We start from the raw sequence: 123927 nt of genomic DNA, 5'->3' as shown, positions 1-123927 counted from the left end.
TCTAAATTGACTGATACCATCTGTGTGAGCTAGAAAGGAAGGGCCTTTCCATCCATTCCAGACGGGAGAAGGACACCCTAAGGGGTATATTCTAGAAGGGAGGGAGATGGACATGAGGGGAAGGAAGGAAGGAGTCAAAGGGCTTTGTCTAGGAAACTGAGATGGCTTATTCAGTTAGGAAACTCCTGCCCCTCAGGCTTCTGAGACTGACCTTCTCGGGCTTCAGGAAGATCTTGAATCAGAAAAAAAAGTTGCTGGCAAAGGGCAGCTGGGCACGTAGGCAACCCTGCTCCTTTTTCCACAATAACACTCGATATTTGTAACAGCAACACTTGGACTGGGGCCTGTCTGCTTGGCATGCCACATACCAACGTATATTAAGGCCACTGTGCTCTTGCCTGGGGTGCTGGGCTGCGCTGTGGGGGTAGAAGCTTGTGAGGAGGAGGGGAAGTCTGGATGCTGCTGAAGGCGCCACAGCCCGTGGCTCCCACTCCCCCGGTGACATCATGCCTCTGCCCAGATAACAGAGCCCAGAAAAAGCAGGAGTGATTCGAAGAGGGGAGGGGCATCTTGCCAGGCTAACCTCTTGCTAGCATGCGGAGTATGGGCCCCTCGATCCATACGCCAGAGTAGGGGGGCTTAACAGGTCGGTCATCTGTCCCATCTTGAAGCCCTGGAGCAGGGGTCCTCCTTTTGCCCCTGGGCCTGACGGCACCAAACCACTGTGCCCTGTCCTAAGCCATCGCCCAGGAAGCATCATCAGCACCCACTTGGCACAGAGTGTGGGGCTGGGAGGTACTCAGCCTCCACAGCCTCTTCTCTCCCTAGGCCACAACAGCTCTGTTCCCAACTTCCCACCCCTTGGGCCTGGACTTCTCCCCCCAGGCCTCCCACTTTGAGCCGTATTTCCTGCCTCAGGGGCCTCCCTCTCTCTCTCTCTCTGGCAGCCTTTTCCTCAAAGTCCCATACTTCCCCTTCTCTTTGGGCCAGTGTCCTCATTTCCCAAATGGGTGTAGGGTGACAAGGGTCAAATAAATATGGGGATTTCTGTCCCTTTAGCCCCACGGAGCTGCTGTGTGTGCAGCCGTTTGCCCTGTGAAGTCCCTAAGAAGCCCACGATAATGTCTCATTAATTTGCACGTCTGCTACAAGCTACATGATTCTCCCAAACCTGGGGTCCTTTTTTCCCATCAAGTGATCACCACCTCATGTTTCTAATGTTTTGAAATGTACTTTGAGAAAACGCGGATTTGATTAATTCTTTCCCCTGCCATGTGAGATTAATTTATTAATCTCTGCTTTCTAAGCCTGTGAGTTGTGGAAGCCCTGGCCTCCCAGTTCGAAGAGCCACAGCTTGGCTTCCCACGGCAGGCACCAGAGCAGGACCCACCATCCCAGGCCAAGGCAGCCACGCCGCCAGTCTGCTGGCCCTTGGGTCTGACCTTTGCCAATCCTCCCACACTCAGTCTGCCTCCACAGCCCACTTCCTGGCCAGATCCTCTGTGGATGACTAGGGTTCACCCCAAGCCTGTGGCTGTCCAGCAGTCCAAGGGACTCATTTCTAAGGAAGGGTGTGTGTAGGGAGGGAGCAGAATACAGGAGGAAAACAGCTCTTTTCACTTTCTCAAGTGGCCTCCTTACATTCAGCTAAACCCAGGTCAGTTTCTAGACATCCCTCGAAACCCTCAGTTGGAGGAGGGAGAAGGCAGCAGCCATCAGGAGCCATGCTGTCCCCTCCAGGGGCCCAGATCAGTTACGTTGGGGGTGGGGCCTTGGGCAGGGAACTCACTCACATGCCTCTGTCAGTCCAGAGCACGGAGGCTTCTCCAGCCAGCCACTTCTCCTTCTTAGAACTAGGAGATGGTTGCTCAGAACAGCCTGATTTCCATTCCTAGTTAGGGATCCACCCCAGGCTTCCCCAAGTGCTGGTTCTCAGGGTCTCCCAAAGGAGAAGTTTCAGGCCACACCAAGATCAAATCCCCAAGGTTTTCTGAGACTGCAGCCTTGGCTCTGGCATAGGGAGAGCCTGAGTGGGTGAGGCTAGGTTTCGTACAATACCTGACTAGAAGCTTAAGGATTGTTGGGCCCCTGCCCTGGCTCTTCTTCCGGCCTCACCCCCACCTCTGGGGAACAGGAGATGAGGTAACAGCAACTATGGCCTTGTGCCCACTTCCCACTGCCCTTCCCCTGCCCACCCTGGTCGTGGGTACCACTACTTGGCCAGTCCCCTAGAGGCCTTGTCCTAATGAAGTCTTTCACTTTCCCTGCTGGATTTTCACTAGGGAAACTCCTGGTTCCTCAATGCAGCCTTTTAAAAGGCCATTCTCCACTGAGGATGGGAAATGTTGCACAGACTCCGGGAGGCCTCATAAGGGACACCTGCCCTTATCCTCACCCAGACCTTAGCATTCAGCTGGGAGCTTGCACTCAGGGACTCTGCTGAGGAGGACTCAGGTGACCAGTCCTGACCCCTTTCCCCCAGGGAGGAAGAGGACTGGAGTGTACCCTAATCCAGCCCAACGGGGTGTGTTCCACTTCCATAAGCATCCCATTGGGTAGAGAGGCAAGACCAGGAAAGGGGGACCTTTGCGGGCTGACAAGGATTCCAAAATGAATCAACAGAGGCCTGCAGCGGAGTCCAGGTATCTGTCATCAAATGGAAAGAACTACAGTAGGAGGGACACAGAAAGCCCAGATAGGCCTGTTCGGAGGACAAGCGGGGCTCTGCTCTCACAGATAAAGGTACAGAAGAATGATGTGGCAGACCGGCAGCTTGCTTTATGGACATGACCTCATCTGTTCACGCTGCCCCCCACCCCCAGCTGATAAGAATCTGGTGCTGTTTCCTGTAGTCCAAGGGTCTCAGACAATGGTGTGAACAGGCTGGCCCTGCTGGAAAGGACATTGTTTAGGGAAGAAAAAACACACCAGCACAAAGACAGGGCAGGACCTGTCTAAATGCAAGGGCCTGTTTACAAATCCCTGATTTCCAAGAGGGGGGAACACAATGGGGAATTGTTTTTGGTGAGTCTGGAGTCCCCTCCAGAATGCTCCTGGGGTCTGGGGACGCCTTTGATGGCTTGGACAGGTCTCAGATGCTCTAAGGGGGATAGACCCTGATGGCGTGGATGCCTTCCTGTTTATCAGAGGTGCTCGCAGGGCAGGGTCAAGGAACAAGTTTACAGCAAAGACAAGAGGAGGAGCGCTGGGCCTCCTTCCTTCCACCCCGGCCTCCTGCCATTACCCTGCACAGCTGTTGCACATGCTGGCGGTGGTTTGCTACAGAGAAGCTAGATCAAGGTTTTCCGAAAAATAGCAACTTTTTGGTTTATGGCCTCCAATTGTCACATTGCTTTTTGGAAAAAAATGTACAAGGTACGAGAGACCCTTCCAAATAGCAGGCCCCCCGGAATGGGGCTTCCTGGCTTAGTCAGTAGGGAGCGTACAGGAGCTAGCATGGTGTCGCTGGATTCCCGGCCAACGGAGATGCTATTTCTCAAGCAACCTCCCGTCTGGTGCGCCGGTAGAACCTTCGATGTCACTAACCAGAGGTCTTAATGTCAGTGTGTGTGTGTGTGTGTGTGTGTGTAAGGAGAGTGGGGCAGAAGAACAGAACTGTATTACCCATTTCCCTTGGGACCGGCAGTCCTCATTTTGGGGAAGAGGAGGAAGAGTCCTCCTGAATTAGGAGGATCACTTTGGGTCTGGACAGACCGTGAAGGCAGACCTGTCTGAGGATGTGACGAAAGTATCATTAGTAACTTTTATACTGATCTCTAAACCCACCAGGAGCACACCTCATGAATAAACGCAGACGGATGTGCTTAGAACAAGCGAAGATCCATAAGTCCTACACAATCCCAACACAGAAGCCGGCTTTCACAAACACGCCTTTTTCAACCTCCCAGCTCTCGAGGGTTGTATCTCCTTCCTCAATATGCTAACAGTGCCCTCTGCTGTTTGACAGTAAAACAACAGGCTCATGAACACCAAAGTACAAGCACTTCAATTCAGTAGACATTAAACTGCCTCTGAATGTGGGTCTGGAGCCCCACACCACGTGAGAAGAAAGGTTAATAAGACAAACAGGTCCTTGCCATTAAGAGGCTTCCCATCTCATGGGAGAGATGGATACACAACTGTAGGAACAGGTGGAGAACCATGCCTGCTCTAATAGGACTATAAGCCGAGACCAGTGCACGAGAAAACCGGCCCTTAGGCTCGGTTCAGCAGGCTGAGGATAGAGACTACAGCTCTCCAGACTGCAAGCCTTATGCTCAGGGCCCAGTGTTCCAGGGTAGCCATGGCCAAGTGCCCATGCGTGGGGTGTCCAGGGAGATGGTGCTGAGTAGGGCCATATTTGTGGACGGCCTTGGATGCCAGTCTCAGCAGCCATCCTAACTAAAGAGCTGGCAGATGTTTATGGTGATCAGCAGAAGGGGAAAGGGTGCATTCGTCAGCAAAGCAAGGGCACATAGGAAACCATGCAGAGAGAAGGCTTTTGCTGTAGTTCTCTGAGGCACAGGGATCTGAGCTGAGCACTGAAGGGGGATGGCAAAGAAAGCAAACATCTGTAAAACAGTCAAATTGACAAGAAAGAGAGTGGTTGAGGATAAAGGGAAGTAGAAGGTAAGATTTCTGAGATTTCTGGCCCCAGATCATCATTCCTACAAAGGTAAGGAAGGATTAGAGGAAATAGAGAAGGCCCTTTGGGGAATTTTTATTCAACATCTACTTCTACCCTCCCCGGGTGAACTATTTGTTCTAGGTCCTATGTTATAAAACAGTAATTAATTCTAACAGACAGATCATTTGTGAAAACATATATTTAAATCATGCAAGAGGACCCTGGGGCATCTTGTAGTGCCAAAAAGTAAAGAAGTGCTCAAAAAATCCCCAACAACAAAACAGAACAAAACACCAAAACACAGTAATGGGGGCATGTGTAAAGGACTCAGGAGCTCCTCATGGCCAGAGCTGGGATAATCTGAGCAACAAAATAAATCAAGCAGTATTGGATTATAATCCAGAATACACTATGCCTACCCCTAAGTCTGCACTGACATAAATGAATGACCGAATAAAAAGTGGGAGAGAATAGGTAAATCTCCCATGCAGAAGAATTCCAAATAGTGTCGATATTCTGTCCCCAAGGAGGGAGGGGCCTAAATCCCCACTCATTAATGGTGTGCTACACAGAGTAACTTCCTTCCAAAAGGCACAGTCTGGAAAGTGGGGAGAAGAAGTACCTTTATGCTGAAGAAACCTGACCAACATACCTCAGCAGATGACCAAAGTGGCCAGTCAACAGTGGAAGACATGTCGATAGTTTGTAACTTGATGTGATAACACACTGGACCTGGGTGGTCTCCCTCCCCCAGTCCCAGAACCCTAGTCTCATCGTGAGAAAAACATCAGATAAATGCCAAGTGAGGGATCTCAAAATACCTGACCGGTACTCCTCAAAACTCTCAAGGTCATCAGAAACAAGGAAAATCTGACAAACTGTTACAGCCAAGAGAAACCTAAGGAGACAGGACGACTCAATGTAATGTGGTCTCCTGGGTGGGGTCCTAGAACAGAAAAGCGACATTAGGTGAAAACTAAGGAAATTTAAATGAACTCTGAGTGTGGCAATAATGTATTGGTTCACTAATTGTACAAACGTACTATTTTAATGTAAGATGGTACTAATGGGGGAAACTGAGTTTGGGTATATGGGGAATCCCTGTACTATCTTCACATTTTTTTTTGTAAATCTAAAACTATTCTGAGTTAAAAGTTCATTTAAGACAAAAGCCCAGTTAGTTAGTGGAGAATGACTGATTAGGTGAAGAACAGAACATTTGAAAATTGGGGACTTTCCAGGGAGCCTGGGTTGGCTCAGTTGGATAAGCATCTACATTCTGCTCAGGTTGTGATCCCCGACTCCCAGGACTGAGTCCCTCAACAGGCTCCCTGCTCAGTGGGGAGTCTGCTTCTCCCTCTGTCCTTTACCCTGCTGATACTCTCTCTCACTCACTCTCAATCTCTCAAAAGAATAAATAAAATCTTTTTTAAAAAGTTGGGGACTTTCCAGGCAGCAATTAAAATCAATGGAGAGTACAGGTATGGAGATGAAGAAATAGTTAATAGGGGAGAAAGAGAGTGTGTGTATATGTGTGTGTGTTGCATGTGCACTGTTTTGCTAGGTATCCATAAGGCCAACTACACCCAGAGACCAAGCAACTGAAGGTCTGAGTGACCAAAGAACCCCCTACCCCCACCCCAGCCAAAAGCTCTACCTCCCACCCCCTGCAGCTGGATTCCAGAGGCACTGTTAGAGGACCACTACTTTCAGTTAAGATGGTGTCTCTCACACTTTAGTATCCAAGTGGGTCCTTTTTTGTTGTTGTTGTTCATTTGAAAGTGAGTGAGCATGAGCAGGGGGAGGGGCAGAAGGAGAGGGGAGAAGCAGACTCCCCACTGAGTAGCGGGCCAGATGGGGGCTCTATCCCAGGACCCGGAGACCATGACCTGAGCTGAAGGCAGATGCTTAACCGACTGAGCCACCAGGCGCCCCTCCAAGTGGATTCTTTTTAAAGGGAAAGATAGTACCCCAGATGTCTGAGAACCGGCCTGGTGACCCAAGTTATGGGAGTTCTAGAAACGGAAGTCTTAATCCTGGAAGTGTCTTGCAGTTGTGAATTATCACTACAAGAGTTGAGTCTTCAGGATAGGGAAAATATCATTTGTTTTTTAAATGAAAATCCACAATGTAAAAACTTTGTCACTTGCAGAGCTCTGACAAGGTGTCCCTGGAAACCCAAGTTAGGAAGCACGGCACGGAGTCATCAGAATCATGGGAGAGAAAAGGAAGAAACAAGGCACAGTCGCTGGCAGCCCTAGGTGTTAGCTGCGCAGGAGGCCCAGTAAGCAGCCAGCTCGGGAGTAAGCTCTAGGAGGCTGGTCTTTCAGAAAAGAAGTGCAGCTAACAGCGATCTGATGTTTGGCCTCTGAAGATTATATTTTGAAGCAACTGCCATGTGGAACATTTGGGAAGAATTAGCCATAGGTGCCTAACAAATCGAGCAAATATGGAAGAGAGGTATTTCAGGATAAAACCAAATTACAGGAGAAGAAGAAGAATCCTAGTGTACCTCTTGGCTCAGAGGCATACAGCGTTCACATGCTCATAGTGAGTAAACCGAAGGTTACTCATGTAATCCCTGAAGGTTAATTCAACAAAAACTGTGATGCAATTATAAAAGATGGAGAGAACGGAAGTGGGAAAGTGTTAAAGGAGATCTCACATGACTTAATAGGAAGTCAATAACATCTAAGAGTAATGAAAGAAGACATGGCTAAAATAATGGACAGGAGTTGCCTTTAAGGAGTGGGATTGATGGTAGGGAAGGGTAAGTCAAGAGGCTCTTTTTCATTATAATCATTTAAGTACTTCTTGACTTTTAAAATTCTGTATTACTTTGCCTACATACTTTGATAATCACAAAAAGACACAAATACCCTACCCCACACCCCATGTGATCCTAAGTGGATCTGGTCCAATATGAAAAGGATCCCTGTAAACACCAAGGATGGAAGTCTCAGGGGTCATCAACATTTGAACCGAGAACCTGCTCCTGCACCACTGGTGACAATGACTCAGTGAGACCCTGAGCTCTGAGTATCTGGCAAATGGTCCCAAGTTTCCCCCCCACTAATCTAAATCCCACAGAATCATTAAAAACAAATGTGAGATAGGTTGCATTCATTTCTCCCAAGACCTTCTGCCAGATTCCCATCCCAGCTGCCTTGCCTAACGCAACTGGCCTGGCATGGTTCCCTGACCCGAGACGGAATCGCCCAAGCCACCAGGCAGCGAGGTTTTGAATGGAGGTACGCTGCAGACCCCGCCGCCTACAGTGAACCGAGTCCTTCCACCCAATGTGAGCATGACAGTCCCTGCCCTGTTTGAGTCCAGGGCCCTAAGCCCTGCAATGGTGGCCTGTTCTCAGTCCAGTGTGGCCTCCTTTGCTGGCTCACTTCCCTGATGAGAGCCTGTGTTTATTTGTGCAGTGATGAGGTCTCTGTCCCCGCCTGTAAAGTTAATTTCCCAGCAAACTGCTTCCCTCCAAAGCAACATGTCTCTGTTTGAAGTTGAAAATTCTACATTTATTCACTGAATTTTATAGATCAGAAGGGTGCATATTCTATTTCCTCACTCTACCCTCCGGATTCCTCAGGCTGCTTGATAAATTCCAGAGTGAATTTGTAAGGAGACACCAATGGAGAGAAAACCTTTATTTGCATAATAACAAACGTGGGAGAAATAAGAGGCATATGAGGAGCAGAATAGGGTGGGAGAAGAGAAGAAGGCTCTCTGGGAATAGGGCAGAAAGAGCAGAGGCGCTCTCCTAGCAGCTAACATGTTCCGAGGTTGGCATCTGGACCCTGCTCTGCCCTCACGCTCCCCTGGGACTTCTCTTTCCTTGGTTCATGCTCTCACTGCTGGCCCTCTTTCCTTGTCTCACAGTCCCAAAGGGCTCCCTGCCTCAAACCCAGTGGAGGAGCACAGCTTCATACCCAAATGTGCTTGGCAGCGACTACTCAGAAGCTGTTACTTAGATTTTTTGCAGCTCTTAGTGATTTTGACACCCTTAGACCGGCAGGGGGGGCCCCTCCTGCCACTAGAGGACTCTGGCTTTTCTAATAAGGAAGGTCCTGGCCAGTCAGTCCAAGAAGGGCCTGGATGCTCTTCCAGGCTGGTGTCTCTGTAGAAATGCCCCCCGGGGTGGAAGGTGCTGCTGCAACAAGGGATGTCACCTGAGTTTCCAGGTGTATAGTCTGTGGTGAAAGAAAGGCCGAGAGGAAGACTCAGCCTTCTGTCTCTCCAGGCTCAGACCCGAGACGGAAGTGCCTCAGGTACTCGAGCCCCTCCCCAGCTACTTCCCTTCCCAAACCAAAGGCACAACTCCAAGTCCCCATCCGGTGCCATACCCTCCTCCTTTCCCAGGTATCACCCCAAGTTCTTCGACCAGACCATCCGTGCAGTCCCACCTGTGGCTTCAGCAGAAGGCGCACACTCCTCACACTCCCACTTCTTACTGTTGGCTCTCAGAGAGGAGCAGTCCCTGTGGGTTCCGTGGGATCCACACGTAGCACACAGAATGAGACGCCACCTCCTGCAGGAAGAGCCAAGGAAGGGTGTGGGGACCCATATTACACTCACTACCGCTCTCAGAATGTTTGCTAGAGGCCAGGCCTTCGCTGAAGGCTTCCCAGGCCATTTTCACTGTACATTTACCCATGACCCATCGTGGCCGAGCGCCAATCCCTGGACCCTGCACTCAGGCACAGATACTCGAAAGGTGGATTTGGAAAGAAATTGGACCCGAGGGCTGCTCCACTGGGTGCGAGGAGGAGCGGACCCTGCAGGAACCTGTCCACTTGTGCATGAGTGAGTCCTGGGCTGGTCAAGAATGGTACTTGAGTTCACCCTGAGGTCTCCAGACAAGAGCGAGATTCTTGTTCCTGATAACTGTGCCAAGGTCTAACTCTAGCACGGTACCAGTGAGAGATCTTTCTAGCCAGGAGCCTTTCCCTACCCTTCTTCCTCAAAGCTGTCTCTGCCTTTTTCATACAGACAGATGGGGGCATCACAGTGTTGATAGCGCTGATACAACTCCGAGAAAGCCCCGGGCTCGAGTTCCCAGGCAGCATCTCTGCGGTGGGAAAACAAACAATGATTAAAGGGCGCATAATTGGGGGTGAAATCTTTGCCTACCTAGAGTAACTAGGTAGGCAGTACCTAGAAAGTAGGAGTAACTAGGTAGGAGGAACTAGAAAGAACTCAAGTTAGCACAGCAAAAGATCCCAACAGGCTGCCTGAATACTTTTTTTTTTTTTAAGATTTTATTTGACTGAGAGAGAGAGAGAGAGCACAAGCAGGAGGAGCAGCAGGCAGAGGGAGAGGGAGAAGCAGGCTCCCCACTGAGCAGGGAGCCCGATGCAGGGCTCCATCCCAGGGTCCTGAGATCATGACCTGAGCCAAAGGCAGCCACCTAACTGACTGAGCCCCCCAGGCACCCCTGCCTGAATACTTTAAATAAATGGGTTGAGTGGTCTGGCAGTAGGAGAGGGCTGAAGCAGGATGAGTGGAACATGGAGGTTCCTTAGTTCCATGCTGAAATTCAAGAGCCAACCCCCAGGGAATTCTGATCCCCAAGCCCCCTTTTCAGGAACATGTCTATCCCATTCCCACATTTCCCCCCACCTCCTTTTCTTTTGATAACTGATAAGCCCTCCCTCCGCTCTTTCCCTCTTTACCATACACCAGTGCCTGGGCTGCTCCCTCATTCTCCAAACTAACCTCACACTCACCTCATCTCTAGAAATCTAGGCAACCCACTCCCTGGCTCAATTCCTGCCCTAGAGTTTCCACTACCTGTCTGGAATATGAATTCCCATTCTTAGCATTTCTTGAGGAAACTCTTCTCGATTGTTACACTGTGGACATTTGAAGAAGTGTTTTGCTGATGTGTGGGCATACTTCTGTAAGAGAAACATGGAAGAGCACTATGTTTATAAAACACCATCTTTGATCACCTTCTCTCCACTCCAACCCTCATCTCACAAAAAGGATGTTGCTAAGAGAGCTTGATTGGAGGTTTCCATGAAAGGGCTACAGGTGGGCTAGTGGGAGGGGTGCAAATCCAGGCCTTAGAACAGAGACCAAGCTCAATTCCAGAGAGCTCCCAGGAGTGCCTTAGCTGTCATCTCTGGCTGTAGGGCCTGCCGTGCTGACCCACTCAAGGGTCGCTTTCCTTCTGTCCCAGGAAGCAAGGCTGATTTGGAGGCTGCTCGACTCATTCAAGCTCGTTTGCTCTAGCCCTCCTGAGGATTTTGGATGAGGTCTTACAGGTCAGGGGTGACCAGAGACTGGGCTGCCTTTCCTCTGACTGCCTGGAACCAGCCCTGCATATAGGCCTTCAGGGTGGAACACAGAAGCCAAGACTGCCTGAACATTCCTAGGGTGCTCCGAACTAGAGAAAAATGTGGAAGGTCCCAGGGCGGTCCCCACCTGTATGCACTTGCGATGGTAGATAGTTTGACTACAACATGGACTCTGGATGTTTTCAACACTTGCTTGGGATAAGTCTTCACAACACAAGACACAGCTTTCCTCCCCTGCCTTCCCCCGTTGGATGTCCTGTGTTGGGCGGTGTTTTCCACAAAATGATCTGAGGCAGAGTAAACAGACTTGATTTCTGGTTTGTCACTGATGTAGTCATCCAGCTTCCTGGCCTAGGAAGGCCAACCACCCAGGCCGATGCCCAGTGAACCTCCATGCTCATGGGGAGGAGGAGGAGAAGGGGGGAGAACAGCCACATGCCTTCTCACAGCTGTTCCCCCACTGAGCAAATCTCTTGGGACTATCTCCACAGCCTCCTGTTCCTAAAAGCCCCACTTAGCTCTGAGCAGCTGTCTAAGAACAGCAGCTGTTTGTAATTCAAGAAGGGGATGGGAAGCAAGAAGTAACCCCTGTGAAATCGCCAAGTCAAGACGCTGTTTCTCATTATTGAATGGGAGGACAGATTCACAGTGAATCAAAAAATGGGCCTATGAGAACCAGACTTTGATTTCATTAGCGGCTAATTAAGAGCAACTTGCAAAAGGGCAATCCAACTTTTCCCGCTCATCACTCACTTGTACTCTCCAAAAAATTGTGAAAGGCAACCCCTTTCTTGGCCACAAGGAAGGTGGAAGTTTCTGACGCATTGATCCTTCTGGCAGTTGATGGCAGCTCCCTTTTTCTTGCACACAAAGCAGATCTGCAAATTAGATCCCAGGCAGTGCTCAGGGCCCCAAGAAAGACAAACAGACGTTCTGCGGCACATCACTGTATGGAATGGAAATTCTAGGAGGCCATAGCCATTTCCTTTCCTCGGTTGACCTGAAAGCTCTGTGGGCACCCTGACGCTGAGCTTCAAGCATCACTAAATAATTTTTTCCCCAGGATGTTGCTCCCTCCCCACTTAGAATCCTCCACCGCAGAGAAGAATGCAGCTTAAGGGAAGGGCCTGTTGGGAAATCCGGGAGTCCTTTGACTTCTGAACTAGCCGCTAGGGAAAAGAACAGAAACGGGGGTCATCAGAGAGGTATGAGAAGAGACCTACCCCGAGGCCCCCATACTGGGGGATTCTAACCTTCCTAGAAGCCCGGGCTGCCTCCTTTTTGATGTCTTCAGGCAGGAATCCATGGAAACCTCGGTTGGACTGGCCCCTCTGAGGCAGCTTGCTAGATAGGATCTGGGGGAGCAGGAGAACCAGGCTGTCAACATTGATGATCAGTGAAACAGTGCAGTGCGGTGAGGAAGAGGACAGGGTGAGAGAGCTAGGGTCTAGAGCTCGGTGGGATATATACGCATTTACAGGGTAATTTACTTAGCAAAGGCTTATACAGCATTAACTGTGCCCTAAGTGCTTTTCAAACATTGACTCATTTAATCCTTGTAACAACCTCAGGAGGTAGGTACTATCATCACCCCCGTTTTATAGGAGACATTCTGTGACCTGCTCAATGTCACAGGACTCCAGAACCTGGGCTCTTACATACCTCTGCGTTATGCTGTCTCATTAACTGAGGCTTGCTTTTGGGTGCTGAGCCCTTTGGGGAAAAACTCCCTACATATTGACTCATTTTTTATTCACAACAACCCTGTGATACAGATGCTATTGTGATCCTCATTTAAAAGACCCTCATTAAAAAGAGGGGCCCACTGAGGTATAGGATGGTAAGGGACACGGCTGGGGTCACAGAGCAAGGAGGCAACAGAGTTGGCATTCACATCCAGGCCCACAGAACCCACACACTCACCCTGTCCACTGTACTGCCCCTTAGCACAGAAAAAAACTCTTCTTAGAGTTTGTTCATTACAGGAAGGGAAACAGGACTTTAAAATCTAACTATGGGGGCACCTGGGTGGCACAGTTGGTTAAGTGTCTAACTCTTGGTTTTGGCTCAGGCCTTGAGCTGAGTGTTGTGAGATGGGGTCCAACCCACATTGGGCCCCAGGCTCAGCACAGAGTCTACTTATGACTCTCTCCCCCCTCCCTTTGCCCCGCCCCCTGTGCTCACATTCTCTCTTTCTCTCTCTCTCTCTCTCTCCCTCCTTCTACATAAAATAAAATCTCCCAATGATAATCATTCTGCCCTATTGGGGAAGGGGAAGAATTGAACTTTCCTTTAAAAATACAATTTTAGGGGCACCTGGGTGGCTCAGTGGGTTAAAGCCTCTGCTTTCAGCTCAGGTCATGATCCCAGGGTCCTGGGATTGAGCCCCACATCGGATTCTCTGCTCAGCAGGGAGCCTGCTCCCCCCACACCTGCCTCTCTGCCTATTTGTGATCTCTGTCAAATAAATAAAATATTTTTAAAAAATACAATTTTAAGGGCCTTTTGTTTCTGAAAAACCCCCAAAGCAGATTCTAGAATGGGAAATCAAGGAAAAGGACAATAAACTGTTAATGTACCCATAAACTGTTACGTATATGTATGTACATTGGAAGAATGTGAGCATCCCAGCCCCACCCCAAGAATCTTCCAAAAATATGGGTAGGGTGCTGGACTTCCTAAAGTAATTACATCTGATGTGTAATGGGAGCCCAGGTTATTTTATTTTGACATTATAACAATTTTTTAGAAGATTTTATTTATTTGACAGACAGAGATCACAAGTAGACAGAGAGGCAGGCAGAGAGAGAGAGAGGAGGAAGCAGGCTCCCCGCAGAGCAGGAGCCCGATGTGAGGCTCGATCCAGGACCCTGGGATCATGATCTAAGCCGAAGGCAGAGGTCCAACGACTGAGCCACCCAGGTGCCCCTTTTTGACATTATAGAAAAGGTGACTTGAAGACACTTGGATTATAGCTATACATTCTCAATTAGGCTTAAAACATATCTATTTAACATGAATTATCTCAGGGCTTTAGGACTATACGAGTGATTTCCATTTTATTTATATTTCTAAGTATTACTTATGTTTTCTACAATGAGTATGTATTATTTCTATAAACAGAAAAACCAATAGTGAAAGATTAGAAATAATCTAAATGTCCTTTAAAAGCGGTTTGTTTTAATACTTTTTGGTACCCCCATACCATGGAATACCAATTAGATATTAAAAAGGAAAAAAACTTGGGGCGCCTGGGTGGCTCAGTGGGTTAAGGCCTCTGCCTTCGGCTCAGGTCATGATCCCAGGGTCCTGGGATCGAGCCCCGCATCAGGCTCTCTGCTCGGCAGGGAGTCTGCTTCCCTTCCTCTCTCTCTGCCTGCCTCTCTGCCTACTTGTGAACTCTTTCTGTCAAGTAAATAAATAAAATCTTAAAAAAAAAGGAAAAAAACTAGATTAATACATTCTACGAGGAAAGATCTTCCTAAGGATTAAGAGGTAAAAAAACAAGCAAAATACAAAACACTGTGTATAGTATGTTTATTTTTATGTTGAAGATGTGTATGCTTGTAAAGGCACTGAGATTAACCAAGACCTGACGCCCAAACCAGACAGGACTTACAAGAAGGAAAATCACAGACCAATCTTTCTCATGAGTATCGGTGTAAAAATGAAACAAAATATTAGCAAATCAAATCCAGCACCATATAAAAAGGATAATACATCATCATCAAGCAGGGTTTATACCAGAAATGCAAGGTTAGTTTAACATTAAAAATTCAATTGATGTGACAAACCCCACAAACAAAATAAGGGAAAAAAACGATCATCTCAATAAATGCAGAAAAAGCATTTGACAAAACTTAATACACATTTGTGATATCCTCAGCAAACCAGAAATATAAGGAACCTTCTTTAATCTGATGAAAAGCTGACAGCTAACATCATATTTTAATGTTGGAAAACTATTTTGGAATGTTGGAAAATGCTATCCTCCCACGCTGGGAGTAACACAAGGATATTTACTCCTATAACTCCTATTCAACACCTGATTGAAAGCCCTAGCTAGTATAATAAGGCAAGAAGAAGAATTAAAAGAATTGAAAGATTGGAAATGAAGAAGTAGAACTGTCTTTCTTTATTCACACTATATGATTGTGTACACAGGAAATCCTAAGGCATTTACCAAAAATATTTAAAAATAAAAACAACTACTGAACTAATAAGTGAACTTAACAAGATTGCAGGATAAAAAAAATCAACATACAAAATAAAATGCATTTATATATACCAACATCTAAACTTGAAGCTGAAATTTTAAAATACCATTATAATAGCATAAAATTCCAAAAATATTTATGCATTCATTTAATAAAAGATGTGCAAGTCTTCTTCACTAAAAAACACTGCTGAATAAAAATAAGTAAAAAATAAATAAATAAAACATTGCTGAGGGGCGCCTGGGTGGCTCAGTGGGTTAAGCCTCTGCCTTTAGCTCAGGTCATGATCTCAGGGTCCTGGAATCGAGTCCCGCATTGGGCGCTCTGCTTGGCAGGGAGCTTGCTTCCTCCTCCTCTCTCTCTGCCTGCCTCTCTGCCTATTTGTGATCTCTCTCTGTCAAAAAATTTAAAAAAAAATCTAAAAAAAAAAAAAAACATTGCTGAGACAAATTTTAAAAGACCCAAATAAACAGGGAAATATATCATGTCCGTGGATTGAAGATTCAAGATGTCAGTTCTTCCCAAACTGATCTATAAATTCAACGCAATCCCAATATCAATTCCAATAGGGATTTTTTTTAGAGAAAAACTGAGAAGCTGAATGTAAGATTTATATGGAAAAGGACCTGATAAACCATCTTTAAAAAGATTGTAGAACAATATAGTATTTAATTTCAAGACACTATAAAGCCCAATAATCAAGACAGTGCAGGATTGTTGTAAGGATGGCACACTGATCAATGACATAAAATAAATCATCCAGATCCACAGAAATATGGTTAATTGATTTCAACAAAGGCAACAAGGTAATTCAATGGGTAGGCAAGGATATCTTGGGACACACACAAAAAAGCACTAATGATAAAAGAAAAAAATTGATAAACTGAACTTGATCAAAACTAAAAACATTTGTTCTTTGAAAGACACCATTAAGAAAATGAGGCATCTACTGGGTATGTACTCCAAAGATACAGAAGTGAGAAGTGTGTGAGAAGCAGTGAGAAGAAGGTCCATCTGTACCCCAATGTTCATAGCAGCAAAGGCCACAGTTGCCAAACTGTGGAAAGAGTCGAGATGCCCTTCAACGGACGAATGGATAAAAAAGATGTGTCCATATATACAATGGAATATTATGCCTTCATCACAAAGGATGAATATCCAACTTTTGCATCAACATGGATGGGACTGGAGGAGATTATGCTGAGTGAAATAAGTCAAGCAGAGAGAGTCAATTATCATATGGTCTCACTTACTTGTGGGCATAAGGAATAACTCAGAGGACATTGGGTAAAGGAGAGAAGTGAGTTGGGGGAAATCGGAGGGGAAGCCAAACCATGAGCGACTGTGGACTCTGAGAAACAGTCTGAGGGTTTTGGAGGGGAGAGGGGTGGGGGGTTGGGAGGGCTGGTGGTGGGTATTAAGGAGGGCACATATTGCATGGAGCACTGGGTGTGGTGCATAAACAATGAATCCTGGAACACTGAAAAAATTAAATTAAATTAACAAAAAAAGAAAATGAGACATACCATGGACTTGGAGAAAACAGTGACAACATGCATATCTGAAAAAGGATTTGCATCCAGAATATATAAAAAAACTCATAAATTGAGAAGACAAAATAACCCCACTTTTACAATGGAAAAATATTTGTACAGACACTTCACTAAAGAACATATGTGAATGGGCCAGTAAGCACACAAAAAGAAGCTCAACATCTTAAGTCAACAGAGAAATGCAAATTAAAACCACAATGAGATGCCAATACACACCTAATAGAATGGCTAAAATTAAAAAGATTGACCATATCAAATTCTGGCAAGAATATTGTGCAATTGGAACTCTCACAAATTGCTAGTGCAAGTGTAAACCAGTACAACCATTTTGGAAAGTGATTTGGCAACTTCACATACAGTTAAACGTACAGTTAGCACACAACCAATAAATCCACTCCTAGGCGTTTGCCCAAGGGAAGTGAAAATATGTGTTCACAAAAAGACTAGAACATGAATATTCATAGCAACTTTATTCATTATAGTCCCCAAATAGAAACAACTCAGATGTCCATCAACAGATGGGTAAAGAAGCCAGTTATAAAATATTCACACAACAGAATACTACGAGGCAACAAAAAGGCACAAGCTACCAATAAATGCAACAACATGGGTGAATCTCCAAAACATTGCATTGAGTAAAAGAAGCCGGACACAAGAATACAATTGGTGTATGATTCCATTGGTATGAAATATGAAAAGAGGCAAAAGTAACCTATAGATGAGAACAGTGATGATCTCTGAGGGGACTAGGTGGAAGGGTACAGAAGGGAACTTTCTGCGGTGATGGAAATACTTTGGGGTGGTGTTTATACGAGGATATACATTATATCCCCATGTCATAGGAGTTTATCAAAACTCATCAAACTGTACACATAAAATTGGGGCATTCTATAGTAGGCAAATTATAGCTAATAAAAAAATAAGAAAGCATAGTGAGAAAAAACCAGCTCAAAGGACAGTTGATAGCATGTGCTTCTAGGGAGGGGGAGAAAGATTGGGAATGCTGTTTTGGGAAGTGACTTTTTATTGTACATACTTTATACTGTCATGATTTTATAGCATTTTAAAAAGACTAGATTTTAGAAAGAAAAAGGGCTGTTGAGAAAAACAGGGCTATGGGTTTGAGGCTGGATGAAAAACAGAGAACAGACTGTACAGCAAAAATCATGAAACATTCAAAGCAAAGGGGACCTTATACTCACAAGACAAAAATAATGCACGCTGAGATTGTCTTTCTGAAGAAATTCCCCCAGTTTTTCAGGATCCCCAGGTTCTTGAAGGCATAGCCGGCAAACTGGAGGAGAGAATTTAAGAATTCATTTTGGAAGTACAGGGAAGAGTCGTATATTGGGAAGAGGACATTCTGACAAGGGTGGAGGTTGGAAAGAAGTGTTGCATGGTATCAGTTAGGACTTTATATAATTTTGGCCACATTTGAGGGAGTTGGCAGCAACTGCTCATTTTATATACTTTTCTCTCAAGTGGCTTTAAATAACTTGCTTCTTGAACTTTAGCCATTTAAGAATCAAGGACTTGAGTTCTTCAGGGTCTTAGAGAATCTAGGAAATAAGTAGGACAGACATTTAGAGAAGCAAGTTTGCTGCCCTACATAGCTGGCCTTTGCTGAGGTTGGATTGCAGCGGTTGAACAGAACCTCCAGTCTTTCTTACCAGGCCCTGAAGATGGCTTCCTTTGGGTCACCCTCCTTGTCTTGGCAGATTTTCTATACAAGAGAAGGAAGAAGTACAAGGCGGTCTTTGAGGATCCTGTCAACACCCCTTGTAACATTTCCCTCAAAAAATGCCTCCATGGGTCTGATGAAGGACCAAAATAATAAAAGGCTAAAAAATCAGTTTCTTTTTTTTTATTGCGTATTTTTTGAGAGCACAAAATATAGCTGCTAAGTCATTTGAATTATGTGATATTGTGATTATCTTTCTGTTCCCATTGGCTGTGCTGCCTGTGTAGACTGAATGAATGCAAGAGCAAACCTCCTTTTGCTCTTTTATTGTTTCTTCTGTCACCTGCTCTGAATCTCTTGGTGGTGCCATGTTCACAAAGCATAATGAAATACTAAAATTGAGTGTGAATTTCCTATTGTGAAGCACTATCCTTGGCTCTTCACATGGACTAGCTCAATGAATCTACAGAAGCCTCTAAAAAGTGGATGCTATTACTAAACACATTTTCCAGGTGAGGAAACTGAGGCTTAAAAAGAAATGAAGTAACCTGTCCCAGGTCCCCTAGTGTCAGCAAGCTTGGAGCCCAGATATGAATCTAGCCCCTAGGGCTCCAGAGCCAGCACTTTAGGGACAGTTCTGGGGGCACAGGTCACCGGGGCTTCCAGGGGACCACTGGCGTATGCGTCCATGCTACCCAAACCCAGCCCCCCAAGACCACACAAAGGGGACAAAAAATGCACGATATACCATGGGTCTTTGGACAATTTCTCCCAAACTTCCTTACATCACCTACTCTACCTCAATCTCTGACATTCCTTCTTCTTTTCTTTTATAGTCTTCATTCGCTGCTGCCTCTCTCTCCTAACTTGAATTCTTCTATACGATTATGAGGACAATACAGGCTCTTCCAGCTATAAATATAAACAGGGCTTGGTCAGCAATTTAATTCTACATTTGGTTCCACAGGGTCAAAGTAACAGTGTACCTCACCTCCCAACCCATGTGACAGAATAAAAGGGAAGCACCCAGTATCAACGCTAGTAGTAGCCAATAAACATGAGATTGAGTCAAAACTGTTCTAGGCATTTCATCTGTGTTAACTCACAAAAACTCTGTGCAGTAGGTACCACTGCTATCCCCATTTTCAAGATGAGGAGACTGAGGCACAGAGAGGCACTCTCCCAAGATCAGAGTTACCGCTGTTACTCAGCAGAGTAAGAATTGGAACCACTGTCTGACCTGACTAAATGGGTCTGTGTTTTCTTCATGCCTACTAAATGCACAAGGTGACTCAGGATAAAGACGCTCACTTTGCCTCCAAGTATAGGTGCCTTAATTCTATCCAGTAAAGGCTTGCAGAAGGTAGCTCTTTCCTAGGAAAAGGAGCCCCTGGGATTTTGGCTGCCTGAAGCAAGAACTCCCTCTAGTGGGAGACAGGAGGGAACACTGACAAATCAACCCTTAGCTCCTCTCCCTTGTCACCAGGCTCCGCGGGCCATTGAGGTTTGGTCGGCTCCCAACCTTTGTCTAGATCTGAGCCAAGAGCACAATGTCCCAAAGTGGAGAGGACACCCTGACACCCCTCCTCCACCAATGTCAGCCCACCGCAAACTTAGTTTTCATTGGTTACTGGGGGAAATCCCCGAAAGGGAAGAGACGATTGAAAAAGACATACAATCCACTCCCATGAAGGGAGGGCTGTGTCTAGTCAAGGGAGAGGGGAAGGACAGCATTTCTTGGAAGGGGAGCCAAGTAAATCAGGTCACTCCAGGGACAGACACTCCAGCACCCATGTCCTCAGAGCACAGCTGGGAAGCGTGAACTTCTGCAGGGGCTGTCAACAGTTCTCCTTCAACACAACTGCTAAGGTAACTAATTAGCCGTTCAGAAAACTGAAGGTGGTTAGACCACCCTTCCTCTCTTTGTGATTGCTCCATCTCCTCTTCCGACCCATGAGTTGCACTTGCAGAAGTCACGGCACCTGATGGCTTCTTATTCAACACAAGAAGTTGGCCAGGCTGGAAGAGGAGAGAGGAGGGCACGCACTAGGGGACCCGCTTTCGGGACTACTGAGCGGCTCCGGGTCGTTGGTGGGGGGGGGGGGGGGGAGATCCCAGCCATCTAGCAATAGAAATAAAACCTTGAAACGTCAGTTCTTTGCATCGCTGGACCAAGACGTTCCTTGAGTGGGATTCTGTGCGCACTGGTAGTTACGGGAAGACGCAAAAATCTTCAGAGCATTTGAGGAGGGACGTTGCAAATGCCGGCTTCCACGAGCAGCTCAGTCCGAGATTCCCTAACGGAGCGGATGCTCCCTTGGAACGGTTACCAAGCTGTTTCACTGGATAAGTGCTGGGTAAAGGCTTGTTGAAAAAACTAAAAATAAATTAGCGTGTCCGGCCCCGCCGCCGCAAGAATAAACAGTGATTTATTTGGAAAATGTGTCGGTGTGGCCACAACCGTCCCCCGGAGGTAACAGCCGAAGAAGGGGCTCAAGGAGCATCCCGCGGATGCCAGACCAGGCTCATGTCGCGCCTGCAGGGCGGCTGGTGCGGGGCCGGGCCGGAGGTCGTCTCTGCCGCTCGCTCCTCACGGTAGCGCACAGGCCGCCGCTCCCGGCCGGGGCAGCCCGCCCAGCTGTCGCCGAGGGCGCTGCAGTCCGGAGCTTTATTCGTTGTCACAAGCCGTGGTAGCTACCTCACGGGCGGCCGCCCCGCGCGGTGACTGCGCCGGCGAAGGGGGCGAGCGCGCAAACCGGGGCCGGGTCACGCGGACTGCGACCCAGGGAGACTGCGGCCGCGGGGACCACCGCGTCGCGGACCGTTAGTAGGAGAGGACCGCTAACGGCCGCGCGCTAACGGCCGCGCGCCCGCCCCGCTCCTTCCTCTCTCACAGCCGAGCCGGTCCCCGCCCCCGTCCCGCCCCCTCACCTCTTCCCGCCCCCGCCCCGCCCTGCCTTTTCCTCTCCCGCGGCTCGCGCCCGGCACTGCCCTCGCCCCGCCCCTTCCCTTCGCCCCGCCCCCTCGCGCAAGCGCCTGGGCCTCGAGAATCGATCCCGCGGAAGACAAGCCCAGAGGCGGGGCGGAGAACGTCGCGCTGTGGTGACGTAGTGTCGCGGGCGCGGGCGGGTGACGTCAACCGTGCCCGTTGTCTGTGTGTGGGGCTAGGGGCCCCGGGGCGGCGGGGGCTCCCGGCGCGGGCGGCGGTGGGTCGGGAGGGCCTGGACATGGCGCTGAGGGGCCGCCCCGCGGGAAGATGAATAAGGGCTGGCTGGAGCTGGAGAGCGACCCTGGTGAGGAGGGTGCTGGGCGGGCCGGGGGCTGGGGAGGCCGGTTGGGCCCGAAACGCGTCCGTCTGACCACTACCTGCTCCTCTTGTCGCCCGACCCAGGCCTCTTCACCCTCCTGGTGGAAGACTTCGGTAAGAGCCTTTCCTACCCGCTGGATCCGGGCTGTGGGGGTCCACTCCTGTGCCCTCGCTGCACAGCCTGGGGCTGCCCTTCCCGACTTCTTTCTTTCCCTGATCGCAGGTGTCAAAGGGGTGCAGGTGGAGGAGATCTATGACCTTCAGAGCAAATGTCAGGGGTGAGTGGCTTGGTGCCAGGGCCTTCCCTTACACCCCCAGGGCAAGAGAAGGGCCAGGGGAGGAGTGCCCCTCAAGGGAGGTAGTGTAAGAAGCCCAAGTTATAAAATCTCATACATGGAAGCACCCCTCATCTTTGGGTGCCCTCCTGACCAAGCTGATACTTTTTTCTCCCAGTCTTCCTTCACACTTCCCCTTATGTAGCAGTCCCCTTCCCCCTATACAAATCGAAGTATCCTTTGGAGTACAGTTCAGCGGCTTTTTCTGGTCTTGTTGCAGAAAGGCAGCCCCTTCTCTTGACCCAGGTCACACAGTGCCTGCTGTAATTTATTAATTACTGCTTCATGCATCCGTGTGCCGGCGGCTTTAATCCCTTCACAAAGATCTTGTATTGATTGGTTGGTGTGTGGCATCTGACAAGGCCTCTCCAGGGTGACCAACCTCAGAGCCTTGTCTTGGTCGTCCTGCAGACTAGAGGTGTGGAGTGCCCCTCTACAGAGACTACAGTGCATGAGCCAAGGGATCTGTTTTTATCTTTCAGGAAAGCACGGACTGTTAAGGTGTTCATTTGCTTTTTTCACTGCACTGGGGCCCAGACCTTGGGGTTCACAGTGAGAATTAGTGTTTAAATTCCTTGATCAGAGTTTTTTTTTCTTGCCTTACCTTCTGTTCCTACCTTGTCCTGGGCCATGGGTTCTAGCTTTTCATTTCTCATCCCAGAAGCTGATGCTTGACTGTACCTGCAGCAGGCTTCTGGATGTGAAGGCTCAGAGCCTGTTTAGGCATTGTTGGAAAGAAGCCAGGGTAGGGGTGGGATCACGGGGAGGGCACCTGAGTGATAACACAGTGCGTGGGAATAGGCAGGAAAAGAAAGGGATGCTGATTGCCTTTCCCCACTTGGCTGGTCTAGCTTTGCCCCTTACTTTCCCCAGCCCAGTGTATGGATTCATCTTTCTGTTCAAATGGATCGAAGAACGCCGATCCCGTCGCAAGGTGTCTACCTTGGTGGATGATACATCTGTGATTGATGATGATATTGTGAACAACATGTTCTTTGCCCATCAGGTCTGCTGGGCTCTGTGTTCCATCTGGAGGGTGGGATGCTGCCATTGTCTTTGCTGGGAAGTGGAAGTGGGGGAAGGCAGAAGGAAAAGATAGGCAGATACCATGAGTGGAGGTTAGAGGAGTCCCCTGGCAGAAGGAACTGAGCTCTGAGTTCATTACAAAAGGGAGTATCTTTAGAGCAGGCTAGTGCTGAGTCTACTCTGCTTGTCCCCAGACATCTGGTGGGCATTTAGTTGAATGAACAAATATTGGGTGGAGAGGAGGGAAGCTGATGAGTTTTCTTGTTCAGATAGGACTGTCCTTCTCTGGGTCCTCATTCTATAGGAGTCTGGTTTGGGTGAGGCATGCTGTGTATGAGTGACTGTTCTTGGGTTTCACAGTTGATCCCCAACTCTTGTGCCACTCATGCCCTGCTGAGCGTGCTCCTGAACTGCAGCAACGTGGACCTGGGGCCCACCCTGAGTCGCATGAAGGACTTCACCAAAGGCTTCAGCCCTGAGGTAGGCCGCAGCAGCACCTCAATCCTGGCTCACAGCTTGCTGCTCAGATCTGACTCCCAGGCCCACATACCATATGCCATTTGATATTGTGAGGCCATTTTCTTTCAAATGATTTACATTATGTTTGACCCTCAGATTTTAGGTTCAATTGTCAGGAAAGACCTAAGGAGGAAAGGAACATTCCTTAAGTGACACTATGTTATGAATTTCTTTGTCAGTCTGTATCAGGCCACATTGTTTTCCAGTGTCCACTCATTACCGTGCAAGACGAACCCCATCCTTCTGGGGCTCTGGAGTTCTTTTCTGTCCCCACTAACCTTTCAGCAAAATCAATCTATGCTGCTACAGGTTTCTGGAATGCCTCCAGGCCTGTTCTCCAGAGCTTTGCTTCCCACCCAGAGGCCCACCTTAGAAGTTGTTTTGATGTGTTATTTCCTTCTCTCTAGAGCAAAGGATATGCGATTGGCAATGCCCCAGAGTTGGCCAAGGCACATAATAGCCATGCCAGGTGTGTGGGAGCTATGGGAGCTGGTGGGAGTGGCAGGGGGAGGAAGGGTTGTCCCATTCTGGGCCCTGAGCATGTCCTTCCCTAGGCCTGAGCCACGCCACCTCCCCGAGAAGCAGAATGGCCTTAGTGCTGTGCGGACGATGGAGGCGTTCCACTTTGTCAGCTATGTGCCTATCACAGGCCGGCTTTTCGAGCTGGATGGGCTGAAGGTCTACCCCATTGATCATGGTAGGGACCCACTGGGTTTTTCTGCTTACCTTCTAGGGAGCTAGGGTTCGGGGTCCTCAGGTGCTTGGGACCCAGTGGCAGGGGGATGGTGTTGAGGGCATCCGTCTCTGGCTAGATGGCACCCGGCACTGCACAACCTGACCACCCCAGACTCCCTGACTCAACTGCTTTCCATCTTCCTTTCCATTCCTGGCCTGTCCAAACTCAGGGCTTCCCCCCTGCTGACTTCTCATGTTGGTCTTCCCTAGGGCCCTGGGGGGAGGATGAGGAGTGGACCGACAAGGCCCGACGGGTCATCATGGAGCGAATCGGCCTCGCCACTGCAGGGTAAGGGCTCTGCTTGCCCTTCCCTCTGGAGCTGTGCCTCCATTGGGAGAGACACAGAAAAGGGAAAGCAGTGAGGTCAGATGACTCGTGCAAGGTCACATGAGGAATCTGGCCAGGTCCAGTTTAGATCTTGGGCTTCTCCTTGCCATGTTTCTCACCCAGGCTGCTAATGGCCTGCTTTGGGACAGACCGGGGAGGGGCACGCCTTGGTGGAGCCCTAGGTGGCCCATTTGCTTGCTGATAGGCCCTCATACAGGTCGTGGGCAGGCCCCAGCTCAGCTGCCTGCCCAGCTAGCTCATAGCTAGCTGCTGCCTGCCTGCTGGGGTGGGGCCTGCACCTATGGCTATAGCTGTGACTTCAGGGAGCCCTGCCACATTATTTATCTCAGCCCGATGGTGGTGCTGGGGCGAGAGCTGTTCTCACGGCTGTGGCTGTGACTGCAGGGAACCCTACCATGACATCCGCTTCAACCTGATGGCGGTGGTGCCCGACCGCAGGATCAAGTATGAGGCCAGGCTGCATGTGCTGAAGGTGAACCGTCAGACAGTACTGGAGGCCCTGCAGCAGGTGGGGACCCCTTCTGCCATCCCTCTTCCCCTCACTGGGGTGTGGTGTCTGATTCCCAGATCACTCTTTATTATGGATCTGTTGAACTTCACCTGACCATTCCTTTCCTTTGCTTTCCTGTGGGAAAGCTGGGACCTGGGGTGGGGAGGGGGAATAGCTTCTAGAAGGAGGTTTGGGTTCAGCTGTTGTATTTCCTTATGAGCGAGTGGGTAGAATCAAGGTACTTTGCTGTCCAAGCGAGTGGCTGGGGTCTGCTTTCACTCCTCTGAGCCTTGGATTCTGTTCTTAGCTGATTAGGGTAACACAGCCAGAGCTGATTCAGACCCACAAGTCTCAAGAGCCACAACTGCCTGAGGAGTCCAAACCAGCCAGCAACAAGTCCCCCCTGGCGCTGGAGGCAGGCAGGGCCGCGGCAGCCTCCGAGGGCACGCACACAGGTACCTTTGGCCTCAGAGCCACCCCATCATAGCTTGAGCTGAGAGGCCCAAGCACAGCAAGTCTTTTTGTCGGATGCACTTGGGCAGAGGTTCAGAGGCTCCTATGGGAAGCCTAAGGCTGGGTGTCTGCAGCCCTTTGTTCTTGGAACATGGAGAGCAGTCATCACCTAAAGAAAGGTACCTGTGAAGGGCTGACGTTACCACAGTTCCTGAACCTTCTTTATAATAAATATTCCCTTTCTGGTTTTCTTAAGAGGCTTTTTTTTTTTTTTTTTGGTCTCCCTCCCTCTCTTTTTCCATCTCATCCTTCGTCTTGCTGTGGGCCCATGACCTAGAGCTTGCGGACTCTCATCCTGTTAGCTAGCGTACCTGTTCTTCTCTGGCAAGAGAGGAGGGAGCAGCGCTTTATCTGGGGAGATGGTGGGCAGGGGACTTGTTTTCTTGATCTGCCTGAAGGTCCTGCCTGTGCTCCTTGTCCTCTCAGATGGTGTGGAGGAGGTGGCTGGTTCATGCCCCCAAGTTCCAACCCACAGCCCTCCCAGCAAACCCAAGCTGGTGGTGAAGCCTCCTGGGGGCAGCCTCAACGGGGTTCCTCCCAACCCCACTCCCATTGTTCAGCGGCTGCCAGCCTTTCTGGACAATCACAACTATGCCAAGTCCCCCATGCAGGTGAGCTGGGAGCACCCTTGGCTGAGCCCCTCCAGTGTTCTTGAGAGGCTACAACAAGCAGTTTCCTTAGGTGGTTCCTTGGTGTTCACCCCATACCAAGGCCTCTGTAGCCAAGTCTCTGCTACCCAGAAGCCCCCCCCCCCCCCAACCCCACCAGGGGCTTAGAGAGGGAGAGAACTCTATCAGTCCACTCACACAGCAGTGGGGCAAGATGTTTAGGGCATGTGCCTGGTACCACTTGAGGAGTTAGGTTTTGCTGGCAAAAGAAAGGCACGTGTTTCAGGGTGCTCTGTTTGTCTTAGACGTTTCGCATAGGCAGGTCGTGTGGGTGGGCAGCAGCCTCCCTGGGAATCAAGGGTGGGCTCAGAACACCTGGGGCTCAGTGGACTCTGACCTGGAGAACGTGTTGGCTTTCGGCTATGACTGCTGTGTCCAGCCCGGGCTGACTGGTCCCTGCTTATGGCTGCCCTCGGTCTCTGCCCCAGGAGGAGGAAGACCTGGCAGCAGGCGTGGGCCGCAGCCGAGTTCCAGTCCGCCCCCCCCAGCAGTACTCGGATGATGAGGACGACTATGAGGATGATGAGGATGATGACGTGCAGAACACCAACTCTGCCATCAGGTCAGCCTCAGCTCTGGAAGGCTAGAGGCTTGAGTGCTGCAGGTCCTACCTTGACTGTTCCAGTCCATGTCTGAGGTTGCCCTTTAGCATATACTATGGAGTGCCTGCCGAGCTCAGGGTCCATGGGAGGCTGGCATGTAGGGCTGACTCCGGGTCCTGGGTCCCCGAGAATTCACAGGGCTTGAGGGAGTGTTGACATTTAACCAGATAACAAGGCCTGTCCTGTTGGAAGGCCTTTCAGCTAGACCTCGAAGGATTGGATAAAGCAGGGATGGAGGAGATGGGGTGGGGCGCAGCTCTGTCAGAAGACCTGGCATTGGCAGAACGCCAGAGTGAGGCAGCTGGAGTAGAGGTGTCCTTTGAGAACACGTGGCTGTGGCTTTTGGAGCTTAGGGTGCCAGGCTCAGCATGGCCAGGTCAGGCTGCTGGACCCAGTGTGGGGAGTTGCAATGTCCGTCCCTGGTGGCCGGGACATGTCCAGGGCTATTCTGGGCACTGCTGGGCAGAGTCACCAGGCCCCTTCCTGTGGCTCACCTCTCCTTGGGCCTCCTCAGGTATAAGCGAAAGGGGCCAGGCAAGCCAGGGCCACTGAGTGGCTCTGGGGATGGACAGCTGTCGGTGCTGCAGCCCAACACCATCAACGTCTTGGCCGAGAAGCTCAAAGAGTCCCAGAAAGACCTCTCGATTCCTCTGTCCATCAAGACAAACAGTGGGGCGGCCAGCCCAGCCGTGGCAGTCCCCACGCACTCGCAGCCCTCACCCACCCCCAGCAACGAGAGCACGGACACAGCCTCTGAGATTGGCAGTGCTTTCAACTCGCCGCTGCGGTCGCCCATTCGCTCAGCCAACCCGACGCGGCCCTCCAGCCCTGTCACCTCCCACATCTCCAAGGTGCTTTTCGGAGAGGACGACAGTCTGCTGCGTGTTGACTGTATCCGCTACAATCGTGCTGTACGCGACCTGGGTCCTGTCATCAGCACTGGCCTGCTGCACCTCGCTGAGGATGGGGTGCTGAGTCCCCTGGCACTGACAGGTGCGCCTGCGGCTGGCTCACTGGCCTCTTGGTGTACCGAGGAGGGGGGTGGCCAAGTAACCACCAGGTGTCCTGCTCTCTGAGGAGTCCTCTTGTGCCTTCTCTTCCCAGAGGGTGGGAAGGGTTCCTCACCCGGCAGCAGGCCAAGCCCAGGCAGCCAGGGCTCCAGCAGCCCCGAAGAGAAGGAGGTCGCGGAAGCTGCAGACAATAGAGAGAAGCCTGGGTTGGCCAGGCCTGGCGAGCCCTTGAGTGGGGAGAAGTACTCACCCAAGGTGAGCCCCTTTGCAGCTTTCTCTTCTAATCTTGCCAGAGGGAAGGGCTTGAGGCACTGCTGCCCAGGTGCTGGGGCCTCGGGAGTGCTGGTGTAAAGGCTGGTGGCCGAAGCCGGGCACCAGGAAGTCTCTCTGGCTTGAGGAGCCGCCGGGGCCTTGGTAGGCTTTGGACTCTGGCTGCTCCTCCTTGCCTCCAGCGGTCTCCTGGTGGGTGGGTGGGTGGGTGGGTGGGGGACTTGGATGCTGGCCAGCCCCCCTCAGGGGTACGTTGCGGGATTTTGGCAGGAGCTGCTGGCACTGCTGAAGTGTGTGGAGGCAGAGATTGCAAACTATGAAGCCTGCCTCAAGGAAGAGGTGGAGAAGAGGAAGAAGTTCAAGGTGGGTCACCTCCAGCAGCTGGTCCTCTGCCCGTCTTCCCAGACGTGTGACCTCCCGAGGTCAGCTGGAGGCTGCTCCGGGGAGATGGGCTGCGGTGCTCTCATCCTTCTCTCCCACAGATTGACGACCAGAGAAGGACCCACAACTATGATGAGTTCATCTGTACCTTCATCTCCATGCTGGCCCAGGAAGGTGAGGGGACTTACTGCCGCAGCTGACCTGGCCTGCCCTGCTGGGGGCCATGTCCCTCAGGCCTCTTTTGGGGCTTGAGCAGACCTATGCGGGGTGGCAGGGGTGCAGGGAAGGCTGGGAGAGCTTCAGCTCCTGGCCTGAGGCGCATGGAGTGGCTGGCTGCCATGCATCCAGCCACCTGTTCAAGCACCTTGGCCTTTGTAGGCATGCTGGCCAACCTGGTGGAGCAGAACATCTCAGTGCGGCGGCGCCAAGGGGTCAGCATCGGCCGACTCCACAAGCAGCGGAAGCCTGACCGGCGGAAACGCTCGCGCCCTTACAAGGCCAAGCGCCAGTGAGGACTGCTGGCCTGCACCCTGCAGCCGCTCTTGCCGCGTGGCCCTCCCAGGGGCCCCTTCCCTGCCCCATTCCCCCTCTTCCCAGTATTACTGAATAGTTCCAGCCGGAGAGCCTGGACCCTGGGCATGAGTGCCAGGCTGGACTTCCTGCGTTATGTCCCCGGGCCTGGCGGGGCAGGGCTGCCCCGTGGTGCTCTGGAAACAGCAGCTGGAGCTGGAGCTGGGGCATAGGGAGGTGCTGCAGCTTTTTCCACAGCCGGCTGTGGAGTGGCAGGACCTGGCCTTCCTGCCTCGGTAGCAGAGTATATATTTTACCTACAGAGACGTCTATTTTTCTGGGCTCTAACCCATCTTGCCACCACTGTGTTGACATAGCCAGCTTCCTGACTGCGTTCTTTCCAGCAGTTGTCATCCTGGTGGGCCCAGGTCCCCGCATCATGCTGGTGTCATGACTGCAGGGTCCCAGCTGGGGGCCTGGGTGGGCATTGGGCCCTGCGGCTCTAGCCCCAGCCACCAGTTGTCCCTGTCGTGAGGAAGCCAGGTCTGTTCTTCCTCCCGGGAGAGCTCCAAACTCAGGGACCCGACTTCTGGGCTGGTTTGGGAGTGGGGTGTCCTCATAGGGAGGGAATGAGCAGCCCGCTGGGGTCCCGTGGCCTGAGTAGAGAGAAGTGTTCAAGCTGTTTACTGGCCTGTAAACTCCCTTCCTGGCTTTGCTTGTCAAGACTGTTCTCTGCAGCAAGGCTCAGACTCTTTGCCTTCAGTGTTGTAGCCCTGGCAATGGGCCGGTCTTGGGCTCCTGGGCTTTGTCCCTGGAGCCTGGGGTTCAGAGGAGCCCCTGCCCAGCTCCTCAGTATTACCATGTCTCCCTGCTCTTAGGGATAGCAGAGACAGGGCTGCTCGCAGGAAGCTGACACCCCTTGGCTCTCCGTGCCACGCCAGCTTCTTCAGCCTCTGCAAGGCACTGAGTGGGGGACAGCAGCACTAAGGCACCCAGTTGGAGCCCCAGTGTTCCCAGAGGGCCTAATGCCAAGGGGCAATGGGCCCAGCACTGTCTCTGGAGCTCAGGCCCCATACAGCCCCATGGCCGCTGCCAGATGGCTTGGAAGGTGATCGAAGCAGGCCCCTTATCTGTACATAGTGACTGGGGCAGGGGATGGCTGGCCCGTGTTGCAGCCACCTCTCTGTGCTGAGCACAGCCTGACTTCTCTGGTCCTTGTAAATATTGGATCAATGAATGAATAAAACTCTCCTAAGAAATTAACTCTCCTGTGGTTGCTGGCCTAAGATTTATAGGTTAGGTTGTGGTGAGAGGGAGGACCTAACCAAACCTGGGCCGAAGGGCCTCTGACCAGAGGGGTGAGAGGTATACATTCTTGGGCATCCGTCCTTCTGGGGCAGATATTCTTAGGACCATAGACCCAGGATTTGGAACCTGAGCAGAGAAGGGGCTTTGGGTGGGCTGTAGAACCTGAAGAGGACACTTTGAGGACAGAGCCATGGCTTTCATCCAGTTCTGATGGCCATGCCACCTGAGCAGAGGTGGGGGCTCTGGGCTGAGGAGGCAAAGCGGCCCCTGGTCTCACCCGGCACGCTGTCCCTGGAGGGGCCCCCTTGGAGGGCACAGATCTACCCTTGTTCCATTTGGACAGGTCCAGCAGGCCAAAGCTGTCCCTCTGCCCCGTCCCCGCTGCTAAGCACATTCACTCCTGAGGCCGCCGCACTGCTGCCCCGACAGTGAACCCTGTGGACAGGCACTGACACGAGCCGCGGAAGCCCCGCTGGACTGCTTAGAAAACGTATTTAATGGCCCCAACTCTTCTTCCCGAGTCTAGTAGTCCAGGGCACAGATAAGCGCCACACCACGCTTTATCCAGTGTCGCTGGGGCTGATGGGAGGGGAGCTCCACAGCAATGATGTAGTTGGTGGAGTGGCCTGTGGTCGATAGTGTTCCTGGAGCAGGCAAGAAGGGAGCGTTAAGTTGTCTTCACAAGAGCAGGGACAGGGTAGGGAGAGGATAAAGGCAATGGACTCAGCAGACTGAGCTGGGGGCAAGCAGGGGCCCTGAGCCGAGAGGAAACCTGCCTGGTGAATGGGTCTGGCCAAGGCTCAGGCCTGCGCAGGGTTATTACACTGACGACTGAGGACAGGAATGGGAGAGCTGGGGGCCACTGCTCACTCCCTGTTGGACCCAGCCCAGACCCACCTCCCATCCAAGTCTGCTACCCCCTCTGAACCTTCACTAGCAGACGGGGGCTCCCAAGTGGGTCTGCTGAGGGAGGCAAGAGGATGGGAAGCTCAGGGGCCACTTCACATGACTGAGCCCAAGCTCTGGGCATTCCCCTCCCTGCTTGCTGGTGTTCTAGCTCTGTCCTGGCCCGGTCACTCTCAGGAGGGCTGACTGGCCTCTGTCAACCATCCTGTTCAGCTAACCTGGGCCCCCACCTGTGGTGCAGGTTCCCTACCCTGGGCCCGTACCTGCTCGGGTCAGTGTCTTGTAGATGGGGCACAGGTAGAAGTCCTGGTTCTGGATCTTGCGGTTGTGCGTCGGCAGAAGCCAGATAACAGCCATCTCTGTGTATAGCTCCTTGGGCCGAGACTCAGCCAGCTGGAAGGCCACAGGGTCCCAGCGGGCACCTTCCAGGAACAGTCCATGGATGTAGCACCCCTCACTGGGTCTTTTCTTGAGCTCCGACACGGACTGCTGCAGTACCTGTGGTGGGCACACAGACATGCCCCTGCACATGTAAACACCTGGGATCTGGGTTAGGATTTGGTTCAGGAGGCACAAACTCCCTCCTGAATTCTGCCCACCTGCCCATTACTCACCCGCCATTTTATTTTGTTTTATTTGTTTCTTTTTAAGATTTTTTTTTTTTTTTTAATTTGAGAAAGCAATAGAGAGAGCACGAACAGGGTGAGGGGCAGAGGGAGAAGAGAAGCATACTCTCTGCTGAGCAGGGAGTCCAACACAGGGCTTGATCCCAGGATCCTGGGACCATGACCTGAGCCAAAGGCAGACGCTTCACTGACTGAGCCAACCAGATGCCCCACTCACCCACCATTTTAGTTGGCCACCTGCCAACCTGTCTGTGTCCTGCCCCTAGGGATTTCCTGGGGGCTCCTAGCCTCTGGTTTGGCTCTCCATGCCCCCCAAACCCCACTCAGGACCCCCTTCTGGCAGCCAGCTGTGGCCTCAGTGCCCCTCCTGTCTGGACCTGTAAATGCTGGTGGCCTGACCCAGGCCATACCCCAGCCTAACCCTGACCTGACCTTGGCTGTGTGCAAACCTTGAAATCAAACGAGATGGTGTCAATGGAGATGACAGACTTGCGGGCAAAGTTCTGCAGCGTGCCCGTCAGGAAGGCCTGGGGGAAGAAGAAGCCACTGATCCAGAAGACAGCTGGGATGCCGCCTTGGATCCAGGCCTGCAGGAAGTCCAGGCGCTGCATCAGGTCCATGACCCACGAGGACAGCGGCTTGAGCGACGGGTAGGCCTTAGCGTTCCAGAGCTCGGGCACAGCGTTGTTGTACAGGCTGGTAGCCATCAGCTCCAGCTGAGAGGACATCACCACCAGCCCCTTGAGTGCCTTGAGCAGGTCTCGCAGCGTCTCTGTGATCACCTGCAGCAGCCGGTTGTACCTGTGGGGCCAGCGGCAAGGAAGAAGGCAGCAGTCTGGGGGTGAGGGGAGTAGTACCCGTACTCCCCAGTTGTAGACTACAGACAGAAATTCTAACAACGCACGACGTGGGGCTGAGAGCACAGATCTGAGTCAGGCAGCCTGAGTATTGATCTCAGCTCTGCTCCTTAGCACACATGTAACCTTAGGTCACTTGACCATTTGGGCCTTGGCTTCCTCGTCTGATGGGAGTGGGACAATAAAATGTGGCTGCACCCGAGTACAGACTTGATGTTGCACCTGGCCCAGAGGAGCCGCTGCTGCCATTTCTCTATGATAATGACTCTCCGCACTAACTCAGGGCTGGGGGTGGATGGCAGGGGGATTACCGAATGACCTCCTGGACTAGCACCGTGTTCATTGACTCCTCATACAGCACGGGGTACTTGGCCATTACCAGCTGCAAGTTGATGGGCTCAGGAGTCTGGAGCAGAATACTGTGGGCCATATCCTCCACTACCTGTGGGGGCAAAGGGACACACACAGGGGGTCAGGGCCAGCACCCCTTAATTCTTGCCGGATTCCACAGGCACTGGGTTCCTTCCCACAGGGGAGCAGGCAGAATAGTGGGTGGGAGACTGGCCCTGCCCAACCCCATGGGCCTCTGTCCCCTGCTGCCACCTACCTCCTCCCGGCCCTGGCCTCCCATGGAGGATGATCTGGGTTGCAGCTGGATGATGGCACCAAGCAGGGCGTAAGTCTCATTCTGGGCGAAGGTGATGTTGGCATTGTCATGCAGGCCAAAGATCTCAGGCATGTCATTGAGAGGGAGGCCTTTGATGTAGGAGAGGTAGCCCTGGAGGGTAGGAGGGCCACAACTGAAACCTTGCTCTACCCCCAGCCTGTGGTTGGCGGTGGTGGGGGGGGGTCCTCCAACTGAGCACAACTCCCGCTTGCCTCCAACTCTGGACACCCTCGTGCATCTCCCTCTTCTTAGGGCTGCATGGCTTCTGAGGGGCTGTGTGGGTAGCCTTCACCTCCCTCCCAGCCCTCTTCCTGCTGTCATCCTGCTCCCTCATTCAACTATTCCAGTCATGGGGGCTTCTCTCCTTCCAGTGAAGACCCACACTCCGACACCCACCCCAGCTCTGCAGGCCCCGCACGCATCTTAGCTGAAGCACCATGTCCTCTGGGACCCTTGGAGGGGCTGCCCTGACTCAACTGGATAATTACTCTCAGCTCCCTCTAGCCTCTCCCCACAGAGCCCCAGCTCCTGGAGGCAGGGCCTGGGTCCGCCTCCCTCACTGCGGCTATGTTTGTGGGATGGAGTAATCCATGAAAAAGAGCCACTGAGGGGCCAGGACCATGCCTCCCCTCACCCAGCTCCCGGGTGCTCGCAGCACCCCCTCAGCCAGGCCTGGCGGGCTGCCTGGGCCTTCGGGGGCGTGCTCACATTGAGGTCGTAGGTGGGCTGGATCTGGTGGTAGATGCCCGAGGCACTGTAGCTGTGATCGTGGAAGAGCACGGAGGGGCTGTAGTAGTCTTCCAGGATGTTCATGACGCAGCGACGGTCCCAGTCGTCGGTGACGCGGCCCCCGTAGTTGATCTCCCCAGCCGTGTACTTCAGGACCTGTGGGGTGGGTGGGTGAGGGCCCCCGCCAGCGCCTACCAGCCCGCCCCAGCCTGTCCCTGGCCCACCTTGTAGGGGATGTCGTCGTACTCATCCAGGAACATCTTGAGCTGGCTGATACAGATGCGCAGGTCCCCGTCCGTGAACTCGTAGGGGATGTTGAAGCCCAGGGGCCCAAACTTGCGGCGCTCCAGCGCATTTCCATGGAACAGGCACAGAGACAGCAGCAAGGACTTGAACTCCATCACCTGCGAGAGGCAGGAGGGCAGGGGAGTGAGGGGTGGGGCCGGGGCCGAGGCAGTGGGTGAGGGGGCGAGTGTGCACCCCTGCGCTTCACCTTGTGGCAGGAGTTGAGGAAGTCATCACTCAGGCTGCTATAAGACTTGAGCAGGTTGGCCTTGACGCCGCGGGGCGGTTCAATGGTCATCTTGGATCCATTCTGCAGGATGGACACTGGAAACTTGTTGCTGGGCAAGCTGGTGAGCCACAGGCGGAAGTCCCGGTGCACCTGGCGGCCATGCACCCGGTGAGCACAGGGACTCGTGCCCAGTGGCGGCCCCACACCAGGTTCCCTCCCACCAGGAGCCCTGGGCCACCTGCAGCTTGACCCTCCCCTGGGTGGGCTGGGCCAGGCCAGGCTAGCAGACCACTGATTGAGAATACCGGTTTTATCAGGTCATGATCTCAGTGTCGTGAGACCAAGCCCTGCATTGGCTCTGTGCTGGGCCTGGAGTCTGCTTGGGATTCTCTCTCCCTCTGCACCCTGCCTCCCCACCCAAGGAAAAAGAAAGAAGAATATGGGCTTTGACATGTCCCAGCATCACCGGTCTGTGCTGGGTGGACATGGGCAAGTCACGTCACCACTGGTAACGGTAATGTAAGGGGCCACTGAGAAGGCTTGTTTCATATACCCCTTCCTGAGTGCGGTGTGCCCAGGCTGGGCTGAGCGCTCTGGGGGACAATCTTATTCAGCCTCATCAGCCCTGTTGAGGGACTGAGGGACTGTTGGCAGTCCCCTCAGCGAGGGAGGCCATCGGGTCTGTGGCAGCCGGGGCAGCGCACCTTATCGGGGTTGATGTGCTCGATGAGGCGCTCCAGGGCCGGCATCCAGCTCGGTGCCAGGTGGCAGTTCTGGAAGAAGACCCACTTGCCCCTCTCTATGGAACTGCGCATCATGGCTTCTGCCCGAGGGCCCTGGGGACGGGGGGGGGGGGGGGCGGTGAGGGCGGAAAGGCCGAGCGGTGAGGGGCCAACCGGCCTAGCCTCCAGACCTCCACCACTGCCCGCCTGGTCCTTACCTGGCCTTGGCCCAGGGAGATGGCAGAGAGCTTCTTGGAGAACTTCATCTCTTCGGCAAACTTGTAGAGGTCAGCAGCGGGATCGGTGCCAGGCGACAGCACGAAGATGAGGGGCGTGGTGGAGCTGGAGTCTTTGAACACCACTGACAGGTTGGCTGTCTGCAGGTCAGGGAGAGATGCTGGGTGGCCTGGGGCTGAGCAGGGACCAGGGCAAGGCAGGGGGTCCTGGGGCTCTCAGAAAGGCTTCCGGAGGTGGGGGGGGGGTCTGGAACCTCCCTGAGCTTCTGGAAGGTGCGGCTAGAAGTCCCAGCCCGACCAATGCTGCAAAATGGTCTATCCAGGTGCAGCCAGGCCCCTGGGACCCAGAGGTGGGGACTCATCCAGGGTACTAGCTGATGGCACTTGCCTGGGGCTCAATGAAGCGTGGCTCCAGGTTGGTAGCCACAAAATCCTGCATGGCATTGGTGACCTTGTCCCCACGCAAGCAGCGGAGAACCAGCAGCTTCTGGAACTGGTCCAGGTACTCATTCCAGATGCCAGGCAAGGGTTCCCTGTGACAGTGTCCGTGTCCCCCTAAGAGCTGACCTGTGGGAGAGCACGGCCCCAGGGACTCCGCCGGCTAGGTGGCGGGGGAGAGTGCGGTGCCTGGAAGGTGCACGGCTGGAGGCATGGATGGGATGTAGCCACAGCTGCACGGCACCCCTGGGCGGTTTCTCAGAGAAACTTCCTGGGCAGGCCTGTCCCTGGGGTCTCTCCTCTCCGTGTGCCCACCCTGCTTGGCCCTGGGGTGCAGCTCACCTGTGGGGCTCGAGGCTGTCAAAGATGGATTGGAATTCTGAGAGGTGCTTTGGGAAGTCATCGGCAAAAGAGGAGAAGGCTGGCAGATTAGAGAGTGCTAGGATATCTCGCCAGGCCCGGTCTGACAGCCAGTCAGGCGCCGGGTTCTCAGTCGTGACCTGGACGGAGCCTCCAGACAGGAGGTAGCGCCACTCAGCCTGGCAGGGGACGGCGGGGAGGCTAGTGTGCAGGCCCTGTGACCTGCCTCTGGGACCCCACCCAGCAGTGCCTCCTCTAGCCCTCTCAGCCAGAGAAATGGAGTCCTCCCTGCGGCTGGCAGTCAGACAGGTTGGGTTAGGGTCCCCGCTCCATGTTTTCCTGGCTGTGTGTCCTCAGACAAAGGATGTGACCTTTCTGAGCCTCAGCCTCCTCAGTTGGGAAAGTAGGAAGAATGAGAATTTCAGCTGCTCCCCAAGGGTTCTGCCCACAGCGAGGGCTTGAGTCACAGTAGCTGTGGCACTGTGACACGCACTCCCTCGGCAGGGACTCACAACACATGGCAAATACCTGAGGCTCCTGAGAGCATGCGCTGGGAGGCTCGGGACAGTCCCTGCTTCCCACCACACCCGGCTCTGCACAGCCCGGGCCACAAGGAACCCAGGGTCTCCTGGCTGTCGTAAGCAAGGAACTGTTTCCTGAGCCCTTTGCTCTCGCTGGGCCCTCATGCCGGGCCCTCTCTTTCCTTTCACCCCGTTCTCCCAGCCTGGCCACAGAGCGCCTCCTCCGGCCATCTGTCCTGGGTCAGCGGCCCAGCCAGATGCTCGCATACCTGGTCAATCTTGCCCTCATTCATCATGATGCGGACACACAGCAGGAAAGCAAACATCAGCTTGTGCTTCTCAAAGAGGCTGCGGCAGACGTTGCTGTACAGGTTGTAGGTCAGGTGGTGGTTGATATTGGCAATACGCTTTTTCAGGTTGTCTGCAGGGCAGGGGGGGGACGGCAGTGCGTGGGGAGGGTTGAGGGGGGCGAGATCCCCAGGCTTGGGCGCAGCCCAGCCAGTCTGCCCCGCAGCCATGGGGGCCATCTGGGCCTCCCCTTGAGACCTATGGAGTTGTCAGTAAAGGGACCCTGAGGAAGGTGGGAACGGGGGTGTGTTGTTATGGCTGATCTGAGAGAATGTGCAAGTGACCATGGGCAGGAGTTTACGTACACCCCGTGGAGACGTGTCCCCATGTCACGTCTGTGCTGGGGTAGGAGCCCAGCACCTGGGACTACCTGCCCTCTCCGAGTTGGCGATGCCTGAGAGGAAGATGTTGAGAAACCACTCCAGGGAGTACTGGTACATGGGGTCCACGTTGGCCAGGTCAGACACACAAAAGAAAAGGATCTGGGTGCGGACAGCCACGGGGATGTACTCCATGCGCGTAAGGTCAATGTCCGTCTCCGTCTGCTCCGCGATCCTGACTTTGGCCTGGAGGCACCGCAGGTGAGTGGTGGTCAGGCCCAGGTTGGCGGAGGGAGGGCAGCGGGCAGATGTGGGCGGGGGCAGGGGCAGGCCTGCGGCGGTGGGTGCTGGGCAGCTGAGGCCAGAGTCTCGGGCAGGGAGAGGTCGTAGCTGACATACCTGGATCTCAGCAGCTTTCATCTTAGAAGCTTCCAGCACCTTGATGAGCTCCATGTCGTCCACGGGGTTGCCCTCGGAGGAGCTGAGCCTGTACAGGATCTGGTCTTCGATGTCCTTCAGCTCCTGGCGCATCTTGGCGTTACTGACAATCAGCTGGTTCTTAGCTTCCTCCAGGTCTGGCCGCTCCTCGGCCACCACCTGGCCCAGCAGCTGGTCCTCCAGGCCACTGGGGGGAGGGGACGTGGTGTCTGTAACACCTGGTATGCTCCAGAAGGCCAGCCTTGAGCCTGTTCACCTTCCACCTGTGCCCCTGGGGTTCTGAGAGCCCAGCAGCCTTGCCCAAGATGGCCTGGGAGGCCTCCCCTCTGTCTTGGGCTGTGGGGCTAATGCAGAGCCTGCCTGCAGGGTAACAAGTTCTCAGTGAGACAGAGCCCCGATGGACTCCGGAATCCCCGGAGGGGGCCAGTGGTGAGATATGTGAACTGTTGGGGTCGTTGAAAAACTTTCTCTCGGCTGGGTGACCGGTAGGGGATAGGTCTTTCACCACCTTGTCTGTGGGGACATTCACGGTGACCAATGACATGGAGGCCTGAGCACGGAGTGGGCCTGTGGGCTCTGGGCAGGCGGCCAGCATTGTGCACACATTAGCCCGGCCCTCGCTCACAGCAAGGCAGGAAACAGGGTTTGGGTGGGTCTGACTCAGGGCTCCAGGGCCGCTCTGGAGGTGAGTGCACAAGGTGCTGGCAAGGGCTGAGCTGTGGGGGGAGGGTACCCGGACAAGACAGGCTAGCGCTGGGGAGGCGGAGGGGTCCTGACCTGCGATCAAGGGCTCCTGGTCTTGGGGGCAGGGGTTCTTAGCTGGAAATGGTGGCAAGTATGGGGAGCTGGTGCAGGTGCCAGAGAGCCTGGGAAGAAGCTGCTAGAGCTTCTGGGAAAGACCCACAGAGTCTTGGCCTGTGGGTGGGAGGGAGGCAGCCAGGCTGAGCTGATGCCCTGGGTCTGGGGCCTGGGGACTTACCTGGGCGACAGGGTAAAGTTGATGAGGGTGAGTTTGGTGGAGATCTCCGGTGTGTAGTGTGGGTTGGGCAGCTTGGTGGTGATATACATCCGGAAGTCCTCATGGTAGGGGATCACCGTGTCCCCCAGCTTCAGCACTGTGTTCCCCTGCTGCTTGTATGTCTGTGGTGGGCGGGAGGGGCAAGCGCTGCGGCCCAGGCTTCGCTAGGGAAGCAGCAAGTGGGGCTGCCTGGGCCCCACCCCCACCCCACCCCCGGTCCAGACGGACAGGCTGCACCCACCCCCCTGCCACTGCAGGCCCACCTGCTTGAGCAGCACCGGCTCCAGGGCCGGGTCCAGCTCCTCGCCTACGTTCTCCAGAAGGCAGGGCTTGCCGAAGCGGATGGCATTTTCCATGCTGCGAAGGAAGTCTCGGTCGCTCAGCTTGAACACATCCAGCCCGTTGTCCTTCTCCTGTGGGCAGAGGGGGCAAGTGGGGGCTGTGGGAGCCGCCAGCCAGCCCGCCCGAGGCTAAGCCCGGCTGCGTGGGACGGGGCATGAGGCAGGTGGGCTCACCATGTTCTTGATCCATTTGTTGGCCTGGCCCTGAGGGTCGATGAAGTGAGTCCAGCGTTGGGAGAACTGGGTGATGACCCCATTCTCCACTGACAGCGTGTCGTTGGGGAGGCCAGCAATCTGTGTGACATCGGACTGGGTCAGGGCTGTCCCACCCCTACTCCCAGCTTCATGCTTGGCTATCTCTTCCCTCTCCTTAGGGCGCCCCCTTGGAGGAAGGGGCAGGCGACAGTGGGCACAGGTGTCACCCCACAGGATCTCCTACTCTCTCCTCTCCTCGGCTGGATCCCGACACCCTCCTTCTCTGGGCCTCTCTGTCCTCTTGCCTACTGAGTCCTCCCTCAGTCACACCACCTCTCTAGAGCCCACAGGCCATCGGTATCCTGGCCTTCGCCCTCCCCTGACACCTGCCAGTAGTCTCTTGGCTTTCTCCCTGGGCCAGCTTTACCTGTCCTTTAGGGTCTAGCACAAATCTGACTTTTGGGGGAAAAACTTAAGAATCTTAACTTCCCCTGGATGCTGCTCTCCTTCCCCAGTCCACTCTGGCAAGTACCCCTTGAATTCTCTGCCCCCGGTTAGCTAGATCTGAGCCATGCTGTGTTCAGCTTTCTCCTCTCCTACCCACACCCTCTTGCTGGGCCAGGGCGGGTTCAGGGGAGGCACCTCTGAGCAGGCCGAGGAAAGAGAGTAGGAGGGAAGCAGGAGGCTCCTGGCTCAGCCCAGTCCCTCCAGCTCCCCCCACCCCACACCCCGGGTGGACACCTGCCACGAGCGGATCTTCACAGGGTTTCCCAGCGTCCCGATGAGCGTGGGCTCAGACGTGTGTGGGACCTTGTGTCTCGTGAGCTGCTTGACCCAGTGGTCATAGAGCACCATGCGGTACTGGCCCTGGGGAGACGCCAGACTAAGGCCACCCCACCACGACATCCAGGACGCCCTCCTCCCTCCCCGCCACTGCTACCATCCCCCCAGTGCTCCGTAGTTGTATCCAGGAGTAGAGCCCAGACATGGAGTCAGACACGTGCACTCCCGTCCCACTTTGGGTGACTTCCTTGGCCTCCATAAACCTCAGTCCCTCCTCCGTGAAACAGGCAGAGTGACAATGGGCCCGCCTGTCCAGGAGGCTGTGAGGACCGAGTGAGATGCCTCCAGCAAGCGTGCAAGTGCGGGCTCAGGCATCCCCCTAGAAGGCCAGCCTCGCCAGGTGGGTCTTCTGGCTGTTTTCTGCACTGCCTTAGCCCCCAGGCCCGGAACAGCTCCTGATTCAGACGGGGCAGCTGAGACACGCTCGTCGCGGAGTGAGCGCATGAGGGAAGAGCTGCCCAGCAGGCTGCCCCTTGCAGAGGCGAGGCTTTCGCAGGGAGGGCTGGAAGGCTCCTCACCGTGAAGGGGCCCAGGTAGGCCACAAAGCCAGCAGCCACCAGCACGTCCCCGGAGATGTTGCCAAGCATATGCTCCAGGTTCTCCACGGTCTCCTGCCAGCGCACCTTCTCATCCGAGAGCCCGTTGATGAGCTGCAGAGGCAGCCCCGGAGGGTGGGCTGAGGGTGGCCGGGCCAGGGGCTGGGGAAGGGGTGAAGGCCCCCACGCCCCCCCAGACCCTTGCAGCCCACAGGCCTCCCTGCCCCCGCGTGAGGCCCACCTTGTCGGCGCGGCCCAGCCGCTGCTCGCACTGCTCACACTTCAGCTCCAGCTCCTCCTTCTTGGCGATGCATTCCCGGTACTTGGTCTGCATCGTGGCGATGCCGTCCTCCACCTCGTGCAGGCGCTGCTTGGCCTCCTCCAGGACCCTCTGCGTCACCTCCAGGTCATCCTGGGCCTCCCTCAGGGCTTGCTGCAGCCAGAAGGCCCAGGCCAGCTTGTGGAGGGGCCCTGGCAGAGACCTCACCTCCCGCCACCTCCCCTCGGCCGCACCCAGGCCTCACCCGCTTGGGCTCCACTGCCTTGGCCACGAAGTGGTACTTGTGCATGGCGCGCACCCACTGGCAAATGGAGGTGCAGGCCTTGGACACCTTGGCAATTGCGGCCGGCTGGAACTCCTCGTTGTCAATGTACGGTTGGATGGCTTTGATCACCGCCTCCCCGATGTTGTCCTGGGGAGGAGGACCCAGGGCATCAGGTGGCTGCTTTCCAGGGAGCAAGGGGCTGTGTGCCCTGCTAAGGAAAGCCCAGCTCGCTCTCGGAGCCCCATGCCCTGTGTAGGCTTCAGCACAATTGTCTTCCTGGGATAAACACAGTCCATAAAGCAACCAGGATTTCAGAGAACGATCAGAGTCTTCCTCCACAAGAAACCACGCAGTCTCAAGGTCTGCTAATAGGCAGGCTCCGTTAAGAACTCACTTAGTGACAAGGGCTGGTTCCTGACAGGCATGGAGACCAGCGAGTGATTCTGATGCCCAACCAGGCTCATGGTCAAGGGTATTAACCCTCACCCTGAGAGCTCATCACACCCCCAGAGTTCCCATCCTATCCTGTGAGAGTCCAGCCCTGTAGTTCAGGATGAGCCCAGGAATCTGCATTGTTCATGAACTCCCGGAGCTCAGAGCCTGGGACCAGGGATCCTGAGTGCTGGTCATGAGCACTGCTGATCTTGGCTGAATTAGGCGTGTGGGGCCTCTGGTTTCTAGACTGATGGACGTGGAGGAGGAAGAACGGGGTAGTCTACGGGGCCCAGCTGCCTATGGGCCATTATCTCCACCCTCCCAGTGTAGCCTCGGGTGTCTACAGCCCCATACTGACTCATGGCGGTGGCGGCAGGGGGCGCATGCACAGGCAGTTGTCCCCTACCCAATTTCTGGGCTGAAGAAGGTCCCTTAAGAGGGTGGTGGGCACCAGGCTGACTTAACCATGAAGCAGCCCCTGAGAGAGAACATGACCGTGGGTACCGAGAGCCCAGCCAGACAGCCGATGGAGAAACCCAGGGACAGACAGAAGAAGCTGAAGCTCAGCTGAGACCAAGGGAAAGGCCATGGTTGCACAGACAGTGCAAGTCTAGGCCAAGGCCATGGGGGTCTCAGGGAAGAAAGGGCATGAGAGGGGAATCTCTAGGCTACAGAGCTCTGACGTGACTGTCACTCCCACCAGCCAGAAAGCTCCTCTAGGGCCAGGATGTGGTCCCAGTCAGCTCTGTGGCAATCGGCCTGCATGTGTTCGGAAAAGGGAGACAGGACAGAGAGCCCTATGCTGGTGGGGAGAGGGGACTCTGCTTCCACCTCACTCACAGGCCTGCTCGCCTTGTACCTGGCACACCCACCTTGTCAAACTTGAAGAGGCTGTCGAGAAAGCGGCCAGGGTCCTGCAGCAGCCCCTTTCCAGGCTCCCAGTAGTCATCCACCTTGGAGCCGGGCCTCTCTCCAGGCACTTTCTTGGGCTTGATGCCCTTCATGATGCACATAGCCTCTATGACCAGCTTCACACCCGGGGGTGGCCGCTGCATGGCCCGGACCTGTAGGTTGGGCCGAGAGTAGGGAAGGGGAGAGCCATTATGGCCTGGGTACCCCTGGGCAGGGGCAGCTGTCAGACAGGGTGGACCTCACCAAGCCAGCTCCTACTGCCACAGACAAAGGGCATGCCTGGCTGTCCCCCGAGGTCCACCTCGGCTTGTGGTTCCTTCTGCTTCCCCATACACACAGGCCTGACCTTGCGGTCCTAGATGCTCATTGCCCAGGACCCAAAGCCCTCCCCATGTGCCCATCTGGTGCAAGGAGGTAGGGGCAGGCAACTGGGTTTGAGGCCTAGCTCTACCCCCACCTCTCAGCACATGACCCCAGGGGATGTGGAGACAGAGGGTGCGGGGACCAGAGGCAACAGGACAGATGCCCAGGGGGAGCTTCAGGGGCCAGCTGGCTGCCCACCTCGGTCACATCATTCTTGTTGAGGTTGCGCAGGCTGGCCAGGGCTGCATCCAGGGCAGGCAGTGCCTCATCCAGATCCTTCTGGGCATCGTCAGCAATAGCTTGCGCCTTCCTGGCCTTCTCATTGGCCTTGATCTCCTCTGCTTGCACCGAATTCCGAGTCTCCTGAGCAATGGCTGTGTCCACCTAGGGACCAAAGGCAGGGAGGGCCCAGCTGGTGGCGTGTTGGGGACAGGTATGCCCCCCCCTTCTCGTCCCCATGTCTCAGTCTCCCCAGGGTAAAGGGAAATGAAAGCAAGGATGCCCCCCTCCCCAAAGGCCCTCTTGGAGCTCTGGGAATGTGAGAAGCCCACTCCCAAGTGCTCATGGTGGGTCTGGCATGGGGCCCAGGACTTTACATGCTTGAGCACAACTGCCCTCCAGGGAATGACCCCTTAAGCCCGCAGGACATCGCCAGGCAAGACGGAGAAAGGCACCCTGCATGTCATGTTCTTTCCGTCTACTGGAAACATTTCCGATACGCTGGCTTTGCTGGGCAGGAGGGGACTGCTTCTACCAGGAAGCTGTCATAGCAAACTTGTGAATCAGAGTTATCTGCTGTGCCGAGCCGGGCCTCGAACTCAGGGATCTCAGGAAGACTCAGAGGGAGGCTGGGGCCGAGTCTGCACAGCTGCCCACGGCAGCCTGCCAGTCAGTCCCTGTTGTGATTATCAGGGCTCGGGTTGCCCGTCCTGCTCTTCACCATACCCCCTGCCCGGCGTAGGGCCTGGCACAGAATAGATTCCCAGCAAACTCTCGCTGAATGAACAAATGACGACTGACAGAGGAACACAGGCATTGAGGAGCTAAGCAGCTGCAGAGGTCAGGCAGCCAGTGATCTCGTGGTTGCATGGGGACCCCGAGCCTCCTCAGACGTGGTCAAACATCAGGGAAGAGGCCCAGGGAGCACCCCCACCTTGATCTGCTCCATGGTGAGCACGGTGTCCTTGGCAGCCTCTTCCAGCAGGGGGCGCATCATCTCCAGCTCCTCCTGCATCTTGGCCACGTCCTCGGAAGTACGCAGCAGCTGGCGGATGGGGGGCACAGAGAAGAAGTCAGGGGGGACAGGGTACCAGAAAGAGAGCCGGGCGTGGAAGTGGCTGGGGAGAGGGTCCTGCAGGGCTGCCCGGCCCTCATTCATGAGTGAGAAGCTGTGGCTGGTTGCCCAGAGAGCCGTAGAGGAAGCGAGCTGTCCTCTGAAAATCTATGGGGTGACCTGCTTTGACCTCGCCCTTGCTCATTTGGTTAGGGAGGAAGCTACGCATTTAAACACTGCAGGCTGCCGACTGAGAGGGTGGGCTGCGCCTGCCCGGGCAGGGGTAAGCTGGAGCAGGCAGAACCATGGGTTGCTTTAGCCACTGCACACCAAGCCCCACTCTGGCCCACCTTGTCAAGGCCACTCTTCATGCGGTTCTTGGCAGTTTTCAGCTCCTGTTTCTTCTGCTCAATGAGGATGGAGAAAATATGAAGCAGCTCCAGGTAGCTCTTGGGGGTCACGTAGTTGTGACGGGCCAGCTCAGCCAGGTACTCGACACACTTCTTGGCCACCGACTGGTGGATGTAGACACAAACCTGAATCTGTGGGGTGGGAGACCACTGACGCCAGCCTTGAAGAGGCCCCAGCAGAGACACGGCGTCACGGTGCCCTTGAAGCCACTGCAACCTGGTCCCAAGGAGGAGGCCACACGTAGGAACCTCAGTGCTTCTCACGCTGCTGTCTCCTATGAGCCTTATAACCTACAGGTCAAGGTCACCTATTCTGCAGAAGAAAAACTCACGACCCAGAGAAGTCAAGGGGCTCATTTAAGTTCACACAACTGTCAAGGGCAGAGCTGCCTTTGCACGTGGACCCAGGTGTCTCCCAGATCTTGGCCCTTTGCCCTCATCACAGCTCCTAACCTGCCTCACTCTGAGAGTCCTAAGGCGGGACCTTGGGGGAACAGAGGGCCCAAGGCCTCCACATAGCTGAGGAGGGAAACAGATTTACTCTAGTTCTTGGCTCGAAGGTGACCATCACTCTCTCGGGTTGGACCAGACAAATCTAGGCCCCCCATCTCTGGTCTTTGATTGTATCTCACCATGACAACCTTGCAGCACTCCCATGATACAGATGAGGAAACAGGCTTAGGACAGGTCAAGTTCTGCTCCAAAGCCCATCAGTGTTGGGCCTGGGACTCTCACACAGGCTCCAGTGACAGTAAGTCCAAACCTAAATAGCTCCCCCTGACGGCCTGCTCCTCACCAAGACACCTACCAGTCCTCTAATGACTTCAGAGGTGGCTTCCAGGTCTGGGATCTCATTCAGGAACATGGTGGCCACAGACTCCAGCGCCTCTGCCGGCCACTCGTTAAACCAGTCAATGGTACAGCAGTTGACAAGGGAGGGGAACTGCCTCAAGCGAGCTCGGAAGACCTCTCCAATGGGGCTGGGGGACCAGAAGGCCAAATGACGCACTGACTTCCACCCCAGGACCCTCCAGAACCCAGGGCCCTCCTTACGGCAGGCCCAAGTGCCGTCCCTACGTGGCTACCACGGGGACCCATACCTCATACACAGAACTACGTGGATATTGCTGCGCACACGCCCAGTGTAGGCGGCCATAAGATTGGCCTTGGTGGGCTGCAGGCCCTGCTCCTGGATGTAGGGCCGCATGGTGTTGACAATCTGGTCCTGCTCATCTGCGCTGTAGAGATTGGGAATGTCGCCCGAGTTCAAGACATTGTTGATATCCTCGAGGAAAGACTCGTTCTTGATCTGGGGAGAAATGAGAGTACAAAAACTAAGCCTTGATGATGGCCCCTGGGTGTTGGTCTCCAGGACCTTCACAGCAACCCCATTTTACAGACCATACCACTGAGGCTCAGAGAAGCTCAGGGGCATACAAGTGACCTTGCAAGTCAGGGTCTAAGACTCATACTCAGGTCTGCCCTATAGCAGAGACTCTGAACACCATCACTGGGCTGGGGAAAGGCCCTGGGTCCTGGGTGGGAGACAGGACACCTTACTCTCCCTTTCCAGGCCTCCCCACACCTCAGTTTCCTCACAGGAGGAAACCAGGCACAGGCAGAAAAAGGTCCTTGCCAGACTGCATGAGGGGACCCTGGGGGTAGAGGTAGGGCTGGGAACAGAGGGCACACTGCACACAGTGGGACACATCCCAGGGCTTCTGCCTTGGGCCAGTTCCGACCAGCAGGCAGCTTTAGGCACTGCTCTCTTTGCTTTGAGACCCCAGAGCCATCATCTCACTTTCTTTTGGAGACCCAGGGACAGGCCTCCTCCCTAAGGAGCTCTAGAGGAAGCAGACCCCCAAGAGGGGTGCCATAGGCACAGCACTTCAGGCAGGAGTCCTGTTGTCCTTGAGGGGGGACTGGCCAGTGACTATGATGCCACTTGTGGTCAGCCATGGTGCCAGGGGCCTTCTTTCCCCTTGGGGTATAGGGCTGACCTAGGCCCTCCTAGCTCTGACAGGCTGGGTTTGGCCCCATGCTCCTGACCCACCCAACTGTGGGCCCCCCGCCGCCAGTCCCAGCCATCCCACCAAACACCCACCCCAACTAAGAGTGACTTGGGCCGGAAGGACCGACCACTTCCTAGGATGCCACACAGGGATGGGGTTGTATCCAGCCCACCCTGGACCCTGCCTCTGCCTGTGGCAGTGGCACCTGAGTGTCAGAGAACAGGAAAGTGATGGGCAGGCTTTGCAGGCCAGCCTTGAGCAAGATCTTCTTGACATCTTCACGCCACTCGGTCATGCCATAGTTCTTGGACAGCTCAATCTGGAAGCATTCGTACTCGGCCCTGGAGACAGGAGTTTGGCTGGAGGCATGCCCGAGCTTGAGGCCAAGTGCTGAGTGGTGGGTACCCACACTCCACCCCAGCCATCTGGACTGGCTCCCATCCTGGACGGATCTGCAGATGCTCCAGGCCCTGAACCTGCTCTCTTGCCTCCAGACCTCGGCCTAAGCTGTTCCGCAGCCTGGAACACCCTTCGCTTCCATCCTCCCAGCTGTGAAACCGAGAAGAGGCCGTGGCTGCCACATCTAGGAATCCATCCTGGACGTCTGCCGCCACACCTCCCTTCCCTGCAGCACCACGGAGCACTGCTGCTGCCTCTCCCTGGAGCCTAGGTCCCCTGCCCAGTGCGTTCAGAAGCCCTCAACCGGGGAGACCCAGCTCCCCTAGCTGTGGCCACCCGCTGCCCAGCACTCCTGGAGCCCTCACATGTGCGAGGCCAGCCGTGTGAGCGAGCTGCGGCCGCTGCCACCCACACCCAGCAGGAGTGCGTTGCCCAGTGCCTGGCGCAGGGTGCGGCTGATCCGGCAGATGTGGCTCATGGCATCCATGAAGAGGACCAGCCTCAGCTTGGCTGTGTTGACCTGGTTGTAATCTTCCATGTACTCCTCAATCACCTGCATCATCTGGGGCCAGGGCGGATGGGGAGAACTGGGTTGACTCTCTGTCCCCAGGCACTAGGACCCCGACAGAACACACCCCCTCCCACAGCCAGCCCTGCTCCTCTGCAGGGAGGGGTGTTGGGCCTGCTCTCAGGAGGGTTTGGCCCCATGCACCTGACCCACCCAACTGTGGGCCTCCCCGCCCCCAGTCCCAGCCATCCTCCCAAACATCCATCCCAACTGACAGTGACCTGGGCCTGAAGGGCCGACCACTTCCTAGGATGCCACACTGGGATGGGGTTGTATCCAGCCCACCCTGGACCCTGCCCCACTGCCTGAAGCAGCGACACCTGAGTGTCAGGGAACAGGGAGCTAGACCTGTTCAGAAGTCAGACCCAGAGGAGGCCAGACCTTTGGGATACACAGAGGCCTGAGGGGCAGGGCCAGAGCCTTGTCTGTTTCCTCTTGGCCTCACCAGGTGTGCTGAAGCACAGGAGAGCTCATGAGAGCTCCTGGGAATGAGGAGGGGATGCGTGTGCAGGGAAAACATGGGAGGCCCACTCCAGCCACACAGCACTGAGGCCTCTAACAAGGTCTCTTCCACGTCTCCCTGGGGTCCTGACTCAGACCTGTGCCCTCAGACCCTGCTGCCCCTCTGGAGGGCGGGATGAGAGCCCCTCCAACAGGCGAGCACGCCCATGTTTACAGAACCTGTCCCCGACGAAGCCCAGGCTTGTCCTCCGAGGCGGACCAAGCAGGGCCTGCTGCCCCTTCTGACAGGCGAGGAAACGGGACCTAGGGAGGCAAGGGCTGGCCTTCGAAGTCAGAGCCCTGACCCTCTGGTCACAGCGTGCTGGTCTGTTCGTGGTGCTTCAGAGGGCGCGGGCCCTGGGGGACAGAGCGAAGGGGCCCCTCACCTTCTTCTCGCTGGTGATAAGCTCGTAGGACTTGACGTCAGAGCCTGGCGACATGAAGTCCCCATAGAGGATGGGCTGGAAGGGACACACCTCGGTGAAGGTCACCCCCCACTGCTCCATGTGGCTCTCCAGTAGTTTGTCGAACCAGCTGCGGTCCTCATCGCTCACCAGGCGGTCACGGAACACGCGGCAGCTCTCGTGGTACCAGAGCCGCAGCAGCCGCACCTTGTCCTGCAGCCAGCCCGAGTCAGTCAGCACGGCGCGTCCCCCGAGACCCCATCCCACGCTGCGCCACCCACACTTCCCCTCCCCCAGCCCCACTCTCCACTGGCCAAGTGCCTGCCGGGACCCCGCTGCCTTAGCCGGTCATCAGCTTCCCCCTTCTCAGGGCCCCCGCGGCAGCTCAAACCCCAGGCCTGGGAGGAATGCCTGCTTCTCCTTACACCGTCCAGACACCCTGACACCCAGCCTCTAACCACTCAGCAAGGCCCTCTGGCTCTGCTCCGATCTCTGTGTTTACTGCCGCCTCCATCCCGCCTCTCCCCTCCCTCACCCCCACAATGCGTGGATGACCCTCAGGAAGCCCCCAGGCCCTTCTCTCTACCTTTTGGGCTATAGTTTGGCAAGGCCAGGGCTGGCGCCTGTCCCATTCACCAAGTATCCCTGGCCCCAGGCTCTACACATACTGACCCATCCAGCCCCCATTCCAAGAGCAAATCTGTCCCCCATCCTCCCCCCACCACCATGGCTCCCATCATCTTCAGGACACTTTGGCTTCCGCAGCTGACAGCCCCAGCCCCCCGCCAGCACCCTGACAGCCCGCTCCCTGCTGCCGTCCTGCTCCATCCACCTGGGTGTCTGGTTCCCTGAGTGTATCCCCCTCACTCTGCCTCCCAAATCTCCTACAGGGGGCCTCACCGGGAACTCTCTCTCCCTTGCGTTGCCCTGGACCCTTCTGTGGGATCCCCATCACCGCTGCCATTCTAGGCATGGATCTGAGCTGCAAGACGGGGCTCAGCTGTAGGAAAGCCGGGGGCCTGGAGCCCAGCCTGCCCCCAGCACCACTCAGGGCTTGGCCAGATCAAGGCAGCGGTAGTAAGGTCAAAGACCAAGGGACTGGAGAGGATGGTGGGGGCACTGTGGGCTCTGCTCCCTGAACACTGGGAAGGGAAGCCTGTGGGGTCCTCACCTCGACCTTAGCCGGGTCGGCCATGAGCATGCCCTGGAAGACCTTGGAGAGGTCCCTCAGGTTGAAGGTGTAGTGGGACTTGGCCGGGGTGGGCAGCAGCTGGGAGGTGATGGTGGAGTACACCATGATGGTGGCTTCCACGAGGGGACTCGTGAAGTGGGCGATGGCAGGGGCCCCAGCTGTGGGAACAGGAGGGTGGGCCTGAGTCCCACAGGCCGGTGCCCCCCCATCCAGCCTCCATGGATGCTAGCCCCCTTTGCCAGGGCTGAGTTCTCCCCTGGGTGCCCTGTCCCCAGCCTGCGGGCTTGGGTCCCACCCAGCCTTCAGCCCGTCTGGGATGCCAGCTCCACAACAAGCTCTTGCTGATGTGCTGCCCCAGCCCGGGGTGAGGGATCTCTTGCTCTGAGCTCCCCACCCACCTGCCCACGGCCTTGTTTCTGGCACACGCTGTCATGCGCTGGGGCACACCCATGGGACCGGGGATACTCATGCGGTCAGTGCGGGGTGGGGCCCTTGCTGCCTTGCTCTGTGAGGCGTGGGAACTTGGGACAGAGGGAGTGAGAAATGAGTAAAGGGGCAGGAGGGCTTATCCGTTAGTCAACACAGGCACTGTTCTCGGTCCTGGGCACAGAGGGTGGTCCCCACAGACACACTCCTCCCCCTCCAGCTGCCACCCTGTGGGACTCTGTGGCAGGGCGGACAGTGGTGGGCCTTGCAAAGGCCGGCTGCAAGAGAGTAGTATCCCAGGGCGCCTGGATGGCTCAGTGGGTTAAAGCCTCTGCCTTCAGCTCTGGTCATGACCTCAGGGTCCTGGGATCGAGCCCCGCATCGGGCTCTCTGCTCAGCAGGGAGCCTGCTTCTCTCTCTGCCTGCCAATCTGCCTACTTGTGATCTCTGTCTGTCAAATAAATAAATAAAATCTTTAAAAAAAAAAAAAAAGAGTAGTGTCTGGCGAGCTGGGGTTGCGGGCATTTGACATAGTGCTGGGGGAGGCTGTGTGAGGAGGCACGCTCGAGCAGACAGCTAGAGAAGGGAGGGCAGGCCCGGAACCAGAGCAAGAATGCCGAGGCCTGGGGTGTTAAGGACCAGTGAGGGGCAGGTGAGAGTCGAGAGGTGGTGAGGGGCAGGGATGGCTCTGCCTGTCACCGTTGGGACTTGGGCCCTTGCCTACAGTTGAGCAGAGGAAGAGTGTGATTCCAGTGAACACGTGGATGGGTCCCTTGGGCCGAGATGGTTAAAGGGCAGGATGGGAGGCTAGGGGTGTGGTGAGGGCATGGGGATGGGGCAGTGGACCTGACCTGAGAGGAGGAGCTGCCCTCCAGCAACAGTGACACCCCAAGAACGTGAGACTGAGAGAGCTAACGGTTGGTCAGGCTACCCGAGACCACTGGGGACAAGGGCACTCTCCAGGGACTGTTGAGGCACGAGGGAAAGTGGGAATGGTGGCTGAAGAGACAATGCTCTTGAGCTGTGCTGTCTGCACGAGCAGAGAACTGGAGAGACGGCTGGGGTGGGGGTGGGGGGCCCGAAGCGACTGTTTTGTGTTTTGTCGTTAACATGGGGGACATCGGATGTGTCTGCTTGCTGATGGAATGGCCTGGTGAGGATGGGCCACACACACGTGTGTGCTTATGCTGTGTGCTGGGAGGCGGAACCACGCTCTCCAGCAGACAGTCTGGGTGGGATTCGGGCTTACGAGAAGGGCTCTTTGGCTGAGCCCCGGAGAAGAACCGTCCATTCCCAGCAACAAGAGAAAAGACAGGACCAACGGTGGCCTGGGTGCAGGGGTGTGGGGGACATGGAAGACTTGGGAGGGTGCTATCTTCTAATGGTCTCCTTCAGCTGAGGTAACAGGAAGGGTGGGATGTGCGGCAGGGCTGGAGATCTGACGCAGTCCGTCACCCTGTTTCAGTGACCGCCAGATCTGCCCTGTGCAGGGCTGCCACACCAGAGATGCCCACCCCTCCGAGAGGGCCGGCCTCCTGGGAGCCTCTGCTCCTCTGCACAGGGCAAGTTTGTCGGCTTGCTTTATTCATTCATTCAGCTCACGTTTACCTTGCTTTTACTGTGGGCAGGACAATGCCTGGACATTCCAGGCACTAAAGGGCTGACTGCTATGTGAACGGTTGAATGAGCCCATGAAGGAGTTTGCTCCAGAGAATCAGACGATGGTTCTCTGTGGCCCCTGGGACCCAGCCCCAGCCACCCCCACCTGGAGCCCAGGGCTCACCCAGGAACCAGCAGTCCACCCCATCGAGGCCCTGCTCCAGGCCAGCACTTACGCACGGGCTCCCGGTAACTTCTCTCCCCGAGGAGTCCATCTAGAGGGTTGAGGGAGAGACGTGGGGCTCAGAGTTAGGTGGGTCTCTTGCTGCACGTCTTGGCTAGCTGGGCCAGGCTGGGCAGCTCCCAGAGCATCCCCCCAGCACCCCCTTCCTCAGAGCAATGTGGTCGCCACCCCTCGCTGGGCCTATCACCACTGGGAGCAGGGCAGGCCAGGATAGAGGAATGGAGGCCTGACTCTCATCACTCACCACCTGGCACAGTGCCAAGGGGAGTTCAAGGTCAGAGTGTATCTTGGACAGGAGGTGGGCTAGTGGGGGAAGACTGCATCCTGATGGAGTGGAAGGTCAGGGCCACGCTATCTATTCTATCTTGGTGATTTTTCCTGATTTATAAAAGTAACAACCTTCTCTGCCAGCTTTTCTGGGTAAATACTAACATACACGTGGGTACTTATGCAGGTGAAGGCACAAGTGTACACATGTATAAATCATACATTCAGCAATCACCATGCGCCAGGCTTCATGCTAGATGCTACATCCGGTGTCTTATTTAACCTTCACAACTTGGGAGGGCGGGCACTAATATCACCACCCATTATACAGATGGAGAAACTGAGGCTCAGAGAGGTTCATGAATTTGCCAAAGGTAACACAGCTGAGTAAAGGGTGAAGCCAGGACTGAGGTCACTGCCTCAGACACTCCACCCCTTCCAGCAGCTGCCCAGGTGTCCTAGGAGTCGCTTACCCAGCCTGGGCTTCTGCCTTTGCCCAGGACCACCCCGACTTCCACCCGGTGCTCACCCATCCAACTGCCCAGGATGGTGGAGAAGATGCGCTTCTTGCTGACCTCGTCCATCTCGGCAAAGGACAGGTAGTTGAAGTGGCGTGTCAGCCGTGGGGTGATGGCATTCCTGCCTCCGCCTGGGGGGCCCATGGCACAGACAAAATTGATGTCCACCAGCTGCTTGAAGGCTCCTGGAGTAGAGGCAGGAAGTCAGGAGGGAGCCGGGCCCAGGGCTAAATTAATGACTTTTTGTGGGCCCTAGGCACTTGGCCTTCAAGGGCCTTCTCCTCTCTAAAAAACATTAAAAATGATCATTTATAATGGTATTGGAATATAGACAGATATAATAACATTATAAATTAACAGTGTTCTTTGACCCTTAAAAGTTCATTTTCCTGGTGATTTTAAAAGAAATTAAAACATTTCTGGGGACCCTCTAAAAGTACTGTGAGCAGTAGGCCCTGTGCCTACCCTGCCTAACAGAGGAGGCACCCTGCCCTGCCCTGCCCAGCATATCCAGCCCACACCTCCCCCCTGCCCTCCCATTGGCCCAGGCCGGCCAGCACTCACCAATGACCTTGCGGTCATACCAGCCGCCGTGGTCCATCCACTGGCGCAACAGCTCGATGGGTGGCTGGGCGCCATAGGTCTCCAAGGCTGGCATATTCAGGTCATCGATGAAGAAGATGAAGTTGCGCCCCAGGGGCGGCCCAAACACACCCTTTCGCCTGCGGGGAGGGGCTGTGTAAGCCCAGCACACATTGGCACCAGGTCCTCTGGGAATCCAGGGCTGGCAAGATGGCAACTGCCTTCAGCTCTCTCTGAATCATTAGCCCTCTTGAGCAGCCCCTTGTCCCAGTCTGAACATCCTCGGACACCCCACTTGGCTGCCTGGAGTCTGGGCTCAGCAGGCGGATATCAAGCCCCACCAGCGTACCCAGCCCAGGACAAACACCCATGGCCGGGCTCAGGAATTCCTGATGGATGAGGCTCCAGACCAGTCTATAAGAGCACCCAGGGCCCTCTAGGATGTTTTTGGCAGACCCAAGAGCATAAATGGGTGAGGAGCTGGGAAAACGGCTGGTTGAACCAGGCTGGGAGGACACACAGTGGCAGAACAAGGAAGGTGGAGCCTGCCTCTTGTCCAGCTTGCTGTCGATGAGGTCCTGGGTTTGGTTGGCCGACGTGCGGGCTGAAAAGGTGAGGAAGTGGCTGACGTACTCCGGCGGCAGGTTCTTGAGGAGCTTGTCGGAGATGGTGAGGGTCTTGCCTGTGCCTGTCGGCCCGATGCACAGCACCTGGGAGAACGGGGATCACTCGTTCAAGACTCTCACCGGGTCTGGTGCGGGGCAGGAGTGCGCCCCCCCCGCCCGGCTATCCATGTGGGAGGCCAGCCACCTCCCCACTTGGGCCTGGATGTGGGAGGAACAGGGCACAGCGGGGGCGCTCACGGGCTTGTGGTTGGTGAGGAGCATGTCCAGCAGGTAGGACATCTGCACTGTGTCCATGGTAGGCACGATGATGCTGCAGTAGCTGGTATCTGGCATCATGGTGAATGGAGTCGAGGAGTCCATCCACTTCACCCAGGCCACCTGCAAGCACAGGCCACTCCGGGTTGGGCCTGGAACCTGGTCTCACCCCGCTCTGGCCAAGCGCACCAGGAGGACGAGGGAATGCACTGCTAGGCCATGGCAAGAGAGCCCAGGTGAGGGACAGCTCGGGACTGAAACAGGAAGCCCTGTGTCCCCCTCTCTGCTCAGGGTGGGGAATCCCAGAACAAGCCACTGGGAGTAGGGGGGCTTCCTAGGGACCATGAGGTCTCGGCATCAGGGAGATGTTCTGGCAGTTGGACAGCCCAGCAATCAAAGGCCTTTGCTGTTTAGTTTCGGGGTACCCGAGGGTGTGGGGGCCAGAACCACAGGTGTTGGCATCACTGGGATATGGAGAGATACCCCAGCCTGGCCGCTCCCCACCATCCCTGCCTACATGAAATCTTTCCCCCACAGTCTTGACCCAGCATGCAGACCTTCCTTGATGAGGGGGCTCGCTAGGGTCAAACCACAGGTTACACTGGGGACAGTTCTGACCATTAGACTCAAATGTGCTCTGTGCGACCCCCAGCAGGAGCACGCGTAGTGGCTGTCCCTGTAGACACCTCCCTGCCCCCTCCTTGTCCTGGGGTGGGGTCCTGACCCTGGAAGGACAGTAGACTCCCGGAGCCTTTGCTGGCTGATAGGAGGGATGGGACACCACAGCAGGCCAGGAGGGCTTGCTGTTCAGCCTAAGGGCACACAGCCCCTAGGAAAATGGGACTTTTAAGTAGAACTGAGGCAGTCATCCCTGGGCTCAGCATCAACATGGAGGAGGCAATGCTTATGGTCAGGAAGGAAGGCCAACATCTCCCAGTCCCGTGTTCAAGTTCAGCTCTGCTGCCCACTAGCTGGGTGTGGCTGATCTGAGCCTCAGTTTCCTTGTCTGGAAATTGGGCACAATCATAACCACACTGTGGGTCTGTGAGGATCCACGAGATAATGTAAATAACCCCCCCTGAGCCCAACAGCATGGGCTCCTCTCCATAGTCCTTATTCATCGAGGAAGACAGCCACCACCCAGAGGGCCCTCCCGGGCTTGCCCCCTCAGCACAGGCCTGCATTCACCTGCTTGCCCTCCTCATCCTCGTCCTCATCATCATTGGAGGTGCTGATGCCTGCATCCTCCAGCCTGTAATCGAACACCAGCCCCTCCTCCGGGAAGTGCAGGGTCAGCTGCGAGGGACCAGAGGAAAACCAGGCTGTGAGGCCTGGGAGTTTGTGTGGCTGCCTGTCCCTGGGGGCCTGGGCCCTGTGGACGGCCCCAGAATCCCCAGCATTCTGGGACCTGGGAGCCCAGCCTGGGGGCTGCTGCCTCTCACGTTTTCTATCTTCATCTTGATCCTGAGCCAGTGGCTGAAGCTGATGCGGCTGGCGCTGTCCCCTGTGGCGCCCACACTCCAGATCAGGGAGAAGATGAACCAGGGCTCTATCAGCTCTGGGATGCGACTCAGCTTTTCTGGGGGTATCTTCCTGAGGCCCTGGGGACAGAGGGGACCACATCAGGCCCAGGCCAGAACAGTGCTGAGCAGCCCAAGGAAGTGGGGTTGGGGGGCATCTTTGGGCCTCTGCTGCGTGGTCTGGTGTGTCTGCAGCAGACAGGTTGGGGTGACCCCATGACCCATGTGAGCCAATCTGAATTGCTCTTCCAGGAAGCTGGGCTTGGGGCTCAGGGCCCTCGGGTGCCCTGGCACAGAGAGCAGGGATAGGAAGGAGCGGGGCCCCAGCCCCCCTTGCTCAGAGCTGTACCTCTTTTGGCAGGAAAGGCTTGAAGAAGCAGTCTAGCAGCTTGAGGAGACTCAGGGTCAAGTTGCTGTTGGTTGAGGCGATCACCTCCCTTACCGAGTGCCGGATGAATGCGATGGATCCCTATAGGGGACGAGCACCTGGCTCTTGTGGCTGGTGGCCACAGCACCCCACTGCCCCACCTGGGCCGAGCACACGGTGGCCTCGCTCACCTCCAGGAAACGGACGAAGAGAAACTTGAACCGCTCCTCATAGGGCTTGAATAAGGCAGGGAGCCTCCTTAACCAGCACTCGACAAAAGGCATGAGCCCCAGGATGCTGGGTTCCAGGTACACCATGCCACAGCGGGACACTGTGGCTGGGGAGGCCACAGCCAGGTCCTGCACCTCGAACATCATGGTCATTGCCTGGCACGGAGAGGAACTGTGTGAGTGGGCCGGCCCCCAGTTCCTAGGCCCGGGAAAATGGCTGCAGAACCGCTGGATGGTGGGTGACCATCCTGTAACTGTGGGCAGGCTGTGGGGCAGGCCGTGGAGGGGCCTCAGGAACCCTCGGTCCTCAGCCGATACCATAGCTCTCCCTGGGGCTGTGAGGAGAACCAAAGTCAGAAGCTTCCTGACTGCTCTCTGGCCAGCCTACGACCAGGGCATTCTGGGGTCCCTGGAGCCCCGGAACAATGTGAGAAGAGCTGTGTGCCATGCTCCAGAACTTCCAGGAGCTCTCAGGAGGGCTCAAGGGATCAGCTCCACGTAGCTATCACAAACTGCTCTAACACCAGGTGGCAGCCCTCCTTTTCTGAGAACAGCACCTCACACACCAGGCGCGTGGTCCTGGGGCCGGGTGTGTACCACCTGTCTCCAGACTCCTGGCACATTGCTAGGATGACTGACCCAGACTGGGCCCACATGGCTACAAGTGGGCCCGGGAGGCACAAGGCCGAGTCAGAGGATAGCGGTGGGTGGTCATCCTGGACTGAGGCCCAACTCCTCCCAGAATGTGGGCCGCAGAAGTGCTGCCCAGGGCAGCTGCTCCCCCACACAGCTAAAGGTGTGGGAGCTTGGGGATGCCCTGGGAGGCAGCCGTGGCCCTGAGAGGGAGGGGGATGAGCCTGGCTGGCATACTGTGGCCCCCGGGGCCACTCAGCTGCCAAGGAGAGCTGGGAAGGCACACAGGCAAGTGTACCTCGGTGAGCTTGATGATCTCCCCAGAACTGAGACACAGCTTCTTGTTGTCGTCCAGCACCGTGTTCATGTTCTCTATCCAGACGGCGTCCACCGGCCCGTCAAACATGTACCACTTCTTGTTGGTGTTGGAGGCGATGGCCCCCGCCCGGATGAGGGAGGGGAAAATCCCATCTGTCCTGCAGCCACCAGGAGGAGGGAGGCGGAGCAGCAAGCCCAGATGGCACCCAGGGAAACCTGGCCGCCGGTCTGGCCCTACTCTGCGGGGGTCTTTCTCTTTAATATCCTCATTCATTTAAAAACAACAATGGGGAAAATGGGACTTTTTGGTGTAGCATGGGGTTATGAAAATGTGCATTTATATTCCTTCTCTGCTGAATCATCACTAAAGTCAAATTAAAGGAAGATAAAAGGTGGTATCCTGGGGAAAAGAAGGAAATGGGGGAGGAGGCACCGGTAGAAATGGAGGTCCATCCAGTTCTGGGAGATGGGAGGAAAAGGAGATGGGGAAAATGACCTTGCAGGAAGGCGAGAGATGGGTTGTGAGAGGTATCCAGGTCCTGTCACATAACCCAGGAAAGCTCACACTTCAGAGGCACCAAATGCCTGGGAAAGTGGTGGGTATGGGAACATCTTTCTGGTCTGATCCCCAGGCCACCCAACTACCCACACAAGAGCCTAGAGTGGGTGTGGATGAGACCCTTTACCAGAAACGGGGAAGCAGGCCAGAGTCATGTTTGGAAAGATGGGTGACTGTCCCAATCTAGTGCCCACACCCCCCTGGGTTTCCAGAACCCTGGAGCCAAGCAGAACCCTCCGCAGAGACTGGAGACCTCCTGACAGAAACAGAATAGCCCGAGAGAAAAGCCTCCCACATGCTGATGTGTGGAGGGTCTCCCCCTCGTTGCTCTTCTCCAGCTCAGAGCACTTCCCCTGACATGCATGTGTCCGTGTGAGGGTGGCGGACCTGAGAGGGACTTCTAGCCATGACAGCAGGCAATCTTAACTGAGAATTGGGCATGGTTCATACTGTCTAGACAACTTCCCTAGGTCAAGCTCATTTCTATTTCCCAGAAACATGGTGCCATTGTTATGCCCACTTCGCAGATGACAGCACCAAGGCCAGGGAGGGAGGAAGGTCACTCAGCAAGGAAGTGCAGTGGTGAGTGGAGTCCCAGGCGTTTGGACTCCAGAGCCTGAGCTCCTGAGCTCCCAATGGACTAGAGGAGGGAGGCCCATAGCTCAAAGCCCCCAGAGGTCTGGGCTCAGGGTGGTCCCTGGAGAGAGGCTGGGACCACTCACCACTCATGGGTGAGCAGGTCAAATTCTCCATACAGCTGGCCCATTGTGATGGACTTGGGGTTCAGCACATAGTAGCTGACGGCCTCATACGTGCCGCCACTGATGGACGGCTGTCCTTTCAGCAACGTCATGGCGGCTGCCAAGACTCTGTAACACTGGGGAGACAGCCACCCAAGAGTGAGCCTCCTGGCTCCCCAGAGCACAGGGCTGCAGTGGGCTGCAGGTCACAGAGGGCAGGCAGGGTATTCTAGAGGCCACATAGGTACAAATGGGGACTAGGACCCCAGCCGAGAACCCAACCCACACACCACCACCCCCGCCCAGGTCACCATCTGGGTCGTGAATTGCCTGGCTTGGCTCCACTTACATTGCTCTTGCCAGAACCTGCGGGCCCGACGAGCATGAGGCCGTGTCGCACCACCGTGGTCTCATAGAGCTGGATACACTTGGTCAGGAAGCCTGGAGGGACATGGCAGTGGCGCTCAGGGCACAGAGCATGGGCTCGGGTCCTGGCTCTGCCACTAGCTTGCTGTGCGACCTCAGGTGGGTCACCCTGAGCCTCAGCTCCTCATCTAGAAAATGCAGCTGATGATATACCCGGGGAGCAGGTGAAACCCTGAGCACAGGGACAGGCACAGAGGAGGCACTCTGCTAATGGCAGCCATGATTTCCACCATGACTGATTCCCTAAAACTTGTTGGTCAGGTGTCCAGCTGGCATGGGCTGCTCAGTGTCACAAGCCCCAGAAGCTAATCCAGCCCCCAAATCCTCTGCCACGCCTGGGGAAAGCACTGCCTTGAGGAAATGGCAGCCAATACATGGCAAAACCCCAGGGACAGAACTGGAGCATCAGTCAGGAGCTGTGACTAATTAAGACCAGAGCTGTAGGGCTAGCTGCCATTGTAGGCAGACGGCCAGACCCACACAGGTAGGGACTGAGCGTCTCACTTTGGCCCAAGAGTGTATTGGGGAGGTGGCAGGGGGAGCTGTGGCCCTGCATGTCTGGGAGGCCCTGCTAATGGGACAAGGTCCAGTTACCCAGTGATAGCTAAGCAGACCCAAGGCCACGAGGGAGAGATTTTGAGGCTTCATTCAACAACCCCACTGGGACTTCATGGGCAGGAAATGGCCTCAGAGTTCAATAGGGAATGAAGGACAGGGGAGGGCTTCGGGGACAGACCCTGAAGCCTGAACACATCAGGCCACAGAGGAGGGCCCCATATAGCCAGGGTGGCCACATGGCCAGGTGCGACTTCCTGGAGGAACGTCCCCCCACCGCACAAAGGATTGGCAGGGAGAGTCCTAGAGGAGAGGAAAGGTCCTCTAGGCTAGGGATGGTGAGACCAGAGCTCAAGGGGCACGGCCATGCAGTGGCTGCATGGAAACCCCCACCTTCTATCAGGGAAGAGGATTAGGGTCAGAGGGAGACTGGGGGTACCATCCCCCAGGGTTCTCCCATCTGTGTGGTGGTCCTTGTAATGCGCTAGTTCAAGAAAGGCCCAAACGCTCCTTAGCCCAGTGACACCAGGACACCAGGGGTATATTCCAGGAGGAGCGTGGGCAAGTCCAAGATGGGAGCAACAAGCTTTGTTCCAAAAGAGGATAGTGTGTGTTGGGTGTCGTGGAGCAGGGCTCACCATTTCCCCCAGTGACGGCGTCAAACCCCACTGCTGCCCTGGGCATGTAAGGATGGGGTAAAGGACAGCCTCTGTCAGGGAGGAGCGAGGCCCAGGAGGGGCCCGAGTCCTGTGACGGCTCCCCACAAGAGGAAGGGGGCTAAGCAGGGGGTCTCAGGGCGGTGACAGGATCTGCTTCCCCAATGAAAAGTAATCAGCAAAATGAACGTTGGTCTCTGCCCCTGGTTCCTGAAGCAGAGCTCCTCAAACCATTGTAAAGAGAATGCTAGGACAATCTTCTTTTCTAACACTTAGTCTTTGACCCTGGTTCCTGACACAGAGCTCCTTTGTCATTGCCTGAGTGCTAGGAATGTCCTTTGTTCTAATGAGGCACCTCTTGGTGGCAGGCTTCTGGGAGCAGGCTGGTCACCAGGAAGACCAAACCATGGTTAGATGCTTAGAATGGTCAGGCTCACTCCCCCATTCTCCAGAGGAGGGAGAGGGGCTGGAAGTGGGTAATAATTGATAGTAATAATAATTTATCATGCCTACATGATGAAGGCTCCATAAAACCTCCCCAAGAATGGGGTTCAGAGAGCTTCCTGGTGGGTGAACGCATCCATGTGCTGGGAGGAGCAGACCTCAGCCCATGTATCTCTTCATCTGGCTGTTCTTCTGTATCCTTTCTCATATCCTTTATTACTTAATAAGTAGCAAATGTGTTTCCCTGAGTTCTGTGAGCTGTTCTAGTGAATGATCAAACGTAAGGAGGAGGTCGTGGGAACCTCCGATCAGTAGCCAAGTGGCTGAAAAGTTGTGGGTAACGTGGGGACCCACTACTAGTGACTGCTTGTGACTTGTGCTTCTGGTTAGTGCTAGAACTGAGCTGAACCGTGGGACAGTCAGTGGAGAACTGGTGTGGGAGAACTGGTTGGTGTGGGAAAACTCCCACGTCGGGTGACACAGGCATGAGTGGGAGAGAGGACTTTCTCCTAGACATCGGTCACCTGCCCTATTCTGGGGACTGCTCAGTGAGAGCCCCAGCCTGCCATACACTTGGCCAGGTGTGAGTGACCCTGGGGCAGCACTGCCCCGTCTCTGCACCCCTGCCCTGGATCCCGGGAGGGCACTCCGGGACGGTGGGGGGCAGAGGCCAGCAGCTCACCATCCACATCCTTAAGGTTGCTGTTCTCACAGGCCTTGCGAATAGCCTTGTCCAGGATGCCATAATCAGTCTCCTCCTCCTTGACGGTGGGGAACAGGTCCAGTACGATCCCGGAGAAGAGCTTGAGGTCCTCCTGCAGGAACTTGGGCACGTTCACGTCTCGGATGGCCCGGAGGCATATCAGCTCCTGCAGCAGAGCCAGGACACCTGGGTCAGACATGCCTCCGCTCCCTCTGGAGACCTCCCGCAGCCCGGATCCCTGCACTCCTCTGGACGGAGCTCACCTCATCCATGCTGGGGTTTTCTCGCTTGAGGTTCCCCGCGGCTGAGATCACAGTCTTCACAGCTCTCATCCCGAAGTCATAGTGATCCTGTCATCGCCACAAAGGAGGGGCAGGTGGGCCCTATGCCTTGGGAGGCTGCCTGGCACACTCTGCCTCCCTGCCTGGCACACTCTGCCCCCCCGCCTGGTACCTGGCCCTCACCCAGCTGGAAGTTGCAAGGTCACACCCCCTGCAAGCCCCAGCCTGAGCCAGGTGCCCTCGACTGTAGGCCTCCAGCACATTCTCCTTACCATCCCAGGGGTTCTCTCCCTTCTCTGGCCTCCCTAGTCTGCAGCCCCTGCCTGCTTCTGCTTGCCTCTTGGCCCCTGAGGGTGAGGACTCTACGTGGGTCTGACCCTGGCAGAGTCCTGTGGTCCCAGCACCAGGTGCAGGAACGTGCTTGGGTTTTTCCAAAACATGACAGAAGGAGTTCCCATGGGTGCCACAGCTGGGTTGGCCCCAAGGGCCTTCTAACATTCTCTCTTAACATCTTTCGGCCACACCACTGTGGTTTTTCCCTTCTTTGTAGCTGGTTCTGCTTCTCTCCATGACGTAGCAGATGTGTTGAAAATGGTTAAATTTTTTATCATTTTCCCCCTATGGGGCCAGACCGTGAGAGCAACATCCGACCTGACCAGCATATTTCCTGGAAGTCTTGGACTTGGAGCAGGATGAAGTGACTGGGCTAGTCTTGCCACTTAAGGTTCTGCATTTCCAGAACCATGTGGGTACCGTTAACGGGAAGGCAGCATTTTTGAAAGTAGATGGTGAGGAAGACAGCGTGTGGAGGTGTGGGCAACCAGGCTGTGCTGTGGTGGGCGGCTGCTGTTTCTCCCAGTAACAGACCACATCTCCTCCAGCCCGGGGGCTTAGGGGGGCCCCAGTAGGCCAAAGGCAGCCTGGATCCCCCCTGGCCACAGTGATTGGTGTTCATGCAGGAGCAGGTCACCCAGAGAAGGCCCATAGGATGACTTTTTCTAGAAGTATGAAGGAAGGGACTTTGTCTAGTACTAGGAAGAAAGAGGAACTAAGCTGGGAGCACGTGAGCCCAGAGCTGGCTCATCTCTGCCACTGCAGAGGGCCTGCCTGAGAAGGGAGCCAAACAGGGAGGCTTAGCCAGCAGGGCTGGGGTCTGTGCCAATGGCTGGTGACCCCGGAAGCTGGGCTCAGCACAATGAGTGGAAGGCCCATCGTGCCAGGGGGCTGCTTGTAGCCCCATAAGACCCAGCATACTTGCTCCTCAGCCTTGGGTTGTGTGGCTCTTGGTTTCCTAATGCTTGAGCCAACTAGCCCTCAGCTGAGAAGTAGGGATGTAATTCCTATGTTATGGGGCTCACGGAGGGCAGACGGCAGCTCTCACTCTCTGTAACCTGGTGAGGGCAGGGCCTCACCTGCGAGCTGAGCTGCTCGGAAGACAGCTTGAAGGTGGTTGTGATCTTCTTGGCCAGCACACTGGCCTCACTGAAGCCGAAGGAGTAGAGGGAGATCTCCGCGATCATGGCATAATCCGGAACCATCATGGCCACTGGCCGGAAGAGTGCCTGGGGCACGGGGCACCCATGTAACATGTGAACAGAGAGGCAGGGCTCCCCTCCCAGAGACCCGCCCACTCTCTGGACCTTTCGGTGCTCGGTGGTCCTCAGTCCCTGGAAGGCAGGCTCCCTACCCTCCTGCCCCATGGACGCTTGGATCCCCTCTGCACCTCAGCTGCCATAGCTGAGGCTGCTTATCCTCCCCCATGGCTGGACGGCTCTGCCATTAGAAATGGGTCCTTGGTCCTTTGTGTTGACCTGAACCCATCCCCTGACTTCTCCCAAGCCTGAGGACAAGCCTGGGACCTCCTCTCTGTAGCTGGGGGGTGGGTCTCAGGAACCCCGGGCAGGAGCGTTGCCCCAGAGAGCCCTTGCATAGTGCTCCAGCACCTCGAGTCCACAGCCCGTGCTTTCCGATACCCCGGGAAGCCTCTTGGGCTGCCCTGGGCCAGCACTTGCCTTCAGGTTATCGGGCAGCTCAGTGCGGCCGGCGTAGCCTGGGTTCATGGTGATAAACACAGCGCAGGATGGCACAAGAGGGATCTCGACGCCTTCAAACATGAAACGTTCCACCTACAGGGGAAAGCGGTTGACTCACCCCACCTCCTCTCTGGATGGGCCCCCTTGTCCCTGCAGATGCCCTGTCCTGGCTATAGCCGCTCAGCCCAGGAGAGAGGGTGGGCTCCTCTCTCAGGATTTGGCCTAAGACCATGGGTCCTGGTGGGCGCTGGAGGTCTCTGAGGTCCCAGCTCCCTGAGGTCTTGACACAACACCTGCTACCCCCGCTCTGTCCCCAGTTCCTGACACTGATTCTTCCATACTTGGACAAGCTCAACTCTGACTAGGACCCAGAGCCCTACTGGGGTGGGGTCGGCCTCCTGCCAGCCTCACAGCTCCAGTCACCAGGAGGAGACCTCTGGCCACTCTGAACGACGCTAGAGGAAGGAAGATGACTGGGGCTTTCCATAAGTGTCAGGATGTGGGAAGGATCCCTTTATCCACCACAGCCTGGCCTGAAAGTTGCCCCCAGAGTGGGGCATGTATGTGGGGCTCCCTGACTGGCTACAAAAGTCCATCAGGGACAGTTCCACAAAGGGGAGTGGGACTGCTGCATCCCCTGTGGGACGAGAGAGGTTGGGCTCAGGGAAGACCTGAATGCTTGGCTTTTGATGCCGCCAGTATGGGGAGCCTGTGGCAGCATGGGCGGGCTATGGACAGCTGAAGTGATGTGTGGTAGGCTGGAGGGGGCACAGGGTGCTGGCGGAACCCCGGATGCTCACCCGCTGTTGCTGAGCCTTCTGGATGGTGGCGATCTGCTGTGCCACCACCGAGAGCACCTCAATATCGATGCGGTTGAACTCGTCAAAGCAGGCCCAGGCCCCAGCACTAAGTGCAGTAAGGACAACACAGGGATAGGAGTTCTGAGCCCACCTGATACCTCCAAGGGCCCCCAGTGACTCTGCTAGGAGGAAGCCGCCAATGGCCATCTTGGCCAGCTCAGTCATATTCCCACCCGCACCACCCCTAGCCCAGTGCCCACCAGGGGCCGAGCCTTTGATTCCTATTATTTCATCCTGTCCCCTCCACCATCCTGGGAGGCTCCTCTCAGACGGCGTCAGCCTTCCTGCCCTGCCCCGTGCCACCCTCATGGGCATCCTCACCTGGCCAGGCCCTTGAAGAACTTGCCCATGGCCATGAAGTCAAGCTGGTCAGAGCAGTTGAACACCACGGTCTGGATGGCCAAGGCCTTGCCCAGGTCTTTGGTGGTCTCAGTCTTCCCTGTACCAGCCGGGCCAGCTGGGGCACCCCCAAACTTGAGGTGCAGAGCCCCAGTCAGAGTCAGGTAGCACCTGCAGGAGCGAGAGGTAAGCAGGGACCATGCTCCTTCTTCAGGGTTCCCGGAGACTTAGGGAGTGGTTCACTTTATAAAGGGATTGCCTGTTCTTTCCCCCAAGCCAATTCCTCTGGTACCCTGAAAGGCAGCTGTGACTGATGAAATCAGTAAAGCTCATACCCTCTAGATGCTTCCAGAGTGCTACATGTGTGCTTAAAAGCTTTACACCTTGGCTCATGAAATTCTCATAACCACCCTGAGGAGGCTGCAGAGGAGACTGGGGCACAGAGGGGTGAGTCAGCTGTCCCAGGTCGCCCAGCAGAGGGTCAGAACTGGCTTTGAACCTGAAGCCCGTGCTCCTCACCCTGCATTGTTTTAATGGACTGGCCCAGCATGGACTCCCTGGGCCTTGTGGCCCCCAGACTCTCGGGCCAGTCAGAGCTGGAGGGAAGGCACCAGGGTAGGAGCGTACATGGGGAAAAGGAGGCTCACCGGTCGGTCAGGGGCGTGATCACAAGCCTCCCGCTGTTGCCCAGGTACTCATAGCCGTACTTGAACTCAGCATTCACAGCCCGGATATACAGGTTGTTATCTGTCCAGTAGTACCTGGCATTGCAGGGAGATAGGTTCCCAGACAATGGGGACCATGGGCCGCTGGGTAGGGCATGAGGCCGAGAGGAGGTAGGAAAGGAAGGCAGCAAGGCGCCCCGCCCAGCTTGTCCCAGGGCCTACTGGAGACTGACTCTCCACCCTGTGCTGGCCTTGGACGTGACTGGGCCAGGGGTCCCTGCGTCCTCACCTCAGCTGCGAGATCCACTCGAAGTCGTTCACGCTGACTATGTTCTCCTGGATCAGCTTGCTCGCCACATCCTTGGCGTGGACCTCAATGACAATTAGTGCTGACAGCACAGCCCGCTGCATGCGGGACAGCTTCCCCCGCACCAGGGCCACCAGGTCACTGAGCTGTAGGAGCGGGGGGACGCTGTCAGATATTGGCATGGTCGAGCTGGGTAGGCTTCCTCGCCCGTGCACAGGTGGTGTACTTCTCCCAGGAACAATCTCTCTGTCCTGGGAGCAGCTGGTGGTCTAGGATGGGAATGGGGCACAGGACGAGGCAGGGGGAGGGCAGGCAGGGCCCTGGCCACGTGGGGAAGTCTGGCAGGAAACCAAATAAAACCGGAGGCACATGCATGGCATCTATAGCATGAGGAGACCTACGAGCCTTCAGGGGGCCAGGAGCTGGAGCCTGGCAAGGAGCTCGAGGAAGGAGCGTGGTGAGGAGCCGGAGGCACAGAGCAGGGAGAGCCCACCACACAGTGCCGGAGGCCCCAGCGCGTGGCTCCCTCACTGACCACTGGCAGAGGGACACCTCCCTGGTCCCAGAGCTCTCCTCAGACCACCAGACCCTCTCGTGGGTGACAGGTTGTGAAACACTCACTTCAGGGGTGTCTTACCTACTGCTCTTTGGCTCTAAGTCCAAACCCCTTCCAGGATCAACAAAGGGAAGCCCCCCAGAGGAAGCAGGTTCTCCCCGGGTGTGGAGTGGCTGAGGGGCACAGAAGGAGACTCCCTGGGCTCCCACCTGCCGGGCCAGCTTGGGGAACAGCTGGTCACTGAGGTTCCCGGCCTTCAGCGCCTCTGCCACCTCCATGGTCCAGTAGGTCTGGCACCCGGCGATGGTCACCTGGCCAGGCCACTTTAGAACCCACTGCGTCCTGGGCATCTAGAAAGATAACAGGTAGGGCTGAGCCAGGAGCAGCTAGCCCTGCCTGTGCATTCATTTTTACTTTAACTTTGTCTGTGTTTCTGGGCCCAAGTATTGAATTCCACCTCAGAAGCAGAGAAGCCATTAAGCTCTGGGCCTCTTGGAATGGGGCCGAGACCTTACTTCCTCAGCAGAGGAGACCTTGAAGCAGAGGCATGGGAGCCTAGGACAGGGGAACACAGTCCTGGGTTCAAATCCTGCCTGCCACTTTCAAATCACACACCTTTGGGCAGAAAACATCTCTGAACTAATCCGCAGGGAGCTGCGTACATGAACTCAGCATGGACTCAGTCCCTGACCACGGACTGAGGGAAGTGATGTGGGGGAGGCCCTGGGCCAGGCCAGGCTCACAGCGAGTGTGTAAAACACAACCACAGTAGTCGGTCCTTCCAGGGGCACGTCTCAGTTTTTGGACCACTTTCAGATTCCTCCTCCAGCAGCCCCTGGGACCACCTGCCCCCAGAGAACCCCCGGCTGACTAAAAGCACCAGCGGTCAAGGCAGAGCCCGAGGATGAGGCAGGCAGGCAGACAGGTGGGCAGGCGACCCTGTGAGAGAGCGGGGAGTCACCAAGGCTGTGCTGGGACAGGCGGCACGGCTCACCGTGGGGTAGGCCTTGATGGCTCTCTCGATGATGTCCCTCACGCTGGCCCTCATGCTGCGCTCCACCTCCCGCAGCCAGTCCTCCACGTTGCTGGACGGGTAGATGGAGAAGGACAGCTGCACCTCTTCACCCTCGGCCGAGTACATGTGTGTGATCTCCAGGTCCTTCTGGAACTGCAGCTGCGGGCAGGGGAGGAACGAGAACAGCCTTACCCGCTGTGTGCCCACAGGCCCCGTCTGCCCCAGCCCCGGGGCTGGCCCTGCCCCCTCCACAGTGTCCCCCGACTGCATGTGGGGTCTGCCTTGTCCGCAGCTATGGCCCAGCCCACTTGTGGAAGGAGGCTAAGCCTGCCCTGCCTGTCCCCCTCCCCCACAGGTCTGTGTGGCCTTCCTTGTAGACGAAGAGAGGATGAGGCGATTCAGGAACCTCCGCTTTCTGGCTTCCTGGGATTCTCGGCCCAGCCAGCACCTCAGGACTCCACGGAGCTGGGTGGGGGTTCTACAGGTGCCCTTCCTCCCACAGGCCCCGGCAGTCTCCAAGGGCCAGGAACCTCACGGGCCACCTCAGATCCTGCTAAAAGGACTTGGGGCCAGAAAAGAGCTCTCCTCCCTGAGAAGGTGTCCCAGAACTCCCGGGCCTGAACCCCAGGCCCTATTACCCACCCGGGCAATGTTCTCGAAGCACTTGCGCAGGTGGGGCTGCACGGCTGTGGGGTCCTTTGTCTGGGACAGAATCTCGAGTAGTTCATCATCTGACAGGAAGTAGAATCTGCCAGGGGCACAGGGAGGGGTGAAGGAGTGGGTCAGGCACTCTCACGCCCCAGCCCCATGGGCAGGCACCGACAGTGGGCATGAGCCAGGAGGTGCGCACCTGGGGAAGGCGCCCCGCTTGGTCTCCAAGTAGTCGCTGAGGCCCTTCTGCACCATGTCCAGCAGCTTGTTGCAGTCCCGCAGGCTCTCCAGCAGCCTCTGGTCAGAGCACACATTGATTACCTGCACGGCCCAGGCCAGAGAGTGGAAGTGAGCACGGTCAGTCTGGGAGGCAGCAAGGTGAGCTCAGAGGGCACCCATGCTGCCCAAAGACCCCAGTAGGACCTGGGAAGGAGAGAGGGCAGGAAAATGGCCCTGAGCCAGGGCCCACATCCATCACCCCTCTCAATCCACAGAAAATAGTCTATGGTTAAAAAAAAAACAAAAAACAGGGGCGCCTGGGTGGCTCAGTGGGTTAAAGCCTCTGCCTTCGGCTCAGGTCATGATCCCAGGGTCCTGGGATCGAGCCCCGCATCGGGCTCTCTGCTCCGCAGGGAGCCTGCTCCCTCCTCTCTCTGCCTGTCTCTCTGCCTAGTTGTGATTTCTCTCTGTCAAATAAATAAAATATTTAAAAACAACAACAACAACAAACTAGGATTAGGGGCACCAGGGTGGTTTAGTCAGTTAAGCATCTGCCTTTGGCTCAGGTCATGATTCCGGGGTCCTGAGATGGAGCCCCGTGTCAGGCTCCCTGCTCAGCGGGAAGCCTATGTTTCCCTCTCCCTCTGTCCCTTCCCCCTGCTCATGTTCCCTCTTTCTCTTTAATAAATAAATAAGATCTTTAAAAACAAACAAACAACTAGGGTTAAACAAAGCCATGGAATTTTATTTGTTGTGGGAATTGTCAGAGCCTTTCAAATCCTAATGTAGGGGCACCTGGGTGGCTCAGTCAACTGAACGTCCAACTCTTGGTTTTGACTCAGGTTATGATTTCAGGGTCCTGGGATCAAGCCCTGCTTCAGGGTCCACGCCCAGCATGGAGTCTGCTTCAGATTCTCTTTTCCCTCTTCTCTCTGTCCCTTCCCGCGACACACTTGCTCTCTATATATAATAAAATAAATAAGTACAATCCCTAACATCCTAATAATGTAGGGACACCTGGGTGGCTCAGTTGGTTAAGCGTCAGAGTCTTGGTTTCAGCTCAGGTCATGATCCCAGGCTTGTGCGACTGAGTCCCATGTCAGACTCCATGCTCAGTGCAGAGTCTGCTTATCCCTCTCCCTCTCTCCTCCTCCCCTCCTTGCTCTCTCTTTTGAATAAATAAATAAAACCTTTTAAAAAAATCCTAATGGAGACTGTAAATCTTCAAGGGGAAAACCGACTACCGTGTTTCTGAGGAATATCTCTCAAGATTGGGGGTCCCCTCAAAAGGACACAGGCCTTGGACTTGTCCTTCAGTCCTGCTTGTTCAGAGAGAGGAGAGACCAGGAGGCTGCCAACAATGTGACCGCTGTGTCCCTGCTGCCCCCTCCCAACCCCACGCGAGCTCGCCTCACGGTTCTCGTAGGCGTTCTTCATGATCTTCCTCCAGATCCGCTCCATCGTCTGGTAGCGCTTGCTCTCCACAGGCAACTGCCGATTGATGTCCTCCGAGCTGAAGATGGGCTCCAAGTAGAGCCAGGCCCGCTGACAGTTCAGCCATTCCTCCAGTACCTCCTGGGCAGGGCATGGACCGTCAGCACCTGGGGTCCACATTAGGTCCTGTCCCTGCTGACCTGGAGATCTCACCAGACCATGGAGTGCTGGGCAGAGCCCTGGACATCAGAGCCAGCGTCCACAGAGGGGGGATTTCCAGATGACCCTGCCAGCCACTGCTCCAGGGATCCAAGGGTACACAGAGGCCCTGGCTTCCAGAGAAGCCCCGAGTGCCCCCAGGACCCCCAAGCCTCCAACAGACCCAGGAGAGTCACTCTTCCCTACGAGAGAACCACCCTCACACTGGTGAGTGCTGCAGTCACAGAGGAGAGAGCCCAGTGCATGGAGACCAAACCAGTCCTCTTTCTTGGGAGGACTTTTGGGTCTCTAACCCCAGAAGTCTCTGGGGTGTACTGGGATTTGAGCTCGAGATCCCTAAAATACTCTCTGAAACCTCATTCCAAGAGCAAGACACCTCCAAAACCAGCCACTTTCCCCTTCTACCTTCAAACTCCTCTCTATGCATTTCTCTCTTTTCCCATCAGTGCAAACTCACTCATTCATTCATTCATTCCCTTCCTTGAGAGATGTGTTGCTTTAGCCAGTTTTGTGCCAGGCATGGGCTATGCCCATGTGGGTATCCAGAGAAAAAAGGGAAGCAGGGTGTGGTCCCTGCGCTTAAGGGGCCCAGAGCCCATGAAATAGCCAGCTCTGCCTCTAGTCATTAAGGGCCCTGCATGTGTGATGGGCTTTGTAAGAGGCACCAAGGGCCACCTTGCTGGTAGATGCGGGGGAGTCCATGAGGGCTGCTGGACGCTGAGCCTTGGAGATGGCAGGAAGAGATGGAACTCCAGGGGGAGGGGGAAAGTGTGAGCAAAGGCAGAGACCCAGGGACGATGCTAACCAAGTCAGACATCTCTGGGTGATCCAAGGAGCATACACATAAGCCCTCCTCACTTGGCCGTGGGCCTTTACTGGAGGTTCCTCAGCAGCTCCCAGAAAGGCCCCAGGGAAGGGACTGTAAGAAACACACCAGTAGGCCTAACCCCAGGATAGTCCTCCAAGGCTCAACAGACAGCCCTCAAGAGGGGCAGTGCCCAGTGCCCAGGCTCCTTCTACCTGCGCCAGCTTCACATAAGAGAGAAATGGGAGGCTCAGAGCAAAGCAGACGGCACTGAGGAGCCTCAGGGCCTTGTGGTATCCAGCCCAGAAATTTCTGAGACTGGAGGTCCTAGTGGTCCCAAGACCGGGCATCTCATGCCCTTCCCCAGCCACAGCACTGGACCGCACATGGCCCCACCCTCACATCCTGAATCGCTTCCTCTGGTAGCCAAATCTCAGAGATGGAGAGCCTCACACTAGACGCTCTGCCCTGCAGGAGGGGCCTGCCAGAGACGGAGGAGCCTGCAAACCTGGGCAAGGTACCCCCCCCTTCAAGCACCACCCAGACACCTTAAAGGGCTGCCTATGTGAGGGGTAGGGAGGAGTACGTGAGGACAGCGAGGGCCCACCTGGGTCAGCTTCAATTTGTTCTCCCAGGAGTTGATGCGCTGCTCGAAGGGCTTCTTGTAGGGCGAGAAGGACATGCTCTGCGTCATGACAATGTGGTCGTCAAGCAGCTGTGAGGCCTCGTCCGGGCTCTTGAGGATGTAGGTGTCTGTCTCCTTGTACGGCAGCACGTTGAACAGGATGGTTGACCACTCCTTCTCCATCTTGTCCAGTGCCTAGTGTAGGGGGCAAGTCAAGGCGGGGTCCCAGGAAGGAGCTGGCCCATGCACTGTATGACCAGCACTGGACGGGGAAGAGCGGACTCTGCCCAGCCATGACCGTGGCTGTCTGGCAAATACTTTCCGGTGGTCTGGTCACCAAATCCCCCGTGGGACCTTGTCTAAATTCAAGGTTGGCTGGTACTCATAACACGTGCTGCCCATGAACAGTGCCCCTGAGCAGAACTCCCTACACTGGGAGCAACTGAGGTGCTGGTTAGAAGCTCTGGTTCCAGTTCTAGCCCTTACTGTCTATGTCACCCGGGACAGTTGCTGAACCTCTCTGAGCCTTAATTTATTCATCTGTTAAATGAGGGTAATACTATCAGCTCCTCCCTGGGCCAAGAAGTACGTGAAAGGAGTAACTGAGTAATGACAGGGATGGTGAACATTGCACCAAGCACTTTACATCCGTGATTAACCCACTGAACAGAATGCACGTCAACCCCTGGGCCTGGGGAATGACCCGGGGATGGGGCACAGTAGTGTCCTCCTCCCAGGCCCTGGGACTGGGTGGGCCTCCTGGAGGCCACGCACCTGCTCAATGGCGTACTCCTTGCCAGCCACCTCGGCCACCTTGCTGATGCTCTCGATGTGGTCCTGCAGGTTCATCTCGAGGCAGCGAGCGAAGGTCAGGTTGGCCTTGGGCCTGACATTAATGTTGATCTCATTGGACAGCACCTCCCAGTGGCGGTTCCGCATGCCAGGGTTGCGCAGCCCCTGGATCAGCGGGATGTAGGGCTTGAACTCCTCGATGCGGGCCCTGATGTCTAAGGCCACATCCTGGCAGGCTGCCGGGCGGGACAGGCAGGTGTGAGAGGCGGCCAGCTCAGGCAAGGAAAGAGGAGACAGGCTGGTTTGGCTGCCTACCTGGTATGTCCTTGAACTGCTTCACACACTTGTGCATGGTCTTGAAGGACTCGATGACATTCTTCTCCAGCTGCTCGGCATCGATGGCCGACAGGGGGTCATTCATCCAACTCTCAGACCAGCGCAGCCAGTCAGAGGCTGTGGTCCAGAGGTCCAGGTAGGGCTGGAACTCCTTCACCATCCGGGAGAGTTTGTCGTACTGCAGGGACAGATGAATCGGGGCTGTCTGGGGGTGCTTCCCAGGCTCTCTGCTCACTGCTCCTTCTTGGGCCGGGTCCTCTCCCATTCCTTGCTCCTGGCTGCTGCCCCTGCTCCTGTCCCCATGAGCCCTGGCTTGGCCTCCCTTCCCTCACTGCACACAGGCTCTGGGTGGCTCTGCGAGGCCTCCTGCCTGATTCCAGCCAGTCTCCTTGCCCTGAGGGCTGGGGCTAGGGAGTTCATCTCTGCAGGCTGCTCAGTCCCACCCTCCAAATGCCAGGGCCCTGCTGGCTAGGAGCCGGGTTCAGATATGGCCACGAATGCCACGGGCTCTTCCTCAAGCCGTGGGGCTTGGGGGGGCAGCATGCCCTGAGGAGGCCTACATTAGTGACGGGCAAGCCGAAGATGCGCTCCCGGTTATTGTAGAGCATGGCCAGCTGCTGGCAGTCCTTTAGCTGCTTCTTGACCCGCCGCGCCTCGTTGGCGATCTCGTGTGCTCGCGCAATCTCCACGTGCGTGGAGAAGCCAGCCACCACCAGCTGTGGACCAAGCAGCACGGGGTCAGAGACCTCCAGGGCCCCAACCACACGCTCGCATCCGGGGCCCCAGGTACCAACACCTCCCCATTCTGAGGGCCCTTTCTTCTCCTGGAGTAAGCGGGTTCCTGGCCAATCACAGGCATGCTGACTGCCCCAGGGCAACATAGCAAGGTCAAAGGGAGACCCAGCATCCTTAACACTGTGCCCATTTTTTCACCTATTGGGGCTCCAAGGATACCACAGAAGAGCTGGAACCCTTTGTAACCCTGAATTTTCTGGATCTTGCTGCCCAGGCACCCCTCCAGCCATTTGTTCATCCACCCACCAGTTCACCCACCAAACATCCCCACAGCCCCTGCTGTGTGCATGAAGCCAGGCCTGGCCCCAGAGCGCATGGTGGGGAGTGAGGCATAGCAGAGCCCTGAACCAGCCCCACCTGCAGCCCTTCCAGCTTCTCCTGGAAGTTGTTCTGATCCATAATCTGGATTTTGTGGAACTTCTCCTCATCTTCTGTGTGCTGTTGCCGCACCATTTCTATCTGCCCAAGGATCTTAGAAGGCCAGTTGCTGGTAGCCCACCTGGAGAGGATAGGGTAGGCATTGCAGGGGGTGGGGGTCACAGATGAAGTCATGGGGTGGCCCGGCCAGGCAGCGGCACCCAGGGTGAAGGGGAGAATGGAGGAATCCAGGCGGCAGCTGGAACCAGTCACAACCGAGCAACCAGGAAGTGGAAGTGAGCTGGAGACAGCCCCTGCCACCATCAGGGTCAGGGTATGGGCCTGCCTGGCTGGGGAGGCCATCCCTCCCCTGGGGTCTGGGAGCTGTGGTGGGCATCCAGGGAGATGCTGGTCCACGGTGCCCAGTGCAGTGACAGCACAAGGCAGGGAACAGTGTTGGAAATGAGAGAGGTAATGCTAGACTCCCCCCTTACATTCTGGGGTCTGGAGGTGCCTCACCTCCCATCAGGCAAAGTCTGCACTTCCTTGGTGACCAACAAGGCTGCCAGGCCAGCTTTCTTCATATCAGACTGACTCCCTTTGCTGGCTAATGAAGGGACTCTGTAGAATTTGGGGATTCTGCCTGCATCTGGCCTAGGAATGCTGACCCTGGGGGAGGCCCAGCCTGAGTACCAGGATGCCCTGTAAAGCCAATGCCTTGGGGCTCTTGGCAGGGATCCCAGGAGATAGCGCCAACCTCTCCCAGGCCTCGACATTCTGAAGGCACCCTAGGCCTGTGAGGCAGGGTGGGCAAGGGGTTCTAGAGGCCTTGGTAAGGCAGTCCCAACCTAAGGCTGTTTCTCAGAAGGCTCTTGAGCTGGGTGGGGACAAGTGCTACTCTCCACTGATCACCAAGATAGCTTTGTCTGCTCTCCATGCTCCCAAGAATCCCAAAGGGCCCCTCCCACAAAGGGGATTCCAGGCCTGTGCGAATATGTGTGTGTATGTCAGGCTGACAATGCTTTAGAGAATGGAGACAGGGTAAGGGGGCAGCAGGGGCCCTAGGGCAAGAGGCTCCAGTGATTTCCTTCTGTACCACCAGCCACCTGGTCCTGGCCCATGGGGAGCCACGGTCTCAGACATCTTGGGTGGCATTTCTGGTGTGAACACACAGCCATGTGAGCCACGTGTTACAGCACCTCTTTGCCACCCACTCTGGGAGGGGGACCAAGCTCCCACTCACTTATCGTTGAAATCCTCTGTGCTGAGGTTGTAAAAGAATTCGTCCATGACCTGGTAGTCATCCATGACCTTCACGATCCGCTCCTGCATGGACAGGTAGTAATAAGAGCTGCGTGTGTGTGGGACCCCCAAAGTGGCTGAGCACTAAGGAAAGGTGGCTCTCTTCCACAGAGGGAGGACTGGAGTTAGGGGAGAGGCGCAGGATGCACGGCCAGCACTGGGCTCAGGGCTCCAAAGGCCAAGGCCGCCACACCTCCCACTGCCAGGCCCCATCCTCTACCTTCCACCCTCCTGGCCTCCCAGATAGCATGGCTCTGAATCTCCACCATGCACCCAGCCTTGTAACCTCCCAACCCCCTTATCCTCTGTGTCTACCTCTCCTCTAGCCTCCTGCCTCCTGGCTCTTAATCTCCCAGCTGCTGTTTGTCCCCGGGCCCAGCCCCCGGTCCCCCTGACACCCGTCTCACCTCTAGCCCCACCAGTTTCTCAGGGATGCCCTTCATCCACTCTCGAAGCTCAGCCAGCTCCTCGATGCTGTTGGGCTTCTCATAGATCTTGCGGCTGATACTGCGAAACTCTTCACAGATCTGGTGAGGGGCGGAGGGCACTAGGGAGGCCGTGGACCCGCCCTGTCCTTTCCTGGGCCCTGCTCCTCCTTCTTGGATCCCAATGTCTCCTTACAGGTAACCGCCCCCACCCTACCACATCCTGCAGCTGACTTGCTGGGGAGCTGAGGCCTCCCTAGCCTTCTGCGCCCAGCCAACACATGCATGGGACTTCTAAGCCCACTGGCACACCCCCGGCTCCATGAAATGGCCCATCTTTGGGAGAGATTCCCAGGTCTTTCCAAGTCTAGGGAAAGAGGTAGCAGCCCCTATTTCCTGGGACCTTCCATATGGGACAGCTCCCCTTAAACAGGCTGGGGGGTCAAGGCAGGATGACTTCCAGATTCTTCCATTGGCCTGGGCATCTGCGGACAGCTCTCGCCCTGCCTAGGGACACCTTATTCATGGGAGCTCACCGAGGATTCGAGATTGAATGCATGTCAGTGGCTGGGCACTCACACTGTCCACCTCCTTGTGCAGGTTCTTGGCCAGGATGTCCAGCATGGAAGTGGCCAGGGCCTTGCGCTTCTTGGACAGGCTCTGCTTGACGTTGTCGACATTGATGTAGAAGGGCCCAATGATGATACTGCTGGGCAGCGAGCTGTCCAGGATCTCTTTTTCCTGAAGGTGGGTGAGCACCACCTCCCGTACTTCCGAGGCTGTCGGGCAACGCGTCTGGTAGTCTCTGTGGACAGTGGACACACACGAGGGGCAGAGGGTGTAAGTGGGGGGTCCGGGGTCACACCGACACCCAGACGCCCTCAGATGTACGCACGCACTTGAGGAAGGTGGCAATGTCGTTGTTATTCAGCTCCAAATACTTTTCGTATTCCCTGGCGTACGCCTGCAGTGGGATCATGGCCTTGCGCACAGCGTTGGCTATGATGGCCCGCCGCTCCTCCACCAGTGGCTCGTGGAGCCCCACGGACTCCAGTAGGGGGTCGCCGCTGATAAAGATGTCCTCCATCACCAGCTGCAGGGCCAAAGGCAGGGGGAGAGCTGGATGGGCCACAAAGCAGTCACTCTGGCAGAGGGGTTAGAGATGGGATCCGAAGCCCGAGAGGGCAGAAGCGTGGCCAATCACAGACAGCGTGGGGAGGGTCAGAGCAGCAGCATGACCAATCACAGACAGCGCAGTGGGGGTGGGGGCAGCTGTGTGGCCAATCACAGACAGTGTGGGGAGGGTATGGGAGAGAGTTTGCTGTGGTGTCTGCCAGCACCCTTTGGACTAAGATAGGGCTGGAAGCCCCGGGAGCCCCACCCAAGGGCCGTGTCTTCCTCTATCCGGGCCGGACTCAGTCCAGAGGCCAGGAAAAGAGGAGACAAGACCGCCAGTTCACTGATGGCTCTGGCTAACCAGTAAGGAAGACAAGAGGGGACTAGTTCCAAGAGCTCTTGGGCCCCGAGGAATGAGATGTAATCGGGTGTGTGATGAGTGGGGACTTCTGGCAAGAGGTCCTGAGTGTGACGGTCAGTCTTTGTCCACATCTTAGCTGAAGAGAGAGGCAGGGAGCTGGGTGGGATCAAGAGAGTGGAATCGGGGCCAAAACAGCTGTGGCAGGGGTGGAGAATGAGCCCGGTTCGAGTCGCAGGTCTGACACTTAGTCGCTTTGTGCCCTCTTGGGGCATGACAAAATGGGGATGCTAATGGTTCCCAGCACAGCTTGTGGTAAGGATTAAGGGAGTCGTTCAAGAAGGTCTGAGCACTCTGCTGGCCAGGTGGGAGGCCTGAAATCAAATAGAACTGCCCTAATCCCATTGGCCTGTGCCTGGGTAGCCACGAGCAGCCAGGCCAGCAAATGCCCTGGGCCTTGAGCTGTGGCCTACCTTCTCCAGCTGGGGCACCGCATGCGTGGACAGGATGCCCTTGTCGAAGAGGTTGAGCAGAGATGTCTCGAAATGCTCCAGTGGTGTGCTGTAGTGCACCCCTGAGCTATCCAGCACCAGGTCCACAATGAAGAGGGGATTTTTCCGGGGTCTGTCGGGTGACAGTCAGGCTGACTGTGGGCAGGCGCCCAAGGAGGCCCGTGTGCAGCATATCTAGCCCTCTGCCCTTCCTGCCAGCCTGATGGCTCTCAAGCTTCTCCATGCATGAGAATTGTCTCCTCCCTCCTTCTAGAAACCCCTAAGTTGCTGGAAAAACACAGAGCAACCAGAGATTACTCCAACCCTGCCACTTGCCCAGAGGTCCACAGGTACCGAGGAGAGGGAGGACCACCATCAGGCGGTCCTAAGGTCATCAGGGCAGGTCAGCCAGACCCTGAGTCCTTGTGGCACCCACGCTCTCCCTGGGAGGCCACCATCCTTGACTCCAGATGCCCACTACATGCCAACAACCCTCAAGTGTCCCAGCCAGTCCTCCCTGCTGCACTCTGGATTGCCATCCATCACCCACCAGCCTTTATGGGCATCTCAAACACTGAGCTCCCCTCAGGGCTCGGTGCTAGCGGTGGACCACGGGAGTCAGCCTGTCTTCTCCCCTCTCCTCCTCCCATTTCCCCTCCTCCTGCTGCCAGGCCCATAGCACTGCCACCCAGGCACCACCCCAAATCTGCACCCCTCCCGAGTCCCAGTCACATCATCCTTTGTCTAGACAATGGCAGGAGACTTGGTCTGACTTGCCTTCTGCCTCACTTGTTCCCACAAACCCAGAGCTTTGTTTAATCCAATTATAACTCCCCTCTGAGGGATGCTGACCACACTTAGAATAAATCTAGCCACCGACTGTGACCCCAAGAAGCTCTTTGGCCTGTCCCTGCGACCTCTCCCACATCGTCCTGACCAGTCCTCCCCACTCCAGCCATAGCTGCTGGCCCTTCCACCCTTGACAGCCCCAAGGTCTTCCTCCCCTCCAAGCCTCTGCATGTGCTTGACCTTCAACCCAGTGCCTCTCCCTCACATCTCCTTGGCTGCTTTCCTCTCAATCTCAGGTCTTGACTCAGAGGACCCTGACCCCCTGGCAGAGTCCCCTGCCCCACCCTGGTCTGTCACAGCCCCTGCAAACATTGACAGTGACCATGTATTAAGTCACTGGCTTGCTGCCTGTCCCCCACGAGAGCAGGAGTCCTGCCTCTCTGGTTCCCCTAGAGCCCCACCTGGTCCATGGCAAGTGATCAAAGAATATTTCTTTTGACTGAGTAACTCAGGGACTGATGGAGAAAATGAACGTCACCCAGAGACGTGCAAGTCAGAGCTGGTGGGACAATCCCTGGCTGCCAGGGCCAGAGCAGGGCTCTCCCTGCCATCCAAGATCTGGCGGTGCTGGGCACCCTGGTCCCGGCTGCCCCACTTCCCCCACCCCTGCCCGTCTGGCCACCCGGCGCCTGCGCTCAGCCAGCCCCACCTGTAGGGGCTGTTGATGAGGTCGTCACCCCAGACCATGTGGTCGGGGCAGTCCAGCACACTGCAGCAGGCGTCGCTGAGGAACTGCGAGAAGCTGGCCAGCGAGTCCTGCACCAGGAAGCGCAGCGTGTCCTGCAGCATGTACTTGAGCAGCTCCATGAGCTTGCGCAGTTTCGACATGAGGTACACCTCCCAGCTGGTTTCGTAGAGGTTGTACCAGCCCTTGCTCATGTCCCGCAGGCTGCTCCGCATGGCCACCTTGAGCGTGCTGATCCAGCTGTCCTTCAGGAACATCTGCACCTGGAGTGGCCGTGGGTGGCATCAGGCGGGCCCCCCGGGAACCTGCTGCCCACAGCCGCCGCACTCAGGGACCCTAGACACCAGGGTGCTGGGACAGCCTCAGGACCCAGATGGCCAGGGAAGGACTCCCGACAGCCCCAACTTACTGCCAAGCCCCACAACCAACACCCTCCCATGATCCTGGGGACCAGGGCTCCTCTGGGGGAAGGAGGGAGGAGGGGCAACAGAAGCAGGGCTTTTCCCCCAACTAAGGGAGAGACAGAGAGATGGAGCCACAGCCAATGAGCAGAGAGAGACACAGAGTGAGACAGGGATGGGGAGCTTTTTTCCTGGAGCACCTGGTGATGGTCTCCCACAAGACTATACCCTTCTTCCCTCACACGCCCATCCTTAGCGGGTATGTGGAGTTCCTGCTCTCCTTTCCAAGACAAGGGGTCTGCTTCAGAAGCCGCCAGGGTTGGATGGAAAGTGACCGGACAGGGAGCCTACCTTGGGTCTCCTCTCCTCTCCTCTCTGGGATGAGCCATCCCCCTGGGCAACCCCCAGCCTCCCACAAGGTCTAGGTTTAAAAAAGGAGCTCACGGCCTCACTGCTGGCCAGTCAGCTCCAAGGCTCCAGCCTGCATGTGGCCCTCCAAGCCCCGGATGCCCACGCACCTGTGAGAAAGTCTGGGACTGAATCTGCTCGAACTCCTCCAGGCGGCTGTACTTGGAGAGGTTTGAGTGGAACAGGGACATGCCCATCACCTTGTTGCACTCGGCCCGCACCTTGCTGAGGGCCATGATGACCTCTGGCCGTGTAAGCAGGGACACAAAGGTGAAGTCTTCCTTCTGCTCCCGGAAGGGGTAGTTGGGAACACTCACCAGCCCTGCAGGGGTGGGGGCAGAGGGCAGGGTCAGATTGGCCTGGGACACACCAGGGATTAGGAGGGATGTACAGGTAGTGATGGAGAGATACAACTCCGGTCTCCTCCCAAAGAGACACCCACCCTCCAAAAGAGATACCCACCCCAGAACCCCTCTCTTCCCACGGCCTGCCGACACAGCCCTGCAGCTTCGCAGCGAGCTGCCCACTCTGGGGTAAGTGGATCCCCTCCAGGCCTCTCTGTATCCCTGAGAACCACAGACCCTCTCCCCCTTCACTCCTGCCCACTCTGCACATAACCCAGCACTAGGCAAAGGAGATGTGGGCACCAGGACCCTCAGAGTGCCCACTGTCCACACCCCTGACCCCAGCTTCCTGGACACCTCCCACACGTGGCAGCTCAGTCCAGGAAATGAAATGCACAGGCATCTGGAAAGTCAAAGCAAGGAAGCCTTGGGGGAACTCGTGTCCCTACTTGAAGACGCAGTCTGCCATGGGTCAAATGCGGCTGCAGCAATGTCACGTGCCCCCCGCTGCCGAATGTCCCTCAGACTGTCAGAGCCCTTCTGTCTACTTCTGAACACTTGCTGTCCTCTAACCCATGACCTGCTTCCTTCTGTGCTACTCACACTACTGGATTTTATTTATGTATTTATTTTAAGAGAGAGGGATGGGGAGATGGGCAAAGGGAGAGGGATTGAGAGAATTTTAAGTAGATTCCATGCCCGTGGAGCTGATTCGGGGCTAGATCTCATGATCCTGAGCTGAGATCAGGAATCAGACGCTCAACTGACTGCACCACCCAGGTGCCCCAGAAGAGCCTTCATGGGCCCCACCCCCAACCCCTCCCCAGCACCCTAGGCAGCTGGGGAGGCAGCAGGGTAAGTGCTGGGAGTGTTGGGTTTACAGACCACCTTACAGGAAGGGCGGGAGGGCTCTGGCTAGGCAGATGGCCCTGGGGCCTGCCTTTGTCCAGCCACCCTCACCTTGCCTGGGCACCTTCTCCTCCTCCTTCTTAGGCAGGGTCACATAGGAGAACGTGTCGGGCTTGGAGGAGACAATCTGGTCAAAGTTGATTTTGTTCATGCTGCGCTCATAGTCCAGGTTCACCTCTCTAGAGAGGCTGCTGAGGTGCTCCAGAACCCTGCCAATGGGGAAGGGGGACAGGGGAGTCACCCCCACACTGTGGGCTGGCTGGCGCCCACTCTGTCCTGCCATCGACCTGCGGGCATGTGTTTGGGGCTTCCCCTCCAGATTCACGGGCACACCTCCCGCCTGGCCCCAGCTGCTAACCTCCATCACCCTTGTCCCCTGCCTCTTAAGTGTCACACCCTCCCACCCCCATCATGCCAGCCCGACGCTGCCTGTTTTGCTTCTCATTTCCCTGTGTCATCCCAGCAAGGCACCATCCCTGCCCATTCCAGTCCACTCCCCTCAAAACTCAAGTTTGAGCACATTCTTCTCTTGCTAAAAATCCATCCTGGGCCCCTGAATCCTAGGATAAGCCAAACCTTTTCTTGGGACCAGCCCCTCCCTGCTTTCCTCTCTGGTCACCTTCTTGTCCCCACCCCCACCCCAGCTCCAGCCACAGACAGCCCCCCCCCCCCCGCCCGTCCAGGTTCCTGGAGGTACTCTGAGCTCTCATCTCAGAGCCTTTGCATATGCTGTTCCCTGTGGATGAGGGCAGCCTCATTTGTGCCCCAAAGTGCCTCCCTGGCTCAATGATCCTGACCGCCTGAGGACATTTTTTCATTCATTCACTGTTGTTCCCCCAGCCAGAATCTTCTTCTCTCCTTACTTTTTCCAGCACTCAGCTCAAATGTTACCACCCCATTGAGGCCATCTCTTGACGGGAGAGTCCCCTCCATGACATCTCTATTCCCTTGTCTTGCTTTGTCTCTAGAGTACCTACCAAAGCCTTGAATCACCTTGCTTTCTCCTTGTGTGTCTCCCTGGCCAGACTGAAAGCCCATGAGGGCAGACCCTTCGTGGGGTGCATTCGCTGCTGTGCCCCTGTGCCTGGCACAAGAGGTAGACTTGCTTGCCTGCCTGATGTCCACTTCCTCCTCATTGCACCTTCCTGTTGTTCTAGGACTCTCTCCTTTCTCACTTGACTTAGGGGACATTGACACGCCCCAGCTCTGGGGTCATCTCACCTGTCTAAGCGAGTTGTGATCAGACGGATCAAACTGTTAATTGGCTCAGGAGTGGGAATATGATCCAGTTAAAATCAACAACTAATACAGAGCTAGAAAATCGAGCCCTCTTGTCCCATCTTCCTCAGGACAAATTCTGCGTCTTGTTCATGCTCCAGAGTTCCCTGTGAGATCAGAGGCTGTACTTCTCCTAAAATGCCACCTCTGCCCAGCAGCCTGCCTCCATTATATCCTGCCGCCTCCCTTAGATGTCTCCGGGAAGGACTCTGTCAATATATCATCTGTACAAGAATCCCCCTAAACAGGCCCAGCTTTGAGGGAATGCAACCTAGGGCAGGACCCAGTGGAATCTGGACTTTGTGCTTCTGAAATTATTGCTGCCATCCACCTGGGGATGAAGCCAGCCCCCACCAGAGACAAGAGTCCTCACACACTGAGCCTGGCATATCCTGCATCCGATTTCTAGTTACCAGCAAAGCAGGGCATTTTCCTGCTGTCTAAGCCAATCTGAGCCCAGCGTATTTGTTATCAAGAGCCCAAAACATTCTCAGTGATACAAAACCTGAGAAATGGAATTCTGGACAACCAAGGGAATGGCCACATCCATACCAACCTCCCCAGATGCTCCCGAAAACCAGAGGGAAAGAAGAAAAAAAGAAAAGGCAGGACAAATAACACTACCAAACCCATGCCGTTAGCATTCCCAGCACAAAGGAAATGCCCAAACTTCACATTATCTTTAAGTAGAAAAACAATGGTCAGTTCCCAGTGAGCTGCAGCTCCCCCTTCTACTGCCAGTCTGCATGGAAGATGGGCTCAGTCTGCGGAAAGAAGGGTAGCCCCAAGCTTGGTCTCAAGTCCTGTCAGAAAGAGAAAGTCCACCCTAACTGCGAAAACACTGACTGTGAGTCTGGGAGACTCAGAGCACTTGGATAAGGACGGAACTTCTGTGCATTCATTCAAGGTAATTTTCTTTGAAAGGCTTCATAACATAGGAGAGGGAAGGTTAAAGAAAAGGAGGACTTTGGAGATTGAAGGGTGAAGGGAAAAGAAGCAAAAGTAAAAAATTGGAGTCCTGCAAGGTAAGAAAAAACAAACAACTTGGGAAAACAACCCCTCTCCCCAACACACAGACACACACACACAGACACACAGACACACACACACACACACACACACCATCCTCTTAGAAAGAGGAAAAAAAATGGTTTGCTCTCTTAACAGAAGAGGGCGCCCTGGAATTAGGAATCTTGTAAATCATCCCAAATCCAAGGACTGAATGGGAGAAAGTAGACGACCCTTACATAAAACTACTGAGAGAGAGAGAGAGAAACATCCACCTACCTGAAGAAAATTCTCATCCAACCCTCAAATAAAAAAACAAAGACAAAGCAGAAGAAAACTAGCATAGCACTTCAAACCAAACTAAATATATTCAAACAAGAGTTTGGGCATATGAGAAACACCTTGAATGAGAATTTCACAACCAAAACAGAGAACTGGGCAAATAACAGGAAGAAACAAAAGCTATTTCATTGGAGTCGGGGCAAAAAAATTAAAGAAACAAAATTTTCTCTGGAACAGAGGCAAAATTAAGAGGTACATAAGGAAAAACAGAGTCAAATAAAAAATGTAATAAAGTACATTGAAGAAAGACCCGAATATAAACAAGAAAATGAAAATGAGGAGAAGAAAGAAGTAAAAAGTGGCAGAAATGGTTAAATTAGAAATATGTAAAGAAGCAGCAAGATATGGGGATCTTGGGTGGCTCAGTTGGTTAAGCCACTGCTTTCAACTCAGGTCATAATCCCAGAGTCCCAGGATCAAGTCCCACATCAGGCTCCCAGCTCTGTGGGGAGTTTGCTTCTCCCTCTGACCTCTTCCCCTCTCATGTTCTCTCTCTCTCTCTTAAATAAGATTTTAAAAAAGAAGAAGCAAGATAGATGATAGATGAGGTAGAGAAATATGAGGGAATCTGATAAAGAAAAACAGGAAAATGGAACAGAACAAATATTTAAAACTATAATCCAAGAAAAATTCCAGAAATAAAGAATATCTCAATTTATGTTTCTAAAAGGCCCATTTGATACTTATGAAAACTGACCCAGAACGATCATACTCTAGAGTATGACATAAAACTGACTGCAGGGGAGGAAAGAACAATCCTCTTTTCTTCTACTCCTCCAGGTTCTTGGCTGAGGCTCTGTAACAAAGACGGATTAGCAAGAGAACAGCTTACAAATTTATGTTTCCCTTGGTATAGGAGCCTTCATATGAGACATACTCTAGTAAAATTATTAGACTTTAAAGATTAAAAACAAGGGGCGCCTGGGTGGCTCAGTGGGTTAAAGCCTCTGCCTTCGGCTCAGGTTGTGATCCTAGGGTCCTGGGTTAAAGCCTCTGCCTTCGGCTCAGGTCGTGATCCTAGTGTCCTGGGATCGAGCCCCGCATCGGGTTCTCTGCTCAGCAGGGAGCCTGCTTCCTCCTCTCTCTCTCTCTCTCTCTGCCTGCCTCTCTGCTACTTGAAATCTCTGTCTGTCAAATAAATAAATAAAATCTTTAAAAAAAAAAAGACTAAAAACAAATTTTAAAAGGCCCCCAAGCCAAAAAAAATCAACTGATTTTTCATTTTTATCAAGGGAAAATCAAGGGAAGGGGAGTTAGACTGGCATGGGGCTTCTCAAAATCAACATTCAAAGCAAGGCAACAGAAGAGCACCATTAAAAACAAAACAAAACAAACAAATAAACAAAAAAACCCTCAAGCAATAACAGTGTGAAACAAGAATTTGATATTGAATCAAGTTGTCTGTCAAGTTTTAAACATGCAGGAACTCTAGAAACAATATACTCTTGAGCCCTTGATGAGGAATCTACTAGAAGAAGAGCTTCACCCAACCAAGAGATTGATGGTGTTCAGGACACACTTCCCCCAAATGGCACCTTCGCATACTGAATGTTTTAAACTGAAGGAATTTGAGACATGGCTTCCTTGAAGCAGATCATAAGATCCTCAGGAGAGACATGACCTCCTGATACCCAGAGGAAAGGGCATCCTTAGCTCCAAGATGGAATGACACCAAGAGGTGCCCCAATGAAGAGGTCTCGCTGCTTTCCTCAGTTTACTACCCTTAGCTCATATCCTTCTGTCTTGCCACAGTCCCCACAACCTTCCATCCTTCATCAAACCTAGCATAGGTTTAACCTGTTCAGATCTTCATTTCCTTACAAAATCTCCTATATCAAGGGAAACATAAATTTGTAAGCTCTTCTCTTGCTAATCCGTCTTTGTTACAGAGCCTCAGCCCAAAACCTAGAAGAGTATAAGAAAAGAGGATTGTTCTTTCCTCCCCTGCAAGATGATAGGAGAAACTTCAGGAAAAAAGTCTAATATACACAGCCGACTTAATTGTAGATTTAAGATTAAAACAAAGGTGGGGTGCCGGCTGGTTCAGTCGGAGGAGCACATAATTCTTGATATCAGGATTGTGAGTTCAAGCCCCATGTTGGGCATAGAGCATCCAATCAATCAATCACTAAAATTTATTTTAAAAAAATAAAAAAACAAAGAGGAGAATGGAAGAATATTATATTAAAATAGTAAGGAGAAAAAAACAACTAAAAATGGGAGGAGGGGGTGTCTGGGTGGCTCAGGAGGTAGAGCCACTGACTCTTGGTTTCTGCTCAGGTCATGATTTGGGTTGGGGGTGGGCTCCTGGGATTGAGCCCCACAAAAGGCTCTGTGCCAGCGGGGAGGCTGCTTCTCCCTCTTCCTGTTCTTTGGCCCCTCCCCCTGCTCATGCTCTCTAAAATAAATAAATAAATCATTTTTTTTTAAATGGGAGGAGAAAGGGATGAGGAAAGTAGAATAAAGTCAAGATTATTACAAAGGAAATCAAAGGGAATAGAAGGATAACATTAAAAACGGACAAGGCAGATATTAACAGTTTAAATAAGAAAGCAGGGGACATGGGGCACTATAAAAGGCTTAACTACAAAAGAAACCGCTAAAATCTGCCCAAATGCTGAAAGAAATTTTTAAAAGTGAGGGGCGCCTGGCTGGCTGAGTTGGAAGATCATGGGACTCTTGATCTCAGGGTTGTGAGTTCCAGCCCCACGATGGGTGTAGAGATTATTTAAAAATAAAATCTTAAAAAAAAAAAAAAAGAAATTAATGGGGCGCCTAGGTGGCTCAGTCGTTAGGCACCTGCCTCCAGCTCAGGTCATGGTCCCAGGATCCTGGGATCAAGCCCTGCATCAGGCTCCCATGCTCGGTGGGGAGCCTGCTTCTCCCTCTCCCTCTGCCTACTTCTCCCTCTGCTTGTGCTCTCTCTCTCTCTCTGCGAAATAAATAAACAAAATATTTTTAAAAATAATAAAGAAATTAAAAAGTGAAAGAAAAAAGAAACTACGTCACATAAAGAAGGAAACAGAATTGAGATCAAACACAGCAGCTCTATCCATAAATACAAATGGGTTTAACTCACTTATTCCAAGAAAAAGATTTTTAATTTGACTCATGAAGTAAGACTTGACTATATGCTGATAACAAGAGGCCTCTCTAAAACAAACTAACTCAGAAAAGCTAAAAAGGAGGGATGGGCAAAAATATATCAGGAAAATGGAAACAACAAAAGTCAGGTTACAATTCTGACATCAAACAAAGTAAAATTCTGGTCAAAAAGCCTTCGACCTGGGCGCCTGGGTGGCTCAGTTGGTGGAAGGACTGCCTTCAGCTCAGGTCATGGTCCTGGAGTCCCAGGATCGAGTCCCACATCGGGCTCCCAGCTCACTGGGAGTCTGCTTCTCCCTCTGACCTTCTCCTCGCTCATGCTCTCTCTCACTGTCTCTCTCACTCAAATAAATAAAATATTAAAAAAAAAAAAAGCCTTCGACCTGATCAAGAACACCTTTTAATGCTAAAAGCTACAATTAATAATGATAATATAACACACTCTTCTCCATGGACAAAAATAAGTACTTATTTTTATAATATTTGTAAATATTATGTTATTTACTTTCTTAGAAGTAAATAACATAATAAGATAGACTTTTCTGGAATACATGTATATATAAAACTCTTATACCCTAACTATGGGGATATACCTCTTCTCACGTGCAAAACAGAACATTCAGCAAAAAACTGATTATATATTAGGTCACAGAGAAAACATCAGCAGGTTCTATAGAATAGAAATGTTATAAATAACATTCTCTGATCTCAATGTGATAAAAGTAGCAATTATTAACAACAAATTTTAACAAGTCCTTCTCATATGCAAAATTGTAAAACCTGACATTAAACTATTCTTTAAAGAAATGCGAAATACGAATCAGATTTTTGGAATAAAAAAAAGTGAAATACTACATATCAGAATCTATGGGCTATTTTTAAATAGGTTACCAGAAGAAAGTTCATTAGCCTTAAACATATTTATCAATAAGAATGTAAATAAGTGGGGGTGCCTGGGTGGTTCAGTGGGTTAAAGCCTCTGCCTTCGGCTCAGGTCATGATCTCAGGGTCCTGGGATAGAGCCTGGGTCATGCTCCACACTCAGTAGGGAGTCTGCTTGTCCCTCTGTCTTCCTCTATCTTACTCTCTCTCTCTCTCTCAAATAAATAAATAAAATCTTAAAAAGAAAAAGTGGAAATGAATGCAGTAGATGTAGGAAACAGTCAAATTAATAAATCCAACTTTTAAAAAATTAACGCAGCAAACAAATCACTAAGTAACTTAATTAAGCAAAAAAAGGAGGAGAGCATAACTCTACAAAATAAGATAAGGCCAGGGGACGTCAACATCGAAACAGAAAAAAAATTTTAAATCATGAGACCACCTATCAAAAGACTAGGGAAATATATTGTAAAACCTAGAAAACATGGATCATTTTTAACAAAATACATAAAAATATAATATATATATAACAAATATAAAAATATAAAATATATATATAAACATATAAAACAAAATATATAAAAATTGATCCCCAAATTGGAAATACAAAGCTTAACTGGACCAATTCCTGTAGAAAAATGAAGTTATAAAGGAACTATCCCCCCTAAAACACCATGTCCAAATGGTTTCAGAAAGGAATAACCAGATAACCTTAATACAATAAGAATTGTTCCAGAGTACTGAAAAAATGAAGGAAAATACCAATATTCTTCTTATGAAGCAAGTATAATTCGCTTCAAACTTGATAATGACAGTACAAAAAAATTACAGACCAACATTATTTATATCGATGCAAAAGTTCTAGGCAGCATACTAACCAAGAAAAAAAATGATACACCATGGCCAGGTGGGATTTATGAAAGGAATCCAAGGTTGTTTCAATACTAGAAAATCAATTAATATAATACACCATGTTAATAGATCTAAGGAGGGGCACCTGGGTGGCTCAGTGGGTTAATAAGCCTCTGCCTTCAGCTCAGGTCATGATCTCAGGGTCCTGGGATCGAGCCCCACATCAGGCTCTCTGCTTGGCGGGGAACCTGCTCCCCCCTCTCTCTCTGCCTGCCTCTATGCCTGCTTGTGATCTCTCTGTCAAATAAACAAATAAAATCTTTAAAAATTTTTTAAATAAAAATTAAAAAAATAAAAATAGATTTAAGGAGACAAATCATATGATTATCTCCATAAGTAGTTTAAAAGTCTGTGACAAATAAACACTTAAGAAAACAGAAGTTTCAATGGATATGTTAATAAATAAAGTCCTAAAGCTAGCATTTTCTTAAGGGGGAAACTTACTAGAGGTACTTCCACTAATATTAGGAACAAGGTAAGGATCCCTACCATCTCCACTACTGTTCAATATTGTTCTGAAGGTATTAGAAAATGCAATTAGGCAGGAGAAAGTGGTTAGAGGAATAAGAATTGGAAAAGAATAAGCAAAACGATCTCTATTTACAGGGACTGTATACTTAGAAAGCCCTGGAGAATCAATGATAAAACACATTCAAACAATTCAGTAAGGATTATTTGTAATGGGATATAAAATTAGCATAGACAAATCAGTAGACACAGTAATAGAGAAAATCCCATTTATAATAGTAACAAAGAAGACAAAATACTTAATATGCAAAACCTACATGAGAAAAACATAAAGCATTCCTAAAGACACAAAAGTAGTCTTGAACAAATGAATGAACATTCTTTGTTCTTGGATAGGACAGTTCAAGATCCTAAAGATATCAGCTGTACCTAAGTTAATTTAAAAATATAATGCAGGGATGCCTGGGTGGCACAGTGGGTTAAGCCTCTGCCTCTGATTCAGGTCATAGTCTTGGGGTCCTGGTATCGAGCCCCGCATCAGGCTCTCTGCTCAGCAGGGGGTCTGCTCCCCCCTCCCCGCCTGCCTCTCTGCCTACTTGTGATCTCTTTCTATGTGTCAAATAAATAAAATATTTAAAAGTAAATAAATAAAAATAAAAATATAATGCAGTTCCATTAAAAATACAAAGGGTTTTTGTTTTGTTTTGTTTTTTTAAAGAGAGAGATAGTGCAAGCTTTGGGAGGGCCGGAGGGAGAGAGAGAGAATTCCAAACAGGCCTCACTCTTAATGTGGAGCTTGTCCAGGACTCAATCCCGCCTGAGCCAAAATCAAGAGTCAGATGTCCAATCAACTGAGCTACTCAGGTACCCCCAAAATACAAAGTGTTTTTAAGACAGAACTTGAGGAGTTGACACAATGCTCATGGGAAAATAAGCATGCAAATTCCTACCAAAATTCCTGCAACGAGAAAATCCCAACAACATTTTTGCAAAAATAGAAAAATCCATCCTAAAAGTCATTGGAATCTCAAGAGACCCAAATAACCAAAACAATCTTGAAAAAGAACAAAGTGGGAGGTCTCACACTTTCTGATTCCAGAACTTAATGTAAAGCTGCAGTAATCAAAACAGCGTGGTACTGGCATAAAGATATGGGAAGGGAACAGAGAGTCCAGAAATAAACTCTCAAATATATATGGATCAAATGATTTTCAACAAGGATGACAAGACCATTCAATGGGGGAAAGAACAGTCTTTTCAACACACTGTGCTAGGAAAACTGGATCTCCACATGCAGAAGAATAAAACTGGACCCTTAGCTAACCCCATTTACAAAAATTAACTCAAAATGGATCAAAGACCTCACGTAAGAGCTAAAACTATAAAACTCTTAGAACAGATGGGGGAAAGCTTCATGACAGTAGATTTGGAAATGATCTCCTAGCTATGACACTGAAGGCACAGACAACAAAAGAAAAAACTTAGAATTCATCAATGTGAAAAACCTGGTGTCCTAGTAATATAAAGGACACTATCAACAGAATAAAAAGGCAAACCAGGAGATGGGAGAAAGTACCACAAATCTGATGAGGGATCGATATCCAGAAAATAGAGAACTCATAAAACTCAACAACAAAAACTGAACAGCTGGATTCAAATATGGGCAAAGAATTTTAATAGACATTTCTCCAAAGAAGGACCTACTAATGGCCAATAAGCACATGAAAAGATGTCAACATCACTAATCATTAGGGAAATGCAAATACAAACCACAATGAAATACCACGGCAGGTCCATTAGGATGACTATTGTAAAGGAAAAAATGAAAACAAATGTTGGTGAGGACGTGAAGAAGTTAGAACCCCGGAGCCCCGTGGGTGGGAATATGCAACGGGGTACCTCCTAAGGCAGCTTGGATGATGGCGTCTCCAAAATTACAAAAGGGCTTCGCAGATGCCACTGACGCCACCGGAGCTGTCCTGGGTCACCCTACCACGGTCAACCCCATGATATTCTTAGACATTTGCCGTCAACATGAACCTTTGGGCCATGTATCTTTCGAGCCATTTGCAAAGTTCTAAAGGGAGCCAAAAACTTTTGTGCTCTGAGCAGAGAGAGAAAGGATTGTTATAAAGTTTCCCACTGTCACAGAATTATTCTAGGGTTCACGTGCCAAGGTGATGGCTTCCCGTGCCATAATGACACTGGCGGCAGGTCCAGCCAGAGGGAGAAATCTGACGATGAGAATTTCAGCCTGAAGCACATGGGTCCTGGCATCTTGTCCATGGCAGATGCAGGACCCAACATGATTGTTCCTAGTGTTTCATCTGCACAACAAGGCTGAGTGTTTGGGGGGCAAGCATGTGGTCTTTGGCCAGGTGAAAGAGGGCAGAGTACCATGGAAACCATGGGGTGCTTTGGGTCTAGGAATGGCAAGAGCAGTTCACCGTTCACCGTTGCTGACTGTAGACAACTCTAATAACTGTAATGCGTGTTTTATCTTTTTTTTTATATTTTATTTATTTATTTGACAGAGAGAGATCACAAGTAGATAGAGAGGCAGGCAGAGAGAGAGAGAGAGAGGGAAGCAGGCTCCCTGCCGAGCAGAGAGCCCGACGCGGGACTCGATCCCAGGACCCTGAGATCATGACCTGAGCCGAAGGCAGCGGCTTAACCCACTGAGCCACCCAGGCGCCCATGCGTGTTTTATCTTAACCACCAGACGGTTCCTTCTCCCATCTGTTCGTAATGGCCTACAATCTGTGCTTTCACTGTAGTCCTTTGAGTTCCATATTTTCCGTACCCCTCTCCAAGTCTAGATGGATTGCAAAGTTAAGTTTACGATTATGAAATAAAAACTAAACAACAACAAGAAATAAAATTACATATGACCTAACAACTCTACTTCCAGGTGTTTGCCCGAAAGAACAGAAAGCAGGGACACGAAGAGAGATTTGTACACCCACATTCACAGTAGCCAAAATATGACCACAGCCCAAGTGTCCATCCCCAGATGAGCAGATAAAAAAGATGCAGTATGTGCACACAATGGGCTATTACAAGGAAAAAGAGGAAGGAAATTCCCACTCCTGTTACAACATGCATGAACCCAAAAGACATTATACTCAGTGAAATAAGCCAGACACTAAAGGAAAAGCCTGTATGATTGCCCTCATACTTAGAACAGTCAAATTCACAGAGACACAGAGTAGAATGGTGGTTGCCCTAGGCTGGGGGGAAATGGGAGTGGGGAATTATTGTTTAATGAGTACAGAGTTTCACAAAGTTCTGTGGATGGACAGTAGGGATGGTTGCACAACCGTGTGAATGCACTTAACTTTCCTAAGCTGTGCACTTAAAAACAGTTAAAATAGTAAATTTTGGATCCATACCACACACCATACACATAAAGATGGAACAAGGATATGAAACCATACAAGTACGGGAAGAAACCCTCAGTATGGGGAAGGTCCCTCAAACTATGACTCAAAACCCAGAGGTAATGGGAGAAATGATTAATAACATTATCTAGATAAATATTTTTAAAGTTATATTGCAAAAATTACCATAAGCAAAGTCAAACTACAACTGACAAACCAGGAGAAAAAAATTACGACACGAATCACAGATGAAGGACCAATATCCCTAATATATAAAGAACACTTAAAATCAGAGGGAGAAAAAAAAGCTCAAGAGGCTGGTCGGGGGTGCGGGGTGGGGGGGGGATGGGCAAAAGACATGAATAAGCAAGTCCCAAAAATATATAAAACTTGCCCTTGATTATATGAAAAGATGGAAAAAAAAAACCATAAGAGACTATGGACTCTGAAAAACAACCTGAGGGTTTTGAAGGGTCAGGGGTGGGAAGTTGGGGGAACAGGTGGTGGATAATAGGGAGGGCACGTTTTGCATGGAGCACTGGGTGTTGTGCAAAAACAATGAATACTGTTACGCTGAAAAAAATAAATAAAATGGGAAAAAAATGAAAAGATGGAAAAAATGTTCAGCCTCACTTATAACAGTTCAGTCTTACTTACCTTGCTCGCTTACTTATCTTCCAGATTGGCAAAAGATCACATAGCTTGACAAAACACCCTCAGCAAGGCTGTGGGGGAACAGGCATTCACACGCTGCTGCTGGGTGTGCAAACGGCACAACCCCCACGGAGGGAAATTTGGTGACAGCTAACCAAACTATAGATGTGCCTATCTTTTGATTTAGCAATCCCGCTTCTCAGCTACCCGTAAAGATACCCCTCCATCACTACGGACATAGAAGGCACAAGGTTATTCACTGTAGCACTGTTTATAACTGCAACATCCTGGAAATGACCTAAATGCCTATATGATAGAGAACAGTCGAATACGCCACAGTAAGGAGGGTACATTCACACACTGGACTGCTGCGCGGCTGTGAAAAAGAAGGAAGGAAATCTCAATGAGCTCGCACGGATTGATTTCCAGGATGTACCGGAAGTGAGAGAGGTAACGTGCAAAAGGATATCCATAGCGAGCCGCTCTCCAAGTAGGAAGGAAGGCGGTCTGAGAATACGTGTGCGTCAGCTCATTTGTGCAAAAAGAAATACAGAAAGGACATAGCAGAAGCTAATGACACTGCTGAGCTATGCCCACGTGGTGGGAACAGGGTGGAAAGCGGGAGATGTAGAGAGGATAGAATGAATGGGGATGGAGAGGGACCGATCTGAGGATACCTTTATGAATACTACATGTCAGCGAGAGGAACAGATATAGAGAAAACATCCATTAAATACATAAAACAAATGGACCACCCTGTAGTTCATCAAATGAACATATCCCATTGAAGGCATGGGAAGAACTAAAGCAAATTAACTTTTGAATACCCCCCAGGGTGAAGAGAAAAAGAACACTACATGTGTTTCAAGTTCTGCTTAGTAAGGTTTTTCTTCTAAAGAGTATGAATTAGCGGTTTGAAACTACTTTCTGTGCATTCTGGAACTGAACAAATATACGAGGAACAACGAATGGGAGCTGGTTTTCTTCTGCAGAGAGAAGTAACAAATGTGTATACAGGAGAAGGAGAATTAGGGGCAGTTTGAAGGTATCACTATAGAACCCATGGTTTTTAACAGATAGATCAATAGGCAGAAATAGACATGGGTGTGTGTGGAGGTTATATGTAATACAATGTAATATAATGTTGTTATATATATATATATATTACATTGTATATATATATATATATATATATATATATATATATATATATATACATGCCTCTGATTCCTCTGGTCTAAAAATCTCAAAGCAATGATTTTCCAGTAGCAACAGAAGAATATCTAGTACCCAGATTTTGGCTTCTACATATCATTCCCCACTGAAAAGAACCAGGGCTCCTTGGAGAAATAGCCGATTTCAAGGCTGGATCTGGAGAAGGACAAGATGAGCCCAGAACTTCTTGCTGTGCCCAAAAGTATAGACATGCTCAAAGACCAATAGGAATATATCAGAAGGCCACAGAAATGAGCTTGAAGTGGCTCCCTCTGGCCCAATCTGGGGTAATTTGGGCATCAAAATATAAAATAGTAGCAACATATTATAACCCTTCAAATAAAATAAGAATCCATGAGTCAATATTGATTATGAGAGATCTGGAGATGAACAAGACACCAGTTAGAGCCCAAGAAGTCCACAGCTCAGTGGGAGAGATGGCCCACAGATGAGCTCCAGGAGGAAGTGATGCCGGTTGGGGGGTTGTGGGGGGAGGGTCTGGTGGAGACTCACAAGGGCCCTTTGCGCATCCGGGGTGTGCTCATGGCCCACTGCTTGATCTTGCTCAGGCTCTGCTCACTGATGAGCTGGTGGCCATCGGAGGGCATGCAGTCCACGTACAGATTGTATAGCAGCAGAGCCTCTGTGTTCTTGCGCAGGGCATTGGCCTGGACCACACGCTGTGTGAACACATGTGGGTCCTCGGCGCAGAAGAGCAGCTGGATCCGGGGCACCCAGTACTGGCAGGTGAGGAGGGGCGGCCTTCCTGGGGCCGGATAAGGGGAGAAGGGGACACAGAACACAATCAGACTCTCTGGGTTGCAACACTAGGCTCCAGCCTGCTCTGTAATTGAGGCGTGGTGGCCCTGAGCAAGTGGTCTCCCCTTTCTGACACAGTCACATCTGTAGAATGGGCACACTCCGTGGGCCTTCCTGCCTCACAGTTTTCCATGGTTGGATGTGAAAGTGTTTTGTCAACTGCAAAGAGCTGTGCACAGATGAAGAGTCCCCTGGGGTGGCTGCCCATGTCCCCATCCATCACTGCCACACAGTGTGGCGGGCAAACATCACTGATCAATGGGCCTCGGATGCCTTCTTGGCAGTGTGTTGGGAATGGCCTTGTCAGCGGCTCAGAGTGGGCCTATCAGATAATGGCAATCTGCCCTTCTTGGGGTCTCTCTCTGAGTGATGTGTCCTGGGGTTTTCACAGGTCAGGGGACAGACAGCCGCAGGACACACAGAGCAAGGGAGAATTCAGGCCTGACGGGGCTGTGTTGGGGGGTGGGGGTTGGCCTCAGTCACGGGCCTATGTGGGGGTCTGCAAGCGGGAGGGCAGAGAGCTCCCACCTTCAGCGGTGACCCCACCGTTCAGGATGGGCTTCCCGCTCTCATCTCGCACCAAGCCATTCTGGTCTGTCTTGTGCACCAGGTACAGCTTCTTCTCCTTGTCATAATCCAGGACGCCGACACTGCACCATTCATACTTGAGCTTCGGACTCTTGGGGTCCTCTGAAATAGGAGGGGAACCCACCAGTGCTCTCTGCCGCAGGGTCGGCAGGGGCCTCTGAGTGTGGGCAGCAAGTGCTGGGAATGAGTCTCAGTGGCTACTAGTCTGGCCTCCCTCCCTCCAGGATGGACCGCCTTTAGCTTCAGCAAAGCAAGGGCCCTGCTTCCTCCCAGCTGAGCTGGCCTCTGGGGGACCCCTGGTGAGAAGGAGTCAGAAGGACCAGGCTTCTCTGTCCTTTTGCTCTGTATGACCCCTTCACAGCTGACAGAGACAGGCCAGCGGGGCTGGGACAGGAGGCAGGAGAGCCCCAGGCACAGAGAGACCTGTTGAGGATGTAGTTGTAAGACTCCTCGAGTCTGAACTGGACACCTTCAAGGTGACCAAGGCCAGAATGAACCCCTTTCTGTGGGCTGCCCATGGCAGTTGAGCCCCTAGGCCCCTCATATAACTACAGATCAGGGCAAAGTAGATGATGACCGCCCACTGCTGGGACACAGTGGTCTGTTGGGCCTCAGGGTCTGTTGGTCAGGATGGGCCTCCCACCCACTTCCTGGGCTGAAAGCCTTTGCCCTATTCTTCAGCTCATCTCCTGCCACTGCCAGCTCTACACATTTCTCTCCAGCCATACTTCACGTCAGGCTGTTCCTGTGACTTTGGAGCTAACTCCTGCCTCAGGGCCCTTGCACTGGCTATGTTCTATGCCTGGAATAGTCTTGGCTCAGGTCACCTTATTGCTGGCATGTTCCTTGCTCCAATGACTTCTCCTTGGAGAAAGAATCTCTGCCTACAAGAGCACCTTCACCCTGGGAACTCTCTGACTTGATACCCTGTTTGTGTTCCTCACAGAGTCTAAAGTCACAGTATGTATGCATCCTATCCTGGTGCCGGTTGGCCTCCTTACATTAGGGGCACCTCCCCAAGGGCAGGTGTGACCTTGTCTGTGTTGGTCACAGCTGTGTCTCTGTACCTAGAATGAAAACTGGAATATAGTAGGTGCTCCGTATGCTTTTGTGGAAGGAAGACGCGCGTGGCACGGTGCCTAGCAGAAGTGCCTTAAAATAAACTGATGAGTTCTACACACTGGGTCGAGGGAAAATGGCCGGAATTCTGGTTCAAGCTGGGAAGACGGGTAAAGGAGCTTGCTGTGGTAAACTCACTGGCTTTGCTTGTTTTGCTTTTGCCATCCCTCCCCTTCCTATAAGCTTCTTTTTTGAAAAGGCTGACCTGTCTTGGCTCAGCTTAGAGAAAAAGATGTCACAAGAAGCCCAGGGCAGAACACAAGAGGTCTCTAGCAGAATCGCTTCCTGCCAGCCCCTCCTCCCACCGGGCGGGCTGCCTTTGGCAGGGCTTGGGCGAAGGAGTGTGGCCTGTGTGAAGGGGGCGGGCAGAAACACTTCGTGGAGGCTGGTTCTCGGTGCATTTAAGGTTAATGCAGCCCCACACCTTCTGGTTTTATCACCAGGAATTGGAGATCTGGGAACAATTGAGTTAAATTATTTTTGTAATTAAGTCCAAAGTAAAGGGAACATTCTGGGTTTCCTGTCTAGTTCAGAGAAATTGATTCCAGCATTAACATGTTTTTAAATCGAAACATAAATTTACAGCTTGCTCAATGAACTTGCTGGTGGGGGGACCCCTGGAGGCTGAGCAGTCTTAAAACCAGCCAGCATGGCTCTCAGTCCTGGAGGCAGCCCACCAGAGCCCCACTCCCCACCCCAAAGCAGTGTGTCTGCCCATGGGTGCAGGGAGCAGAGATGGCCCTCAGCTACCGCCAACATCCCGCCTCCTAACCTGGATCTTCCTGGGATGCCCACACGGAGACCAGCCACGCAGGCCAGGTGGCAGCCAAGGACCCCCACCACCCGCCACCCCCTCCGCTTTTTCCCAACAGCAAACACGGCCACAGACGCAGACAAGGCAGAGATCTGCATGGGCACATGTGTGGGGGTGTGGTAGTGGCAGAAGTATGAGTGTGTGCCGTGAAAACGGGTGTGTGAGTGTGGGGGGCTGGCGTGAGGATGATGCTGGGTGCTTGTGAATGAGTGTTTGCAAGCAGATGGGTGAGCATGAGGGAGTGTGCTGTCCACGCCGTGGTGAGAGCGGAGAGGCCACAGGGACAGCTGGAGCTACGGTGATGTCTGGGTGGCAGGATGGAAAGGCTTCACTTGTGCCCCTTATGCACATTTGAACATTTCCAACAAGCTTGCATATTTTTTTATCACCAGTAAATCAAAGATTTAAAAAAAAAAAAGATACTAGACACCATCCAGCTGTCCCTTCCCCAGCCCTCCCACAATGTCATCCTTGGTCCTTCTATTTCATGCCTCTGTATGGCCTGCCCCTTAGTCTGTATCCCAGCTGGGAGGCCTCAAAGTGTGTGGGCTCTCACCTCCCATGGCCCCCAGCCCCCAGGGCAGCCCCAGAGTCCATGGCCAGACTGCTGCCCATCAGAGATGGTGCAGACTGGGATCCTTCCCTCCCAGCCCCACCGGCCCTGCTCACCGTGCCCCAGGATGTCATCAGTGGGCAGGAGGGCTTTTCCAGGGACGGGTTTCCTGACCTGAGACCCCGGCTCCAAGCCCATGTTGATCCACTCGCTGGGAGTGCGGCAATCAAACTCTTCATTGTCAAACACCTGGAAGAAACAAGCAGAAGGTGGGGACAGAGAGCCTACTTCTAGTGGGGCCAAATGGGCGGGGTGTACCAGAGCGTGATTTTCAGATGCAGGAGCTACAGACTGGGGGGGTGGGTGTTGCTGGGCTCCTCTGGGCCTCCACCCCTGACCAACAGCCGTCTGTGGAAACTAGGCTCACCTTCAGCGGGAGATAGACGGGGAAGAGCGGGTCATGGCCCTGCTCGATGGTCTGGGGGTTTTGGGGATCTGGATGCCTGGGCATGAGCATGTTGGAGTCGATGCCCTCATCAGCCAGCAACTGGTTGATGTCCAGACTCAGGTACAGCCGCTTCCTCCTGGCCGAGGGGGACAAGGGGATCTCATGACAGCTCAGCTCATGTGAGGCGGCTTCACAGGTGCTGGCAAGGACCCACAGGGTGGGAGGGGAGGATAGGAATGTGGCCCAGGGACACCTGCAGGCCCCCCACCCCCACTGGAACTCATCAGGAAGTGGTGTGGGGAGTGGGGCTGGTGTCCCTGGCCCCAGTTGCCCTCTGTCCTGCCTGGCAATTCCACTGTTTTGACTCAAAGGCCACCCTCCCCGTTTCCACAGCAAGGAAGGCAGTGTGTTCCTATTAAGAAACCAAAGGGCGGGGCGCCTGAGTGGCTCAGTGGGTTAAGCCGCTGCCTTTGGCTCAGGTCATGATCTCAGGGTCCTGAGATCAAGCCCCGCATCGGGCTCTCTGCTCAGCAGGGAGCCTGCTTCCCTCTCTCTCTCTCTCTGCCTGCCTCTCTATCTACTTGTGATCTCTCTCTGTCAAATAAATAAATAAAATATTTAAAAAAAATTAAAAAAAAAAAAGAAACCAAAGGGCTAGAAGATTTGCACAGAGACCTGTTTTCGTAACCTCTGCCATGAGGATGGTCACCTAGTTGCCTGCTGTCCCTCGCCCCCTTGAGTTGGGTGGATGCCGCCTCCCAGAGGACGAGCCTGCCCGCTGCCAACTCAGCCATACCTCTCGATCTCAATCTTGCGGGGACACTGGCCTGGCAGCACCAGGAAAGGCACCTGCACCTTGGGTTCATAGGCCTGCGGCGGGAAGTCAGTCTGAGTGAGCATCTGGGTGGTGGACCCAATATGCTGCTGCTCCAGGTAATCGTCAAAGTCCTCAGGAATCTCAAAGGTTCTGACTGTAGGCAGAGGCACAGGCAGGAGTGGAAGGGGTTCAGGCCAGGGCCCAATACTCCCCAAGGCAAAATACTAGGGACCAGCCATGCATGCTTTGGGGCCAGAGAAGCTCAGAGCTTGTCTGTGGCTGGCAGTGGCGAGGAGAAGGTGTAGACTTGGCACCAAGCACCCAAGAGAGTGCAAGCCTGGAGGACAAGGGCCTCTGGAAGGCCTCCTGCTCTCCCTGTCCGGAGCCAGCGTGCTCGGTCCTCTCTTCCCTGCACCTCTCCTCCCCACACTGGTGGCCGTTGTGCAAGCCGGATGCTGAATCCAATGACCAATGGGGATTACAACTGGACAGGAAGGTGAAGTGGTAGCTCCCTGCTGCCCCTACTCCAGAGGCCCCAGGCATAGCAATGGTCAATGCTATTCACCCCCCCAGGAACATTTCCAAAGTCAAGGCATTCTGGATACGGTATGAGCGGGTAGCACCATCACCCTGGCCCTGTGGGACATTCAAGGCACAAAGTGGCCACCCCTACTTAGACAACCAGGGCAGACAGAGGCTTCCATTCCAGGTCTTGGGACAGGACAGCTGGTGGGGAGAGACCCATCGGTAGTGTGACCATCCCAGTCTGCTTGGAACTTAGGGATTCCCGGGACTTGAGATGTTAAGAGTAAAGGAAGCCCAGAGAGGTGGGGAAAGGGGGTATGGGAACATGCTCTGGGAGATGAGTCACCTCTCCCAGGAGCTGGGGAGGCTCACAAAAGCTCAGTGATGGCCCCCATCCAATCTCCTGGGAGGGCCTGTTGAGCCTCACCACCTCTCCAGAGACAAGAGGTAGTCACACTTCAGGACAGCCCACCTTGGGATTTAGCCTCTGGGGCTCCATAGAAGACTCGAGAGGCTCAGCAGAGGCCGCTGGTCCTCAGCGAAGTCTGCTCTCCTCCCAGAGTTGTCAGGGGCTCAGGGAGCCTCACAGTACCAAAAAGTCGTGGTTAATCATGTTTTTGAGCCTGTGGGTCCATGACACCATTCCCCTCCCAGGATCATGGGCTTCTGGGCTCAGCCCTGAATGCCAGGGGCCAAGGAGGAGGCAGGGTGAGGACAACTAAGCCTGGCCTTCAGCTGTGCCCATGAGTCCCAGGCAGGCTTCTCAAGTCCTCCCCTTGTCCTTCCAGCCACAGAGTGGACTTCTATGGCCTGGAAGCCACCACTGCTTTCCCTCAGGCGGGTGGGGGTACAGAGCCGCACACAGTCTTTAGATCTGTGCTCTGTAAGCATTTCTGAGCCCCAGTTGTCTGGGAGACTGTAGAGCACAATAACCTGGATCCTCAGCTCACTGCACAAATGCACGTACACGTGCTGTTTCCTGGGCCACTTCTGGGGCTTCCCAGATCCCACAAGGCTCAAGGGCACTGAAAAGACTAATCTGGGAGATGCCAGCAAAGAGTCAAGCTGCTCCTGGAGCTGGGCCCGATTGAAGGGGGTATCCTGTCTGCCAGCCAGGTGGGAGGGTCCCCAGCCAGTTCCTCTCTGCCACTCAGGGCCCCAACCAGCTTGCTGCCTCTCCTGTGGAGATGGCCCCCAGACCCCACAATCCTGTCCCAGACCTTACAAGACTCAGTGCATAGCCTGGGAGGAAGGAGAGTCACCCTTTCCTCCTTCGGCAGAGATTTCCTGTGCTAGGTCCTGCTCTAGGTGCTGGGGTCCCTGTGAGGACCACTCAGACACAGTCCTGGCCTCCTCCAAGCTCATGTTTCAGGCGAGGGAGAAAACAGAATTTACACAAGTAAACACCCTAGTGTCTCCAGCCAGGCAGAGAACGGATGCTCTGGCCCTGAGCAGCCCAGCCACCATGGAGCCCTTGTCACAGCTCTGCTAAGAGGAACAGAAAGCTGTGCTTCACTGAGCACTAACCATTAGCTTGGTCCTCACAAAGCACCTTGTGTCTTGTTACCCCCATTTTACAGCTGAGGAAACTGAGATCCCAAGCCAAGCATAAATAATCTCTCTAAGAACAGAGGCCCTGCTTCTAAATGCACCCACCCATCCACCCTGCCCCTCTGGGCACTGACCGTTTGGAGTAAACTTGTCAAGGTCGGCCTGTCGCAGGAGGTCTTGGTTCACGCAGGGACCACGGCATACTTCCTAAAACCAAATCCCAGAGCTCTGAGGGGGTGTAAACATCCTGGGGAGAGGCAGGACCTGGGAGAGACCACAAGGCCAAGTATCTCCCCCAAACCCACTGGGAAACACCCAGGGTCACGGGGATGGGGCAGAACCAGTGAATTTCCGTAATTCCTCTTTCAGAGGCCACAGTGGACAATAAGCTGCAGCCACCTAGGACACCCCTGACCCCACCTGCTTCTGGTCCTGCACAGCATCCTCCTTCCTCTGAGATCACCCCTGCTGTGTCCACGGACTGAGCCACAAGATGGAGGGACCACAATGCCAGCAGGTGTCTCTGTGCATGTCTCCTCCACCAAGGGCAAGTCTGGCACCCCCAGCATAGTGAGGATCGGTGGGTTCTTGCCCTATCTCTCTTGACCCGTCCTGGCTAGAACTTTCCTAAGGCTGCCCAGGACTCGGGGGCTCTTTGAACCCTCCCCTCGTTATCCCCTCTCCAGCGTCCCCCTACCCCAAGACTTCATCTGTCTCCTTGCCTTCTTTCCTCCTCCTCTACACAGGCCATGGCCTCTGTCAGGGATCTCAAGCCCCTGCCAGCCACCCAGTAAACACATGGTATGCCACCTTGTCCAAGGAACCCCTCCCCAACCGGAGCTGGGGGAGGACTCCCCCACCAAAGCCACTGCCCCGTGACAGTACGGACATAGATGTCTCATCTTCACTGTCACCCGTGCTCAGCCCAGGGCCTGCTGCGCAGGAGATACTTGGTAATGAACTGTTGAATGAGAGGACAAGTAGACGGAGGAACAGACGGATGGATGGTCAGATGGATGAGTAGATGGATGGACAATTTAATAGACAGACAGATGGCTAGATGGCCAGATGGACAAGTGAATAAATGGACTGATGGAGAGAAGGAACAAAGGCAGGGAGGGACAGAGGAAGGAAAGAAGGATGGGAGGGAGGGTGGGTGACTGGAACCCACAGGAGAGCTTTGACTGGGTAGGGGACAGCTCCACACTCACCCCAATTTGATCCAAGCTTCCAGGGCTGAGGATGTCAGAGTAGAACCCACGCTGCTTCATCAGGGGGTACTTCTTATCAGTGCCTGTCAGGGGCAACTTCCGGGGCTGCCCCAAGTCTGAGAGCGTGGGTGGGGATAGGGATGAAGGCAGGGGATTGGGATCAGCACTTGGAAGAGGCTTCTCTGACCCAAAATCTGGTCCCAGAAGAATCCTCCCCAGGTTATACTCTAGGTCTGCATGGGTCCTCTTCAGACCACACTCTTGGTCCTCAAGAGTCCCATCGCACTCTGGGCCCTGAGGGGTCCTTCCTGGGCTCTGGCCTTCTCTGTTAGGCTGCTCCATGCGGCTTCTCGGGGCAGTCCTAGGAGAACATACTGCCATTACTGGGATCTTGCCAGCGTCTGCTCAGACCCCAGGGGCACCAGGACACAGGGACGCCTTGTCTGCATCCTACAATAAGCCACAGCCCCCCACTCAAGGCTTGGGGACAGAGACAGGGGTCTCCTAATCTGGACAGACACACAGTGCCAGGCGGGTCCCCCTGGGAGACAGCAGGGCCTTCCCTGGACGCTGCATATGAGAAATGTCTTAACAAAAGCCTACGCTGACCCAAGCAACGCCCTCTCCCCACTCCCCCCCACCCCCACCCCGCACACTGGCACAAAGCAACTTGTGGTACAGGCTGCCCTGTTGGCTGGGCGTGTAATGCTCTGTCTTCTCCATTTTAGCCACCAGGTGCACCTGGCGGGCCTAGGCTTCCTGTTCGATCACTGCAGGGGAATCCTGCCTGGAGGGGTCTGAAAGGCGGGTTGGGCAGCCAGGACTGTCTGGATCAAAGCTACCCAGCAGTGCTGAAGCTGAGGGCAGCTGCTGAATCCATTTCTAAGAAGAGGGGAGGGGGGAGTTGGCAAGACCAACTGATGGGGCCCATGAAAGGCAGATGGGATTCTGGCAAGAAGCCCCAAACTCTGGGCCCAAAGGCAGCCCAGCTTCTAGCCAGTCAGGCGTGGCCTACCAGAACTCAGCTCCCTGAATCCACTCCCTGGTGGCCAGCCACCTCCCAGGGCCAGCGCCAAAAACATTGTTGAGCTGGCCTATCCTGCTGACAGTCACCAGCCCTTCCCAGAGCACCTTAAAGGACAGGGGATCTGCTGAGGCTCAGCCCCATCGTGGCTGCAAACCCACAGAGGTCTGCTCATCTTAGAACAAAATCACTGAACAGAGCAGCTCTTGGAGAGGTTGGGGACCCCACGCCACAAGAGGGCTTCCCACTCTCTGGTTTCCCCCAGCTCTCAAATGTGTTTCAATATATTTGGTTGCTGAGCTGGTGTGTCATCGGGCTCAGCCAAGATAACAGACGGAGAAATGTCCAGGAAAGCACAATGTTGCTGGAGGCAAAAGGAGTCTGTGATGGGGAGTTGGGGGGTGGGGGGCAGCTCTTGCTCCTATGAGCCCTCACCCTCTGAGCGGATTGGCAGTGGGGAACCCATTCAGACACATCCCAAGAAGGAAGGCATGAGAGTGAGTTGCAAACTCAGAATCCTGCTTCCCCTCCATCCCTCGGCCCTTTACAAAGATCCAAGGCTCCCTTCCCATTCCACCCCAGCTCTGAGCACCTGTACGCTGCTGGTGTGCATGGGACCTGCTGACAGATAGACAGACAGACACACCTCTATCTTCTGTCAGCCCCACGGGTGATGGTGATGTCTGTGCGGGAACAAGCAGGGCTGGTGAGAGCGTGAGGACACCGTTGCCAGCAAGCCTCTGCAGGTCACTCTGGGCACTCTCCCCTATTTGTGTGGGGAAACTGACCAGTAAGATGGTGGGGGTGACCCCAGCAGGCACAGTGTCTGCAACAGGGAGTGCCATTAGAGGCTTAGATGTGGTTCGTGCAACATCTCATTCAAACCTCTGAGGTGGGAACTGAGACTATCCTCATTTCTCAGAGCTGGGGAGAATGATGCTCAGAGAGGTTAAGGGACCTGCGCAAGTTCAGAGAGCCAGCAAGAGGGGCAGTTGGAATTTAAACCCAAGGTATTCTTTCTCCCCAGTCAGATCACCTGGGAGTCCTAATAACTTGGCTAGCAGAAGCTTTGGGGTGGATTCACTGTCATTCAACCCCATGTGACCCAACCACCCACCGGGCACTGGCTGGATGGATACAAATAATCAAGAGTTTGGGATCCTCACCACAAATATTACTGTCATCACTAATCCACAAAGAAGGAAACTAAGGTCTAGAGAAGACAAGGGCCTTGCAAAGGACACACAGCCAAGAAATGGCAGAACCAGAAGGGAAATGGAGGTCTTCACTTCTGGCTGACGCAAAGGTCCATGTCCCTAAGCACCACAACCATGGTTCTCAAACTGTGCACTGAGGAGCCCTGAGGTTCTGCAAAGTGAGTCCTTATGGGGAGGGGAGCCTAAGCAGGAGGGCATCAGAGCCATCCACCCCGATTCAATGAAGACCCTGCATCTGTTTCACACACCAGGTTCTAGGTAAGGTGTCATGTAAAAAGGGGACGTGTGGCTTAAAGGATTTTTGAAGTCTCTTTCCTTGGTGGTGTTAGCTGGCAAACAATATTGTGGATAGTAATAACCACAAAGACTTGGAGTATTTGGAGTTATTTGGAATACTCACCTAAGGTGAGCCCCTCTGTGTTCCCCCAGCTGTCATAGGCTCCTCCCTCCAGTGAACATCTCCCTGTATTCTATGTGCACACCTGTCTGCCCCGCCAGGTGATCATGAGAACTACAAATGCAGGAATTTTCGAGTAACGGTGATCTCTGAAACCTCACGACCTACCGCGGGACTGGACAGGGACCTGGCTCACCACAGGTGCCAAGAAAGTGCTGGCTAAATGATCCCTTGGATGAATGAAGTGAGTCAAGCAAGAAAATCAGTTAATGTCTATAACCACTCTGAGACAGGTGCCGCAGTACTCTGCGGATTTGCAGGGGAGGACAGGGAGGACTAAGAACGGACACAGGTGGTCTTAGGTAAGAGACTGAGTGGCTGGTGGGGGTGGGCTCCTTCCCTGCAGGTGCCTTCCGCAGGGTGGGGGAGAGGCCACAGCCTCGCCATGCGCGGGGAGGGGTAAAACACCGTCCTAGTAAGTACAGGACTTTTCTGCAGGGTTGTTTAAAAGCGCGCCCCAGGCCTTTCCCACGGGCCAAGGCTGGGGAAACCGGGTGCGCAGACTCGTAAGTAGGAACGTGGACCCTGGGCCGGGAGGGCGTCCTCCTCCCGGTTCACTCGCCCTCTGTGCCTAGTCGAGGTGCCCCTGCCCCTTCTCGCCCTGCCGACCCTCGGCGCCACCGACTTACCGGCTCCAACGAGCGGCGTGGGGTCAGGCTGCCCGTCTCTAGGGAGGGACGCGGGGCTTGTTGCTAAGGGGCGGGGCCATCCGCGCAGCGGGCGGAACTTCCGCCCGCGAACGCTCCCAGGGTCTGCAAGTCCCGGTTCCCCACGCTCCTCCCGCCCCACGCTCGCCGCGCAACCCGGGCGGTGGGTTGGGGACAAGGACAGCCCCCCTAGGCGGTCAAACCCAGGCTCCGTTACCCATCTCCCCTCCCGGACTATCCTAGAGTAAGAGACAAAACAGCCGTAAGCACTTTGAATCCTAGTAAAAATAAAATAAAAATTAAAGTTATGTAAATAATTGGCGGGGCGGGGGGTGGGGTGGGTAATAATTGAGGAAGTTCGTATCTAAACCACAGCTGTGAGCCAGATGGTTAGGTCGCTGCGGAAAGGGTCGCTTCTGTTCTGTGGCCGGCTCAGCTTACACACACCCCTGGCTACAGCTCCTCAGGGTGGGCAGTGGGTGCTCTTGCACCCCCCTCCCCTAACTCTGGCCTCAGGTGCCCATCTGCTCCAAAGACCTGGCATGGGTTCAGGCTTGGATCCTACTCTCTGTCCTAAATATTGAATTTCTGCTAATTTTCTTCCATGTGAAAAATGGTATTGTGGTTATATAGGAGACTGTCCTTGTCTTAACCAATGTGGGCCGAAGAATTTCAGGACAGATGTCAGGACATCCGCTGCTACGACTTCCTTTCAAATGTTCAGCTAAATTTATATAGAGATAAGTGTAGAGAGGAGATGAAACAAAAGCAGTCCAATACTAACAATTGAGAAATGTGAAAGTTTACAGATGTCCGGTGTATTCGTCTTAACATTTTTTTTTCCTGTAAGGGTAAGAGGTGGGTTACAAACCAAAAGAAAATTGAAAAACGATCCCACCTCAACCTGAGAACCCTTACCCAAGGAGCTTTCTCAGAGTTGGCCTCATTTTGTAGATGGGGAAACTGAGGCTTGGTAAGGCAGGTTGGTGTTGGGGGACGTGGTAGGACCCGAGGTTCCTTAGACAAATGTCCAACTTTACTTGACGTTTTAGCAATGCTGGCTTAGTGCCCAGTCGGAGCTGAGCACTAAGCATTCAGATTTGAACTGGATTCTACTTTACAGTGTGTTTGTTGAACGGGCGATCCAGAGAGGCCCGGCCATGAGGAGCACGGAGGCAGAGTGTAAGCTGTGGCTGGAGACAGTAACTTGGCCTTTGCACAGGCTTTGCTTCCTTTGCCCAGAACACCCCTCTCCACCAGCTCCTGCTTCTGACCAACTCCTATTCATCCTTCAAGACCCAATGCTGGTGCAACTTTCCGAAGCCCAAACTGTGGTGTATTTGTTTTTCTTGTTGGCACTCACATGGTAGGTGCGCAGTGACCATTGCAGAAGGAAAGAAGGGGTAAGAGGGGGACTGGGGGCAAAGGTGGCCATAGCTCTTCGAGGAGACAAAGACCCTCAAAGCCCTGTTTAGGGCCAGCCTGGCTCCTTTGTGGGTCTGGGGATAGGCCGTGTACCCTATTCAGCCTATAGATAGACACCTGCTTCTCGGCTTTTTCCTGGCACTCCCTACACTGGGTACAGCTGTCCAAAAAGCTGCAGTACCCATCCGGGTTGCCAGGGCAACATCAGCCCATGGTGGGACGTCAGGGATGACAGGGGCAGAGCGCTAATCCTGGAAAGTTGCCAAGCAACGCAGTGGGTTGATGACATCACAGGGGCCATGGCTGCCAGACAGATGGATAGGCCACTGCAGGAAAGGTCCACTCTCAAAAGGCCCAGCCCACAGAGCCCCTCACCCCCACCAGGAGATGGTCACTGTTGTGTCCCTGGGGGGTACAGGCCAGGGGTTGTTTCTTCACCCAGCAATCCTTCCAGCTCCACTTTGCCCTGTACAGGTGTGGGCAGTGGGCTTGACTGCCTCCCTCCTTCCCTGGCAGGACACTGGGGTCAGTCCCTGCCCTCTTGGGTCTCGGATGTTCACCCTCTAACGCCTCCATCTTCTCCAATGGTTGGACACAGGCTCAGGCTTTGCTCTTCCTTCCCTGCCCTGAAGGCTGCCACACCTACCTGTTCCCTGAGGGAGGAACAGGGGGCTGAGCCATGACCCCACACTGGGCCCCTGCCCCTCCTGTGGTGGGAGGGCAGTCCTCTGCCGTGTATAGGCTGGAAGGGAAGCCAGCCTTGCTCTTGTTGAAACAGATAAGACCGGGTTCCTTCAAGAACTTGTGAGTAAGGGATCTCTACCCCATCTCTGGTGGGCTGGAAGCTTCGGGCTTGGGCAGGCAGGTTGTGCAGGGCTCCCAGGCCCATGCCTTTCGGGCCAGAATTCTGAGGGCATGGCAGGCCCGGACTGCCCCTCCCCTGTGCCTTTCTGCTGCCGGAGCTGAGGCTGGGAGCAATGCTTCACCTGCTGCAGAGATGAAAGCCCCATGTGAATAGGAGACAGAATGAGCCCTTCACGTGGCCGGCCGGCCGGAACAGAGGGCGACACGCATCCAGACAGGATGGCTAGAGCTATCCGCTCCCCACCTGCCCCCAAACAGCCCCTTGGGCCTCCCAGGATCTCCCTCTGGTTTTCTAGGCCAGGGGCCCTGAGCTGCTGCTGAGAGAAACTGAGTCACAGGCATGGGGGCTGTCAGAGGACTGGTTGAGGTCTGGGGTCCACCCTCTCCCTAGACCTCTCTGATCTTCCCCCTCTCTTCTATTGGTCAGCTGGCCTCAGCCGCTCCGACCAGCATTTTCTTTGATGAATAAAAATGGAGACAAATTAATTCTCCTTTGATCCTGAGGTCAGCTTGGTAGACAAGACCTTAAAAGCATAGATCTCAGGGAGAAGTAGAAGTTCCTGGGGGACTGGAAGCTTGAGGACCCCGTGAAGGCTCAGTCCTCATCCTGGCCCCCAGCCCAAAGCCATTCCCACCTGAACTCACATGGAGCTTCCCAGCTGGATTCTCCTCCCTCTTTCAGTTTTTCTACAATTTCCCACCCCATCTCAGGCTACACTTCCTCAGGAAGTCCTCCCTGATTGCCTCAGCCCACGAAACACACTTATACTCTCCTCAGGGGCCCCAGAGGACCCTGACCAGTACCACCTGGCAGGCAACCAGACGTTGGTCCACTGCTGGGTCACCCAACTGGAGGGCAGGCTTGAACATTGGGGATAGTGGGGGGCTGTGGTACTGCTTTTCCCAGCAGTCTTGCCAATCCATCAGTCCTGAATTCTTAGCGGATGACTAGGATACAGAGCATCCCACATTGGGGCCACCCCTCTGGAGATGGCAGCCACCGATAGCAGCCCAGCTGCACACAACCCCGTCTTCATACCCTTTCCCCAGCCTACCCCCCCCACGCCGACCTGCAATTCCAGACCATGCTCCAGAATAAGGTCTAGGATGCTGAGGCCCTGCTCTCCAGGAGCAGGAGCCAGGAGGGGGTCCAAATGGTCTGCCCCCAGACAGTGAGATCTTCCACAAGAATTTCCACGGGGCACCAAGGAGCTGCACAGGCAGCTGTCTGTCATAATTAGGCTCTGAGTGCTTCTGATTTCCCCTTGGCCCCAAGGAACTCAGTGAATACTGACTGAATGATCTTTCCACAGCCTGGAACTGGCCTCATTATCCTGCCTCCACAACACACCAAGTGCCCCCCCACCCCACACCTCCAGGGAACCCGAGTTCACCAAGTCTGGAAACCAGCCTGCCATTCTGACCCACCCCTAGAAAGTTCTTTGAACAAGGCAGGAGGCCAGGGTTCTGCGGCCAACTCAGTGGCAAGTCTCTTCCCTTGCTAAGTCTCAGTTTTTCCATCAGCACAGTGGGGTACACAAAACATGCCGAGGTCTGCCCCAGGGCCTCCTGTACGGAATGGTCTGAGGGACACCAGGACAGTTGCTATGCTCCCAAATGTCTCCATTCCTGGCGAATCTTTGCCCCTGCCACACATCTGAGACAGAGTGTGTAAGAAACTCCAGACAGGTCAGGAAGGCTGGTTTGTTCCAGAGAGGAAATTCCTCATTGTCAGAGAGGTGGGCGCTGCCATCAGTGGACGACCTGTGACGACCCGGGGGTGGGGGGGTGGCATTCAAACAGCCAGGGCAGCAGCTGGAGCTGTTAGCCTCCTTGGCAATCTGCTCCCACCCTCCAGGTGGGCAAACTGAGGGGGCAAGAAGGGAAGGGCCTTGCCCAAGTACAAGCGGAACTTGGGGCTGTCACATAGGATATAGGGAGTCACTAGAATGTGGGCCACAAGACAAAAAACAGTTGCCATGGGGATCCCCAAACATTTCCTGGAGCGGGGGGCGCTGGCAGGCCTCCTACTTCTCCTGCCTCATTGTCCCCCCGTTCCACCACCTGCTGGGTAGGATGCCAGAGAACCAGACAATAGAGTTCTTTGGATCTCAGTTTCCCCACCTGAACTGGAACACCAGAGATCCCGCAGGCCATCCCCTGGGAGTGTGCACTCTTCCTGTTGTGTGTATTGTATGTGTGTGTGTGGGGGGGGGTGAATTCCATAATATTCCTGATCAGTCATTCAAGAACCTGGCACTGATGGGTTCCCTGCCCAGGTCCCCTCTACCCTGAGGGTCCCCTGGAAAATGTCATCTCCCCCTCCAAGCTGTGATCCCTAAGTATGCAGGACAGCATTCAGGTCTCCAAGTGTTCTTCCTTCTTCCTTCCCTCTGCTCTTCCCAACCTCGCTGTCTAACCTGACCTGCTCTGGCGACATCCTGGCCTCAGAGCTCCTTCCAAGCAGAGAGAAACTTACTCTTGGAGGTCATGAGGGCAGAAATGACTGCTCCCATTTTATAGGTGAGGAGACTGAGGCCCCCTAAAGAGCCCTTGAGATGGGCACACCCACCACTGGGCAGGCAGAGCTGGCTTGGCAGTTGGACCCTCCGTCTGTCCCCAGGGCCCTCCCTGTGACCCCTCCTGGTCCCACCGCCCCTCTTGGCTAGCCCTCAGAGCAGGCAGCTGGGCCTGGGAATGGGCAGGGAGCACCTTGGGAAGAACACCAGGGCTGGAGAGCAGGTGTGGGGGAGGGCAGCAGGTGCAGGATAATGGGCCACCAGGGGAGGCGCAGGGAGCAGGTGCTGCCATGGAGGGGGTGAGGTTGCCATTGTGTGCCCGGTTCTGGTGGGTATGAAACAGGAGGGGGAACCCCTGTGAGCCCCTGGGCCATCCTGGCTTATGCTCAGAGGTCATCCAGATGCCTGGGCCCGGGCACATAGCCAAGCCCCTCCCCTGGGTCCCAGCAACCCTCCAGGTTGCCATGACAACCAGCACTTTCATCCCTGTCCCTTTGTCTGGTCACGGTCCAGCTTTTGTGACCAGTCATAATTAGCAGGGAGGGGGATGCCCTCAGCAGGGGTGGAGCTGTGAACCCAAGACAGAGCAGGGGCTGCCGAAGGGTAGGTTAAAGAACACTGGAGATCAGAAAGCCTGGGCTTTTCTGGCCACCAACCCTGCAGCCACCTCTCCTGACTGCTGACCACACCCTCAGAGCTGGGTCGACAAGCCTGGGGGTGACCTAGGCCCCAGGTGCTCCTGTCCCCTCCCTGCACCTCACTTTCCCATGCATGCATGGAGCTATAGACCACCTGTCTCCCCTGGTGCACCATGGCGGGGGGTGGTGCAAAAGAATACAGGTCAAACCTGAGTTAGTTTAACTCCCCTGTACAACTGGGGAAACTGAGGCACAGAGCAAAGCTGGGCCTTGGCCTGGATCAGGCCACAGTCAATAAGACCACCTGGGGGACCCAGCACCTCAAGGCGGGCCCCCAAGTCAAACAAAACTGAGCCTCAGGAGGTGAGGTGGTCCCTCCACTGACGTACTCCAGAGGAAGGAGCCTGGCCACCAGGATTTGGCAGGGGTGGGAGCTGTCTGTGCTGGCCCAGGTCCCACCTGCTATGTGACTTTGGGCAAGTCCCTTCTTCTCTTGGAGCCCCAGTCTGTAAAAACAAGGTGAGTCTATAGTAACAGCAAGCCCTCCCTCCTGCAGTGGGAGCAAGGAATAGTAAGTCCTATTCTGCACGAAGCCAGCTCTTTGCCCCAGCCCCATAAAGAGCCCACACCTTCTGCTCCCCTGGCCTCACCCCTGGCACCCAGGACTTGGCCTCCCTGCATCCACCCTTCCTCACTGCTCTGGGCCTCTGCACTGTCAGTCCCTCCTCAGTGGTGTTCTTTTCCCTCAGCCAAGAATCAGAGGTCTCGGGCCCCTGGGGGTTGGTAAGCACGACCACTGCAGTCTTACACGTAAAGGAGCTGATGTGCCCCAGAGACACCTACTGGCAGACACCTCCTTCCGGGTGGGGCTGCGCCCCTCCTTCTCAGCCAGGGCTGGTCCCCCTGAAAGAGAGACCTGAGAAGAAGAGGGCCAGAAGGGAGGGGCCCAGGCTGCTCCCGCTGCTGGACGGAATACTGAGCAAAGAACCCATCCGAACCACTCAGCCATCTCAGGAAAATGTTACTTCTTCTTTGCCACAAACGTCTTCCTCTGGGACTAGTTCTGTGTCTGGGCTGGGTGTGCTAGGGACACAGCAGAGCCTGCCGCCTGAGGCCGGCGGGGGAGTTCGGGGCCAAGGCCATGCCAGGCGCCCCGCATATCATGTCGTTATTTCTCATACCAGTTCTAGAAGGTGGTGACTGACATTGTTTCCCCTTCTATAGGCTGAGATATTAAAGCTCAGAGAGGTTAAGCTGTCTTGGGAAAGGGGATCAGCAGACCTACCAGAGGTGTGGGAAAGGGTCAGAGGCAGAGCTGAGGCCACCGTTAGCTAGAAGACACTGCAAGGCTCAGGGTTTTTGAGCTCAGGGTAAAACCTTTTTTTTTTTTTTTTTTTTTTTTTTTTAGGTATGCCTGGGTGGCTCAGTCAGTTAAGCATCTGCCTTTGGCTCAGGTCATGACCCCAGGGTCCTGGGACTGAGTCCCACATGGGGTTCCTTGCTCAGCAGCGAGCCTACTTCTCCCTCTGTCTGCTGCTCCCGTTGTTTGTGTTCACACACTCTGACAAAAAAATAAATAAAATCTTAAAACACACACACACACACACATTTTTTTAAAGTAGGCTCCACACCCAGCGTAGAGGCAAACTTTGGGGCTTGAACTCATAACCCTGAGATCAAGACCTGTGCGGGGATAACGAGTCAGACTCTTCACTGACTGAGCCACTCAGGCGCCCCACCAATGCACTTCTTACAATGCCTGGAGCCAAGGGACTGGGTGCCCGGGTGGCAGGGAGCCCCCTGTCATGAGAGCAGGCAGGAAGAAGCCAGATGGGGTACCTGTCACTGGGCATCAGAATAGAAATGGGGTACCGGCTCAGAGCATGTCAGACCCTAAGGGGTCAATCCCAGTCCTACCCCAGCCCTGGAGGAAGCGGAGAAGGCAGGACCTCCCAGATAGGGATTAAAGGACAGAGGGGGACACCCTGTCCAGAATTAGCCCCCTTGTCCCGACCCCAAGGATGGCTTCCACTGTGTTAGAAATCTCAGAGGACCAGGGACAAGGTACAGATGGGGACATAAGGCTGGGAGTCAATGCCCACAGTTTTGCATCCTAGATACTTTACTTGCCTCACTCTAGTCCCACCCCCGTGGGGGTCTCAGAACCCAGCCCCACTGCCAAACCCCTCTCCTGGGGACTGTGGGCTCTTCCTTCCCCACCCCCTTTCAGCCAACCAGTGCACCAAGTCCACCCTCCCAGCGCCCCTAAGCATCCCTCCAGTCCAGCCACTCTTCCCCGGCCTTAGACCCCTCCGTGCCGCCGCCCCCCCCACCCGGCCCCTTCCCTGATTGGCCCCTCTTTCTCCACATTCCCTCTGACCAGGAGGCCCTATTAGTTTCGGGCACATCCCAGGTGCCTGACACCCTCCTCACCTAGGTTGTAGCCACTGCAGCGCCCACAGCTTTCCTCGCAGGTCTAACTCTATGTGGCCCAGGCCATGAGTAGGTCTCCCTCCTCAGAGAGACCAAAGGTGCCACGGGGCAGGGTCCAACCTGCCTCAGCCAGCCTTGCGTCTCCAGCCCTGGCCCTGCAGCTTGGCACGGAGGGGAGGCCTAGTGAGCTGCAGCCAAATGGACAGAGTGAATGGGATGGGACCACAGCTGCAGGGACGTCCTGGAACTGGGGCAGGAAGTGGGTTTGGGGAGACATCTGGGCGGGAGACTGAAGGGGCCAGCAGGTCCCCTGCAGAGGCCCCAGACTTGAGTGGCCACACTCCCACCCTGAACCACAGAGAGGGCATCTTAGAGCCACACACCTGCAGAAGGGAACCCGAGTGGGGATTCTGGCCAAAAGAAGAGGGTGATTTAGGTGGATTCCTACAGGTCCTACAGCCGCCTCCCCAGGAAGCACACATTCCCCTTCAGCAAAGCCATTTGAGGGTCTTCCTGGGGACTGTCACGGGGAGTGAGGGAATGCAAAGGACCAGTCACAGCGGGCCCACCCTATTTGGTGAGCAGGGAGGGTGCCTGCTGGTGACTTTGTGCATCCCCGTCCCCCCCCACCCCAGTACCCCAGTCCCAGGCACCCCTGCAGGGAGGAGAGCTAGCAAGGTTGGGAGTCCAGGTTTCCCAGGGCCTGGCTGACCTTGAACTTGGGCCACTGCTCTCTGTGGGTGGTCCAGGCTTGCTGGGCTTCCCACCCCTCACAGCTCCGCAGCAGCCTCCCGAACTCCCTGGCGGGCTTCCAGGCCTCGGAGGAAGCCACCGCCTCTGCTGCCCCTGTTACCGCCCGCCACCACGGCTGCTTCTTCGAAAATGCAATTACAGCAAACAGCCGCCGCCTCACTTGAGCCTCGCCATCCACACCTGGAACTAATTAACTTAATTAGGCCTTAATGAGCTACACTGGTCGGAAGGCCTATTTTTACTTAATTATTCCCTAATGTGCTTGGCATGGAGGAGCGAGGGACCTGGAGGGTGGCTTTGGCGGCGGCAGCCACCTCCTCGCCAAGCAGAGGGGATACCCAGGAGTGATGCCTGCCTGCCACGAGTGGGCCCCACGGAACTGGGAGTTTGGGCATGGGAATGAGGCAGGGGTCACGGGCCACACCTGTGGGGACAGAGCCCCTCCCCTGGCCCCATCATTTTGCCTGTCCTGCCTCAGCTGGAGCTGAAGGGAATTACTCCTCCAGCTGCCTTACTCCTCCAGCTGCTTCCAATCGGGAGGCTGCTGCCCAGAGAGGTCAGGGACTTACCTGAGGACACACAGCTAACTCGAGATGTTAGAGGGGGAAGTAGTCCCCGACACTCTGAAGGAACATTTTAAGCCACGAAGGGATCCTGTGAAGGTGGGCACAAGGCCCGGTTACCTGGACAGCTGGCCTCCAGGGTTTCCATGGTAACACCTTCCAGCCCATTTGGAAAGCCAAGTTTGTGGAATCAGCTTATTTCTCCAGCTTTGGGGTGGGGGGAGGTGGTCTTGGGTCACCTGGTTGACGTGGGAGAGGCGTTGAGAGGAGGGTCCTTCCCGACTGGCCCCTGCTTTGGCCCTTCTGGAGACCTCCAGATGATTGGCTCATTTGAAACTCTGTGCTCCTAGAGCTGACCAGGGACCTCGGGTCTTGTGTCTCCACTAAATATGGATGAGCTCCCTCTCTCTCTCCAGCAGCACTGTCTCTGGAACTTCAGACTTAAGCCTGACAACTGTTTCCTTGGTGCCTCCAGCCCTCAGTCTCCCTGTCACCAGCCCGTTCTTCCCAGCATCCCCCTCTCCTGAAAATGGCTACACGGTTGGTTCATGTGCCCAAGACAGGAACTAAATTTCTACTCTGACAACTCTCCCTCACACCCCACAGTCAACACTCAGGAGGGGTCCTGTTGGTCTGGTTTCCAAACAAAATCCCAAATGCAATCTTCCCACCCCCTGCCAGCAAGCGTCCTAGTCCTGGCTGCCATCCTCTCCCAGGTCTCCCAGCCTCCACACCACTGCCACAGTGATTTTTTAAAAATCACTCCTAGGGAGGGGAATCACTCACCAGTTTAAAACACTTCAATGACTCCCTGTCCACACAGAATAAAATCCATGGGCCCCAGCCTGACCCATAGAGGCCCGCCTGCCTCCCAGGAGGTCTCATCCACCTCCTTTCTTCTCTTTTCCTTGCCCCAGTCATGTGAGTTGTCCTTTAGTACCTCAGAGCCTTTGCACCTGCGGCTCCTTCTGCCTGGAATGCTCTTCCACGGCAGCTCTTGGAGGTCCCAGAACCTCAGTTTCCCTATTGGCACAACGTTGGCACTGTCTCCCATCTCCTCTCACTTCCCTACTCCCAGCACCAAGGAAAGCTGTGAATGGTCTTGGGAAGGTACAGGCCCTGCATCCCATGCCTTATGGAGGGGAGGGGAGGCAGGGGTCTCCGGACACACCCCTCCCGTGATTCCCTGCCCCTTCTCAAGGAAAGGAGCCTCCAGGGCAGGAGACCTCCGTGAGGCTGAGGGTGATCTGCCTGGGCTCCAGAAGTCGCCAGCCCTGTTGGGCTGCCCCTTAGGGTCAGCACTGCCATGACTGGTTTTACCATCTCCCTTCCTCTGAGCCTCAGTTTCCCTCCTAGTCCCATGAGGATAACAGTAGGCCTTGTAATCCGTGGCCACACAGGGCCGCCATGAGCAGCCACCAAGCCAGTGGGTATGAGACGGTGGCTCTCGAAGACAAGACACCTTGTCTTGTCTTGTCTTGTCTTGTCACCTAATGGTGGCATCTCAGGCAGATAGCTTGGGGGAGGAGGGGCTTGTAATGCTCAGACTCCCAACTCAGTCACCCCTGCCCTGTCCTGGGGTTTCGGGGCTGGCAGAGTCCATAAGGGATGGGAGAGGCAGGGTCAGGGACTCCCCCAGCCCTGGAAACTGCCTTTCTGCCCCAGCTGACTCTCCTGTCCTGGGCTGTCCGAGGCTGCCTGCCATCACCCCGCTCCCCCTCAACACACACACACATGGTGTCTGCTGCCTGCCTCCCTCCCAAGCACAGGCAGCTGCTCCGGCCTCCATGCTGGAACCCGAATTGAATGAGCTTTTCCACAATGTCGCCTCCCGCTGACGGCTCCTAATTGCATGTTGAAGCCATGCGATGGAGCCCAACTTACACTAATTATGTCATTACCCTAATTAAGTAAATACTGTATGTGTTAATTGGCAGAAATCGCTTTGGGGGATGGGCAGGGGGGGAGGAGGCCTGTGTACCCTGGGCTCTCACACGGGAGGGGTGAGGGGTAACTGATGCAAGGGTTACATTCCTCCCTTGGTTCTGCAGGTCCTGCAATCACCCAAGTGGGCTTTGGAGAGGACCCTCAGCCTCCACCCTGTACAGGCTACCCCACTGCTTCACGGAGAAGAAGCACAAAGTACTGAATAGGTGATCGGAGCCCCAAGCTGGAGGCCTGCCTTTGCCTGACAGGCTGGTGGTCTTGAACAAGCCTTCTTCCTTGGCCGACATCCTCCCAGCACCTCAGCCACCCCAGAGCCTGTGGACTCTCAGTCAGTGGGCACAGGGGCATCAGAGAGACTCAGTGTCCTGGCAGGACTGAGCAAGCCGCTGCCATCCATCTATGGGACATCAGTTAGGTGACTGACCTGGGGCAGCAGGAGGGAGAAAGGTTAATGGCAGAGCAAAGCCGTAGGCCGATCTAGCACCAGTGTGAACCAGCAAAGGAACAAACAAGGCTGGCATTCCCCGAGAAGCCGTGTGAGGTGGAAAGATCTGAGGAAGTCTGGAGGGCTTCCTGGAGGAAGAGGACTTCATCTATAAAAGAGAGGAAATCTGGGCTTCAAAGCTCAGAAGATCTTTCACTGTGTGATTTTGTTCCCCAAATGTTTAAGTTTATTAGTATGACTCATTCGATACAAGAGGTTTTAGGGGTTTTCTTTTTTGTTTTTTTGTTGTTGTTTTTTTTTAAGTAAGCTCTGCACCCAATGTTGGGCTAGAACTCATGACCCCAGGACCAAGAGTCCCATGCTCTACCAACTGAGCCAGCCAGGCACCCCTCACCATGTGATTTTTACATGCCACACTTAACTATAACCTTTGGATGGGGGTGAGGAGGGATAAGAGAGAAGTCATCTGAAGGACAGCCTCCAGATGGGACTCCAAACAGTTGAGAGCACCGGGTGGGACAGAAGGAATGCCAGCCCTGTATCCGGGACCATCGCGTAAACCCCAGTATGACCAGAGCCCCCATCCTGCCTCCTTAAGCCAATCAGCATGGACCTGCTATCAAGATGGCCCCATCCCTCCCTGCCTTGTCCCTCATGGGGTTGTGGGGAGGGCCCAAAGGCAAGAATTCAAGGCCTCGGCGCTGGGGCCGGGGCCTCCAGCAGTTGAGTCTCCTCCATCCCGCTCAGGGCCAGGCCAGGCTGTCCCCCATCACCTGAGTGTGCCTAGTGGCCACAGCATGGGCTTCCCTGCCCTTCCAGCTCCACCCTGCCCGCCCTCCACCAGCTCCACAGCCGGCAACAACCACAGGCTTGCTCCAGTGGGCAAGGGCCCCATGACCCCCAGGCTGGAGGAGCAGAAAAGGATTCCTGTCCAGCCTGGCAGCCCAACTCTCAGGGGGCCTTGGCCAAGGGTTTCCTGTCCCCAGGCCTCAGCTCCCAGTAGGGGATGTCCCCTCATTCCTTGCCTGTTCCAGAGCTTCATTCATTCCATACAACATGGTCTAGACTCACTTCGGTTGACTCCGGGAGACGGAAACAGAAGCAGAGAGGAAACATCCTTTCAGCCGCATACTTGCAACTACTCTCAGATAACTCAGAAAAAAATGATGAATGATTCTCTCTCTCTCTCTCTCACACACACACACAGAGCCAGTACATAGAGCAGGTGAAGTAAAATAGTAACAATTGAATATGGCTAAAGGGCATATGAGTGTCTTAGACTATTCTTATTTTGACAACTTTTCTGTAAGTTTGAAATTATTTCTAAATAAAAGCTGGAATGAGGGAAGAAAGGATGGAAGGGAGGGAGGGAAGAAAGGAAGGAGGTAGTTTCTTTCCTTTCTCGGGCTTCCAGGCTACTGGAAGATGTAGTTAGACCAGTGGGAGCTGGGTTGATGTGGCCCTGCCTCGTGGGGCTGGAAGGGTGAGCAGGTGGTAGGGGGTGGGGCTAGGCAGCGGCTAAGGGGCATCTAGCTCTTACCCTTTCTGTGCAGGGTGGGTAAGGCAAGGGGCTGAGTGTCTTCCCCTCTCCCTGTCACAGCTTCAGGCCAGCCCATGGCTCCTTGCCCTCCTCCTGTTCTCCAGAGAACATAGGTGCTCTGGAATTTCTATGAGTCTTCAGTGGGACAAGGGGATCTTCCTTTGGTCAGAAGGCTTAGGAGGGCATTCTGTGCCTCTGGGCATGAGAGGAGACTGCACCAGCCCAGAGCACTATGCCCAGGGCCAGAGAGGGATGGGACGACTTTGGGCAAGGCCACCCGGCCTCCCCTGTCCCTTGCAGTCCTAACAGCACTAATACACTTGTCCCTGAGCAGCCCAAACCGACTTCCTGGGTACCCTTGCCTTGCCTAGATGCAGGAGGGAAGTGGCCCATTAGCCTATCCTGTATTAGGCAGCCCCAGAATTGTGGGGTGTGGAGAGGGTGGCCTCTGGGGCCCCAGGGCCTGTTGTTGAGGGGCTGTGGCTCTGGACCCACCCTTGTGGCCCTTTTCCAGCCTCCTCTCTGCCCTGTCCCCAACTCCCCTCTCCCTCATCGCTGTCCCTCCTCCGCTGTCCCTCCTCCGTTCCCCACAGAGCCCATCACCCTCCCCTCCTCCCTTCCTGGGACCCCAAATGCTTTTCCTTAAAAGGGGACTTGCCTGCCCCACCCAGCTTTCAGGCCCAGCTTCAGACCCTATTGGCCATCCCCTCCCCCAAAGAGACAGTGACCCTGGCATCCTGATACGTGGTCAGTCCCTGCCGCCAGCATGTTCGACCTCCCTCAGAAGGAAGGGGCCCTGACCGCTCTCGCAGCCCATCCCCTCTCCCCTTGACCTCCAGCTGCCACTTCAGAGTCTGGACCGCCCCAGAATGGACCTGCCCTCCATTCAGGAGACTCTGTCCAGGACGCTGGGGACTGCGGCACCCAGAGGTCAGAAGGGGCCGATTCCTCCATTCGGACACCTTTGTTCTTCTCCCGCCTTTGTCCCCGGCCCCTGTGCTCCCAGCCAGCCCGCCCGCCAGCCCAGCCCCTTAGCCCTCGCCTGGCGGCCCGCCTCTCCCCCCCATTCCCCTTCGTGGCCTTTGCTCACCCACCCAAGTGCCAGAGCGGCCAGAGGAGGGGTGGGGTCCCCTGCCCACCGCGCCGGCCCAGCCCCCAGCCCGCTGCCGGCCGGCAGCCCTGCCTGTCACCCGGCTCCCTCTTCTGCCCACGCCCCTCGCCGTGCGGCCCCTCGAACAATCTCTCCCCTCCGTCCCCTCCCCACTTCCTCTCCCTTCGCGCCGGCCCTTCAGTCCCGGGAGTCGGGCGTGATCTCCCCGCGTTCCCCTCCCTCCCGTCTCCTCCCTCGCCCTCTCCGTCTCTCTTCCCCTCCAGCCTCCGCTCCTTCCCGCTCACTCACCCTCTCCCTCTCCCGCTGCCCCCCTCTCTCTCCCCCACCTCTTTGTTTCAGCGGAGAACTGGCTCCTCGGGACAGTTCCCACACTGCAGTGCCTCTGGTGCGGAGACAGCGCCGCCGAGGTGAGCGGGGAGCCGGGACGCCGGGCGCGGCCGCCGGAGCCCTGGGGGGCGGGCAGGTGGGGACAGCGGCAGTCCGGCGCGGCGCCTCCCGGCCCGGGGCAGCGGGCGCAGCAGTCACAGTGCCCGCTGCCCCGGCAGTCAGCAGGAGCCGAGGGCAGAGGAGCAGCCGTTGGCCGCTGAGGGGGGCAAACCTGCTCGGTGCCTGGCTTCTGCGGGTGGTCTGGGGCTGACGGGGACCCTTGGGGGTGGGGTCGCCTGAACAGGGTGGACGGGGGCTGGGCTGGGCTGCCCGGAATAGCCACACCTGAAGGTTTGAGTGTGTGCCCAGTCCTGGAGTCCAGGGCATTGAACCCTCCTCTGGCAGGGCTGTGGCTGCGAGGTTGCTGGGTGGCACAGTGGCGCTGTCCACAGGGCTGTGACCCCTAAAGTGCCTGTCCCCACTGGGATTCGGGGGCTGGTCAGGGATGTGCTGGGCTGCTCCCACTGCCCAGGTGTGGGGTGTGGGCAGAGAAGGAGTGATCTGCACCCCCACACACACCCACCACAGGCTGGCTGTTTTCACCCCCAGCTCCTGACCGCCAGACCCACGGAGCCACATATGGGGAGGGGCACTTCTCCCTCTGCCAGGGGTCTCTGACCAGCTCCCACAAGACAGGATCCCCAGGACAGCTTCGCCCACAGTAGTGAACATTAGGGATTCAGACCACAGCTCAGATGCTCCTGTGGTCAGCTTCCTGAGCTGGACAGGGAGGGAAGCCAGGGGACAGGGGGAGGAAGAGAACAGGTGGAGACAGAGCCCTGGCTCCTGCATGAGGCTACAGGTGCAGTTATTAGAGATGACCCAAAGCCACGAGGAGATCCAGAGACCCTGAAGCTGGGCAGGTGGGTGGGAGTGGATGGAAGGGGGCAGAAGCCAGTGCCGGGGCCCCGCCCCCTTCTCAGCTGGAGCTGGGGATGGAGAGGCAGAGCTGCATGGGGACAGAGAGTGTGCTGCTCACACTTCTCTAGAGAAGCAAGCAGGGTGGCTCTGCGGGCTGCGGAGGAGGGGCAGGAAGGGTTGGGAGTATGCAGAGCCCAGCAGGGAGCTCTCCAGTGAGTGCGTCTTGGGGATACAGCCTCTGGTGGTCTGGTCTGGGCAGGGCCAGGTTCTAGATCTCCCTGAACCCCCAGGGAGCCATCCGTGTACAAGGTCATGGCAGATAGTGACCCAAAAGGCAAAGCTGCGGGGAGCATTTGTCCCCCTAGGACCGGGGCACTTGTTTCTGGGGCCCAACTCTCCCTCAGCGTCTTCCCTCACACGGAGGAGTGGGCAACAACGCCAGATGGACCAACATGCAGAGAGGTGGAATCAGAGCTGCGGGCATCAGGTCTCAAGGGCCCAGGTGGTTTGCCACAGCCCAACCCATCCAGGCCCAAGGGCAGCCCAAGCCAGGGGAAGTGGGAAAGGATAAGCCTCGGGACTGGCCCCAGTGATTCCCCGGGAGCAGTTGACCCCAGGCATCCCTGTCTCAGGGAAAAAGGCCACCCGCCCCGGCCTGGACTCAGCTCCGCACAGCTCCAGGACCCCACTCTCGTGCAGGCCATTGGCTACACCGAGTGGAGTGTCAGTATCCCCCCAGCCCTACATGACCCCTGTCCTCCCCTAGCACACCCTGAATTATCTTACTCTGCCAGGGATTCCTAGCCTGCAGGCAAGCCAGTTCTCCCCCACCCCAGTCAGGGCCTCATCATATCCCTCACACATGATCCAGACCCAGAGGGATCTCAGGCTGCCCTCCCCCACCCCTTTATTTTTTCTGAGACAGGAAAGGGCTCTCTCCCAGGGTGGGACAGCTTACTCTAGCTCTAGCTGACACACACCCACCCCCACATTGGTTCTGTGACCTCTTAGGGCGCGGTGACACCAGCAGCCACTTAAAACTCAAAGACCACCCCTTGTGAGCAATACTCCACTGCCAGAGGGCCTCCGTCAGTGAGCACCAAGGCCTTGCTGGCTCTAACCCAGGCCCTGCCCCGAAGAAGGGGGCCTCCCTGCATGGAGAGCTCCCTGAGCTTCTCCTTGGAAGAGGCCAGCCCTTCTCCCTTCTTTGCCTCCCTCCTGGGGCACCCCCCTTCCACAGAGCTTTCTTACCCAGATCTGTCTACCGCTGACACCTCCCCAGAGCAGTGAGCAGGACGGGATGTTGTTGTCCCCATTAGACAGAAGGGAAAAGCAAGACCTAGAGAAAGGATGGTGGCAAGACCAGGAACTAGGGCCCAACTCCCACTGCAGGGCCCCTTCCAGGTCTTTTAACTGCCATCCTTGTGAGAGCCTACATGAGGGCAGGGTGCCTGCGTTCACCAAAGCCTCCACCGGGTGCCCAGCTGCTCTGCCTTCCAGATCCACAAGACCCTGAAAGTCCTGAGAGGGGTGTGCCAGGGCTTCTAGCCTTGGTTCCAAACTGGACACCTAAATGGTCACCTGGACTGGCAGAAGGCTGCTGTGGTGAGGCTGCCAAGGGGCAGGCAGAAAGGAGCTGAGAGGGGATCCCCAGCCCAGGATGCACCTCTCTCTCACCTGTGTGACCTCCTCCACCTCCTGGCGTGTCCCCCTAGAGTCCCCCATCCCTGCAGTAAAGAAGGCCTCAGCCTTCAAGTCCTAAAACAGCCTCCCGGCACCACTCCTTGCCAAGATCCCAGGAGGCTTGCCACCACCGTCCATGTGAAGTCTGACCCCCGCAGCCAGGCACATGAAGCCCTTCATGTGGGCCTCTGCCAGCCTTTATAGCTTCTTTGCCCAGCTTGTTTCACTGTCTCTCCAGCAGGCTGACCACACCGAACTGTGTGTCCTCCCCCCGGGCAGAGTGGAGCATGGCTCAGATGCGGGGCTGGACACACAGCTGCGTGCACACATCCCCACACACATGTGCACAGATGTGCATACAGACGCAGACACACACGCTGTGCAGAAGCCCGTCACCCAACC

General features: G+C 54.5%; 3 protein-coding genes across 4 annotated transcripts; 1 reads left to right on the top strand and 2 right to left on the bottom strand.

Moving 5' to 3' along the window:
• Nucleotides 1–8599: 8599 nt before the first annotated feature.
• Nucleotides 8600–19229, bottom strand: PHF7 (PHD finger protein 7). 2 transcript variants are annotated; one of them, XM_045991587.1, is made up of 10 exons: nt 19186–19229; nt 18376–18428; nt 17908–17999; nt 12189–12290; nt 11689–11813; nt 11063–11222; nt 10427–10533; nt 9588–9704; nt 9040–9164; nt 8600–8826 (listed from the first exon to the last, which is right to left on the bottom strand). In XM_045991587.1, exons 1-10 carry the CDS (start codon nt 19227–19229, stop codon nt 8600–8602), a joined length of 1152 nt encoding a protein of 383 aa, XP_045847543.1. The 2 variants fall into 2 exon arrangements, with proteins under 2 accessions (XP_045847543.1, XP_045847544.1); XM_045991588.1 differs by lacking the exon at nt 9588–9704.
• Nucleotides 19230–21515: 2286 nt separating this feature from the next.
• On the top strand, nt 21516–30361 carry BAP1 (BRCA1 associated protein 1). The gene is made up of 17 exons (XM_045992179.1): nt 21516–21679; nt 21778–21807; nt 21917–21971; nt 22902–23034; nt 23415–23534; nt 23981–24042; nt 24128–24270; nt 24519–24597; nt 25042–25165; nt 25455–25602; nt 26087–26271; nt 26757–26890; nt 27445–27923; nt 28035–28195; nt 28481–28573; nt 28693–28765; nt 28970–30361. The coding sequence occupies exons 1-17, from the start codon at nt 21643–21645 to the stop codon at nt 29101–29103; spliced, it is 2190 nt and encodes a 729-aa protein (XP_045848135.1). The 5' UTR covers nt 21516–21642; the 3' UTR covers nt 29104–30361.
• Nucleotides 30362–30497: 136 nt separating this feature from the next.
• On the bottom strand, nt 30498–103322 carry DNAH1 (dynein axonemal heavy chain 1). The gene is made up of 77 exons (XM_045991948.1): nt 102973–103322; nt 101896–101968; nt 99665–99839; nt 98848–99004; nt 98537–98669; nt 95875–96036; nt 95041–95293; nt 81335–81492; nt 80141–80352; nt 79186–79484; nt 77670–77820; nt 76622–76815; nt 76302–76527; nt 75705–75824; nt 75239–75321; nt 73996–74137; nt 73404–73559; nt 72823–73021; nt 72490–72743; nt 71698–71910; nt 70043–70207; nt 68613–68734; nt 68405–68510; nt 67742–67921; nt 66957–67097; nt 66174–66337; nt 65867–65980; nt 65202–65390; nt 64821–64926; nt 64000–64113; nt 63400–63549; nt 61970–62056; nt 61686–61872; nt 59272–59363; nt 58905–59059; nt 57604–57781; nt 56634–56828; nt 56425–56544; nt 55998–56156; nt 55744–55851; nt 54538–54678; nt 54224–54384; nt 53657–53814; nt 53104–53277; nt 52300–52338; nt 50018–50196; nt 48829–49059; nt 47739–47935; nt 47180–47315; nt 46063–46271; nt 45771–45942; nt 44903–45094; nt 44433–44543; nt 43478–43663; nt 42877–43068; nt 41549–41716; nt 41266–41457; nt 41007–41138; nt 40387–40512; nt 39625–39744; nt 39373–39522; nt 39071–39231; nt 38053–38278; nt 37704–37899; nt 37255–37406; nt 36447–36643; nt 36055–36199; nt 35649–35807; nt 35413–35544; nt 34688–34858; nt 34419–34598; nt 34174–34350; nt 33406–33576; nt 33110–33240; nt 32391–32742; nt 31579–31813; nt 30498–31053 (listed from the first exon to the last, which is right to left on the bottom strand). The coding sequence occupies exons 1-77, from the start codon at nt 103312–103314 to the stop codon at nt 30932–30934; spliced, it is 12807 nt and encodes a 4268-aa protein (XP_045847904.1). The 5' UTR covers nt 103315–103322; the 3' UTR covers nt 30498–30931.
• Between the last annotated feature and the right edge of the window lie 20605 nt (nt 103323–123927).

This window comes from Meles meles, chromosome 20 (assembly GCF_922984935.1).
Source record: "Meles meles chromosome 20, mMelMel3.1 paternal haplotype, whole genome shotgun sequence".
In the NCBI taxonomy this organism is placed as follows: Eukaryota; Metazoa; Chordata; class Mammalia; order Carnivora; family Mustelidae; genus Meles; species Meles meles.
This window is presented reverse-complemented; position numbering and strand designations above follow the sequence as displayed.

What these genes read in the sequence shown, in the direction of transcription:
- PHF7 (XM_045991587.1), bottom strand. Translation starts at nt 19,229, where the DNA reads ATGAAGACTATAAAAGAAAAGAAGAAGGAATGTCAGAGATTGAG. An exon ending in CAGCCCGGGCTTCTAGGAAG is followed by an intron (nt 11,814 to 12,188) that starts GTTAGAATCCCC and finishes TCTAATTTGCAG; the next exon opens with ATCTGCTTTGTGTGCAAGAA. An exon ending in GGAATTCATATTCCAGACAG is followed by an intron (nt 9,705 to 10,426) that starts GTAGTGGAAACT and finishes TTCCCACCGCAG; the next exon opens with AGATGCTGCCTGGGAACTCG.
- BAP1 (XM_045992179.1), top strand. Translation starts at nt 21,643, where the DNA reads ATGAATAAGGGCTGGCTGGAGCTGGAGAGCGACCCTG. An exon ending in CCAAAGGCTTCAGCCCTGAG is followed by an intron (nt 23,535 to 23,980) that starts GTAGGCCGCAGC and finishes CCTTCTCTCTAG; the next exon opens with AGCAAAGGATATGCGATTGG. An exon ending in GAGTCCCCTGGCACTGACAG is followed by an intron (nt 27,924 to 28,034) that starts GTGCGCCTGCGG and finishes TTCTCTTCCCAG; the next exon opens with AGGGTGGGAAGGGTTCCTCA.
- DNAH1 (XM_045991948.1), bottom strand. Translation starts at nt 103,314, where the DNA reads ATGGAGCAGCCTAACAGAGAAGGCCAGAGCCCAGGAAGGACCCCTCAG. An exon ending in GAGTGGATCTCGCAGCTGAG is followed by an intron (nt 65,981 to 66,173) that starts GTGAGGACGCAG and finishes CTGCAATGCCAG; the next exon opens with GTACTACTGGACAGATAACA. An exon ending in ATGAGGGCAAGATTGACCAG is followed by an intron (nt 36,644 to 37,254) that starts GTATGCGAGCAT and finishes GTCCCCTGCCAG; the next exon opens with GCTGAGTGGCGCTACCTCCT.